The sequence below is a fragment of the Procambarus clarkii genome, chromosome 2 (assembly GCF_040958095.1).
Source record: "Procambarus clarkii isolate CNS0578487 chromosome 2, FALCON_Pclarkii_2.0, whole genome shotgun sequence".
NCBI classification, from domain to species: Eukaryota; Metazoa; Arthropoda; class Malacostraca; order Decapoda; family Cambaridae; genus Procambarus; species Procambarus clarkii.
The window spans coordinates 21,771,640-21,893,795 of record NC_091151.1 but is presented as its reverse complement, the minus strand read 5'-3'; the positions used below and the strand labels follow the sequence as shown (position 1 = coordinate 21,893,795).

At 43.6% G+C, this 122,156-nt stretch overlaps 1 protein-coding gene and 1 pseudogene across 1 annotated transcript; both read right to left on the bottom strand.

The window, feature by feature from the left end:
- Positions 1–15,969: 15,969 nt before the first annotated feature.
- On the bottom strand, positions 15,970–114,282 carry LOC138365877 (beta-1,4-galactosyltransferase 4-like). Its single transcript, XM_069326545.1, has 6 exons — positions 114,132–114,282; positions 89,635–89,789; positions 66,562–66,643; positions 56,408–56,591; positions 44,648–44,887; positions 15,970–16,168 (listed from the first exon to the last, which is right to left on the bottom strand). Exons 1-6 carry the CDS (start codon positions 114,280–114,282, stop codon positions 15,970–15,972), a joined length of 1,011 nt encoding a protein of 336 aa, XP_069182646.1.
- On the bottom strand, positions 82,386–83,050 carry LOC138366961 (uncharacterized; annotated as a pseudogene).
- Positions 114,283–122,156: the final 7,874 nt, after the last annotated feature.

Here is a 122,156-nt window from a genome sequence, read left to right as displayed (position 1 = left end):
TTCAGCTCCATATCCTTGTTAGCTTCTATCTCCTGCTGTTTCAGCCTAGCTTCTAGCTCGCGCTCCTCTCGGCGCAACTGTGCCTCTTGCTCCTCACGCTTCAGCTGTGCTTCTCACTCTTGTTCCTCATGCTTCTGTTGCGCTTCTTCTCTCCTCAGCTGTGCTTCTCGCTCTTGTTCTTCCTTGCGCAGCTGTGCCTCTCGCTCTTCTCTGCACCGCTGTGCCTCTGCTTCTCGCTCTTCTTTGTGCTGCTGTGCCTCTGCTTCTCGCTCTTCTTTGCACTGCTGTGCCCCTGCTTCTCGCTCTTCCCTTCTCAGCTGTGCCTCTCGTTCCTGTTCTTCCCGCTTCAGTTGTGCTTCCATCTGCAGCTTCATTATCTCCAGCTTAACACAGCGCCTGCTGCCGCTGGATCCTCTGCTGCACCCACCAATGTTCAGATGTTCTCCCATACTGGCAGGTGTTTGTGGCCGTTCCCCCCCCCCCAAAGCTTCGTCTCGTGCCTGAGCTATGCCATGATCTCCAGTCTTCTCTCTCCCACTTTGGAAGATCTCAGCTTCATCCTAAAGTGGTCTGCTATCAATTGTAGCTGTGCCTTGGTGCACTCCTCCAGCACCTGCTCATCTCTAGTGTCAATGAACCTTGTTACCTTATCATCCTCCATCTTGTGCTATGAGTGATACCCTGTACCTGATACCTAATACCACTGCAAAGTACCACAACTGCAACCTTTATCTTGATCGTTATCCTGGCGAGGTCGCCAATGTCTTGGTTCACCATAAGAGGGTGAGCAACAGTATACACAAGGTCACTTACCGTAGCCCTGCAGGTCTTCACTCTATCCTCGCGGCGCCACTGTACGCCAGGAGTGTATCCCAGTCAATGCCAACCGGCCTCTGATCGAGAATGAGTGAGAACACAGCTTGTTCTCTTTACAGCTGTGTGCCCGCCCCGACAAAAGGCTCTACTATTAACCACAAGGTCGCCAACTGGTGTTTCCGGTGTGCAGTAACACGTCAGTGGTTTTGTTGAATTGTGGTAACAGTGGCAACAGCACACTCAATAGGTCTGATATCAGGCAGGTATTTATTTCTATCACTCTATTTCCTTTCATGTATTATATAGCCACAAGAAATATGGAGGGGATGATACAAACGCCAAGGTATTTTGTGTTTTACTTAAAACTCAAGACATCACATCCGTATATCAACAAGTAAACAGCTATTTCATGCGTAAGTCGCTCGTTCCCACATATAATCATGAACTCGCCAAGCTGGCAATGCTCCCCCTCACGTCAATGTCAAAATCAGCTGGGCGACTTCCCCCCCCCCCCACTGCCTGATCTCTTACTGCACTTGTTTGTTGGCGAAATATGCCTGTTTCTTTAAATTCTCAAGGATCACTAAATGTTCAAACAACACAATATCTGCGACAATAGCAATAGAACGTAAATACTTCGCTGCACTGATCTTGAGCTCAATCAAACATTTCTATATTAATGAACACAATAATTCACTATCATGGTATAACACACTGCCCCTCATTTAATGATAACGCATGCAAGTATATATTACTGGAGTTCTAAGAAATTCCTTTCGTGGGCGAATATTCAATTGATCACTGCACACATGAATAGTTATTCAATACACAAGCATAGACATATATATATATAGATAAATCATAGATATCAATAATAGTAATAATATAGTTACTGGGCACATAGCCTAACACCAAATACTGGTACATTTATATATATATATATTCTCTCACTAAATGATCATATTAAAGTCTCATGAAAGACATTATCAACACAGTAAATTCATCAATTACTCCGGGTGCCTGCACACACCAATAATAATAATAGATACCGTGAGTGCTCTATGTAGCCCCACTCTGCACATTTGTGCCTTACTGTGACATAGGTGAGCCTTGCTCACGACATACAAAATACTCTGGCTAAATAATATAGCTGACTAAAGGGGAATTGGGAGGGAAACTAGAATCACCTACTTCCACCTATCCTCCGGTGAGAGTTGAGTTGTAGCTCCTGGTCCAGGCTCCCGCCTCGTGTTGGGAACGCCCCCACACACACCCTGTCGTGTCCTCCAAGAACCCAATCAACGTCCGAAAATAAACGCGTCGTCTCCGTGTTCTGTCCTCCACGGGTCCGTGCTCCTCCTCCACATCTTGTAGGGTTGGAGTCGGTCTCCCAGCCGTCAACTTCTCCTCCCAACTATGGCTGCCAACCCACGTCTTGGCTGCAGTCGTACGGATTCCCAATTAATATCTTCTTTCACTGCTTCCCAGTGGATTGACCCAGCTGCTACGTCGTCACTGTGAAGCTATCAGACGTCCCAGACGATACTGCCTAGACTTCACCTGCACAGCACCCGTCCCTGGAGCACTTGATGCTCAGTATGCCGTCAATTCCCTCTTCGGTCCACACATGGAATGAAAGAAGACCTCTCGGCGTACTTGCAGACTACGGGTGACGTGTAAGATCCACGGGATCTTACACGTCACGGGGTATTACTGTCAGATTGATAGGATCAACCTTCACACATCCGTCCACCTTGACTGGCCCAGCCACTACGTCATCACTGTGAAGCTATCAGCCGTCGCATACGTTGCTGCCTAGACTTCACCTGCACATCACCTGTCCCGGGAGCACTTGTTGCTCAATATTCTGTCAATTCCCTCTCTGGTCCAACACGTGAACGAAGGAAGACCTCACAGGTGCTGTCAGACCGCTGGTGATGCGTAAGTCCTCCGGAGACGGGGTAAACTGTCCAACTGACAGGCCCCCTCCGCGCACGTCCGACCTCCTTGACGTGCTATCTTAGACTGGTGGTGCCACCGCGGCGCGATGACCGGACCCCCCTTCCTTCATGACGTCATACTTGCCAAGAGAGGTTTTCATTGGCTCTCTGTGCCACGTCGCTGTCGGTGACCAATCTGGCGCCACTGCCGTCACACAGTTTTGGCGGCAAAACGAAGGGGCCAGCGCCATATTGGCTTCCTAAAGGGCCTATACCACAGGCCAAAATACTCTTTTTTTTACAAATTTCTCGCCACCTCGAGAACACTACACTCTCCCACATATATCAAACTGATGCCTGTGACGTAGAGAACGCTCGGGTAAAGTGGACATGACTCTTACAGCAGGCGTGGGAGAAATATAAGGGGGGGAACACCGTCACAGTCGCCATGGGTTCTCCCCTAGGTGTCCTGTTTGCGAACTTCTACATGGGTATCATCGAGCAGAAGGTCTTAGTTGACATGGACTTGAAACCGGCCATATACTGCTGGAATGTTGACGACATTTTTACGCAGGTACCTGATGCCAGACGTCTGCAGGAGCTGAAGGAGGCATTTGAGCAGAATTCTGTGTTGAGTTTTACCTACGAGATAGAGAAGGATGGGGAGCTGCATTTTCTAGACGTAACAGTCACAGAAAGGAGCAGAGGCTTCCACACTGCAGTGTACACTTAGGAAACATAGGAATGTGCTTCAATGCCAATAGTGACTGCCCAGACAGGTACAAGAGGAGTGTTGTCAAGGCTTACTTCGACCGTGCTGTAAGCCACAGCTCAGGATTGAAGCAAGTCGATGAAGAACTCGGTAGGGTAAGGCAGGTCCTAGTCAACAACAGCTTCTCTAATGGTTTTGTTGAAGACCTCATAAAAAGAAAGGTGAAACGCCATGCAACCTCTGAATTGTCAACTAACACAACACTTGTACCTCCTATTAGACTATTTTACAGGAACTTCTTTTCGAAGACAACCCGCTCCCACGAGTTGGCAGGCACACAAAATGAGCGAATATGTTCCCTACATAATTCATTCTTACTTGGTATAAAGACCGTTGAAGCATTAGACCGTTATCAAGGCAGAATAATGTAACAGAAATATTTACCACCACTGTCGTGAGTTTAACACGAGCTCGGCGTGGTTATATCGGGTAGGCTGCTCCATGGTTTACTTTCAGGTATACTATAGTCACAACAGCACACCGATATCTGCAGGAGGTGCACTAATCCTGTAGTAGGTCTCCTCCAGGCGGTTACCCATCAGTACAACCGCATCAAAGGACCAGCCTATACTGGCTCATTTAGGGGGCAGTCGTCTCTCTTACCCCGCCCCCCCCCCTACCAACAAGAGGGGGGGGGGGCGGTCACGAGAAAGAAAAGGGGAAGAGCAACAGTAGAAAGTTTTCGTCTTGGAATTTGGTAGACAGGGGTCTTAAGGGGCATATTCATTTAAAATTAAAAGTGGTTCAATTTGCTTATAAATTTTTTTTATGAAATGGGTATAGAAAGGGCTGCAGCTGGTCCAAGTTTCATAATCACACCCTAAACAGAAAAGGAGAAAAAAAATAAACAACGAATTTTCAAATAGTTTCAGGGAACACATGTGTCAACTAAAATCATTTCTATAACACTCAGATATTAAATTAAGGACATAATAAAGGATTCTAGTGATCAGTTTTATCAAAAAAGTGTTTAGTGCAATAATATAATTTTTCAAAGTTACCCTACAAAAAAATATGCAATTTATGATATTTATAAATTTTTATAAAATCACCGAATAGACTTTGGACTAAAGTGTCTACTAGAGTCTGTAGAAGCACAAACGCTACATATCAGGTGTAATTTGCATGTAAATTGATTAATAAATGAAAGCTCTGAAGTAATTTGAAGGTGTAAATTACTTTCCAGAGTAAAATAAAGATCCAAGTTCGGCCACCTGTAGCTGAGCTTGACTTCGACAGATTTCGTTCATAATTGGCACCCTTGCAGATAGGCATCCATTGAGCAAGGTGTGCAAGTTTCATGCAAATCCCTTGATAACAAACGAGAAAAAAAAAATTAGCCAAAAAAAGAAAAAAAAAATTAAATATAAATATATTGAACATACATATTACAATTATTACAAGAGTTTGTGCTTCTACAGCACATAGTAGACATTTTAGTTGACACATATGTTCCCTGAGATTATTTGAGAATGTTGAACATTCGTTGCATAATACGTTGTGTATTTTTTTCTCCTTTTCTGTTTAGGGTGTGATGGTGAAACTTGGACCAGTTGCAGCCCTTTCTATAACCATTTCATAAAAAAATTTATAAGCAAATTGAACAACTTTCAATTTATAACGATTTAGAATGATATGCCCCCTTAAGAAGACTCTGACAAGGCCATCTACAAATGTCCTAAGTACTTCTAACTCATTCGCCATGTTGCAAGACGAGTGCTGTAGGGAGCCTGCAGTTCGCTTGAAAGGAAAGGCAACGAAGGAAGCGCAGGTCCCTCAAAGTGCTCAGCAAGTAGAGGAAGCACCTACGCTAATTTTGGTCGTGGGAGATTCCCAGGTGAAGTATTTGGACAGAACTTTTTGTGACAGAGATTAGGGGAACAGGTTAAGGATTTGCTATCCGGGAGCAGAGATTGGTGATACTGTTAACAACATGGAGCCGGTCGGCTGAGCGACAGCGCGCTGGACTTGTGATCCTGTGGTCCTTGGTTCGATCCCAGGCGCCGGCGAGAAACAATGGGCAGAGTTTCTTTCACCCTATGCCCCTGTTACCTAGCATTAAAAAAGGTACCTGGGTGTTAGTCAGCTGTCACGGGCTGCTTCCTGGGGGTGGAGGCCTGGTCGAGGACCGGGCCGCGGGGACACTAAAAGCCCCGAAATCATCTCAAGATAACCTCAAGAAGATGGATGATATTGTTGAATATATAGTTGAATATTATGGCTTGAAATGGAAACAGACACATTATTTGTATCAGTGCCAGTGGAAATGATGATGGACGAGTTAGGAGTGAGGCACTGATACAGAGGTTTAAGACACCATAAAATTAGGAGCAAGGGGAGGAATCACAATCATATGTGGCATTCATCCATGAAAGGGAGTTGGAAATGAATGGTTATCGAGAGTACTTGGTGTCTATTGCCGACTGGACAAATATTGCAAATCAAATGCAATATCATTCATAGATAACTGGGAACACTTCTATGGAAGAAATGACATGCATGCTCGTGATGGGGTGCATCTATCTAGGGCTGAGGTTGTTGCTGTTGCCAACTCGTTGGAACCTGTGGTTGGAGGGATTTGTTTGGGTTTAAACTGATAGTAGACAGTGGTATGGAAATGGATATGGAGAAGGGAAGTAATAAAAGTATGTGTTTGTGGGGGAAACAAATTGGCAAAATAAACAGGGAAAGAGAAGAGCCTCTAAATAACAGTACAATTAAGATATATTACAAGAACAGTAGGAGTCTAAGAAACAAATTAAACGATTTAAACGCTCTTGTCTGCACAGAAAAAAAAGTAATATTGCACTTACTGAAATATGGATGAAAGTAGAAAATGGAGAAATATTAGTTGAATATCAAATAAACGGATTTAAATTATTTCACGCAAGTAGATATATTAGAAGAAGAGGGGCATAGCCATATATATTAGGGAAATTTTGAAATGTAGTCCCAAACAGGGAATCAAAACTGAGCCACACACAGGAACTATCTGGGTAAAATTTAACGAAACAACTAAAAATTTTATAAATGTAGTTATATACAAACCACCAAACTTGGACATAATGGAAACAAATTACCTATGGGATGAAATATCTAGAGCATCTAGGTCTAAGAGTAATTGTGTCATGGGTGACTTTAATTTTAGTGGAATAAATTGAATGAACAAAACAAGGGAATAATGAAGTAGGAGAATTTCTAGAATTAATTGAAGATTAAGCTACACATTAAGGAACCAACGTGGGAAAATAATATTTTATACTTAGTGCTAACAATTGGGAAACAAATTAATGAAATCGAAATATGGAGTGAGCTAGGGAACAGTGATCACAATGAAATAAGATTTTACGTAAAATAGAATAGATTTGTAATAGAAAATTCTGTTAGAGTACCAGATTTTCGAAAAGCTGATTTTAATGGTCTAAGATTTTTTTTGGGTGAAATAGATTGGAAAGTCTTGAGCATGGGGGGTGGGCTTGTCTTGGAGTGAGACGTGAATCCAGAGATGGGTGATGTAAAAAGGAATTTCGATGATAATTGAAAATAGAACTTATTTAAAAATATTCTAAGCAAAGCAAAGGAAGGTAGTATACCATGCAAATTGAATAGACCGAATAATAATGACCCAAAATGGATAAAAAAGGATATGATGAACCTTAAAGGTAGAAAGAGAGCTTGGTACAAAAGGATTAGGAATGAGGAAATCAGTTTAGAACAGGATTTCGTTCAACTGGTTAGAAATGTTAAAAAAAGAGATAAGGAGGGCAAAAGAATCTATGAAGTTCGCAGAGCAATGCAAGAAAAGAAAAATCCTAAAGGGTTTTCCCCATTTATATTTAACAAAGATTAGAGAAAGGATAGGGCCATTAAAAACTGAGACAGGTCAGATAACAGATAATGACGAAGAGATTTGTAATATTTTTAATAAATATTTTATCTCTGTATTTACTAAAGAAGACGAGAACATTATGTCTTCAGCCGAACAAGTCTATGTGGGTGGGGAAGAGGAAAGGTTGACTAGTTTACCAGTTACCAGGGAGGATGTTATTAAACAAATAGTGAAATTCAAGCCAAACAAATCCCCAGGGCCAGACGAAGTGTTTGCCAGGGTGCTTAAGGAATGTAAAGAGGAGCTTTGCGAGCCTTTGTCTACCATATTTAATAAATTATTAGGGTCAAGCCCAGTGCCAGAGTCATGGAAGGTCGCTAATGTGGTTCCAATTTTCAAGAAAGGAAATAGATCACTTGCGTCAAACTATCGGCCAATTAGCCTAACGTCAATTGTGGGAAAGTTACTTGAATCGATAACTGAAAATACCATTCGTCTTTATCTTGAAAAACATAAATTAATAAATGATTCACAACATGGGTTTTACATTTTATCCCAGCATAGTTGAGGCACTTGATTGTGGTAAGGATTGTGACGTTGTGTACCTTGACTTTTGCAAAGCTTCTGATACAGTGCAACATGAAAGACTGATTAAAAAGATAGAGGCTCATGGTATTGGGGGGTGCTTTATTAAGTTGGATTAGGGCATGGCTACCCCAAAGGAAACAGAGAGTTAGTTAAAATAGGGTTAAGTCAGAGTGGGAAAATGTTGTAAATGAAGTGTATCAAGGTTCGGTAACAGAGTTGTTGATTTGTGGAACAGTTACCGCGTAACGTGGTGAAGGCGGGGTCCCTTAATTGTTTCAAGCGTGGGTTGGACATGTATATGAGTGGGATTGGGTAGATATAAATAGGAGCTGACTCGTATGGGCCAATAGGCCTTCTGCTTTTACCTTTATTCTTATGTTCTGTCGCAGACGACTTATACATGGAGCATCAGAACATAAGAATGAAGGAAATTGCAGAAAGCCTATTGTCCCATACGAGGCAGCTCCTATTCATATCTACTAAATCTCATTCAAATATATTTATCCAACCTACGCTTGAAACAATCAGTGAACCTCACTTAAGAACATAAGAATAAGAGGCAATTGCGGAAGGCCTATTGGTCCATATGGGGCAGCTTCTATTTGTAACCACCCAATCCCACTCATATACATGTCCAATCTACGCTTGAAATAATCGAGGGACCCCATCTCTACCATGTTACCCGGTAATTGGTTCCACAAATCAACAACCCAGTTTTAGTGGGCCAGCCAGAGGCTTAGGGCCTGCCCAGGAATATCCCGGCCAAAAAAAAAAAAACCAGTTACCAAACCAGTATTTACCCAGGTCTTTCCTAAATCTAAACTTATCCAATTTATACTCATTGTTTCGTGTTTTGTCTTGTGTTGCTAGTTTTAATGCTATTAATATCCCCTTTGTTATTGCCATTCATCCACTTGTAAACCTCAATCATATCACCCCTAACTCTTCGTCTTTCCAACGAAAGTAATTTAAGCATTGTCAATCTTTCTTCATGACAGGTTTCTAATTTGCTGGATTGACTTTGTCATCTTATGCTGGACGTGTTCAAGTAAATTTATATCCATTCTATAGTACGACGACCAAAACTGAACTTCATAATCTAAATGGGGCCTAACCAAAGCAGATATAGCTGAAAAACAACACCAGGTGTCTTATTACTAATGCTTCTATTAATGAATTCTAGTGTATTATTTGCATTATTACGAAATTTTATGCATTGATTTTTTTAAATTCTTAGTGATCATAACTCCCAGATCCCTTTTGCAATCCGACTTCGCAATCTCAACACCATCTAGCTCGTATTTTGTAACTCTATCATCATTCCCTAGCCTCAAAGCCTTACATTTGTCAGCATTAAACTGCATCTGCCAAAATTTTGACCATTTCAAAACCTTATTTAGATCTTCTTGAAGTAATAGTGAGTTTTTTCCATGTTTATTACCCTCCCGATTTTTATATCATTGGCAAATTTACAAATATTGCTGCTTAAATCTGAATCTAAATCATTTATATATATTATAAACAACAGAGGTCCCAGGACAGAGCCTTGAGGCACTCCACTTACAACATTTTCCCACCCTGACTTAACCACATTTATACTAACTCTTTGTTTCCTTTGGTATAGCCATGCCCTTTGTAGTACCCTCAATACCATGAGCCTCTATCTTTTTAATCAGTCATTCATGTGGCACTATATCAAAAGCTTTGCTAAAGTCAAGGTACACAACATCACAATCCTTACCACAATCTACTGCCTCAACTATGCTTGAATAAAAGGATAGCAAGTTTGTTGAATATGAACGGCCATTTGTAAAATCCATGTTGTGTATCATTTATTAATTTATGCTTTTCAAGATGAAGGCGAATGGTATTTGCAATTATCGATTCAAGTAACTTTCCTACAATAAACGTTATCAGCTCCTTTCCCACAAGTTAGGCGTTAGGGCCGATAGTTTTACGCAAGTGATCTATCTCCTTTCCTGAAAATTAGTACCACACTAGCAACTTTCAACGACTCTGACACTCTTGCCTGACTCTAATGATTTATTAAATATGGTAGAAAATGGCTCGCAAAGCTCTTCTTTCATTCTTTAAGCATCCTGGCAACCACTTCCGTCTTGCCCTGGGAATTTCTTTGGGTTTGAGTTTCACTATTTGTTTAATAACATCCTCATTGATAACTGCTAAACTAGTCAACCTGTCCCTCGTCCCCCACCCACATAGACTTGTTCGGCTGAAGGCATAATGTTCTGTTCTTCATTAGTAAATTACTGATATAAAATATTTATTAAAATACTACACATCTCTTCGTCATTACAAAGTTATCTGACCTTTCTAAATTTTTAATGGTCTAATCCCTTTTTTCTACTCTTAGTTCAATACAACTGAAAAAATCCATTAGGATTTGTCTTTGCTTGCCCTGCTTTGCGAACTTCATAGTTTCTTTTTGCCCTCTTATCTCTTTTTTAACATTTCTAACCAGTTTTACGAATTCTTGTTCTAAACTGACTTCCTCATACCTAATCATTTGTACCAAGCTCTCTTTCTACCTAAAAGGTTCTTCAGCTCCTTTGTTATCCAGGGTACTGTGCTTGGTTACTTATGGCGTGGCAAGAATACCATGTAGGGTACTGTGCTTGGTTACTTATGGGCGGTGGCAAGAATACCATGAAGGGTACTGTGCTTGGATACTTATGGCGTGGCAAGAATACCATGTAGAGTACTGTGCTTGGTTACTTTTGGCGTGGCAAGAATACCATGTAGGGTACTGTGCTTGTTTACTTATGGGGTGGCAAGAATACCATGAAGGGTACTGTGCTTGGTTACTTATGGGGTGGCAAGGATACCATGTAGGGTACTGTGCTTGGTTACTTATGGCGTGGCAAGCAATACCATGTAGGGTACTGTGCTTGGTTACTTAGGGTGTATCAAGAATGCTATAAACGTTCTTGTTTTATATTGAACTTTATTATGTGATCTTTCTTAAATATATGCGAGGCCAACGTTTGTCCAGTGCATGTTAGTCACAAGCTCACTTGGCTTTCTCCTGCTGCCACTCTTGACAATACGGCAAAGTGATCTTCAAGATCTCAATCTCTGGCTAAGTATCTCCTCTACCTTGCAGGTGTTGCTGCTCCTGCCTGACGGGGATTCTCAGCTAAGGAACAGACCAGAGTATAACATAGTTATCAGCAACATGATTTACTCTGATAGTCCTGGTCGTCGCCTGAACTTGGTGGGGTCCTTCAACGCTGTGCCATAACGTTTAACCGATCAGAAAAGTTTATTGTATAAAGTCTTATACAAGTTAGAATCCCAATAAGTAAGCTCGGTTTGTATTTACAGACTTCGGGATGACTAATTCGATCTTGCATCAGTGATAAATGACTTATTTCACAGTAGTTTAAACATAACCTGCGTGTCCAGCACTTGTTAATGTGGCTGTGAGGACAGATGATAATGTGGGCCTTTATCTCAAAATAAACCTTTACATAAGTGCAGTAGAAGGCTCTCAAATATATAATCAATATATAAGTACACCCGGGCCATAATATTAAAAAAAAGTTTATTTGAATTATAATATAATATAATTTAACATAAAAACAGTGCACAGGTCTTTATAAGTTAGAATATTGGTCTTACCAGCGGTCTCATGTCTCAAACCACAATAAACAGAACATAAACAATTAAGACCTCAAATTCAGGTTCAATATTACATCCTAGACTATGAGAGAGAATGCAAGCAGTCAATGCCTAACACGTGCACTAAAGTTAAGCTTGTAATTAAAATTAATTAAATCACAAAATGTCAATGTGTTTCCTTCCAATATTAACCGTTGACTAATCTACTAAGCTGTATACGGATAAGAATATTTAGTCATAAATTCTAAACCAAAAGAAATATATAATTAAACATTTGTACCAAGTCATTCCGTTTCATTATGAATTGGAAATATATGAGCATCACCAACACCTTGAAATGGTGAGAGCAAGAGACGACCAAGTGAATACTTGAGAGAGCCAACTGAGGTAAGGCAAGGAGTTAGAGCAGCCAGCAGGACTCCGGCCGGAGATGAATTAAGTTCTATATAAAGACAAAAGGCAAGACTGGTCCATATACCTAGAATCAACACAAACCTCTTCCGCACCTCATGCCTCTCCTCCTGTCTTGGGGGCCTCCATACGCTGGACATACCCGGGTGCCTCTATACAGTGGATATACCCGATTGCCTCATTACTCGGGACATGCCCGGGGTGCCATCATTACTCGGGACATGCGCGGGTGCCTCTATACAGTGGACATACCCGAGTGCCTCCATACACTGGACATACCTATAACAAGTGAAAACCAGGGTGCACCTCTATACAGTGGACATACCAGGGTGCCTCCATACACTGGACATACCCGGGTGCCTCTATACAGTGGATATACCCGGGTTCCTCATTACTCGGGTCATGCCCGGGTGCCTTCATACCCTGGACATACCCGGGTGCCTTCATACCCTGGACATACCCGGGTGCCTCCATACACTGCACATATCGGGTGCCTCCATACACTGCACATACCCGGGTGCCTCCATACACTGGACATACCCGGGTGCCTCCATACACAGGACATACCCAGGGTGCCTCCATACACTGCACATACCCGGGTGCCTCCATACACTGGACATACCCGGGTGCCTCCATACACTGGACATACCCGGGTGCCTCCATACCCAGGTGCCTCCATACACAGGACATACCCAGGTGACTCCATACACTGCACATACCCGGGTGCCTCCATACAGTTGGAGTTTTAATGGTTAATCAGGGCTGTGAGGGTTTCAGTGACTACATATCAGGCACCATAGCAACTGAAGGGACAGAAAATTATTGTAGTAGTCATATATAACCCCCGCCAAATAACAGAAGACCCAGACAAGAATATGATAGAAACAATATGGCCAACATTCAATATAATAGAGAGAGCATCTTCTGTAGCTAGCAGGAAACGGATCTAGACTACTAACCATAGGAGACTTCAACCACGGGGAAGATAGATTGGGAAACAGAGACCCACATGGAGGACGAGACACATGGAGAGCTAAGCTGCTGGATGTGGCAACAAGAAACTTTCTAAGTCAAACGTCCAAGGGACCGACAAGAATGAGAGGAGACGACGAACCAGCTTTGCTTGATCTGATATTTACCCTAAATGAGTCGGTTGTAAGGGAAGGTTAGGTTGGAAGCCCCCTTGGGAATGAGTGATCATATTGTATTGAACTTTGAGTACCTGGTTGAGCTAGGAATTATCTCCCCCCAAAAAGAACTGGAAAACAAAGGGCTGGCATACCAAAAGGGAAACTATGAGGAGATGAATAAATTCCTAAGGGATATACCATGGGATACAGAACTCAGAACTAAGTCCGTACAAGACATGATGGACAATGTCACCCAAAAGTGTCAGGAGGCAGTAAACAGGTTTATCCCGGCCCGACAGGAAAAAACCGAGAAGCAAAAGAAGAATCCGTAGTTTAATCAAGGAATGTATAAAAGAAAAAAGGGCGTGGAGGAACTTGCGAAATAAGAGAACCACCTGACAGTAGAGAGAGATACCAGAGAACCAGGAACGAGTATGTAAGTGTAAGAAGGAGCCGCTGAGAAAATGTATGAAAATAATATAGCTAATAAAGTCAAGACCAAACCAAAGCTACTACACAGTCGGCGGCACTCGGTTGGTAATCTTGGGCAAGGTATTTTATCAAATCATTCACATTCTTTGGGGCACATGTGAGGAAAACAAATGCGAACAAGCCTGAATGGTCCACAGGGCTATATGCAACTGAAAACTCACACCGCAGAAGTGACTCGAACCCATACTGCCAGGAGTACTCTGCTGGCGTACAGGAACCCTTAACCGCTCAACCAACACGACCGGACAAAAGAGGATGGTAGCCCAGGCTATTTCTATCCCCCTGCCGGCACTTTGGTTGGTAACCTTGGGCATGGTATTTTATCAAATCACCTCATTCTTTGAGGCACACGTGAGGAACACAAATGCGAACAGGCCTGAATGGTCCCCAGAACTACATGCAACTGAAAACTCACACCCCAGAAAGTGACTCGAACCTATACTGCCAGGAGCACTCTGCTGGCGTACAGGATCCCTTAACCGCTCGACCAATCAAATCACCAAGAATGAGGTGATATGATTAAATGCTATGCCCAAGATTACCATCCGATTGCCGGCGGGGAAGTGGTTCAAATAGCTTCGGCGATCACTTCTTTATGTCCGGTCGTGATGGTCAGTGGATTAAGGCGTCCTGTACATACCAGTTGCGTTGCTCCTGGCAGTATGGGTTCGAGTCACTTCTGGGGTGTGAGTTTTCAGTTTTATATATATATATATATATATATATATATATATATATATATATATATATATCTATATATTATATATATATATATATATATATATATATATATATATATATATACATATATATATATATATATATATATATATATATATATATATATATATATATATATATATATATATATATATATATATATATGTGTGTGTGTGTGTGTGTGTGTGTGTGTGTAGCTTTTTCGTTAGTAAATTTCGTATAATTTTCCTGACGTGTTTGAGTGCACCTCCATATATCTCTACGAGCATACACGAGTGATATCATAACCTCTACATTCGAAAAATGAGATTTTATATGAAAATGTCCTAGGGCTGGCATAGTCAGAGCAACACAGACATCTATGGAAATGTATCCTAGGCTGGCAGTCCTGTTGTAATACTGTAGGAGTAGCAACACTTTCCTATCAGGCAACATAGAGTGTAACCACTGAACTGCATTGCTGGGGTGCAGAGATGCACCCCAGCAACTGGGTCCCCAACTGGGGACCCAGTTGGCAACCTTATTGGATAATTGAAAAACACAGGTGTGTAAGAGGGACTTGTGAACTCTTGTTACGGCGGGCAAGACTCAGAGAAAGTGCTGTTGAAGGTAAATCTGAGTTTTCCCTCGCTCCTCTGTGGGGCAAGGCAGGAAATACTGTAGCAGTTTCCCCGTGGTTGACGGAAGGGCTCCCAAGGCGATCAGTGGCACCCAGGTGGTGGGAACAGACCTGCGGTGTTGGGCTTGACGTGGTCCTCATCTTTGGGACCAACATTCTCTAGTGAGTTACATGAGGCAGACGGACTGACCTTCTTTCCCCTGAACCCCTAGTAGCCTCCTCACCCACCCCCAGATGTAACAATTTATGGTCCTTAGGGATTTTAAAATTAGATAACGTCACCTTGAGAACAACTTAACCACGTTACACGCTTGTAAAACCCAAAACTTGGGGCCAGTATGTCCCACAATAACATACTTTTTAGACCCCCAAACTTGGAACCAATATGTCGCACTACAACTCGCTTGTGAGAACCCAAACTAGGGACCAGTATATCCCTCAACAAGAGGCTTGTGAGAATCCAAATTAGGGACCAATATACCCCACAACAACACGCTAAAAAATACACATGATGAATTTTAGCTTGAAAATATTTAAAGAAACGTTTGTCAGTGTGGCAATAAGTATTATGTCTGCAATATCTGTGCAACATTCATATTACCTCTGATGCAAGATGAAAAAACCTGCATCTTGAAAACAACAAATTGATTGAAAGCTTAAGTGTAATTGTTGTATTTATACAAGTAAAATATAACATATGGTTAATATCACGATATAGAAGATGACGAGTGACATTGTTCAACTGTCAATTTGCATTTATTGATTATATGTCATTCACAAAACAATGAATATTACATTTGTATTTCTTTTTCAGCAAATATTTTATATTATCTGTCACAATACTGTTATTCAGCTTTAACCCTAACTCGGAAAACCTTATATATTTCCACCGGGAAGTAATTATTGGAGTGAACTTGGTATGGTTGGTCAGTCTTTCCAACATTGGACATTTCTGTTGCCTTGACCTTTTCTTATTATTTTATTCATCAAGTTCTTATCTTTACTGACTGTTATCTTATGTGGGGTGGGGATGGGGGGTTGCTGACAGTGGTGGACTTGACAGTGGTGAAGATATTAGGAGCGCTGGGGCTGATGTGCGCTAAAATGTTGGTGTAGAGTGGGTAGCGGGTGGTGTTGATGACGGAATAGACGAGGGAGTTAAGGCCGTCGGTGCGCAGCCTCTCGACGCTCTGTGCCAGTAACTTGTGCCTGTAGAACATATACATAAACATTTATATGAGGACTAAGGTTGTCTGCCCACTAACGGAGAGACTCAGAAATAGTTTCATAACTATAAAATATAGTTATGGTGTAGCCGATCTTCATGAAATGAAATATACAACCCAACCACCTATTTTGATACAACGTTTTGTAACTGTTTTGTTACACCATCCCCACTCTTCCGACCCCTCGTCGTCCCCACCATCCCCACTCCTCCGACCCCTCGTCGTCCCCACCATTCCATCCTCCTCCATCTCCTCGTCCTCCCCATTATTCCCCCTCTCCCATCCCCTCGTCCACCCCACTATCCCCCACTCCCTCATCCCCTCTTCCTCCCAACCATTCCTCCCTCCCCCATCCCTTCGTCCTCCCAACCATTCCCCACTCACCCATCCCCTCGTCCTCCCCACCATCCTCACTCCTCCAGCCCCTCATCCTCTCCATCATTCCTCCCTCCCCCGTCCCCTTGTCCTCCCAACCATTCCACATTCCCCTGTCCCCTCTTCCTCAACCATTCCCCCCTTCCCTGTCCCCTCATCTTCCCCACCATCCCCCACTCACCCATCCCTTCATCCACCCCACCATTCCCCACTCACCCATCCCTTCGTCCTCCCCACCATTCTCCACTCCCCCGTCGCCTCGTCCCCACAATCACCCACTCCCCCATCCTCCTCACCATTACCCCCTCCCCTCATCCTCCAACCATCTCCCACTTTTGTCCCCTTTCCCTCCCCACCATTCCCCACTCCCTCGTCCTATGCGTTCCCAAATTATCTGATGTTCCCATCAGAAAAAAGGGAACATCAAATGATCTGATGTTCCCATCACTACAGAATAAGAAGAACAGTTAAAAAAAGATATTAAAACAAATGAAAAAACAAACAAAAAACTATCCTCACGAAATGAACAGAATAGTAAACAACACAGCTCAGTTCCAACGCAATGTCACACAAAATAATTAAATTAAAATGAAAATAAATCGAAATTTATGAAAATTCATTTAATCAATGAAATTGGAAACATTGAAATGGAATCATAATGTATTTAGTGTGTGTTGCTCTGACGTGCAACAGATGGCGCTGTTTTAAAAAAGAAAACATTTTTTTACCTGTTACAGGTGTGGCATCTATATATAGTAGGCATATAAAAACACAGGCATATTCGAATGGAACGTTGTGTCAAAATGTCAAAGCAATCGGTGAAGAACTTTCAGAGATTATACCATATGTTGCTCTTATGTCCAACAGATGGTGTTGTATAAAAAAAATGTTTTTTCTTGTCACAGGTGAGGCCTGTATATAGTAGATATATAAAAACACGCGCCTTTTCCAATGCAACGTTGTGTCAAAATGTCAAAGCAATCGGTAAAGAGGTTTTAAAGATTTCCCTCACATGAAAAACACAGTTTTTCAAACAAACATGTTTTCCCCTCACAAAAACAAAATTGTGCATTACACAATAGTTTTAAAATTAATACAATAATGTTAAGAAACGTAATCGTAACAAAACAAGAAAAATGTATTTAGTTTGGAATTAAAAAAGCATCAAGGAATAGAAGTAGCAATATAGTGGGAGATTTCTATTTTGATAAAATACACTAATCAGAAATGCAAGGTGATGCTGAGGCGGAGGTCTTTTGGGGAGAGGTTTGTCAGTGATTGTTTTTTTGACAATGTTTAATAATGATATATCTTAGCAGAACAGTATTTTTTATTTAGTGTTAGCAAACTGTGAATAACTGATTTAAAATATTTAAGTGAAGTACACCTTGGAAGAATGTGATCATTATCAAATTAGATTTACTTGTTCAGACACATCATGCATGAAAGAATCATGTCAGGATTCCCAATTATCGTTGTTTTGATTATTTAAAATTGAAGTTGCATTTAAGATAAATCAAATGCACAATGCCTAATATTTTACCACAGATTATCCATTCCTAAAATGAAACAAACAACATTTTTAACAGCATCATATGTAATCACAAACCATAAATTAACAAATCAAAAGCATACCGAAGCCTCCAAGCCTCACAATAAACAAAGGTACATTCTAATATCACAAAACCTCACTGACAAAACCTTACACAACCACCATCTTTTACTAACAAGAATACAATAAATCCATTACTTATTAACAAGACATGATCCCATCCAAACACCACCATTCTATATAAATAAAAATGTAAATGTTCATTTGTTCAAAATCGTTATCTCTGAAAGTTCTTCACCGATTGCTTTGAAATTTTGACACAGTGTTCCATTCGAATATGCCTGTGTTTTTATATACCTACTATATGGATGCCATACCTGTGACAGGTAAAAACGTGCTTAAAAAACAGCGCCATCTATTGGATGTAAAAGCAATATATTCTATACTAAATATGTTACAATTCCAATTCAATGTTTCCAATTGCATTGATAAATATAATTTTCATAGGTTTCGATTTATTTTCATTTGGTTTAATTATTTTGTGTGACTTTGACAGACTTAGACTTGCAATTGAGCTGTGTTGTTTACCATACTATTCATTTCATGAGTATAGTTTAATTTTGTATTTTTTCATTTTTTCACATAATTTTTTTAACTGTTCTTCTTATTTTGAAGTAAAGGGAACATCAGATCATTTGATGTTCTCATTTTTCTGATGGGAACATCAAATCATTTGAGAATGCATAGAACGAGGGAGTGGGGAATGATAGGGAGGGCGAGGGGACAGGAGTGGGAGATGGTTGGGAGGATGATGGGACAGGAGAGGGGGTAATGGTGAGGCGGACGAGGGAGTGGGGGATGGTGGGGACAAGGGTATGGGGTGGAGAGGACAAGGGGATGGGAGTGGGGGATGGTTGTGAGGATGAAGGGATGGTTGTGAGGATGAGGTGATGGGGTAGGGGGAAATGGTGGGGAGGACGAGGGATTGGGGAGTGGGGGATAGTGGGGAGGAAGAGGGGATCGGGGATGGTGGGAAGGACGAGGGGATGAAGAATGGTTGGGAGGACAAGGGGATGGGGAGTGGGGGATGATGGAGAGGACTAGGGGACGGGGGAGGGGGAATTCTGGGGAGGACGAGGGGATGAAGCTGTTGGGAGGACGAAGGTCCAGGGGAGGGGGAGGGGGAAAGGGTAGGGAGGATAAGAGGCAGTAGAGTGGGGAATAGTTGGGAGGATGAGAGGGAGGGGGAGAATGTTGGGAGAACAGGAGGAGAGGGGGAGGGCTGTGGCTCAGCAACACACATGCGCTGCTGAGCCACAGCAACACGTGGTCGGGTACAGCTAGTTACGAATAAGGCAAAACCAAACACAAACTATCACTCATCACTTGTAATAAAAAAAAGAGTCCCTTGCTATCAAAATAAAACCCACTAAAGTTTCACCACTCACTAAAATGACAAAAATATAATTAAACCTCCCTTATGGACTATAAAGTGAAACGTTCACCCAAACCTCTGCAATTCACTAACATGACAAAACATCATCCAAACTATGACCTCTCACTAACAACACATAACCAGTTTCAAACTACCACCTCTCACTAAGAAGACAAGACAATTCCAATCTGCGAACCCCCATTAAGAAGACAAAAACACAACAGAACAACCACCTCACATCAAGAAAATAAGTAAGTAATTATCAAAAGAAGGCACCAAACCGGGAAGGCTATGTAGCACCATCAAATGTGTGGAATAATCAGAGGGCGCTAAATATCACCAAGGATGCCAATACGAGAACAAAAACGCATAAGGCGAACGATATCAAAAGTATCCGAGTCACCAAGAATTCTATTGAGGGACAGGTGACCGCGAGGGGCGGTCGGAAAGCAAGACACGCTCGTCCTGGAAGTCAGGACATTCAAGAAGGACATGCACGACCGCAAGAGGGACAATGCAATTTGAACAATAAGGAACAGGGTGGCGCTCCATCAAGTGACCGTGGATTAAGCGAGTATGGCCAATACGCATCCTCGCCAGAGGTGTTTCCCATCGCCGGTTACGGCGGTAGGAGGACGGCCACGAGGAAACACAACATTTAAGAGTACGTAGTTTGTTACCAGTAACAGACAACCAAGAAGCCTGCCAATGGGTAAGGATGGAGGAATGGATAACCGGGTAAAAGTCAGAATATGGAATACCTTTACGAGAGATGGGACAAGAGCGGACAGCTTTCTTGGCGGCAGCATCTGCACACTCATTTAAAGACACACCAATATGGCTGGGAACCCAACAAAACTCAACCAACTAAAATTTACTGTGAACAAGAAACAGCCAATGTTGGATCTCGACAACTACTGGATGAACCAGATTAAAGGACCCGAGAGCCATGAGGGCACTACGAGAGTCAACAACAACTACAAAGGAAGACTGACAACGAGAAAGCAGGAAACGAAGAGCATAGAGAATAGCATAAAGCTCCGCTGTAAAGATGCTAGTCTCCAGAAGTAAGCGACACATATAAGTGCGATCAGGAAAAACAACAGAGTAGCCAACACCGTCCGCAGACTTAGACCCATCGGTGAAGACGGAAACGGAGTGGGGTGAGAAGAAAAATGCTCAAGGAAAAGGCATTTTAGAACCAAAGGAGGGGTAGAAGCTTTAGTGAAGCGGGTCAAGGATGTACAAAACTGCAGAAGGGAGGACTCTCCACGGGGGCAAAGAGGGAACAACACGAGGAGAAATATTAGAAATACGAACGGAAAGAGAAGCCTGTAAGCGAGATAACCGAACAGAAAGAGGGAGGTGGTGAAGAGGAACAGGAACCGCAGGAGGGGTAAAAGTTAAAGCACGACAAAGGCGAGACGAAGGATATTGCAAGGACCACACAAGATAGCGAAGACAGTAGCGATCACGGCGGTCCTGGAGAGATAGGAAGCCAGTGTCAACATACAAGCTGAGGACGGAAGTCGAACGAAAGGCACCAGAACTGAGGCGCAATCCAGTATGGTGCAAAACATCAAGACGGTGAAGAGTAGAAGGAGAAGTAGACGAGTAAGCAGGGCAACCATAATTGAGCTTAGAAAGGACGAGAGAGGAATGTAAAGCGAGGAGAGTGCGCCTACCCGCTCCCCAAGAAGTATGGTACAATACCCGAAGGAGGGTAAGGGCCTTAGAGCACTCAACACGGAGGTAAGAGACATGGGGAGACCAAGACAAACGAGTGTCAAAGAATAACCCCAAAAGCTTCGCGGAATCTTTGTACTCAAGGGGACGACCATAAAGTGACAAAGAGGGACGAAGAACGATCCGTTTCTGAGTAGAAGTCATGGCACAAGTCTTAGTAGTAGAGAACTTGAAGCCATGATCGGTGGCCCAAGACGACACGGCATCAATCGCAAGTTGAAGCCGGCGCTGAAGGAGAAGCGAATCATCACCCTGACAGCAAAGGGTAAGATCATCGACATAGAGAGTGGAGAAGACGCTTGAAAGAAGAGAGGAAAGACGACCATTGAGGGCACCGAGAAAAAGAGTAGTGCTCAGAACACTACCCTGGGGCACACCTTCGTATTGCTGGAAAGAGGTAGAGAGAGCGGTACCAAGCCTCACCCGAAAGAAACGACGAGAGAGGAAGCTGCGGAGAAAGAGAGGGAGACAACTACGAAGGCCAAAAGAATGAAGCTAGGATAGAATATGATATCGCCAAGTGGTGTCGTAAACCTTTTCCAGGTCAAAAAGGACGGCAACAACGGAGGTCTTCGCAGCAAAAGCAGTACGAATATAGACCTCCAAGTTCACCAGGACATCTGTTGTGCTGCGGCACTTGCGGAAACCAAATTGAGAAGGGGGAGAGGAGGCGATGGTGTTCCAGGAACAACATCAGACGAACGTTAACCATACGTTCAAAGAATTTGCAAACACAACTTGTGAGAGCAATAGGGCGAAAGTCCATAGGGGAAGTACCCAGAGACCCCGGTTTGTGAACAGGGAGGACAACGGCATCAAGCCAGTCCTCAGGGACTGACGACGACTCACAGATCCGATTATACAGACTCAGTAAATACTGAGACGTGCACGGAGGGAGATGACGAAGCATCTCATAATGAATACCATCGGAGCCCGCCACTGTAGAACCGCAGAGGGCCACGGCAGAACGAAGTTCAGAGAGAGAGCAGGGATCGTTATAGGGAAGCTGAAGACGAGTGCAGAAATCTAAAGGACGAGATTCAAGGACAGGTTTACGAAGAAGGAAAGATTGGGGAAGATGAAGACCAGAGCTAACAAAAGAAAAGTGGGAACCCAGTTCGGTAGCGACCTGCAACGGGTCCCCCCACAAGAGTACCATGGAAGTGAAGGACCGGCGAAACATCAGGAACGAGCTTACCCGCTATCTTGCAGATACGCTTCCAGATCTGTGGCAGAGGAGTTTCAGATGTAATAGTGGAGACATAAGATGCCCAACATTCACGTTTAGCCGTACGGATGGTCCTACGGGCCCCTGCACTCGCCTTCCGAAAGAAAGGAAAAGAATCGGTCGTCTGCTGACAGCGGTCTCTCTTCCAGGCTGCACGCATATAGCGGACAGCCCGAGCACAGTCCGCATTCCACCAGGGAATGCACTTCCGTGGACTCCGAGAGGAAGAGCGAGGAATAGAGCAGAGGGCAGCGTCGAAGACAGTATCATGAAAAAGGAGGAGAGATCGAGGTAGAGGCAGAACGGAGAGGTCAAAGCGAGCAGCACTGAAGGTAAATAGGTTCCAGTCCGTCTTAGCAAACTGCCACCTAGGGAATGAGAGGAGAGGGTCAAAAGAGAAAAAGGTAACAAGGATGGGGAAATGGTCACTGCCATGGAGGTCATCAAGAACCTGCCACGTGAAATCTAAATAAAGAGAAGACGAGCAAAGAGAAAGATCAAGACAGGAAAGGGTGCGAGTCCAAGATTCCAAATACGTGGGCTCACCCGAATTCACAAAAGACAGGGAAGAAGAGAGGATAAACGGCTAAAGAAGGCGACCCCGGGTGTTCGTTAGAACATCACCTCAAAGGGAATGACGACAATTGGAATCTTCCAGCAGGAGCACAGGCTCCAGCAAGGAATCCAGTAAGTGTTTCAGATCGGGAAAAGAAAGCAGGACACTTGGGGGGGGGGGGGGAGATAAATGGAACAAACGGTGTACAATTTCCCCACAAAGATATGAGCAGCAGAACAATGGCGAGAGGCGAAGGAAAAAGCAATGGGACAATGGGAACATCAGAACGAATCAAGAGAGCAGAAGAGTTAGGAGCCCCAGCAACAGCTGGAGGGGGGGGGGAGAGAAAGGAATAGCCACGAAAACGACCAGGACGAGCACCAAGCATCGGCTCCTGGAGACAGACACAAAGAGTCGAAAACCGTGAAATCAGAAGTTGGAGTTCAAGGAAATTGGCATAATACTCCTGAACATTCCATTGAATAATAGACATCGACGAGTAGAGAAAGGACAACAACAGAGAACAAGGAAAAAAAAGGCAAAAGAGGAACATAGCACGTTAAAGAAGATCAGGGTCGGGATCTGGGTCAGCAAAGTCAGGGTTAGGGGGCATGGGTAAACTGAGCAGAGACGGAGGGAAGGAAGCGGGAGAAATGACCAGAGGTGGACGGGCGGGGTCCGGAGGAGGAGGAGGAGGAGGAGGAGGAGGAGGAGGAGGAGGAGGAGGAGGAGGAAGAAGAGGAGGAGACAACCAAGAGGAGCAGTCAAGGACAGCAGCAGGAAGAGAAGGAGTAGAAAGAGGGGAGCGGACTTCAGCAAGGGCAGCAACCGAGAGGGAAGCGGGGGCCAAAGAAACCTCCATCACAGGAACAGGGGGCGCAGCCACCGAAATGGGAGGGGCAGAAGCGAGAAAGGTTGAAGCAGGGGCCAAGGAAGAAAGCGAAGCCTTCTTACCCGCCTAGGAGGAGGAAGGAGAGGAGCCAGGCTTACGCTTCTGACTTAAAGAGACAGGTGTCCCAGCAACTACGTACTGGGCAATGGATTCCAGCGTCTCAACAGAAGCTGAACGAGAGCACACACGACGGCCGTTGGGAGAGCGATGGACATCAGCCCGCACTGACAGGCGGCGGGGAGAGCCAAGAGACGGAAGAGAAGGATGGGAAGGAGGATCGGAGGGAGACGGGGAAGATGACACAGGAGACATAACAGGCCGGGCAGAAAGAAAGGGAACCCCAGACAGAAGACCAGGAGGGGACCCTTCGGGACAGAACTCAAAGGAACAGAGGAGGGGGCAGTGGGCGTATCAGGGTCCAAGGCCCGGAAGCGGTTCTGACTCTGAGGAAGGTGGGAAGGACGAGGAGAGGAAGAGCGCAACACATAAGCATAAGAGACGTTAGCATAAGGCGGGAGCCGGCGAACCTGGCGCCTCGCCTCAGGAAAAAATAAACGCTCCCGGTGCTTCAAGTTGAGGACGGCTGCCTCAAGCTTGTAATGAATACAGGCACGGGAGAAGGTAGGGTGGGCCTCACCGCAATTGAGGCAGCGAGCCTGGGAAGAAGTGCACTCCGACTTCGAGTGACCTTCGCCCACCACACAAAGAACAGAGAGACAGTTCCAGAGCAGCGGGGAGCACCATGCCCAAACCTCCAGCACTTATTACAGAGACGAGGAAGGGAATGTACTCCAGGAGGGAGCACCTGGCACCAGCAAGAATAACAGAGGGCGGAAGGGTCCTACCATCAAAAGTAACCTCCACAACCCGAAGGGGCTGACGGCGACGACCGCGAGGGGGACGAGTAAACATGTCCACCTGGAGGACAGAATGGCCCTGGGCCTCAAGGATATGCTGAATATCATCGTGGCAGTCCTGTAGATTCCGAACACCGGTTGTAACATAGGGCAGAAGGAGAATAGTGCTAACACTGGCATTCAACCGAGCGCTCCTGGAGACCCGAACAGTGGCCTCGCCAAGGCAGGGTAAAGCAGCCAAGTGGGAGGGCCGCATCCTCAGCAGCAACGACACGGGTACCGAGACGGGAGGGGTTGAAGGTGACAGAGGCATCTATGGAATCAACAAGGTGCCTATGAAGGGAGAAATCGTCAGGAGGCGAAGAATCAAGAGGGAGGAGATCAAAGTATTTGGCCCACGAAGCAGGACCAGACAAGGACCTTATAAACTTTATAAGCATCAGAACAGGAAGGAATCTGTGGCCGTGTAAAGGACGGCGTTTGAGAACCCCCAGAGAGAAAGGGGTTAAAAGGCGCAGTAGTTACAACAAGAGACCGAGCCGTGCCAGGGGACGAGGTAGTCACCATTGGGGGCTTGGGGCTCGACCCAACCACAGAGGAGGGAGGGGAGCCGAGAGGAGTAGTCAAGAGGGTCAAAGGAGGAGCAAGGTCGGGGCCCAACGCAGCGGGGGCTACAGAGCCCAGTCTTCCAATACAGTCCGACTCAAGGGCTTGTTCGCCCACCCCACGAGCATGAGAGGAAACAAGAGGAACATTCATCAACATAGATACGAAAAACACACTTTCATCCACGAATGTGCCCCCCCACACCCACCATGGAGCCACAATTAGAGGCAGGACACCCAACAAGAAGCTATCGCCGATCAAGCCGGGGCCCCCCTAGGGGTGCGTCGTGAGTATACGCCCGACAAACGCCACCTTAAGAACCGTCAGTCCGTCGAGATCGGGTTCAGAGACGATAGGGGGATTGTCAATAAAAGGTTCCCCCTCGCTCGAGACGTTGGGTACTACAGTTCTACAGGTGCAAGAGTATGCCTCCTCAAACACCCGGGTGTCAAAACAAAAGTAGGCCAAAAGAATGATCAAAACAGGCACAAGGTCAGCAGGAAATGACAACGAGAAAGGAGAAGAGGGCGGAGAAAAACGAAACAAAAGGAAAAGGAAAAGGCGTCTAGCAAAATTCGTGAGGACAGCAGCAGGAGCACAAGGCTACAAAAGGACAGGGAGACTGCCCCAAGGAGCATCATACTCTGGCAGCCGCCCACCAAGCCCTCTCATGGCAGCAACGAGCTGGACAGGGAGGGGGTACGGTGGATGAACTACATTGCCTACTCCGGGGTGATTGGGGATCATATGTAAAACGTTGACTGGCTTCAGGATAGGCCTTCAGACTTCCTGTGATTTCAGTTTAAATCTGGTTGTATGACTTTTACCAAGTCAAGGTGGTTCAGTAGTTAACATCAGTGGCTGGGATTCTCTTGGTTGCAGGTTTGAATCAACTCAGAGCTCCAGTGGATTTTCTCATTGATATGGATATATTACGTTAGTGTGATTTCCCTGTGTAATAGTTACAGTGTCACCATTTGTGACTAATTAAAAACGTTAGGAAACATTGTGTGTTTTACTGGCAAGGCTGTTTGGTGGTTGATTACTTACTGTCTATTAAGTCAAATAGATAATTTATCATTTCACCAAACTCAAGCCTTAAGTTATGCAAGAAGATACTTATTACTATAGATGTGTCATGGACACCTAGAATCACAGCTGTGTAATTTTTGACGTAACTGAGTTATCAAGGAGCACCACGAAGTGGTGAAAGATGAGAAATATTGAATTTCAAAGTGTTGCTGCATGATCAAGGTTCATCTATTTCCTCATTGACATAAGAAGGGTAAAATAGTTCTTGCCAACATTGGACCATTGTGAAGCACTACCACGAGTATTGTCTGCATGTTCACCATAATATTGATTGTCAAGGGAACGAGACTTCAGCTGCATGTTGTTCATCTGTCTTGTTTCAGGAATTCAGGAACATCAAGTGTGTGTTACACACCAACAGGAGTAGCTACCTATAAGAGTGTGGAAAATGCCAAAGTTAGGAGTTGAACCCCAAAAGAGTAACCTGCCAACGGATCATTGTTACCAGCTACCTGTTCATCACCTATCTACCATGTGTTATAAGGGAATGTTGTACTCAGTTATACATTATCCTAAGAAGACTAGTGCATGCGACTGTATGAAGGAGACCTCCACCATTAAGTACCTGAGTAGTTGCATAAAAGTGTGAAAGAGGTCCTAACCACAATAAACACAGTATTCGGTATTATTGATAGATTATATTTATGTGTGAAGATCAGGGTGGAGGGATAGCAACTATCAGAAGAAAGCGCCAAGCCATTACGACTATATACCATTTCAAAGGGCGAAGGATTTAGGATAGACCGAAAGGAAGGAATAGTGTGCAACAACTTGGACCGTCGGGGATTGAACGCCAACCTGCATGAAGCGAGACTATCGCCCTACCGCGCAAACCAAGTGGTTGGGCTCAGCTCAGTGCGAACCACTAATGGGTTTTAACCTTCCCAGCAATTGGACAGGTTATGTCAGCTATCGTAGGCAGTTAACACGTAACTTATCTTTAAATGAAGTTCGTGGTTGAGTGAGTAATTTTCTGAGGATTACATACATACACATTTAGCTTGCTACAGATTAATGCATGATAATTCTGCATGACGAATACTTGTCCATTTGACAAGATATCGAGATTTGTTGGACATGAATTGTGATTACCCGAACGACAGTAAGCTCCATTGTCTCAGGTGAGTACCAGAAATGGTTGATGAAGCCAAGTTAACGATTGATTGTCCTAAGTGTTAAGGGAGGTTGTTCCTGTGGAAACCGTTATCAGTTAATAAGATATTTCATGTCTCTCCCATGAAATTTGGCTTTGAGAGACATAAATTGCGAGAAAATTCAAGCAGCCAATGTATTAGCTTGCTTGAACTTACAGGCAGGACATGAGAGTGGTTGAGGTCATGTATGGCGTCGACTGCTGGACAGACCACCACTCTATCTGGTCCAGATACAACCTTCACACCCAACCCAAGAGAAGACCTCAAGGTCAGAAAAGATTGTCTCCAAGCTGAAGATCAGTAGAGTTGCTGAAGAATTCTCCAACGACCAAGAAAGAAGTATGCAAGACACACCCCAGAATGTTCAGGACAGCCCTAAGGAACCGTAGGCAGCCTTTTGGGATTCAGTCTACTCGCATGCGTTGAGCACCTCGGACTAGCGTCCCGCAGAAACTGGGACTGGCTCGACGAAAACGACGAAGAGATACAGGCACTGCTGTCCGGAAAAACATAACTATTCTGAGAACACCAGAATGACCCGTCATCACACGCTGTGACAGATGCCTTTGCCAGTGCGCGAAGAAAGGTGAGAATTCCGTGAAATGCAGAACTGTGGGGAAATATTTCCCACTTATAACATAATTAATATTTATTATAAACCTAATAAATATTTATAATAATATACAGCAATGAGGATTCGTCCTCTGTTAAGTTTACATGACTAAATAAGAATTATTACTATTTAAACCGAGTTATTATGAGGATTATTCCTGTTCTCAATATATAAATTATAATAATATTACTGAGTGACGTGACATTTGTGACGTCAGTTAGCTCCACGTCACCACGAAGATTGAGGAACGGAACTACTTTCTTAGGTCTCGTTGGTGAGCCTCGTTGGTGAGCCTCGTTGGTGAATTAAGGTGTGGAGAAAAAATCTAACATATATTCAACAAATCAAAATATTCAGTTCAGACTCTGTAATGATTAGAATTAAACAGCCAAACAGCCAATGTAATGACTATTAGTTGTGACATGACCGAGAGGGTGAGTGTTGGGGAGGAATGACTGGCCATGTTGGTTTGGTCGTCAGTGAGAAGGGAAGAGACCTATCAGGAGAAGGCGCCAAGCCATTATGACTATATAGCACTTGGATGGGGTCAGGATAAAGATTTAGGATGGGATGGGTGAAGTAAGTAATTATCAAAAGAAGGCACCACACCGGGAAGTCTATGTAGCACCATCAAAGTGCGGAATAATCAGAGGGCGCTAAATATCACCAAGGATGCCAATACGATAACAAAAACGCATAAGGCGAACAATATCAAAATCACCAAGAATTCTATCAAGGGACAAGTGACCGCGAGGGACGGTCAGAAAGCAAGACACGTTCATCCTTGAAGTCAGGACATTCAACAAGGATATGCATGACTGTAAAAGAGACAATGCAATTTGAACAATAAGGAGCAAGGCGGCACTCCATTATTTGACCGTGAGTTAAGTATGTATGGCCAATATGTAACCTTGCTAGAGTCGTTTTCCATCGCCGGTTACGGTGGTAGGAGGAAGGCCACGGGGACACGGGGCTTAAGAGTACGCAGTTTGTTACCAACAACAGAAGATCAACAACACTGCCAACGGGCAAGGATTGAGGAATGAATAACCGGGTAAAAGTCGGGAAAGGGAGTACCTTTATGGGAGATGGGACAAGAGCGGATAGCTTGTCTGGAGGCAGCATCCGCACGCTCATTAAAATAAACACCAATATGGCTGGGAACCCAGCAAAACTCTATGGATTTAAATTTACTGGGGATAAGAAACAGCCAATGTTGAATTTCGACGACCACCGGATGGACTGGATTAAAAGACCCTAGAGCCATGAAGGCACTACGAGAGTCAACTACAACCACAAAGGAGGATTGACAACGAGAAAGCAGGAGTCGAAGAGCATAGAGACTAGCATAAAGTTCTGCTGTGAAGATGCTAGTCCCCAGAGGTAAGCGACACATATATGTGCGGTCAGGAAAAACAATAGAGTAGCCTACACCGTCCGCAGATTTAGACCCATCAGTGAAGATGGAAACGGGATGGGAGTGTGAAGAAAAGTGCTCAAGGAAAAGGCGTTTCAGAACCATAGAAGAGGTAAAAGCTTTAGTGATGCGGGTCAAAGAAGTACAAAATTTCGGAAGGGGGACTCTCCACGGGGGCAAGGTAAAAACAATACAAGGAGCTGCTGTGCTGCGGCACGTCCGAAAACCATATTGAGATTGAGAGAGGTGGTGATAATGTTCTAAGAACCACATCAGACGAACGTTAACCATATGTTCTAAGAGTTTGCAGACACAACTCGTGAGGGCAATAGGGCAGAAGTCCTTAGGGGATGTCCCGAGACACCCTGGTTTCCGAACAGGGAGGACAACAGCATCGAGCCAGTCTTCAGGTACTGACGACGACCCACAGACCCGATTATACAGACTCAGTAAATACTGAGACATGTACGGAGGGAGATGGAGAAGCATCTCTTAAAGAATGCCATCGGAGCCCGCCACCATAGAACCGCAGAGGGCCAGGGCAGACTGAAGTTCAGAGAGAGAAAAGGGATCGTTATAGGGAAGCCGAAGACGAGTGCAGAAATCTAAAGGATGAGATTGAGGAAGATGAGAGCGAGAGCTATCAGATGAAAAGTGGGAACCCAGTTCGGTTGCGACCTGCAACGGGTCCGCCACAAAAGTACCACGGAGGTGAAGGACCGGTGAGACATCAGGAACGAACTTACCCACTATCTTGTGGATACGCTTCCAGATCTGCGGCAGAGGAGTTTTGAACGTAATGGTGGAAACATAACTCTTCCAACACTCACGTTTAACTTTACAGATGGTCTTCGGGCCACCGCATTCACCTTCCGAAACAAAACGAAAGAATCAGCCGTCTGCTGGCGGCGGTGTTTCTTCCAGACTGCACGCTTAAGCTGCCCGTCCTCCAAAAATGGGGAGGTAAATGTAATAGCCCCATAATGCAATTATGTACTTTGTATGGAAGTCAGAAATTGTACTTATTTACACTTAGTATTAAATCGTAGTCAAATATGTATTGCGAATATTTGAATTTATCTGAAAAGCTGAATAGAAAACCACACCCTCACCTAACTGTCTTCGTTTTTGAAGATAAGCATTTTATTGCTTCTTAATTACAATTAATACTTAACCCATAGCTATATTGATATTACAGTTTTATAAAACAAATAAAAAAAAACTAAAATATTTCAATGAATTGTAAAGTAATTCAGGATATTTTCAAATTTTGTATAAAATCTCTATTGTTTAATAAATCTGAAAAAAACTCCTTATATTTAAACCGTGGGTATAGTAAATTGAATTTCTTTGCACTGGCAGAACATCTTCAATCCCCACCCCCCCAGCCAACAGCAATACAAAACATAAACAGAGTAGAAACATGGATCCAACACAACCCTCAGGCCATCACACACTACCCTACCATTGACCTGACGACACTAGACGACTTACAAAGTGACCTCACAGAATCAACACTACCTGAAGAAGTTAAACTCATGCTCAAGAACTCCAGACGTAAAGCCCCAGGAGCCACCGGCATTGGCCAAGTTCTCCTCAAGCAACTTCCAGAACCCCTAATCTTTGCACTCACTGACGTCTACAACGCCTCACTAGCATCAGGATATTTACCAAGCCCATTCAAAGAAGCCACAGCAATCCTCATTCCAAAACCCCAAAAATCCCCGACAGACCACAAAAACTACAGACCGATCAGCCTACTAGAGACACTAGGGAAAGTATATGGAAAACTCATTAATCATAAACTCAGGAATGACCTAAAACACAAAAACATATTGACAGACAAACAATTTGACTTCAGACAACACCGCTCAACACAAGACACACTGAACATAATAACAAACTACCTCTCCATAAATAAGCACCAGAGGGCCAAGACGGCCCTCATTGCAAAGGACGTCGAAAAGGCTTTTGACACAGTATGGCACGACGGCCTAAGTTACAAATTCTGCACTCTATTTCAACTATCTTACAACATGCAGAGGTTACTTTGCAGCTTTCTAACAAATAGAAAGATGCAGATCAAGTTCCTCAGCAAGCTGTCAGGTTACTTCAACCTAAATGCAGGTGTCCCCCCCAGGGCTCAGTTCACTCACCAACCTTATACATACTCTATATAAACGACATTCCTGACCCAATATACTGGACATCAATGACCCTTTGCTACGCTGACGACGTAACCCATCTGATCTCGGACTATACGATTAAAGCCCTCACACGGAAAGCACAGCAAGAAATAGACAAAGTCACCCTCTGGGAACACGACTGGCGAATAAAAACAAACCCCAACAAGTCTAAAATGACATACTTCTTCTACAACAAACGACGTAACCCTGCCCAAGTAAAACTCTACTCTCAATCACCAGATGCAACCCAGATCCCAAGAGTCAACAACACCACAGTACTTGGACTCACATTAGACTCTAACCTTCGTTTTCACAGACATATAACACCCAAGAAAGCTATAGCCTCAAACGCTCTATCAAAACTCTTCCCACTCAAACATGCCTCCCAAGCCACCAAGCTCTATCTATACAAAACTCTTATTCTCCCATTCCTAACATATGCACCGATCCCACTCTCACTTGCAGCACCAACAAATAGGAAGAAACTCCAGCGTACCCAGAACAGGGCTCTGAGATGGGTGTTCGATACTCATTGGCAGGACTTCACCACTAGTGAGGCCCTGCATGAGTGGGCGAACATCCCACCTCTGAACATAACCTGGGATACTATGGGGAAGAAACAGATTAATAGAATTCTCACCTATCATGACAACTACGACGCGTTCCTCAGAAACGTCCTAAGCAGACCCAGACATCCGCACAACCTCTTTATCCTGATCGACGATCCACCTCCTGCTCCGTCCTTTACATGACCCCTCTCCTGTAATATACCACTACTCAAATCACCAAACTTCCAACTATAGCCTCCTAATTCTTCTCCCCCCCTCTTTAGGGGGGGGGGGGGACCAACTAGCTCCCGTTTTCTGGTGCCTTGAGTGGGGGCACGATGCTGATTAGCAGATCTAAGACCACATCTGGTGTGAGCCTCCAGGGCACACCCAGCTGAGGGCTGCTATCTCCGTGGGTGCTCAGAAAAACGAAATGTTGTTACAAAGATCCGATTCCTTGCCTTCATTGCCTAGTGTGGTCATAACGATTTCAATGCCATGCAGCTGGGTCTAGCCCTGGCACTTTACCTCATACTGAAAACCCTTCCTCTCACCCCCACTAATTCTTCCCCTATCCCCACTTCCACGCTCACCCATTAGGGTATCTTGACCTATATTTAATTGATTGATTGATTGATAAATTGAATTTTAAAGCTTCATCCTAAAATTCTGAGTGTTTTAACAGAAAACGAGGAGAATTAAATGAAGAGGTAAATGTACCAGCCACATAAATGCAATTATGTACTATGCATGATAGTCAGGAAATGTACTATTACACTTAGTATTAAAACGTACTGTCAATTCGGAGGATGGGTTGCTTAAAGCGGACAGCTTGAGCACAATTCACATTCCACCAGTGAACACACTTCCGCTTTCCCCGAGAGATAGAGCAGAGGGCAGCGTCGAAAACGGTGTTATGAAAAAGGAGGAGGGCGCAAGGGAGAGGCAGAATAGAGAGGGCGGAGATAGAGGAGGGTAAATAGGCGCCAGTCAGCTTCGGCAAACTGCCACCTAGAGAAGGAGAGGGGGAGGGTGAAGAGAGAAAAAGGTAACAAGGACTGGGAAATGGTCACTGCCATGGAGGTCATCAAGGAACTATATAATTTATCTACTAAAAATTATCTGTTAGATTAAGGACCTGCCCGAAACGCTGCGCGTACTAGTGGCTTTACAAGATTGTAAATACCATGCTATGTATTCTCTCAAACCCAATGTACCTTCTTGTATATAAATAAATAAATAAAAAATAAATAAACATAGACCATTACCACATACTAACAAGACAAGACCAAACACACACCACTACCACATACTAACAAGACAAGACCAAACACACACCACTACCACATACTAACAAGACCAAACACAGACCACTACCACATACTAACAAGACCAAACACAGACCACTACCACATACTAACAAGACAAAAATAAACACAGACCACTACCACATACTAACAAGACCAAACACAGACCACTACCACATACTAACAAGACAAGACCAAACACAGACCACTACCACATACTAACAAGACAAAAATAAACACAGACCACTACCACATACTAACAAGACCAAACACAGACCACTACCACATACTAACAAGACCAAACACAGACCACTACCACATACTAGCAAGACAAGACCAAACACAAACCACTACCACATACTAACAAGACAAGACCAAACACAAACCACTACCACATACTATCAAGACAAGACCAAACACAGACCACTACCACATACTAACAAGACCAAACACAGACCACTAACACATACTAACAAGACTGAACACAAACCACTACCACATACTAACAAGACAAGACCAAACACACACCACTACCACATACTAACAAGACTGAACACAAACCACTACCACATACTAACAAGACAAGACCAAACACACACCACTACCACATACTAACAAAACCAAACACAGACCACTAACACATGTGGAAAGTTCCCTTTATCATGGTAATATTATTATCTAAGTAATGTATTATTCATATCAAATCTATATCTCATCAAATCTATATCTAATCATCGGATTAATTATTTATTAATCATATCTACTTTATCTACATCAGCATCCTTCATGACCATTGGTCAAGTACACCATTGGGATTAATGCCTATATAATATTGTTGACATGATCACAAGAATCTAGAAGCTTCCATATAAACAAAAACATTATTGGAACTAAATTATCAGCTTCCAATGACGTGTTTTCAAAATCCTTAATAAAGAACAAATTTTACTTTCCATTACTATTATTTATCACTAAATGCACGTGGGAATTGTCTTGTTATATAACCTTATCACAATAATCAGTCAAAATAATGAAAATAATAAATCTATAAACACTGCCGGCACCTTGATTGACGCCACGGGCAGAGGCCAGTGGGACAGAAGCGCCAAGGGGAGTACCTGTTCGTCCCCTGTTGAAATCGGAGCGGCATGCAAGTGTGCAGTGTTGATAACATTTCAACGGACATTAAAAAACGAACTACTTATCTAATCTCCAGTGTTAACTCTCTATATACCAGGGAACCTAGTGATCAATAATCTGATCAGCAATTTGATCTTTAGAACTCTTATCGAGCGGCGTGAGGCCAGCTCATGTAGCCAGAGTCTCGTAATATTTTCTCCATTATAAACCTCATCCTACCAAGCAGCGTCCCTACAAGACGCTGTCCCACAGCAAACGCTGCCAGGGACACAACCAGCATCAAGGCTGCCAGGGACACAACCAGCATCAAGGCTGCCAGGGACACAACCAGCATCATGGCTGCCAGGGACAACCAACATCAAGGCTGCCAGGGACACAACCAACATAAAGGCTGCCAGGGACAACCAGCATCAAGGCTACCAGGGACACAACCAGCATCAAGGCTGCCAGGGACAACCAACATCAAGGCTGCCAGGGACACAACCAGCATCAAGGCTGCCAGGGACACAACCAGCATCAAGGCTGCCAGGGACAACCAACATCAACACTGCCAGGGACACAACCAACATCAAGGCTGCCAGGGACACAACCAGCATCAAGGCTGCCAGGGACACAACCAACGTCAAGGCTGCCAGGGACACAACCAGCATCAAGGCTGCCAGGGACACAACCAACATCAAGGCTGCCAGGGACACAACCAACATCAAGGCTGCCAGGGACACAACCAACATCAACGCTGCCAGGGACACAACCAACATCAAGGCTGCCAGGGACACAACCACTATCAGGGCTGCCAAATCCCCATCAAAAATATTAAGTCTGTTGTCAGCACGAGAGACATCATCTGGCTACTATCAGATAGACTCCAGTTCTCAATTCAGGATAAGTTATTAATTGTTTTAGAGCATAAATTGGCCAATTAGCATGTTTTATAACATTAATATATCCATATATAAATTGAGAGTCGTTAGGCAGCGAGGTAACGCCACATCATCTAGTAATTTCTGACTTAATCTTCTTAGTGAATGAACCTCTTTTATTGCTGAATATTCATATAATCAGAATACCTATATCCATTAATCTTAATTTATCAAGTTAGTTTATTTTATTGCATATCATTTTTTTACGCATATTTCCACATACCTTATCTCTGAGTAATTATACCCCCGTTTGCAGCAGCACAGATATTCCTCGGACTAGGTTAGAATGTTTATGTGGTTCAGGTCCTAGATGGACGAAAAAAATGGAAACCACGTGCAAAAATTCAGTCAAATCATAACATAAAACGAAAAGGCAATGTAAAGGACCTGGGTGTACTCACGTCGGAAGGCCTTACCTTTAAAGAACACAATAAAGTAGCCGTCACAACTGCAAGAAAAATGACAGGTTGGATAACAAGAACTTTTCACACTAGAGATGCTATACCGATGATGATACTTTTCAAAACGCTTGTGCTCTCTAGAGTGGAGTACTGCTGCACAATGACAGCCCCTTTCAAAGCTGGAGAAATTGATGACCTGGAGAGCGTGCAGAGATCCTTTACTGCTAGAATCCACTCAGTAAAACATCTAAACTATTGGGACCGACTAAAGAGCCTAAAACTGTACTCCCTTGAGCGCACTCTCTTTCTCCTTTCCCTTCCCCTCTCCCTTCCCTTTCTTCCCTCGTTCGCCTTTCCTTCTCGTGGTCCCTCTCCCCTCCCATGTTGACCACATCCGGACATAAACTCAAGTGAAGGCAAGGGACTTTGTCTGGCAGTCTCAGGCCATATATCATCTTTTTCCAATCCTCACACTTCCTACCCAATTCCCCCCTTCCAATCGTTCACCTCTTCCCCCTGCCATCGCCATAACCGTTGATAAATTTGAGGAGTCATTCACTCAGTGCCATAAACAATTAAGGCTCAAATTTCATTAGGTGGCTGGGGAGGGGCCATATACTTCAAGTTGGTTTCCGGTATGTAGCGTGGGAACAATTCAGAAGTCTACGGGAATAAAATATAACTTTCAGGGCAGGCCTCTACCCAAGCCAGGGAGGCTTTTAGTGGACGGAGCCAGTCAGGGTATTTGGCTGACCTAGAATAAGACTTGGAATCCATTCGCTTGAGTCTTGAGAGGCAGGGCTTATTGGGCCTAGGAAAACTTAGAGTGGGAGGAGCTGTTCCCACTGAGAAAGTTTATGAAAATATTAAATTCAGTGTCTTGGGCAGAACTTGGAGAAAGGTCCCTTCAGGACCTGGGGCAGCCATCAACATCCTTTGGCCAATTTTCCATTTTTAAAGGTAAAGTAAGTAAGTAAGTATCAAAGGAAGGCACCAAACCGGGAAGGCTATGTAGCACCATCAAACGTGCGGTATAATCAGAGGGCGCTACATCACCAAGGATGCCAATACGAGAACAGAAACGCATGAGGCAAACGATATCAAAAGTATCCGAGTCACCAAGAATACTATCGAGAGACAAGCGACCACGGGGGACTGTCGGAAAACAAGACACACGCTCGTCCCGAAAGTCAGGACATTCAACAAGAATATGCACGACCGTAAGAGGGACAATGCAATTAGGACAATAAGGAGCAGGGCGACGCTCCATCAAGTGACCACGAGTTAAGCGAGTATGGCCAATACACAACCTCGCCAGAGCCGTTTCCCATCGCCGGTTACGGAGATAGAAGGACGACCACGAGGACACACAACTTTTAAGAGCATGTAGTTTGTTACCAGTAACAGACGACCAACAAGCCTGCCAACGGGTAAGGATGGAGAAATGGATAACAGCATAAAAGTCGGAATAAGGAATACCTTTACGAGAGATGGGACAAGAGCGGACAGCTTCCCTGGTGGCAGAATCTGCACGCTCATTTAAAGACAACGTTGGAGGAATTTGACCTCACCAGTGATGAGGTCAAAAGGTGTCTGCTGGAGCTAGATGTGACAAAGGCTGTTGGGCCTGATAGAATCTCACCATGGATACTAAAGGAAGGTGTAGAAGCACTAAGTGTGCCACTCTCTATGGTGTATAACAGGTCACTGGAAACAGGAGACTTACCAGAAAGTTGGAAGACAGCTAACGTGGTCCCAATATACAAAAAGGGTGACAGGCAAGAGGCACTGAATTACAGGCCAGTTTCCTTAACTTGTATACCATGCAAGGTGCTGGAGAAGATCGTGAGGAAAAGGCTCGTAGAGCATCTGGAGGGAAATAACTTTGTAACGCACCACCAACATGGGTTCAGAGATGGTAAATCGTGCCTCACAGGTTTAATAGAATTTTATGACCAGGCAACGAAAATTAGGCAGGAAAGAGAAGGGTGGGCCGACTGCATTTTCCTGGATTGCCAAAAAGCCTTTGACACAGTACACCATAAAAGGCTGTTAAAAAAGTTGGAGCAACAGGCAGGAGTAAAAGGGAAGGTGCTCCAGTGGATAAGAGAGTACTTAAGCAACAGGAAACAGCGAGTAACGGTGAGGGGGAAGACATCAGAGTGGCGAGATGTCACCAGCGGAGTCCCACAGGGCTCAGTACTTGGAACCCATCCTGTTTCTAATATATGTGAACGATCTTCCAGAGGGTATAGACTCATTCCTCTCGATGTTTGCTGATGATGCAAAAATTATGAGAAGAATCAAGACGGATGAAGATAGACAGAGACTACAGGATGACCTGGATAAACTGGAGGAATGGTCTAGAAAATGGCTGCTGAAGTTCAACTCTGGAAAGTGTAAGGTGATGAAATTAGGCGAAGGGAGCAGGAGGCTGAACACAAGGTATCATCTGGGAGGGGAAATCCTGCAAGAATCAAATAGAGAGAAAGATCTGGGGGTTGATATCACACCGAACCTGTCCCCAGAGGCCCACATCAAAAGAATATCATCAGCGGCATATGCTAGACTGGCCAACATAAGAACTGCCTTCAGAAACTTGTGTAAGGAATCTTTCAGAACCCTGTATACCACTTATGTAAGACCAATCCTGGAGAATGCAGCTCCAGCCTGGAGTCCATACCTAGTTAAACACAAGACAAAGTTAGAGAAGATTCACCGGTATGCCACCAGGCTCGTCCCGGAACTGAGAGGATTGAGCTACAAGGAAAGGCTTAAGGAGCTGAACCTCACATCCCTGGAAAACAGAAGAGTAAGGGGAGACATGATAACCACCTACAAAATTCTCAGGGGAATTGACAGGGTGGACAAAGACAAACTCTTCAGCACGGGTGGGACACGAACAAGGGGACACAGGTGGAAACTTAGTACCCAGATGAGCCACAGAGACGTTAGAAAGAATTTTTTCAGTGTCAGAGTAGTTAATAAATGGAATGCACTAGGAAGTGATGTGGTGGAGGCTGACTCCATACACAGTTTCAAATGTAGATATGATAGAGCCCAGTAGGCTCAGGAATCTGTACACCAGTTGATTGACAGTTGAGAGGCGGGACCAAAGAGCCAAAGCTCAACCCCCGCAAGCACAATTATGTGAGTACAATTAGGTGAGTACACACCAATATGGCTGGGAACCCAACAAAACTCAACCGACTTTAATTTACTGTGAACAAGAAACAGCCAATGCTGGATCTCGACAACCACTGGATGAACCGGATTAAAGGACCCGAGAGCCATGAGGGCACCACGAGAGTCAGCAACAATTACAAAGGAAGATTGACAACGAAAAAGCAGGAGACGAATAGCATAGAGAATACCATAAAGCTCTGCTGTGAAGATGCTAGTCTCCGGAGGTAAGCGACACACATAAGTGCAATCATGAAAAACAACAGAGTAGCCAACACCGTCCGCAGACTTAGACCCATCGGTGAAGACAGAAACGGAGCGGAAGTGAGAAGAAAAATGCTCTAGGAAAAGGCATTTTAGAACTGTAGGAGGGGTAAAAGCTTTAGTGATGCGGGTCAAGGATGTACAAAACTGCGGAAGGGGAACTCTCCACGGGGGCAAAGAAGGAACAACACGAGGAGAAATATTAGAAATACGAACGGAAAGAGAATCCTGTAAGTGAGAGAACCGGACAGAAAGAGGGAGGTGGTGAAGAGATAGAGGAACCGCAGAAGGGGTAAATGTTAAAGTATGACAGAGGCAAGAGGAAGGATGTTACAAGGACCTCGCAAGAGAGCGAAGACAATAGCGATCATGGTGGTCCTGGAGAGACAGGAAGCCAGTGCCAACATACAAGCTGAGGACAGGAGTCGAACAAAAGGCACCAGAACTGAGGCGCAACCCAGTATGGTGCAAAGCTTTAAGACGGCGAAGAGTAGAAGGAGAAGCAGACGAGTAAGCAGGGCAACCATAATCGAGCTTAGACAGGACGAGAAAGTAATGTAAAGCAAGGAGAGTGCGCCTATCTGCCCCCCAAGAAGTATGGGACAATACTCAAAAGAGGGTAAGGGCCTTGGAGCACTCAACACGGAGGTAAGAGATATGGGGAGACCAAGACAAACGAGTGTCAAAGAATGACCCCAAAAGCTTCGCGGAATCTTTGTACTCAAGGGGATGACCATAAAGTGACAAAGAGGGACGAAGAACGACCTGTTTCCGAGTAAAAGTCATGGCACAAGTCTTAGTAGAAGAGAACTTGAAGCCATGATCGGTGGCCCAAGACGACACGGCATCAATCGCAAGTTGAAGCCGGCGTTGAAAGAGAGGCGAATCATCACCCTGACAGCAAAGGGCAAGATCATCGACATAAAGAGCGGAGAAGACGCCTGGAGGAAGAGAGGAAAGAAGACCATTGAGGGCAACCAGAAAAAGAGTAGTGCTCAGAACACTACCCTGGGGCACACCTTCGTATTGCTGAAAAGAGGCCGAGAGAGTGGTACCAAGGCGCACCCGGAAGGAACGACGAGAGAGGAAGCTGCGGAGAAAGAGAGGGAGATGACCACGAAGGTCAAAGGAATGAAGCTGGGATAGAATATGATACCGCCATGTAGTGTCGTAAGCCTTTTCCAGATGAAAAAGGATGGCAACAATGGAAGTCTTCGCAGCAAAAGCAGTACGAATATAGACTTGTGAGGTTAGGGGGATACGAGGACGGCTTTCTGCAAAGGGACATGACGAGGGAAGAGAGAAGGAAGGCTGCAAAAGCAAGGGAGAGACGCTGAGAAAGGGGTGGGGATATGGGAGCCACAGGACTCAGCTCAGTATCTCCAGGAACCTCAGAGGGGAGTGGGAATCCCCCCACCAGCAGGCCAGCACACCCAGGGGGGAGGGGACTGTAACAGAAGCCTCCCACCAACCAACCTCTCAGCCTTCCCCCACCAATCAACTGTACCTCCCCAGACAGTAAAGTCCCTCTTCAGACCATGCCCCCATGTTCCCTGATCCCAGACACCCCATGTTCTCCCCATGCCCTTTTTCTTCCCCAACCCCTACCCCAGATCCTCACTGTTCCTACACCCCATGCCCTTCCCTGTTTCTCCAGCCTGTACCCTGCCCAGTTTCCCCACCCCAAGCTCTCCTCCCTGCCCTACCCCCCTCCCTCCTGGCCCCTCCTCCCCAGGCTTCCCTCCCCAACCCCTGACCTCCCTGTCAACCCACCCTAGGATAGCTCCCCCATCCCATGCCCCAAATCACCCCCAACCCCGGACCCCCTCAACCGCATCACGTCAGACCCCCCTAGCCCTCCTGTTCCAGATCCTCACAGCCCTCTCACACCCCAGACCCCCCCAGGTCCTCCTTCCTAGGCTCACCCATCCCAGATATCCCTTGTCTCCCAACTCCAGTGGAATCCACAGAAACTGAGAATGGACAGAAGAGAATCAGCTTTAAGGTCATGTACTCGAACATAGATGGGATTACAAACAAGGCTAGTGAACTTAGGGAAACAACACAAGAAGTAAACCTAGATGTAATTGAACTCACAGAAACAAAACTCTCAGGAATCATAACGAATGCGGTGTTTCCCCAGGACTACACTGTAATAAGGAAAGAGAGGGAATCAAGGGGAGGCGGAGGAGTGGCTCTACTGATGAGAAAGGAATGGAGTTTCGAGGAGATGGTTATTCCGGGCTGCGAAGGGTTCAGAGACTTCATCACAGGCACCATGACAATGGGAGGACCAAGAGTAGTAGTAGCAGTGATATATAACCCACCACCAAATGAAAGAAGACCCAGGCAAGAGTATAACAGAAACAACATGGCAGTTAACATTATCATTGAGAGAGCAGCCGCTGCTGCCTGTAGAAATCGATCCCATCTTCTCATAATGGGGGGACTTTAAATATGGAAGGATAGACTGGGAAACAGGGAACCACATGGAGGTGAGGAAGCATGGAGAGCGAAACTGCTAGAGGTTCAAGACATGATGGACTACATCACACAGAAGTATAAGGAGGCAGCAGTGAAGTTCGTCCAAGTCCAAAAGGAAAAAAATAAAATGGAGATGAGAAAACCATGGTTTAATCAAAGTTGCAAGCTAGCAAAGCAGCTAAGTAAAAGGGAGTGGAGAAACTATACAAACAACAGAACACTAGAGAGCAGAGAAAGATACCAGAGCTCCAGGAATGAATACGTCAGAGTGAAAAGAGAGGTAGAGAGGCAATATGAAAATGACATAGCGAGCAAGACAAAGACTCAACCCAAACTGCTGCATTGCCACATCAGGAGGAAAACAACAGTGAAGGAACAGGTAATGAAACTGAGGATAGGTGCTGAAAGATTCACTACAAACGACAAGGAAGTGTGCGAGGAACTCAATACAAAATTCCAGGAAGTCTTCACCTCAGAGCAAGGAGAAGTCCCAGAGATAAGGGAGGGAATATCAAGCCAGACACCACTAGAGGAGTTTGTGATTACCAATGAGGAGGTGAGGAAGCATCTGCTAGATTTGGACGTGACAAAGGCTATAGATGGAATGGAATGATGGAGGATGGAATCTCACAATGGATTCTAAAGGAAGGACCAGAATCTCTGGGCCTACCACTCTCCATGGTATACAACAAATCGCTGGTAACAGATGAACTGCCAAAAATTTGGAAGACGGCCAATGTAGTCACAATATACAAGAAGGGTGATAGGCAGGAGGCACTGAACTACAGGTCAGTGTCTCTAACTTGCATTCCATGCAAGATGATGGAAAAGATTGTGCGAAAAAAGCTAGTGGAACAATTGGAGCGGAAGAACTTTGTAACACAACATCAGCATGGGTTCAGAGATGGCAAATCGTGACTAACAGAATTAATTGAGTTCTATGACCAGACAACAAAAATCAGGCAAGAAAGAGAGGGCTGGGCTGACTGCATATTTCTGGAGTGCAAGAAAGCTTTTGACACAATACCACATAAGAGACTAGTGCACAAACTGGAGATGCAGGCAGGAGTGAAAGGGAAGGTACTCCACTGGATAAGAGATTACCTAAGCAACAGGACACAGCGAGTCACTGTGAGGGGTGAGGTCTCGGAGTGGCGGGGAGTCACCAGTGGAGTCTCACAGGGATCAGTACTTGGACCTATGCTGTTTCTGATATACGTAAATGATCTCCCAGAAGGAGATACATACGACCACACACAAAAGACCGTCCCTCACTAAGATAACAAGACCACACCCAGACCATCACCACCCCTCACTAGGATAACAAGACCACACCCAGACCATCATCACCCCTCACTAGGATAACAAGACCACACCCAGACCATCACCCCTCACTAAGACGACAAGACCACACCCAGACCACCACCACCCCTCACTAAGATAACAAGACCACCACCCCTCACTAAGATAACAAGACCACACCCAGACCAGCACCACCCCTCACTAAGATAACAAGACCACGCACAGACCACCACCCCTCACTAAGATAACAAGACCACACCCAGACCACCACCCCTCACTTAGATAACAAAACCACACCCAGACCATCACCAGCCCTCACTAGGATAACAAGACCACACCCAGACCACCACCACCCCTCACTAAGACGACAAGACCACACTCAGACCACCACCCCTCACTAAGATAACAAGACCACACCCAGACCATCACCCCTCACTAAGACGACAAGACCACACCCAGACCACCACCACCCCTCACTAAGATAACAAGACCACACCCAGACCATCACCACCCCTAACTAAGATAACAAGACCACACCCAGACCACCACCACCCCTCACTAAGATAACAAGACCACACCCAGACCATCACCACCCCTCACTAAGATAACAAGACCACACCCAGACCATCACCACCCCTCACTAGGATAACAAGACCCCACACACACACACACCACCACCTGTCGTTAACAAGAGTGAACCATTAAATAAACCACCACCCCCTTACTACCAAGACTAAACTGCAACCGAACTACCACTCATCACTAACAAGACCAGCTCATCCTAACCCTAACACCTTACTACAAAGACAAAAACTAACCAAACTACCTCCCACTTTTGGATAAAATAAAACAACACCCAATTTATATTTCCTCATTAAGAAGTCACGAATGGAACCAATAGACTATCCCTCTCTCACAAAACATGGCCACACTCAAACTACCGCCATTCTCACTACAATTCCCAATCCGAACAGCCCTTACCAATAATAACCAAATTACCGCCCCGTCTCTAACAAGAAAATATACCACCAAACCACCTCCCCTTAACAATATGTGAATACAATCAAACTACCAGCACACACTAACAAGAAAAGCTCTCATCCTAAACCCTAACTACATATAAATAACTACAATCGACCACATTAGGACAGAAAATGGCACTCGCTGATATTTGGAGCCACCTGAACAACGGCCTCTCTCTTACCTCTCTTGATTGGGAGCTGCAGGTCTGTGTTGAATCATCTTGTATCTGACGTAAGGGTTCGGGTATCTCCACACCGTCATATCTGAAGACGTAACCCTATTCCACATATCATCGTCCTCGCCTCCCCATCCCCAGTACATGTTGCTCCAGCCATTCACCTTTAATATGTGGCTCTCCATCATGAGACAACCACCTCCGAAATAGCTATGGTAGGGAATCCTGTGGGAGAAATAGAGTGAGCTGACATTTTGGGGCACTGAGATGCCCACTTGGGGAGTGAGAGCGTCGGGGCACTGTGGTGTCCACTTGGGGGAGTGAGTGTCGGGGCACTGTGGTGTCCACTTGGGGAGTGAGAGTGTCGGGGCACTATGGTGTCCACTTGGGGGGGTGAGAGCGTCGGGGCACGGTGGTGTCCACTTGGGGGAGTGAGAGTGTCGGGGCACTGTGGTGTCCACTTGGGGAGTGAGTGTCGGGGCCCTATGATGTCCACTTGGGGGAGTGAGAGTGTCGGGGCACTGTGGTGTCCACTTGGGGAAGTGAGCGTCGGGGCACTGTGGTGTCCACTTGGGGAGTGAGAGCGTCGGGGCACTGTGGTGTCCACTTGGGGGAGTGAGAGTGTCGGGGCACTGTGGTGTCCACTTGGGGGAGTGAGAGCGTCGGGGCACTGTGGTGTCCACTTGGGGGAGTGAGAGCGTCGGGGCACTGTGGTGTCCACTTGGAGAGTGAGAGCGTCGGGGCACTGTGGTGTCCACTTGGAGAGTGAGAGCGTCGGGGCACTGTGGTGTCCACTTGGAGAGTGAGAGCGTCGGGGCACTGTGGTGTCCACTTGGAGAGTGAGAGCGTCGGGGCACTGTGGTGTCCTCTTGGGGGGAGGGAGAGCGTCGGGGCACTGTGGTGTCCTCTTGGGGGGAGGGAGAGCGTCGGGGCACTGTGGTGTCCACTTGGGGGAGTGAGAGCGTCGGGGCACTGTGGTGTCCTCTTGGGGGGAGGGAGAGCGTCGGGGCACTGTGGTGTCCACTTGGGGGAGTGAGTGTCGGGGCACTGTGGTGTCCACTTGGAGAGTGAGAGCGTCGGGGCACTGTGGTGTCCACTTGGGGAGTGAGAGCGTCGGGGCACTGTGGTGTCCACTTGGGGAGTGAGAGTGTCGGGGCACTGTGGTGTCCACTTGGGGAGTGAGAGCGTCGGGGCACTGTGGTGTCCACTTGGAGAGTGAGAGCGTCGGGGCACTGTGGTGTCCACTTGGGGGAGTGAGAGCGTCGGGGCAGTGTGGTGTCCACTTGGGGGAGTGAGAGCGTCGGGGCACTGTGGTGTCCACTTGGAGAGTGAGAGCGTCGGGGCACTGTGGTGTCCACTTGGGGAGTGAGAGCGTCGGGGCACTGTGGTGTCCACTTGGAGAGTGAGAGCGTCGGGGCACTGTGGTGTCCACTTGGGGAGTGAGAGCGTCGGGGCACTGTGGTGTCCACTTGGGGAGTGAGAGTGTCGGGGCACTGTGGTGTCCACTTGGGGAGTGAGAGCGTCGGGGCACTGTGGTGTCCACTTGAGGAGTGAGAGTGTCGGGGCACTGTGGTGTCCACTTGGGGAGTGAGAGTGTCGGGGCACTGTGGTATCCACTTGGGGGAGTGAGAGCGTCGGGGCACTGTGGTGTCCTCTTGGGGGGAGGGAGAGCGTCGGGGCACTGTGGTGTCCACTTGGGGGAGTGAGTGTCGGGGCACTGTGGTGTCCACTTGGAGAGTGAGAGCGTCGGGGCACTGTGGTGTCCACTTGGGGAGCGAGAGCGTCGGGGCACTGTGGTGTCCACTTGGGGAGTGAGAGTGTCGGGGCACTGTGGTGTCCACTTGGGGAGTGAGAGCGTCGGGGCACTGTGGTGTCCACTTGGAGAGTGAGAGCGTCAGGGCACTGTGGTGTCCACTTGGGGGAGTGAGAGCGTCGGGGCAGTGTGGTGTCCACTTGGGGGAGTGAGAGCGTCGGGGCACTGTGGTGTCCACTTGGAGAGTGAGAGCGTCGGGGCACTGTGGTGTCCACTTGGGGAGTGAGAGCGTCGGGGCACTGTGGTGTCCACTTGGAGAGTGAGAGCGTCGGGGCACTGTGGTGTCCACTTGGGGAGTGAGAGCGTCGGGGCACTGTGGTGTCCACTTGGGGAGTGAGAGTGTCGGGGCACTGTGGTGTCCACTTGGGGAGTGAGAGCGTCGGGGCACTGTGGTGTCCACTTGAGGAGTGAGAGTGTCGGGGCACTGTGGTGTCCACTTGGGGAGTGAGAGTGTCGGGGCACTGTGGTATCCACTTGGGGGAGTGAGAGCGTCGGGGCACTGTGGTGTCCACTTGGAGAGAGAGAGCGTCGGGGCACTGTGGTGTCCACTTGGGGGAGTGAGAACGTCGGGGCAGTGTGGTGTCCACTTGGGGAGTGAGTGTCGGGGCACTGTGGTGTCCACTTGGGGAGTGAGAGCGTCGGGGCACTGTGGTGTCCACTTGGAGAGTGAGAGCGTCGGGGCATTATGGTGTCCACTTTGAGAATGAGAGCGTCGTGGCACTGTGGTGTCCACTTGGAGAGTGAGAGCGTCGTGGCAGTATGGTGTCCACTTGGAGAGTGAGAGCGTCGGGGCACTGTGGTGTCCACTTGGGGGAGTGAGAGCGTCGTTTCATTTAGTGCAGTTATGTGTTGGAGGGAAACCTGGGGAATAGTTATTGCTGTGGCAAATTTGGTTTTGTGGGAGAGAATATAAGTTATGTATAATCAACCCCCACATCTGAAAATTATAAAGATAAAGTAAGTAATTATCAAAAGAAGGCACCAAACCGGGAAGGCTATGTAGCACCATCAAATGTGCGGAATAGTCAGATGGCACTAAATATCACCATGGATGCCAATACGAGAACAAAAACGCATAAGGCGAACGATATCAAAAGTATCCGAGTCACCAAGAATTCTATTGAGGGACACGTGACCGCGAGGGGCGGTCGGAAAGCAAGACACACGCTCGTCCTGGAACATTCAGGATATTCAGAACATTCAGAACATCCAGGACATTCAAGAAGGATATGCACGACCGTAAGAGGGACAATGCAATTAGGACAATAAGGAGCAGGGCGGCGCTCCATCAAGTGACCATGGGTTAAGTGAGTATGGCCAATACGCAACCTCGCCAGAGCCGTTTACCATCGCCAGTTACGGTGGTAGGAGGACGGCTACGAGGAAACACAACATTTAAGAGTATGTAGTTTGTTACCAGTAACAGACGACCAACAAGCCTGCCAACGGGTAAGGATGGAGGAATGGATAACCGGATAAAAGTCGGAATATGGAATGCCTTTACGAGAGATGGGACTAGAGCGGACAGCTTCCTTGACGGCAGCATCCGCACGCTCGTTTAAAGAGACACCAATATGGCTGGGAACCCAACTAAACTCAACCGATTTAAATTTACTGTGAACAAGAATCAGTCATTGTTGGATCTCGACAACTACTGGATGAAACGGATTAAAGAACCCGAGAGCCATGAGGGCACTACGAGAGTCAACAACAACTACAAAGGAAGGCTGATCACGAGAAAGCAGGAGACGAAGAGCATAGAGAATAGCATAAAGCTCCGCTGTGAAGATGCTAGTCTCCGGAGGTAAGCGACACATATAAGCGCGATCAGAAAAAACAAGAGTAGCCAACACCGTCTGCAGACTTAGACCCATCGGTGAAGACAGAAACGGAGCGGGAGTGAGAAGCAAAGTGCTCAAGGAAAAGGCGTTTTAAAACCGCAGGAGGGGTAAAAGCTTTAGTGATGCGGGTCAAGGATGTACAAAACTGCGGAAGGGGAGACTCTCCACGGGGGCAAAGAAGGAACAACATGAGGAGAAACATTAGAAATACGAACGGAAAGAGAAGCCTGTAAGCGAGATAACCAGACAGAAAGAGGGAGGTGGTGAAGAGGAACAGGAACCGCAGGAGGGGTAAAAGTTTAAGCACGACAGAGGCGAGAGGAGGGATGTTGCAAGGACCGGGCAAGATAGCGAAGACAGTAGCGATCACGGCGTTCCTGGAGAAACAGGAAGCCAGTGTCAACATACAAGCCGAGGACGGGAGTCGAACGAAAGGCACCAGAACTGAGGCGCAACCCAGTATGGTGCAAAGCATCAAGACGGCGAAGAGTAGAAGGAGAAGCAGACGAGTAAGCAGGGTAACCATAATCGAGCTTAGACAGGACGAGAGAGGAATGTAAAGCAAGGAGAGTGCGCCTATCCGCTCCCCAAGAAGTATGGGACAATACCCGTAGGAGGGTAAGGGCCTTAGAGCATTCAACACGGAGGTAAGAGATATGGGGAGGCTAAGACAAACGAGTGTCATAATCACCCTGACAGCAAAGGGTGAGATCATCGACATAGAGAGCGGAGAAGACGCCTGAAGGAAGAGAGGAAAGAAGACCATTGAGGGCAACCAGAAAAAGAGTAGTGCTCAGAACACTACCCTGGGGCACACCTTCGTACTGCTGAAAAGAGGCAGAGAGAGCGGTACCAAGCTGCACCCGAAAGGAACGACGAGAGTAAGCTGTGGAGAAAGAGAGGGAGATGACTACGAAGGCCAAATGAAGGAAGCTGGGATAAAATATGAAAGTGCCAGGTGGTGGTGTAAGCCTTTTCCAGGTCAAAAAGGACGGCAACAACGGAGGTCTTAGCAGCAAAAGCAGTACGAATATAGACCTCCAAGTTCACCAGGACATCTGTCGTACTGCAGCACTTGCTAAAACCAAATTGAGAAGGGGAGAGGAGGTGATGGTGTTCCAGGAACCATATCAGACGAACGTTAACCATACGTTCAAAGAGTTTGCAGACAACTTGTAAGAGCAATAGGGCGAAAGTCCTTAGGGGATGTTCCCAGAGACCCTGGTTTGCGAACAGGGAGGACAACGGCATCGCGCCAGTCCTCAGGGACTGACGACGACTCCCAGATCCGATTATACAGACTCGGTAAATACTGAGACGTGCACGGAGGGAGATGGCGAAGCATCTCATAATGAATACCATCGGAGCCTGCCGTGTGGGAACCGACCTGTGAGATTTATATTTATTTAATTTATATGAATTTATATTTACGTTAATTTATATACTTCGATAGCAATTTGTATAATGATAAGTGGACTGTATTTCTGCAATAATCTCATAATCTCACAAATCGATCCTCTACACATTAGGGGGGGTTTATATTAATTAAATTTATATATATGCAGCCAATCAAACTACAGTATTAACTACACATATTGAACATTGAAGAGGTTCCTTATCTTATAGTACAGCAGGCCTTAGTCCACCAGGTATAACCAGGATGTAGACACCACATTTTCCCTCTTTGAGGTAGCTTCCATCACCCTGGTAATTGATGCACAAAGCATGCTTCCTCGTCTTGATCTGTCAAAAGGGCGCTAGCTGTAAAGCCAGAATCCTATATATGACAGGTATATCAGAGAAAACACTGTACATGGAACAATGAAGACCTGGCTTAATTACCTTTAGTATGAGGCGATCTCGTGCTCTAACCGGGTAACCCTACCCAATGACATTAATGGCCACTAATGATAGATAAATGGGTTTCGGTAGAACACTTAACTTGAATTTGTTGACAGCGTGTGATAATGGTACACCTTTGGTTTCCATAACACTTCGTCCAAGTAAAATTAACAGGAGCCGAATTGCTCCCTGCGCCTCTTGTCTCAGTATAAACAATGGCTGCCCCTCCCTCACCCTGACGCCTGGCTTACATTGTCCAGATGACAGAAAGTGATAGAAGGGCCACGTTTACTCTACTTTAATTCTGATAATTAAGTTAATTTATATGAGATGTTTTTATGATGGTAAAGTCCAAAGACTAATGTATTTAAGAATAATTCCCACCATAATAGGTGGTGAATATATAATAGTGTGTGGTGATGATATCCCGTTTTCTATAGACGGTAATTCCACTACAAGTTACATTTTCTATGGGTAACTTGTTTATACAATACAGCAGTTATCTGCCTGTATGATATATTAAATGCTGTCGGATTTTCCGACATGCCGCCGTAGATCCGCAGAGGGCCTGGGCAGAACGAAGTTGAGAGAGAGAAAGAAGGGATCGTTGTAGGGAAGTCGAAGATGAGTGCAGAAATCGAAAGGACGAGACTCAAGTACAGGTTTACGAAGAAGGAAAGATTGAGGAAGATTAAGACTAGGTCTACAGAAGAAAAGTGGGAACCCAGTTCGGTAGCGACCTGCAACGGGTCTGCAACAAGAGTACCATGTAGGTGAAGGACCGGTGAAACATCGGGAACGAACTTAACCGCTATCTTGCGGATACGCTTCCAGATCTGTGACAGAGGACTTTTGGACGTAATGGTGGAGACAAAATATGCCCAACATTCACGTTTAGTTGTACGGATGGCCTTATGGGCCACCACACTCGCCTTCCGAAAGAAAAGAAAAGAATTGGCCATCTGGCGACGGTGGTGTCTCTTCCAGGCTGCACGCTTATAGCGGACAGCCCGAGCACAGTCTGCATTCCACCAGGGAACGCATTTCCGTGGACCGCGAGAGGAAGAGCGAGGAATAGAGCGGAGGGCAGCGTCGAAGACAGTGTCATGAAAAAGGAGAGAGCGAGGGAGTAGCAGAAGGGAGAGGTCAGAGAGAGTTGCACTAAGGGTAAAGAGGTTCCAGTCCGCTTTCGCAAACTGCCACCTAGGGAAGGAGAGGGGAGGGCGAAAAGAGAAAAAGGAAACAAGGATGGGGAAATGGTCACTGCCATGGAGGTCAACAAGAACCTGCCACGTGAAATCTAAGTAAAGAGAAGACGAGCAAAGAGAAAGATCAAGACAGGAAAGGGTGCGAGTCCGAGAGTCCAAATGCGTGGGCTCACCAGAATTCAGAAGAGACAGGGAAGAAGAGAGGATAAACGTCTCAAGAAGGCGACCGCGGGTGTTCGCCAGAACATCACCCCAAAGGGAATGACGACAATTGAAATCACCCAGCAGGAGCACAGGCTCCGGTAAGAAGTCCAGTAAGTGTTTTAGATCAGGAAGAGAAAGCGGGACACTCGGGGGAAGATTAATGGAACAAACAGTGCACCATTTCCCCACAAAGATACGAACAGCAGAACAATGGAGAGGCGAAGGAAAAAGTAAGGAGACAAAGGGAACATCAGGGCGAATCAAGAGAGCAGAAGTTAGGAGCCCCAGCAACAGCTGGGGGGGGGGGGGGGAGAGAAAGGAATAGCCTCGAAAACGACCAGGACGAGCACCAAGCATCGGCTCCTTGAGACAGACACAAAGGATCGAAAACCGCGAAATCAGAAGTTGGAGTTCAAGGAAATTGGCATAATAACTCCGAACGTTCCATTGAAGAATAGACATCGACGAGAAGAGAAAGGACAACAACAGAGAACAAGGAAGAAACAAAGGTGAAAGAGCAACATAGCACGTTAAAGAAGATCAAAGTCGGGATCAGGTTCAGCAAAGTCAGGGTTAGGGGGCATGGGTAAACTGAGCAAAGACAGGGGGAAGGAAGCGGGAGAACAGACCAGAGGTGGACAGGCGGGGTCCGGAGGAGGAGGCAACCGAGAGGAGCAGACAAAGACACCAGCAGAAAGAGGGGGAGTAGAAAGAGGGGAGCGCATCTCAGCAAGGGCAGCAACCGAGAGGGAAGCGGGGGCCAAAGAAACCTCCATAGTAGGAACAGGGGGCGCAACCACCGAAATGGAAGGGGAAAGGGCGATAGAGTCAGAAGTAGGGGCCGAGGAAGAAAGCGAAGCCTGCTTACCCGCCGGGGAGGAGGAATGAGAGGAGCCAGGCTTAAGCTTCTGACTTAAAGAGACAGGTGTCCCAGCAACTACGTACTGGGCAACGGATTCCAGTGTCTCAACAGAAGCTGAACGAGAGCACACACGACGGCCGGTAGGAAAGCGATGGACATCAGCCCGCACTGACAGGCGGCGGGGAGAGCCAATAGATGGAGGAGAAGGATGGGAAGGAGGATCGGAGGGAGACGAGGAAGAAGACACAGGAGACATGACAGACCGGGCAGAAAGAAGGGGAACCCCAGACAGAGAACCAGGAGGGGGACCCTTCGGGACAGAACTCAAAGGAACAGAGGAGGGGCAGTGGGCATATCAGGGTCCAAGGCCCAGAAACGGTTGTGGGCCTGAGGAAGGTGGGAAGGACGAGGAGAGGAAGAGCGCAACACGCGAGCATAAGAGATATTAGCATAAGGCGGGAGCCGGCAAACCTGGCACCTCGCCTCAGGAAAAGATAAACGCTCCTGGTGCTTCAAGTTGAGGACGGCTGCCTCACGCTTGTAATGGATATAGGCACAGGAGAAGGTAGGGTGGGCCTCACTGCAGTTGATGCAGCGAGCCTGGGGAGAAGTGCACTCCGACTTAGAGTGACCTTCGCCCCCACACAAAGGACAGAGAGAGACAGTCCCAGAGCAGCAGAGGGCACCATGCCCAAACCTCCAGCGCTGGGGTCAGGTAGGAGTGTGTGTGTGTATAATGTGTATCTTTAGAGCAGAAACTTAGGGTTTCTGTGTGGGGACAGTTCTGTTTCCACCACTAGTTACAAAGCCTAGGAAAAGAAATATACACCTGGACAGAGCACCTAGCACCTTCAAGAATGACAGAGGATGGAAGGGTCCTACCATCAAAGGTAATCTTCACAACACGAAGGGGTTGACGGCGACGACCACGAGGGGGACGAGTAAACGAGTCTACCTGGAGGACAGAATGGCCTTGGGCATCAAGGATATGCCGAATATCATTGTGGCAGTCCTGCAGATTCCGAACAACGGTCGCAACATGGGGCGGGAGGAGAATAGTGCCAACACTGGCATTCAACCGAGCGTTGTTTGAGACCCGAACAGGGATCTCGCCAAGGCACGATAAGGCAGCCAAGCGGGACGCTGCATCCTGAGAAGGAGCAGCAGCAACGACACGTGTACCAAGACGAGTGGGGTTGAAGGTAACAGGCATCCACAGAATCAACAAGATGCCGATGGAGGGAGAAATCATCAGGAGGCGCAGAATCAAGAGGGAGGAGATCAAAGTATTTGGCCCATGAAGCGGGACCAAACAAGGCCTGATACGCATCAGTACGAGAAGGAATCGAGCGAGTGCGGCCGTGGCGCGGACGGCGTTGAAAACCCCCAGAGAGAGAGGGGTTAAAAGTCGCAGTAGTCACAACGAGAGACTTAGCCGCACCAGGGGACGAAGTGGTCACCACTGGGGGCTTGAGGCTCGACCCAACCACAGAGGAGGGAGGGGAGCTGGGGGAAGAAGTCAGGAGGGTCAAAGGAGGAGCAAGGTCGGGGCCCAACGCAGCAGGGACTACAGAGTCCGGTCTTCCAATACAGGCCGACTCGGGGGCTTGGTCACCTACCCCACGAGCCTGAGAGGGTACAACAAACACATTCAACGACATACAGATGAATGTGCCCCCATACCCACCATGGAGCCACAATTAGAGGCAGGACACCTAACAGGAAGCTATCGCTGATCATGCCGGGGGCCCCTAGGGGTGCATCGCGAGTATACGCCCCACAAATGCCACCTTAAGAACCGTAAGTCTGTCGAGATCGGGTTCAGCGACGAAAGGGGGATTGACAATAAAAGGTTCCCCTCAGTCGAGATGTTGGGTAGTACAGTTCTACGGGTGCAAGAGTATGCCTCCTCAAGCACCCGGGCGTCAAAATAGAAGAAGTCCAAAGGAATAACCAAAACAAGCAAAAGGTCGGCAGGAAACGACAAGCAGATAGGGGAAGAGGGGGAGAAAAACGAAACATAAGGAAAAGGAAAAGCGATCTGGCACAATTAAAGAAGAGAGCAGCAGGAGCGCAAGGCCACAAAAGGACAGAGGGCTGCCCCACGGAGCATCACACTCCGGCAGCCGTCCACCTAGCCCCCTCACGGCGCCAACGGGCCAGATGGGGAGGGGGTGAAAATTATAAAACTTCGACGTTTCTGTCCATCCTGGACCATTTTCAAGTCGGAGAATGACTTTCGTCCTGTACAACCCGAAATGTCGTAGTTTCTTGATTTTCAGATTTGTGGGTTATGAACTCCTCAGCCACATTATTATAAAAATATATGGTATTATAAAATTATTTATTATAAAAGTATTATGAAAAGTTATACTGAACCATCGTGCTTAGTGATAACAAATCTTTATACATTTTCTCCATGTAATAATTTCTATCATACTCTGATAGATCTAGAGTTGCTATTGATTATTTTCCTATACTTTCTTCCTCAATTGATGAGGTCTCCAAGTTTCTCTTCTGTCGCCAGATCTCTACCTTTTATTCTACCACAGATCTTTCAATATTATTAGTTCTGTTTATTTTTATGTTACTTGATGACATTTGCACTCTTTCTTACGTTTCAATTGTAATCCTTCCCTTGCAGCCCACACTAAACCTTCACTCTTATGGCATGTACTCTTATTTACTCTATTTATTTATGCTCTTATTTACTCACATTTTATTCGTATATAAATATTCTTTACCTGTTTTCTGGAACAAATCTTTTATCAATATCAAAATTACATTTAATATGTCCTTGAAGATAACACTACAACACATGAAAGACTGCCTCAACACTGGAGACTGTTGTAAAATGTTAATAAACATTTTCCTTTGTAATTACACTGCTCTACGAAAGTCTAATTAGCTTTTGTTTATAGTATGTGTCTCAAATCTAGTACTGCTCCTTTTTCACCAAAACGCTTCATTTATTCAACTTACACAAAAACTGTCTTCCTAATTATTTGAACAGACATGCCAGGGTTGAGTCTTAAGCCTACAAAACATAGTTACATTACTTCTGTAGATATTTCTATGGCATCAGTTCTTAGGAACTTGCTATTTTAGTCCTCCTTTACACATATGATCTCATAATACTCACACTTCCGTCTCTATTAGCGGTAACCTTGAAACAGTCACTCAAAGTACTCAGCACTCTACTTGTTTCCGTTCGAAAACTTTGCCGTTGTGGTGGCAACAACAAAACTTTGCCGTTGTGGTGGCAACAACAAAACTTTGCCGTTGTGGTGGCAACGACAAAACTTTGCCGTTGTGGTGGCAACAACAAAACTTTGCCGTTGTGGTGGCAACGACAAAACTTTGCCGTTGTGGTGGCAACAACAAAACTTTGCCGTTGTGGTGGCAACAACAAAACTTTGCCGTTGTGGTGGCAACAACAAAACTTTGCCGTTGTGGTGGCAACAACAAAACTTTGCCGTTGTGGTGGCAACGACAAACTTTGCCGTTGTGGTGGCAACAACAAAACTTTGCCGTTGTGGTGGCAACGAAAAAACTTTGCCGTTGTGGTGGCAACAACAAAACTTTGCCGTTGTGGTGGCAACAACAAAACTTTGCCGTTGTGGTGGCAACGACAAAACTTTGCCGTTGTGGTGGTAACAACAAAACTTTGCCGTTGTGGTGGCAACGACAAAACTTTGCCGTTGTGGTGGCAACGACAAAACTTTGCCGTTGTGGTGGCAACGACAAAACTTTGAAATGAGAACTAAATATTATCCCCATCAGTTTTGACTTCAAATTATTTAACAGTCGTCTGTGGAGTCTTATTCTTCCCTTCCAAAAGTTATACATTATTGAGTTAATAATGTTTCCTCTGATATTACCAGATAAATACACAAATATGACTATTAGCACATGTCTAACATTTGATGCGAACAGTCAACATTTGACTATTAGCGCAAGAAGACACGAGCATCAAATGCTGGTGTCTTTTCTCACCTATAATTGAATGTTGAGAGAGCAACAGCCAGGTGTCTTGGCTGAGGTGAACAGTGATAGAGGTGGAAGTCATTTTCAGGCAGCAGATCAATGTCGTGAAAGGCGTAGCAGTCCCACGGACCCTCCTTGCGGGCCTCCTTGAAGCCCACGTTCAGTAAACTGGCGCGATTGAAGGGTGCCGCACCTGTTAGAGCAGAGATGTGATACATAAATATATTGTCAACGTAATACGGGAACATTACCATCAGTTGTAACATGTTGGTTTGTCTGTGTAGAACGAATACATTGACAGGAAAATGAGAGTAGTAGTTAGGGAAATAAAATCAATAAACTAACAGACTTTAGAAAATATGAAAACAAAATTATGTGAATATGAATATAAAATAGCACGTAAACTAATGACTCCTGCACTTGTTTATTAAATTCCGGAACTCTGGTCGATTCTAATGATTTCAAACATATGTATGACAACTTGGATAAATAGCAACTGGCGAGTCAACAGCAGTGGCACACATCATGCCCTTAACTCAAGACTGGAACTTTAGGCCAGAAGTTACCAGGCTTACAGAGCAGGATAAAACATCTAATAGCATGCTAAGACATAGAACGTCTACTCTCCAGCAGGATACCCGGAGAGTAGACGATAAATGAGGAGCTAGAACCATGGCAAAGGACTGCCAGCTAATAATCATGAAGGCAGCGGTTAATATGACAGACCATTTCCCTGTTTTACAGGATGAGAACTTGAACGAAAACTATGAGAACATTAGTGGGAACGTGTAAGCAGGACAGCTGCTCATTACTACAACAAAACAAAAGGAACAGAGAGGAATTTGATTGTTCTGGGATTTAAAAGTAGAAATATGGGAAGGATTTAGTCTAGAAATACAAGAAAAAGAGTTAGTGTATGTCTTCCAGGGAACATGGAGTCTAGTCAGTGGATGGATTGATCAACATATTGTCAGGCAGCAACATCAGGCCTATCACCCGCCTCTCAGAACCTGGACACGATACTTAACGTGGTAGAAGCTAGAAGCTGTTGGGTAAAAGAAGCTACTTGTAATAAAGTAGTACCAGATATAATTAGGTATTATGGAGTGGTCCCAGTCATGTGGCCGGAGTCGACAGTCAGGTGTGAGTGATGTAGTGAACGCCTTGTATAAACCGAGAGTGGTCCAACTTGCTCACTCTTTCATCCACAAATGATAAAGCTCAGATGTTTGAGAGCCACAGACATCAACAAAATTTACACTTACGTTTTTATTGTTATATACAGTTTTTTTTTACAAAAATTATATTTAAATTTAAAAATCTGCATATTGAATGCCATAATATATATTCATGCAGGCAGTTTTTAAACTTAATTTGTTAGTTTCAGCAATCAGAGAGACAAATATTTAACAAAAAAGTAGAGCAAAAAATTGAAATATTTTAAGATTAATTTTGTAAGTAAGAAATTTAATTATTAAAATTAAAATTTTTTTGACAAAAATACAATGCTACACATATCAAGCAATTTAAAACGCTATTTACTGCTAGTATTGGTCTTTTATGTCTTCATCTTGCATATAAGTCGTTCCATATCTGGCTGATATATTGTCAGAGCGAATTAGCTTCGTCAGATGTTGGTTTGTAAGGACAGCACGATGCTTCCCCTTCACAAACCTCATTACAGAACAAACTCTTCCTCCGACTATGGCTGAAAATTTGAGTTTTCCTCTTCCTATTTTCGTATCTTACAATTTGTAAGATATTTTCCTTCACAAAGTTTTCAAATACACTAAAAACTAGATTTAATATGAAGTGTACAAGCTAGACCCGCACTTATACTATTCTCCCTTCCCTAAGTATCCCAGCTGTTTATATAGCCATACGTTTCTTGCTCTGGATTCAGGACGACATTTCTAGAATATTTGAATTCACTAGAATTGCTCACGAACGGCATATTAATTAAAGGTCAAATGGTCGCATGTGGCTCCCGAGCCGTGGTTTGGCCACCTCTGAAATAAACTAACGTCACGAAAAGTATTGTATGAATAATACAATATCATTCATGCACATCTGGGGCTCGTTGCTTGATAAGAACCAGGGAACATGCAGACAGAACAATGGGTTCCTCCTAGAAGTCAAAGAAAAAATACAGTACAACAGGCAACATGTCAACCAGAGGCCGCCCTTCTACCACACTGTAGAAGGAAAGACATGCAGACAGGATTTCAGTAGAGACACAAGGAACTACAGGACTCAGGGTAACAGTCGACTGGAAGGGCGTGGAAATTGGTGGAATGGACATTTCTGCCACAATTAAAACAACAGCACAAGAAGAGACCAGTCTTGTAACAGGAATGGAGGCGACAGACCTCCGAACCTCAACTGTACACAAACCCAGAGGTGACGCTCCAACCTGCGGCAAACCTAAAAGTGACCATCCAGCCTGCGGCAAACCTAGAGGTGACCAACCTGCGGCAAACCCAGAGGTGACGCTCCAACCTGCGGCAAACCCAGAGGTGACCCTCCAACCTGCGGCAAACCCAGAGGTGACCAACCTGCGGCAAACCCAGAGGTGACGCTCCAACCTGCGGCAAACCCAGAGGTGACGCTCCAACCTGCGGCAAACCCGGAGGTGACGCTCCAACCTGCGGCAAACCCAGAGGTGACCCTTCAGCCTGCGGAAAACCCAGAGGTGACGCTCCAACCTGCGGCAAACCCAGAGGTGACGCTCCAACCTGCGGCAAACCCAGAGGTGACGCTCCAACCTGCGGCAAACCCAGAGGTGACGCTCCAGCCTGCGGCAAACGGAAGCAACAGTCTTATTATCCTCCTGGACAACAACTATGTGGACGGTCCAGTTCCAGTTGAAAACAGGAAAAGAGGAGGAATATTCTCAGCGGCATCAAGAGATAGCTTCATGATCCACATTACTATGTTTCCTCCTCAATATTTCTTAGCGAGAGTTCATAAAAACTATCATCCCTCGAGAGGGTCTTGGTAGGACGGCCGGATCTGAATGGTTGGAGGGCTCCAACGAGGCCGGTAGATATAACCCTCACAGCGATCCTCTCTCCACTACTGAAACTATTGCTTGAGAGACTGTACGACCCTTCATATTTTCTTCGTAAAATTGCTGACTTTAACCAACCATATCAGGAAGGAGCCAAACTTTTCTCTCTAGATGTCTCGGCCTTGTACCCAAGCACCCCTCAAGTGGCAGCAACCCGTTAAGTAACAGCTTTCTTTGAGGAACACAAAAGGAGAAATTGCAGACGACCTACCAGACGCCGGAGTAAGACGTTTCCCCTGGGAGGGTGCTAGTGGGACGGTGCTTGCGCCATGTCTTAGACTGTAACCTAAAGGACACGCTCCTGTGTTCTGACAATAGCTTACCGACAGATTAAAGGAACAGCGATTGGAGTGTGTGTGAGGTAGAGGTCAATATTTTTCGCACATGGGCTAATGGTTTCCGCCCAGATTTGGGTTTTACAGTCGCATCTATCCCCAAGGAGCTACCCTTCCTCGACACTTGTGTATAACTTGAACGAGAAAGAGACTCCAAACTAAAATGGTTTAAAAAGATTCTAACCTGCATTCTTATCTCTTGCATACTTCCTGTCATCCAGCATCCTTACAGAGATCTCTCGCCTATTCGTTAGTTATCCGAATAAAATGGATAACGAGTGTTAACAGCGAACTCAAGAAGGATTTTTATATAATTTGGTCGTATTTCCCGAACAGAGAGGATTCTACCGGAAGAGGCACACAAACTTTCTACACTACAGAAGCGCGACCTTTTGAGGACCGGACGACAGCAGATTCCCCTCTCCAGGATGGTGCTCCCTTCAACGTGTATTCCTTCAGCATCAAGAATCTTCAGGGAGGAGATAACCAAACTTTGGCAATGGATGGAGGGCCCCCTTTAAGGAGCACACAGCTTGGCAACATTTCCCTTCGGATCCCCCTCTGATATCCTGGAAAATGGGAGCCTCTTTACAGGATATAAGGGTAAGGCCCGTTTCCCTGCTCACCCACAGTAGAAAGGGGGAGAACATGAAGAGGAGCCAAATCTATTATAACCTAACCTAACCTGGGATCTCTTTGGTTTTGACTAACACATGTGATTTCTGGAGCTTCTAACAATTAGAAGCTACAGAAATTTCATGCATTACAGTCAACCTCGTTATTCAAGCTCGTTCTGACAGTTCCTGCGACGGCACAGGAACCAACTGTATTGGCGTTTGTCTTTCCATTGGAGGATTTCGGCGCCGTGGAGAGGAGAGACCTGCTGCATGGGTAACAGCTTCTCCACCGTATCAACCTACCCTGGATTTGCGCCCTGGAGAGGCCACTCCAGACCGACAACCAGAGCGCAACTCCATAGTCTCCTGAGACTGATAGATGCCCACTTACTTACTTAACAATTAGGAGTGACTTCGACGTCGACCAAGCTCACGAGGCTCGTGACATCACCCTAACAAGAGAAATTCAGAATAAAAACATTTGCAAATTAGACAAAATCCATTGAAAGATTTCAGATTCTTGAAGCCTTCAAATAAAAGTAGAACAACACACCATAAATACTCCAATAGCGGAACAATTAACTCTACCCACCATAAGAGTGAGAGCGAGACCGGAACGTGAAGATGCCAACGATGACGTCACGGCTCAAAACGCCATGCCCACTACACGTGACTAATATTATTATGTATAGGTTATTTCCTCATGCCTCCTACCTTTACACCTTACTCGTCACCTAATTGTATACATCTGACCTCCCAGCAGTATAAATTCGACATGTTCTCTCCTGTCTTACGACACCTACATGGTTCAAGACTTACTCATGGAGGCCACGTCACCAAACTCTAACGACAGCACTGCTCAGCCAAAGTCGCAGGCAAAGAAAAAACGGAAAACCTAGAGGTCTACACTAACCCCACCAGCTCCATAACTGGTATAGCCAGCCCTCCAGGCTAAAAACCATCATGAAGACCCCCATCCATCGCCACATCTCTAGTATCAGCCACTGATACAGATAATGGCTCCAAAGAGCCTCCACTCACGGGCTCACCATAGCCCGTGCTACTGGAACTTATTGTTCTGAGTAGCGAATCTTAAACAACAACTCCTGTCTCTCTCTCACAGCCCCGCTCCTGTGCCAGTTAAGTCCACTACGAGCTCACCATAGCCGTGCTGCTTGGAACTTTTGTTACGAGTAGCTGAATCTAAAACTCCTGTCCCTGACCTCGAATAACTGGAGAAACCAAAGCAATACTCCACAAGGCAACAACAACCGAACAGATCAGGGGAGCAAAATGAGTACACCTGCTATTGCCTCCAAGACATCCCAAGCACAAATGACGACCCCCTTGATAATCTAATGCCCCAGTACCTGAATGTAGCAAAGACACCACGACCCAACCCAGATTCTCCTCACCTACCCAGGAAAAAGAAAAGGAGCCAAAGATATATCAAGTGTCTACTGTTCCAATGATTATTGCCTCCCTGACAGAGACCTTCAGCAAGATGCTTGACAAAGTATTCCAAGCACTGGAACAGACCAACCCTCACTTAAAGAAGGAAATGTTAACAGAGGACCAAAAACAGTCTATTGAACTTGTTTTTTCCACACGTTTACAAGCCCTACCTGTAATGCTCGATGAAGTCGAAGAAGGTGACGAAGCTGAATGGTTTCAGCGCCCAGTGGCAGTCTCCACTCTAACCAAGACGACACAAGCAGTCGGGAAAATCAGCACATAATAAACTACAAACGAGTCAATGGTTTTGAGTCCTTGGTGGACTCTACTATAACATAATAATGGCCAATAACAACACTTATGAATATACATTGGAATATCAAAGGATTCAAAAACAAAACACAAACACTCAGAGCAGTGCTTCTCAAGGACAACATTGATATTGTTTTACTTCAAGAAACATTTACAAGGACTGAAAGAAGTATCAATATCACATGATATCACGGTTTCCACTCCCCAATTGCACAAGGTGGCACCAGAGGCACTTCAATACTAGTAAGAAATCATATCAATGCCACAGCAATCAGAGACCTGCCTAACTGTGGTGAGGACGTCGAAATTATTCGAGTTAATCTCACTATGAGGAATTCAATCCTATACATCTTCAATGTATACAGGAGCCAATGAGAACACGATATGGATCTCTCTGCAATCTCTGAAATAACAGTCACCAAACCAACTATCATATCGGGTGACTTAAATGCTCATAATAAATTACTTGATTCACCAAGAACCGAAGCCAACAAAAGACATTGGAAACCTTTAGGATGAACAGGCCAAAACTGCAGAAAGAATGGCTCTTAATTGATTTGAATGGAAAGCCAAACCACTGCACCAAAATGGTTTTACTGACATAAAAACCACAGAATGCCTTATCTCCCACCTGGATCAAATCTATGACAAACCAGGAATCCTTATTTTTCTGGACTTTGAAAAAGCCTTAGAGCTAGACCAATGCTCCAGCTACACTGTGCTGCCTTGTGGATAAGAAAATCAAGGGACACGCTCTTGCATTTGCCAAAGTATAAACAACAGAGAACCTAAAGTCAAATTCCAAGGAAAAACATCCTCCTCAAAGAGGCTGGAAAATGGGACTCCGCAGGGAGGAATACTAAGCCCCTTCCTCTTCAACTGTCTCATGGAACAATTCATGAAGCTCAAGTTACCAAAAGCCAAACTGCTTAACTATGCAGACGACTTTGTGGTCATCATCAATGGCAAAGGCGCTATGAATCGTGCACAAAAATGCCTAGATATCATCAGCAGGGAAGTGGAACGCATAGCAGTTCCTTATTTTATGCTCAGAACGCATAAACAACAAATGCAAAGCAATGGCCATTTTTTTCACGGATATTCCTGCGCGGGCCCTAAGCCCCTGGCTCGCCCACGTTGCTTGTTTCTGTTTTACTTGGGCGGAGTATGAGTAGTTATGATTCGTATGGTCGCTTCAGTAAGATTTTGTCATATGCGTTTAACAACTTCCTCTGCTCTGTTGAATCTAAGTTGAAATCTTAATGGGTTTGTAACTGTGCACTGTGTTAGATAATGTTCCAGTGGTCTGTCGGGCATTTCTCCACAGTGCCAATGGCCGTTAAAATGAGAACTCAAGGCATCAGAGCTGCAATTCAAGGAAAGGAAATTGAGTGGGTCACTAAAATTTTCAATACTTTGGTGTCATAATAGACACCTAGTTGTAATTAACTCAAGAAATTTAATATCTTCTGCAACGTTACAAAACCAGAAACTCAGCTTAGCATTCCCTGACAAGTTTTAGAGATGGTGCATCTCTACCAGTACTCAAAATGTACTACGTTCAAGCAGTTAGGTCATTCATTGACTATGCTGCTCCTGCTCATACATCCCCTAGTGATAACCAATGGGAGAAACTATAGTGTCTCAAAACGATGCCTTCAAAACAATACTGCGAGCACCTATTCTCTCATGGCGAGAGAATCTAAGAATGGAAACCATCTTGCCAGCCTTAGAAAACAAAATTAAACAAAAAATATCCACCAAAACAGTAAAACGTGGTGGAACCACCGCCAGACTGCCAATCAAAGATTGCGTAAACAGATTACTGCATAGAAACCTTCAATATAGAACAAGTACTTGGACGGAAAATCTGGTCAAGATTGAAGCGAAAGATTGAGAAAGTGGACTTGAAACTGACTATTAGAGAAAAAGGAGAAGATCGTCTATATCAACATTTTCGGCAAACTCCTCCATGGGAAGAACCGAGTTTAAAGGTAATCACTGAAGGATTACCAGTTAGAAAATGAGCTTGTGACTCGCAGAGGTTCAAAGCAGTCATAGAACAACAAATGGAAACCATCTCATGACCGACAACCACTCACATCGTCACACATGGATCAGTTGATAAAAAAAAAGATTCTGCTGGGGCAGCAGGTTACACTAAGAACCATGAAACTTACTGGAGCATGAACAGTAGGTACTCAACATTGCAAACAGAATTATATTCCCTGACAGGGGCTATAAATTAAGAAATTAAGAATAATTTACAAGATGCCATCATTCATACCATCTCTAAATCTTCGTTTTAGGCATTGTTATTCATCCAGCACAGAGATAATATACAACTTATCACATAAATCCTACATCTAGGAAAAGAAGCACACTGTCTTTTTACAGCCAGCTTGGGGCCAGTAACAGGGTTCTTTCTGTTAACGTTTCTCATAACTTCTCCTTGATCCTACCCAAAGTCGATGGTAAGTTTTCAAGAATTGGTGGTAGCAAGTAACAGTGCAAGGAATGAACGGGGAATAAACAACACGCAATTACACCTTCACCAATACATTATCACCTTCACCAATATATATCTCTAATTATAACTACACATTTACACTGTCGCTTTCACTCAGGACACTCAGTAGATCCGTAGTGTTCATCAAGCCCTGGTGAGTCCACTATCTTCACATATACATTGTCTACACTCAATGGCAATCACTGGCGAATACACCTTCGACATGGGCCAGTCTACGCATCGTATCATCACAATGCCCTAGTACCCCACATCTGCTCTCAAGAAATTCACTGGCAAAGGGCTTCAGCCACAAGCTGACAGGGGTCTTAAATAATCATGTACAGGGTTAGCTAACACCCTGGCAGAAGTCTCTAGCAATACACTAGCAGCACTTCTCAACAGATGCACTACCGTCATCTCGTAACTCTTCTTGGCCAATTCCCAGGTACGTCTGTCCATACAACACTACATAAATCCAGCAACTAACACACTGCTACTACCGACGGCGGTCACTTTGTCCTCTCACAGGACCAAGTCAAGAGTTCTGGACTGCCCAAGGTGAACTGTCCTCCTCATCGCAATCGCCTCCTTACGTCACCACTGTGAACATAAAACGTCATTAACTAGACAGTCAGTATATTGGGTGGTTAAAGAAAGGGTATGTATCTTGAGGTTATCTTGAGATGATTTCGGGGCTTTAGTGTCCCCGCGGCCCGGTCCTCGACCAGGCCTCCACCCCCAGGAAGCAGCCCGTGACAGCTGACTTAACTCCCAGGTATTGAATAGCTCCCAGGGGAATAACTCCCAGGGGAATTGAAATTGTAATTGCTTTCACAGCCTAGATGGCATTGATATCGGTACGCAACCCACCAGAGGTCATCATCATCGACCTCACCATCTAACTGAGGTATGAAACAGGAGTCTTTCACCGGCGCCACACCACCACCAACAGATGACGTTGACTACATCGCACCTAATACCTGGGAGTTGGAGTGCAGGTCCATAAATGGCATTGAAAATACCACTCCCCACTCCAACAACGGTGTCGATACCGAAACAGCTGTCAATCACCCTAAATTGGATACCAAGTCACATTGGCATAGTTGGTAATGAAAAGGCAGACTCACTAGCAAAAACTGCCACTGCTCTACCTGTTGTACAGGTAAAAATACCTCCAAGTTTCTCACAGATTTAGGAGAAAATCAAGAAGAAAATACTCACAACTATCAAAAGTCGCCACAGAGCCAAATTAGCGGAAGGAAGATCCACTGCGATGTGTAATGAACAAGCCACTGGGTTCTCCTCTTTCATGTCTGGCAAAAAAATATCCAAAGACATTGCAGTAGCAATACACAGACTCAGACTTGGTTACAAGTGCTGCTGGGAGGTAATAAACCCAATAGTTAGAGAGTGTCTTATCTTTGCAACAGAAGCAGAGGCACCACTATTACATTACTTACTGGACTGTGAAGCATCTGAAGCCCTGCGCATCAAACTCAACATTCAACCAACAAGAGCAGCTGCATTAAATGCAAAATCCACATCGACTACAATGGTAAAAAAAATAGTTGAAGAATGTGACACACTAGTGAACATTGTGCATCTACATCCGCCACCAAGATAATGTTAATAAAGCAAACCTTCATTGAAAACTTTGACCCAAATATCACAGTAACAAGGTTATCGTGAATGTAAATCTATATAAACAAAAATGGAAATGTTCATTGTTCAAATAATTTAGATTTGTTTAGTTAACCTCAAACACATATGACATTTGGAGAGATCCTCTTCCAATTAAACTAAGAGGCAAGAGCACTAGTCAGAGGGATAGAAGCCCTCAACAAGCAAATATTAGCATCACTAACCTTCCTGTTCGACAAAGTAGATGGAGTAGTTGAGCTGCTGGCGCTGAAGGAACGGGTGCATGTGATTTAGGAAGGCCCCAATCTGGTAAACAAAAAAATCAGTCAGGGTTGATGAATATGTATTATTAAGTTCTTATTGGTATCATATAGTTGTCATTGGGATTAAAACTTTCAAACCCATTAATTGAGGTGCACACGTTGTTATATAAACATCAGCATATTATTAATAGGATTGTGCACATGTGGTTGCACACTCTCGTTATAAGTCTTGTTAGACTTATAATTTTCATAAGTATTATAAGTCTTCATTCATGTCAAATAGATGTTAGTGGGCTCCGCATGTGTTCGGACCATGTAATATAGTGTCATCGCGGCTGCAACAGACATTGTCTGTACACGTGTTGACAAGGTTACTATACGCCTTCACTGGTGTGACGCAGATAATACACATTGTCTGTACACGTGTTGACAAGGTTACTATACGCCTTCACTGGTGTGACGCAGATAATACACATTGTCTGTACACGTGTTGACAAGGTTACTATACGCCTTCACTGGTGTGACGCAGATAATACACATTGTCTGTACACGTGTTGACAAGGTTACTATACGCCTTCACTGGTGTGACGCAGATAATACACATTGTCTGTACACGTGTTGACAAGGTTACTATACGCCTTCACTGGTGTGACGCAGATAATACACATTGTCTGTACACGTGTTGACAAGGTTACTATACGCCTTCACTGGTGTGACGCAGATAATACAGAGCGGACTCGTCAACATGCAGGTACTTGGGTTCTATTGCTAGTGGTCCAGATATAGTGGACTCTCCGCTGTTATATAAATAATTATATATCATTCCTGGTGTTATGTCGGCATTATTATTACCACTAATGTGTTATTCGGGGAGCATTATATCATCCCTGGTGTTACACAGGCAGCATTATATCATCCCTGGTGTTACACAGGCAGCATTATAATATTCCTGGTCCTATGCAGGCATTATTATGACCACACATGTGTTATATGGGGAGCCTAATGCTATCCCTCGTGTTATAATAGGAGCATTATACCATCCCTAGTGTTATACAGGGAGCATTATACCATCCCTTGTGTTATATGGCGAGCTTTCTTCCATCTTTGGTGTTATACAGACATTATTATGACCATGATATATGAGGAGCATTATACCATCCTTTTTTGTTATACGGGGTGCATTATACCATCCCTAGTGTTATGAAGGCATTATTATGACTACACATGTGTTATATGGGGAGCCTAATGCTACCCCTGGTGTTATAATGAGAGCATTATATAATCCTTGGATGGCATGCAGGGAGCATTATACTATCACTGGTGTTATACAGGGATCCTTGGTGTAATGAAGGCATTATTATGACCACACCTGTTTTATACGGGTAACATTGTACCATCCATCATGTTATACAGGGAGCATTATACTACCCCTGGTGTTATTCAGGGAGTGTTATATCATCCCTGGTGTTATGCAGGCATTATTATAACCACATGTGTTATATGGGGAGCATTATTCCATCTCTGGTGTTATAATGGAAGCATTATACTATCTTTGGTGTAATGCTGTCATTATTATGACCTCACATGTGGTCATAATAATGCTGGGTCTAGAGGTTCTGCAGGGACCTCAGAGAGGCTACCAGCCTGCTTTAGGTGTAGTACAGAGGTGGCCCTTCAGGTCCTCGTTCTCGTGTACGACCTCGTGCCTCTGGCGCCTTACAGCCAGCGGCTCCGGATAGATGGGACTCGACCGCCTGGGAAGGCAGCTCATCTAAGGAAAGGACAACCCTGATCTCAAACATCCGCTGCCTTGGGGCTATACTCAGTTTTGGGACGGGATTCAGAAGTCAACCAAAAAACTGGAGCTAGTGACCCTAAGGCAGATGTTGGCTTCAATCTCGTTCTGGCCGCTTCTGTGACGGTGCTGGACGCAAGCATATTGCCATTTGCCTTTCCACTGGACAATTGTAGCAACGTGGAGAGGGTGGAGCTGCTGCATGAGCTAACACCTTCTCCATATCAACCTCCATACAACAGTACACACAGTAACACCAGTACACACAGTAACACCAGTACACACAGTAACAACAGTACACAGTAACACCAGTACACACAGTAACACCAGTACACACAGTAACACCAGTACACAACGTAACACCAGTACACACAGTAACACCAGTACAAACAGTAACACCAGTACACACAGTAACACCAGGTCACACAGTAACACCAGTACACACAGTAACACCAGTACACACAGTAACACCAGTACACACAGTAACACCAGTACACAAAGTAACACCAGTACACACAGTAACACCAGTACAAACAGTAACACCAGTACAACAGTAACACCAGTACACACAGTAACACCAGTACAAACAGTAACACCAGTACAAACAGTAACACCAGTACACAAAGTAACACCAGTACACACAGTAACACCAGTACACAAAGTAACACCAGTACACACAGTAACACCAGTACAAACAGTAACACCAGTACAACAGTAACACCAGTACACACAGTAACACCAGTACACACAGTAACACCAGTACAAACAGTAACACCAGTACACACAGTAACATCAGTACACACAGTAACACCAGTACATACAGTAACACCAGTACACACAGTAATACAGTAACACCAGTACACACAGTAACACCAGTACACACATTAACTACAGTACACAGTAACACCAGTACACACAGTAACACCAGTACACACAGTAACACCAGTACACACAGTAACACCAGTACACACAGTAACACCAGTACACACAGTAACAACAGTAATACAGTAACACCAGTACACACAGTAACACCAGTACACACAGTAACACCAGTACACACAGTAACACCAGTACACACAGTAACTACAATACACAGTAACACCAGTGCACACAGTAACTACAATACACAGTAACACCAGTACACAGTAACACCAGTACACACAGTAACACTAGTACACACAGTAACACCAGTACACACAGTAACACCAGTACACAGTAACACCAGTGCACACAGTAACACCAGTACACAGTAACACCAGTACACACAGTAACTACAATACACAGTAACACCAGTACACAGTAACACCAGTGCACACAGTAACACTAGTACACACAGTAACACCAGTACACACAGTAACACCAGTATGCACAGTAACACCAGTATACACAGTTACACCAGTGCACACAGTAACACCAGTACACACAGTAACACCAGTACACACAGTAACACCAGTACACACAGTAACACCAGTACACACAGTAACACCAGCAATACAGTAACACCAGTATACACACAGTAACACCAGTACACACAGTAACACCAGTACACAGTAACACCAGTAACACTGTAACACCAGTACACACAGTAACTACAATACACAGTAACACCAGTACACACAGTAACTACAATACAGAGTAACACCAGTACACAGTAACACCAGTACACACAGTAACACTAGTACACACAGTAACACCAGTACACACAGTAACACCAGTACATAGTAACACCAGAACACAGTAACACCAGTGCACACAGTAACACTAGAACACACAGTAACTACAATACACAGTAACACCAGTACACAGTAACATCAGTGCACACAGTAACACTAGAACACACAGTAACACCAGTGCACACAGTAACACCAGTATACACAGTAACACCAGTATACACAGTTACACCAGTCCAGACAGTAACACCAGTACACACAGTAACACCAGTACACTCAGTAACACCAGTACACACAGTAACACAAGTACACAGTAACACCAGTACACAGTAACACCAGTGCACACAGTAACACCAGTGCACACAGTAACACCAGTACACATGGTAACACCAGTGTACACAGTAACACCAGTACACACGGTAACACCAGTACACAGTAACACCAGTACACACAGTAACACCAGTACACTCAGTAACACCAGTACACACAGTAACACCAGTACACACAGTAACACCAGTACACTCAGTACACACAGTAACACTGGTAAACACAGTAACACCAGTACAAAGTAACACCAGTACACACAGTAACACCAGTACACAGTAACACCAGTACACAGTAACACCAGTACACAGTAACACCAGTACACACAGTAACACCAGTGCACACGGTAACACCAGTGCACACTGTAACACCAGTACACACGGTAACACCAGTACACACAGTAACACCAGTACACTCAGTAACACTAGTACACACAGTAACACCAGTACACAGTAACACCAGTACACACAGTAACACCAGTACACTCAGTAACACCAGTACACACAGTAACACCAGTACACAGTAACACCAGTACACAGTATCACCAGTACACACAGTAACACCAGTACACACAGTAACACCAGTACACAGTAACACCAGTACACAGTATCACCAGTACACACAGTAACACCAGTACACACACTAACACCAGTACACAGTAACACCAGTACACAGTATCACCAGTTCACAGTAACACCAGTACTCAGTAACACCAGTGCACACAGTAACACCAGTACACACAGTAACACCAGTACACTCTGTAACACCAGTACACACAGTAACACCAGTACACAGTAACACCAGTACACAGTATCCCCAGTACACACAGTAACACCAGTACACACAGTAACACCAGTACACAGTAACACCAGTACACAGTATCACCAGTTCACAGTAACACCAGTACTCAGTAACACCAGTGCACACAGTAACACCAGTACACACAGTAACACCAGTACACAGTAACACCAGTACACACAGTAACACCAGTACACAGTAACACCAGTACACACAGTAACACCAGTACACGCAGTAACACCAGTACACTCAGTAACACCAGTACACACAGTAACACCAATACACAGTAACACCAGTACACAGTATCACCAGTACACACAGTAACACCAGTACACACAGTAACACCAGTACACAGTAACACCAGTACACAGTATCACCAGTACACACAGTAACACCAGTACACACAGTAACACCAGTACACACAGTAACACTAGTACACAGTAACACCAGTTCACAGTAACACCAGTGCACACAGTAACACCAGTACACACAGTAACACCAGTACTCAGTAACACCAGTACACACAGTAACACCAGTACACAGTAACACCAGTTCACAGTAACACCAGTACTCAATAACACCAGTACACACAGTAACACCAGTACACAGTAACACCAGTACACTCAGTAACACCAGTACACACAGTAACACCAGTACACACAGTAACACCAGTACACTCAGTAACACCAGTACACTCAGTAACACCAGTACACACAGTAACACCAGTACACACAGTAACACCAGTACACACAGTAACACCAGTACACACAGCAACACCAGTACACACAGTAACACCAGTACACACAGTAACACCAGTACACACAGCAACACCAGGACACACAGTATCACCAGTACACACAGTAACACCAGTACACACAGTAACACCAGTACACACAGTAACACCAGTACACAGTAACACCAGTACATAGTAACACCAGAACACACAGTAACACCAGTACACACAGTAACACCAGTACACACAGTAACACCAGTACACACAGTAACACCAGAACACACAGTAACACCAGTACACACACTAACACCAGTACACAGTAACACCAGTACACAGTATCACCAGTTCACAGTAACACCAGTACTCAGTAACACCAGTGCACACAGTAACACCCGTACACACAGCAACACCAGTACACTCTGTAACACCAGTACACACAGTAACACCAGTACACAGTAACACCAGTACACAGTATCACCAGTACACACAGTAACACCAGTACACACAGTAACACCAGTACACAGTAACACCAGTACACAGTATCACCAGTTCACAGTAACACCAGTACTCAGTAACACCAGTGCACACAGTAACACCAGTACAGACAGTAACACCAGTACACAGTAACACCAGTACACACAGTAACACCAGTACACAGTAACACCAGTACACAGTATCACCAGTTCACAGTAACACCAGTACTCAGTAACACCAGTGCACACAGTAACACCAGTACAGACAGTAACACCAGTACACAGTAACACCAGTACACACAGTAACACCAGTACACAGTAACACCAGTACACACAGTAACACCAGTACACGCAGTAACACCAGTACACTCAGTAACACCAGTACACACAGTAACACCAGTACACAGTAACACCAGTACACAGTATCACCAGTACACACAGTAACACCAGTACACACAGTAACACCAGTACACAGTAACACCAGTACACAGTAACACCAGTACACACAGTAACACCAGTACACAGTAACACCAGTACACACAGTAACACCAGTACACGCAGTAACACCAGTACACTCAGTAACACCAGTACACACAGTAACACCAGTACACAGTAACACCAGTACACAGTATCACCAGTACACACAGTAACACCAGTACACACAGTAACACCAGTACACAGTAACACCAGTACAAAGTATCACCAGTACACACAGTAACACCAGTACACACAGTAACACCAGTACACACAGTAACACCAGTACACAGTAACACCAGTTCACAGTAACACCAGTGCACACAGTAACACCAGTACACACAGTAACACCAGTACACAGTAACACCAGTACACACAGTAACACCAGTACACAGTAACACCAGTTCACAGTAACACCAGTACTCAGTAACACCAGTACACACAGTAACACCAGTACACAGTAACACCAGTACACTCAGTAACACCAGTACACACAGTAACACCAGTACACACAGTAACACCAGTACACTCAGTAACACCAGTACACTCAGTAACACCAGTACACACAGTAACACCAGTACACACAGTAACACCAGTACACACAGTAACACCAGTACACACAGCAACACCAGTACACACAGTAACACCAGTACACACAGTAACACCAGTACACACAGCAACACCAGGACACACAGTATCACCAGTACACACAGTAACACCAGTACACACAGAAACACCAGTACACACAGTAACACCAGTACACAGTAACACCAGTACATAGTAACACCAGAACACACAGTAACACCAGTACACACAGTAACACCAGTACACACAGTAACACCAGTACACACAGTAACACCAGTACACACAGTAACACCAGTACACAGTAACACCAGTACTCAGTAACACCAGTACACAGTAACACCAGTACATAGTAACACCAGTGCACACAGTGACACCAGTACACACAGTAACACCAGTGCACACAGTGACACCAGTACACACAGTAACACCAGTGCACACAGTGACACCAGTACACACAGTAACACCAAACACCATCATAACACACACATGAACATAATAATTACACACACATAGCGCATCTGATGACAAACAACTTTAAAATGGATAATAACATCGCAGAATATCTCACTATACAACAACGGAACTGCAATGGAGTTCGCAATAGAATTAATGTCATCATACACTACGTCTGTGAACACCAAATTGACGTCATAGTGCTACAGGAGACGCTGGTGGGTGATGACTTCAACCCAAGATTCAGCGGATATCGCAAGTTCTCCCTTACCTCAAGGTCAACAACCAGAACATTGAAACGTGTAGGCAGCACAAATACCTTGGAGTTGGTATTAACAGTGATATTGTAAATGATCTACACCGTAGGTTAAAAGAAAGACTAAAACCATTGAAAACACTTACTGGTAAGAATATTGGTATCAATATTAAATATGCTAGACTATTCTATATGATGTTCGTTAGATCTCTCGTTGATTGTAATGCTCTGCACTTAATTAATTTCCCCTCCTCTGTGTTGGACAAATTTGAAGTAGTACAGAATGAGGCCATGAGGATAATTCTTGGTGCTCCAAGATGCACAAGAATCATCAACATGCGGGAAGAACTGAAGCTTCCAACCATACTAGAGAGAATAATGCAAGTCAACACTACCTTTTGCCTTAAAGTCATGAGAGATCCTACATCTCCTGCATTGCTCAGAGACAAATTATTTAGTGCTGTTAACACCCTTTTGACTGGTGCCGACATACCAACTCACTTCTTTTATGATAATTGGCTGAGCAACAATGCTTACAATCTCATTAAACTTAACATTTCTTTTAAGTGCAATCTACCTGTCTCTGATATTCCTCTTTATCTGTACCCCACCATTCAAGTATCATACACACCTGTCACCAAGAAAGATAATGAGAATCTTGCTCTTCTCAAAGCTGTCACACTTGAAACAATTGCCTCCTCCATCGAGAGTTTAAGATCTCACGAGCACTGTGTCTACACCGACGGCTCAGTCCAATCCTCTACTGGACGGACTGCAGCAGCATGTAGGTTTTATAGAAATAATATTTGCACAAAGACTGTCAGTGTCAGGTTAAACAACTGGCTGACCTCCACACAAGCAGAACTAGCTGCATTACACCTAGCTACCAGTACATTAAAAAACATTGGAGGAGGAATAATATTTTGTGATTCAAAGTCTGCTTTTCAAGCAATCGAAAACTTCTCTTGGAAGATCGACAGCAAGAACATCATACTCCCAATTATAAATGACCTAATTGATGCACAGAGTAAAAGGTCTCGAATCTCCTTTGTATGGATACCTTCACACATAAATATAATCCATCATAATGAGACAGACATTGCAGCCAAATTAGCGTGTAACAAGTTTGAAGTTGAATTAGATCTAGGTATCCCCATCTCTGCTGTCAAAACTGTATTGGTTCAAACACTCAGATCTGATAGGAAAGAACTTACTGACTCCCAACGACCTGAAAGTTCTAGTATAAAAAGCTATGATTTGTTCAGATCTGAAACCTATATCTATGGACAGCACAAAACGTCCACTAGACTGTGCGACACAGTGGTTGCAAGGATCAGGTTGGGTTACCGTTACCTATGGCAGGTGACAGGTCTCCCAATCCTGAGCACTTCAGTTTCAAACTCTGTGAGCAGGAACTACGGCACGATCTCCCGCACTACATCACTGAATGCCCAGTTATTAGACCTTTCAGACCAGTTGGCATGGGGTACCTGGAACTCTGCAATTACTTTATTCACTCTCGTATTCTTGAAGATATCCTCACAGTGTACCCAAAATTTGCCAGTGCCGGCTACTAAACATATAGCCCTGTATGACTATCACCATCCTGCGAGATGGGGGCTTTTATTACCACTGCTACCTTATTCAATCTTGTGTTGATGATATCCTCAAAATGCATCCGGAGTCTGCCAGTGCAGACTGCTTATCACATGCCTCTGTATGACTAACCATCCTGTGTGATGGGGATTTTTTAACATCACCTAGTTAGCTCTTTTTTGACACACTGTACTCCACTTCATATAGTCTAGGGTAGCTGCACTAATGCAGATGTACCTCATAATTTAATAATAAAAAAAATCCCGCTGGGGAAAGAAAACGGGGTCTCATCACTTTTGTAAACATCAACTTACCTGCACAGATTATTGATGACTTCCACATGGGGGATGAGTATGAATAATTGGGGGTAACCCTTCACTTAAACAATAATGCCCTACATATAATCAGCCTATATGTGCCACAGACTAAACTTGATCTTGACACACTATCTGAATTTGTTAATGAGGAACCTACCCTGCTGGTCGGTGACCTTAATGCCAGGCACCCACACTTTGAAGCCAACTGTCATCAGCCCAATATCAATGGACGGAAACTGCCACACTATGTCAGGGGGAGTGAAAACCTTAGAGTCCTGGGTGATGAACAGCCAACTCAACTCAGAGGAGGAAGATTAAACTATGCTCTCCTGCTGAATGCACAGGACACGGATGCCAGTACACACATTGTACACAGTTTATGTAGTGATCACTGGCACTGATTACCACCGTCGACATGAGCGAGAAGAAGAAAGAGTCAAGTAGAAGAAAAAGGTTATTACTCGGACCAGATACGAGGCCACCCTTCATAAATAAGATGAGTGACTGGTTCACGGAATACCAAATCCCTGAAGACATTGATACATTTGTTGATGACCTTAATCACCAAATTGAGAGCTGTCTCAGAGTTCTGCACCGTACGACTGGGCGAAGTAACCCTCAGTGGAAGAAAATAAAATGGTATGAGAACGATTACATAAAGATGCTTAGCGCAAATGAGTAGAGAGTACCGGAGACATCCTATTGAAAGTACCAAAGAGCTGTTTAAAACTGTGTGTCAAGTAGCCAGGGAAGAGAAGGTTATAGAGCGGGAGAGACAATGGCTTGAGTTCACTAGGTCTATTGGAAGGGAAACATCTGCAAGACAAGTATGGGCAAAAATTCAAATAGCTAAGGGGGGCAGAGCCCAGCCAGTGGCTCACAAAGACCCCCAGGGTAAGGCTGAAGAACTAATTCACAAGTGGAGTGATGCAGCATCCTCTTCCTCCTCTCTCACTACAGAAGTTGGCAGGAAGCAGCTCCTCCGACATAATGACAGAAGAATAAGGATAACAAGAGCACTGTCTAGTGATAACGAATATGGAGAACCGATCACAGCCCAGGAAGTAAGGGGCGCTATGAAAAGGGGTTAAAGCACTGCACCTGGTGAAGATGGCATCACCTACGACATACTCAATGCACTGTGTGAAGTGTCTGGGAATCCACTACTCCACCTATTTTACAAGTCATTCCTAAGTGGAGTGTTGCCCACACAATGGAAACACGCAATAATTGTTCCCATACCGAAACCCATTGAACCTGGCAATTACAGATCTATCAGTCTTATGTCATGCACTTCCAAGATGCCTGAAAAGATCATCCTAAACCGACTGTTGAACAAAATAGGCAGGTTAGGGGAGGGGGGTCAATGGATTTGTAAAAGGACGGAGCACAGCAAACTGTATAGTTAATTACTTGGCTAATAACAAGGCTAGATACTCTGTATTTGTTGACATCAAAGGAGTCTTCGACATATCCACAAGGGCCGTGACGAGGATTCGAACCTGCGTCCGAGAGCATTCCAAACGCTGGCTTAATCGACTGAGCTACGACATGGACAAAAGGAGTTGAAACCGAAGTTCTACTGAACTTACTGGATCCTGCAGCCTCTCCGAGGCACAAACCAGGGTTTTACACAACTCCCCCCATGCACTCGAGCTATGTCAATAGGCCGTTCTCCCTCTTCGCCCTTACTTCATTACACACAGAAATCACAATTGTGTGATACATCAAATGAACAAATCCACAAGGGCTGTGACGAGGATTCGAACCTGCGTCAGAGGCTCAAACCCTGGTTTGTGCTCAGTCGATTAAGGCAGCGTCTGGGATGCTCTCGGACGCAGGTTCGAATCCTCATCACGGCCCTTGTGGATTTATTCATTTGATGCATCACACAATTGTGATTTCTATGTGTAATGAAGCCTTCGACAAAGCGCAGGTGATTGCGATCCTGGATGAGCTTGCATGCGTGGGTGTCAAGGGGAGACTCTTGAAATGGGTTGAAGACTACGTCACAGGGAGGAAGGTCAAGGTATGCTTCAATGGAGCAGTCTCAAAAACAATGAATATGGAACTAGGGAACACCCCCTCCCCAAAGGCGGAGTCTTAAGCCCTACACTATTCAATGTACTTATGAACGCCATTGCAAATATTGATTTTCCGGAAGGAATACAACAAGTGGGATATGCAGATGATGTCCTAATACAAGCTCCCACCTTGGAAAAAATTAAACAGTCCACTGAACTCCTTGGAAGGATATGTATTGAGTTCGGTTTCACTCTCCACAAACAAGATGAAGGCATACTCCCATCACAAGCAGGGGGCAAATGAAGAACTACAAATTAATGGTGTAACACTTCATTGGGTTGACCACCACAGGTATCTTGGCATCATTGTCGGCTCTCACAAGGGAAAGAAAGAAGAGCTCAACCAATTCATACGAACATGCAAAAGTCGACTCAGGGCACTAAAAACCTATGGCCTGGAATGGATAAGGAACCTCTATTCCCGTCCTTAAAATGGTGTACACAGCTTATGTGTGCTCCGTCATAGACTATGCTGCACCTGTTTTGTGTACCTACTCCCAAAACGATATGAAAAGGCTCGAAAGCATAGAGAACGAAGCAATGACAATCATTCTTGGAGTTCCAAGAAGTGCCAAATCGTCTAATTTACGAGAGGAGTTGTCCTTCCCACAGTGTTAAAAGCAGGATTAAGGAACTGAATGCTAAGCTTGCAATTAGGATAACCAGAGATCCCTATTACAATGATATTGCCAAGAAAACACTGGGTTCTGTGCTGTTAATAGGAGGAAACCAGAGAAGCAAAGAAGGGCATCACAGATCAGCCTGCTACCTCGAAGAGCTTCACCTGCTTGAGCAAGCCCGTGTGAGCTCATGTCTGTAGAGAGGTTATCAGGATTATCATCAATGAAATGGCAACAAAAAATCCAACATGATACCACAAGAAATGAGGCACAAGTATCTCGGGGACATTTATAAAGAAGCCTGAGATGAACTAGAACAAATTTACACTGATGGGTCATCTAATTCTGTCATTGGCAGGGCTGGTGCAGCATTCACTGTAATTAGCAATAATGCCTTTCAATGCAAAAAATGGAGGGAAAGCCCGCATTGAGATCTATGCCTTTTCGTCGTAAACGGAGCTAATTGTCATTGTTATGGCGTTAAGATTCCTTGAATGAAACACTAATGGCGCAGTGATCAGCACTGACTCAAAAGCAGCACTACAAAGCCTAAGTAAAAATCGGGCAGAAAATCTTGCGATAGTCACTGAAATTAAGAGAGATATGAGGGTACTAATCAATCAGGGAAGAGTCGTCAAGTTTCTGTGGATCCCCTCCCATGTTGGAATATGTGGGAATGAACGAGCAGATGTGCTGGCTGCTGAAGGAGACCATATTGAATACTTCATACCCAAGACTCTGCTACAAATTAAAGGTATTGTCAGGCAATATCACTGTGACAGGGTAACTGAGGAAAGGGGGATAGAAGCACAAACCAATAAATCTGTACGCTGGTACAACATGGTTGCAGCTGGCAACCCTAATCATTATGAACGAAGAGGAGGTGGCCGTGGGAGAGTATCAGTAATAGTGAGAATCCGTCTTGGATACAAATATCCATGGCGATTCGGAATGGAAAAAACAGTTGAGCAGCAGAGTTTCAGAATCTGTGATGTGAGTGACGGACACTGCCTTTACCATTACCTGAAAGAATGTGAACACCTGAGAGACATTAGAAATATGTGTAGAATAATAAACCCCACATTGTTTGAGTTAGGAAAACACTATTTGTCAAATATTGATACTGTTCTTAAAAGATTCCCCCCATTTTGCACCCGCAAGATAACGTAAGATTTTAATGGTTGACAGATGTTAATCTTCTTGTTTGAGGAGCTGTTCACTTGAGACAGTTAAGCAAATCCCAGCTGTGTCTGGGTACACGTGACAGGATGAAAAACCCAGCGGGTTTTCTTCCTATTGGGGAGTGTTGTACATGCTGCTAAGGCGGTATGTCCACTCACAGGATGAGTGGCGCTGCCCAATAAACTCACCCCTTGGAGGATAATTAAAAAAAAAATTGTTACTGTACCATGTCATCAATTTAAGTGTTCCTTAAATTACCTGTTTTTATAGTACTTTACCAGTTAATTACAGCATTTGCTATAAAATTGCAGTGTAATTTTTTTATTCTTTCAACAATCCATTTTATTTAAAATTTTACAGGAAGTTAATTTTGTTTTAAATTCTTGATGCCTTATTGCCCAAATGTCCTGCATTACATGTTGATTCTTTTGAGTGCATTTTTCTGCATTATATTAATTATTAAGCTTTTATTATGCCACATGTTGAGTGTTAAATTCTATATTTGTTTAATTATTTTTCTTGAAATTTGTAATTACACCTTCTAGGTTTATAATCAAATTTGTTATGCTTTGCCTGGTTTAATTAATTACATTACTCTAGATTCAAGTCATGTTCATACCAGAGATTATCTTGAGATTATCTTGAGATGATTTCGGGGCTTTAGTGTCCCCACGGCCCGGTCCTCGACCAAGCCTCCACCCCCAGGAAGCAGCCCGTGACAGCTGACTAACACCCAGGTACCTATTTTACTGCTAGGTAACAGGGGCATAGGGTGAAAGAAACTCTCCCAATGTTTCTCGCCGGTGCCTGGGATCGAACCCAGGACCACAGGATTACAAGTCCAGCGTGCTGTCCGCTCGGCCGACCGGCTCACATACAGATGATTTTTTTTTCAAGACGGTCTCTGTTTACTGGAGTCCTGAGGAATAGGATGTGAGCCCCATGTACCTGCTGGAGTTTTGAATCGTACGATATACTAATGTTCATCACATGTTTATTTATTATTTATTTATATATATAAGAGTTCTTACATTCTTGTATAGCCACTAGCATGCATAGTGCTTCGGGCAATGCTATTGGGCAAGTCCTAAATCCTAAGCACCACCCAACACTGCATGTTGGGTGGTGCAGCGCAGTGATTAACCAATTTGTTCAATAAATGGTATGCAATTCTGTGAAATAAACACACTAAATATCTATCATTTGGCTGGTGGCATTAAAACACTGTACAGTATGTAATCATAGTAATGAAAACTGATATAGTACACATTTCATCAAAATAAAAATAAAATCCAAAAATATAATTGAGAACATACAGTATAGAGCACTTAGTATCAAACAGCTTTTAAATATTATATTAAATGCATAGCCACATGCAATTACAAGATATTAACATATCATGCTTTATAAGTTTATGGTGGGTTCAATACTGCAACATAATTATGACATACATAGGTACTGCATGTTCAATCAGGCTCCTTCATAAAACTGAGAAGTGCTATCTTATCTGAAGTAAATATCACTTCATTAATTAACTACATATTTAGAGAAAGAAAAAATTAATCATCTCATGAGAGTATTTGTAAAATGACATTTTAACTAGAAATGTCATTTAAACCAAGTGTAACATCTGTATAGGCTCTCTATCTTCTATAATAAACTACATTCCAGATAATGTATTTCTGGAATGCAAAATGAACTTCATGCTATACTATCTTTTCTTTTGGATCAGGTACTGAATTTAACTAGGATATTCAGCTCTGTGTTTTCCCAAGAATATAATCCACCAATCTTACATGACGGAGTGAAAGACCATTTAATTAAAGAGAACATTTATAGAGAGTATCAATCTCATAAAAAAATCCTGAGACTTTAAATTGTTATTAAAATACTGTAATTTTAAGCAAATTTTCCCCAACTTCTAAGGTCTCTCTCGCAGAAACATTAAAGTAAACAACACAAACACAAACATGGCACAGCGAACTTGATATTTTCTTTGTCACAAAGTATTATTATAACTATCAAAGATTTCATGCTACATTTTCTAACATGATGCAATATATGGTAAATCTCTTGCATATATGAAATAACACTCAGCATTTTTGTGTTATTACAGAATGACTATAAACAATATCAAGTAAAGTATGAATGCATATCTCTGGCAAGAAACTGCTTCATGAAAGACCAGACACACATAATTTGTAATAAATTCAAGTGCTGTTAATATTTTTGTGTGAGAAAAATAATGATTTCACACTGCATATGCAGTGTTTGATAATGCCGATTACAATGAACTGGATGTCTCTTTAAAAATTTATAAAAATACAAATTTTAATTACTAAACACACTTCCAGTTCCTATTAGAGATAATTAAATCTATTTAGATACAAAAGGTACTAAAATTTGAATGGTAGACAAAAAATAATCATTTCAAAAGCCATGGTGTTTTCTTGACTTGCTGTTTACGATGTAGTTTTTGTACCTTTTTTCCAGGGACAAACTCCTTCAGATAATCCAGGACGTCTTTTCTTTTTTATTGTCAGTTCATCTACAGTAGGTTCCGCCATTAAAACTTGAGTTCCTAATTCCCCATAAGATACTGAAGCTGCAATGGCATTTGTACTGGAGTTCTGAGCTTCCCTGGGTTCAGAAGGCTGGCTTATATCAGAATCATGTGCAAACTTGCAGTTGTGTCCAAACTTGCACCGACCTTTCCTATAATTCCAACAAATTTTCTTTCCATTGATTTCCAAGACATCTTTAGGGTTTTCTGTCATTTTTACATACTTCTCCAATACCAATTTTTTATCTTCCTGTGCTTTATGAAATGGGTTAAAGAACACTGAAGCAGAATGGTCACCATCAAATGGAGATGGCAGTGCATCACCACGAAGAGGATTTGCAAGGATTACAGGTTTGCTGGTTTCCTACTTACGTTTTTTTATTTGTTTTTCATGATCAAAGGGAGAATCAAAGAAGTTGATAACTTTCTTCTTGGTGCCTTTACTCATGCAGTGACTCGTCAGCAAGCTCTGTATCTTCTTTTCCCTCCTCAGAAGAGGAGCCATAGTCTGCCACCAGCCCTGCCATTATGTGTTTACAAAAAAAAAAAAAAAAAAAATCGCATATTGCATATTTAATTTACAATTTTGCTGATTCCCATTTATTTTGTCGTGCCTAACTATAATTTAAATGTTTATTCTTTGCATTTACTTACTTGAGCCTAGTTTGATATTCTGAATGTTGTTATTCTGTAAATTCTAATCTTATACCTAGAGTTTCAAGCACACACTAAGTTAGTGACAATGCCTGCAACTGTTGCAACTCCTGACTCAAATGGAGCAGTTGCTCGTACTAATGTCCAGCGCTCCATACAGGAGATGGCTATTCTACTTTTTGCTGGAGTATCTCACGTATTGGAATCATGGTTTAGCAAAGTGGAAGCAAAGGCCAAAGCGCATTTCTCAGAACCTTCTGATGATGACTACTTGGCAATTGCTAGGTCAAGTTTTGACTCCACCAAAGGTGATGCTCATTTTGTAGATGATGAGAAAGCCATTGTTAGCCTCCAGTCATGGCCAGAATTTAAGGATTTCTTTCGCGTTTTCAAGGCTCATGACAAGCCTATTTGGTAAATTGATAGGTAGTACTCTTTTGGTATTCAGACTCACTTCCAGAACCTTGAGAAAGTACTTGCAAAGTTCGTAGAAGCAAATTTAAAAATAAAACTCTCAAAGTGCTCATTTTTAAAGGAGAAGATTAATTTCCTAGGTCATGCAGTCACCTCTTCAGGCATTACCTTAAATGAATAAAAAATTAATGCTGCCCGTGATTTTCCAATGCCTCGTACTGCAGAAGCCGTGAGTCAGTTTACAGGTTTTCTAGGATTTTATCGTTCGTTTATTGCTGGATTCTCTACAATAGCCACTCCACTTTACAAGTTGGAAAGAAACGATGAACCCTTTGTTTGGGAAGAAGCCCAAGAACAGTCTTTCAGGAAGCTCAAAGAAGCATTCATCTCTTCACCTGTTCATAGGTACCCAGATTTTTCTAAACCTTTTATGTTGGTCAGAGATGCTAGTGAAATAGGCTTAGGTGCAGCATTACTTAAAACTGAAGGTCACAGAGATCATGCAATAGCTCAACTAGCTGTACATTGTCTAAGGAAAAGAAAAATTATGGTGCAACAGAGCGTGAAGCTCTAGCAGTTGTATGGGCTTTTAAACATTTCAGGAATACAATTTACCCAGTTCATGCTGGCGATGAGTCACAATAACGTGGCTGAAGTATGTTGACCAGACTACACACTAGAAGGTGAAGGGACGTCGACGTTTTGGTCCTTCCTGGACCATTCTCAAGTCGATTGTGAAAATCGACTTGAGAATGGTCGAGGACGGACCAAAACGTCGTCGTCCCTTCACCCTCTAGTGTGTGGTATGATCAACATACCCAGTTCATGTTCTTACAGATCATCAACCAGATATTTGCCAGATATTTACTCACAATTCAAGAATTTAATCCTTCATTTGGGTATATCCCAGGAAAACAAAATGTTGTAGCTGATGCATTTTCTTGACACATAGCTGCATATCCAGTTAAATTACCCAGCATGAGATGCTATAGTAGTAGAGAAAGAACAAAAACAAGACCACATATGGGCACCTGTCATTAAGTTTTTGATTTAGCAAGATACTCGTCGGATTCACAAGCCCTCAGTAACATTGAAAGAACTAGTGATGTTAGACAATTTACTGAGTAGAATAGTAAAGCTAGGGACACCCCCAAGGAAATGTTATCAGTTAGTTGTTCCAGCTGTCTTGGTACCAACTGTGTTAAAGATTATCCATGATGCTCCTGTAAATGCACATCCAGGAAAGGATCGTACACTCCAGTAAGGTCGATTGAAGTATTTTTGGCCCAAAAGGCTAAAAAGATTGCTCATTATATTGACAGAAGTTTAACCTGCTTACAGTACAAGGGACACATCATTGGACCTAACCCAATTCATGTGTACCCAGCAACTAAAGCCCCTTGGGAATGAGTATCAATATATTTGTTGACAAATTTTGCAGAAACTGAAAAAGGTAACAAACACTTGCTTGTAATGGTTGAAAAATTTTCACATTAGAGTGAACTAGTTCCTATCCTGAACAAAACAGCAGAAACTATAGCCAGTGCATTCCATGACCAAATAATTTGTAGATATAGTATGCAAAAAGTAATTCTCTCAGATAATGGTCCCGAGATCAGTAATAGTTTCTTAACTAGTTTGTGTGAATTATATAACATTAAAAAATGTAGTATTATGCCATATCACCCAGCAAGTACTAGGTTTGCAGAGCATACAAACAGACTATGCAGAGCGTACAAACAGAAAAGTGTTAGATGCCTTGAGAGTCACATTGATTTTTTAAAACAGTAATTGGGATGAGTTCATATCCTTAATTCAGTATGCCATACACTCTTCAATTAATGCTTCTACAGGAGACACGCCTCATGCTATTCTTTATGGTACATATAAGATTCTTCCTAATGAAGTGATCAATTCACCCCCTACTCCTTTGTATAACCTAGATGTTTTTTTTTCAAGTAATGCATTGACAAATGCAACCAGTCTTTAAGAAAATATGAGAACACTTGTCCAAGACAACTGCGGAGTTTACTCGAGCAAAGGAATACTCAAGCTAAGTCCAGTAAGATGACTGTCGGATCTGTAGTAATGGTACTTAACGAACACAGGTCTGGCCCTATGTACAAGTTATCTAAGAAATTTTTAGGTCCATATAAGGTAATAGAGCTTATCAAGATTAACAAGTACAGACTTAAGAATTTGTTAACAAGATCATTTATAAACGAATATTTATACCATATGAAGTTAGCTAAAATTACTGCTGATGAGTCTGATGCAAAAGATGACAATGACCAAGCCCAGACAGATTCTTCTATAGGGACACCACCTATTGTGGTTGACAGACCACTTGACGTAGACCTTCCCCTTGCCAGCACTTATAATCTTAGATCTAGACCTTTAGTCTCAACCATGCACTCACCAAACATCTATTGGCTAGATGTTAATGAGAATAACAACCCAGATGCTGCTGCTGCTAACAACACTGATACTGCTAGCATTAGTGTTGTCTGCTAGTATCAGTGTTGTTGCTGACATCAGTGTTGCTGCTGACATCAGTGTTGCTGCTGACATCAGTGTTGCTGCTGACATCAGTGTTGCTGCTGAGATCAGTATTGCTGCTGATATCAGTATTGTTGCTAGCATCAGTGTTGCTGCTGACATCAATGTTGCAGCCATCATCAGTGTTGCTGCTGACATCAATGAGTCTGCCAGAATCAGTGTTGCTGCTGACATCAGTGTTGCTGTTGACATCAGTGTTGCTGCTGTCATCAATGTTGCTGCTGACATCAGTGTTGCTGCTGTCATCAGTGTTGCTGCGGACATCTGTGTGGCTGCCAGCATCAGTGTTGCTGCTGACATCAGTGTTGCTGTTGACATCAGTGTTGCTGCTGTCATCAAGGTTGCTGCTGACATCAGTGTTGCTGCTGTCATCAGTGTTGCTGCGGACATCTGTGTGGCTGCCAGCATCAGTGTTGCTGCTGACATCAGTGTTGCTGTTGACATCAGTGTTGCTGCTGTCATCAATGTTGCTGCTGACATCAGTGTTGCTGCTGTCATCAGTGTTGCTGCGGACATCTGTGTGGCTGCCAGCATCAGTGTTGCTGCTGACATCAGTGTTGCTGTTGACATCAGTGTTGCTGCTGTCATCAATGTTGCTGCTGACATCAGTGTTGCTGCTGTCATCAGTGTTGCTGCGGACATCTGTGTGGCTGCCAGCATCAGTGATGCTGCTAGCATCAGTGTTGCTGCCAGCATCAGTGTTGCTGCCAGCATCAGTGTTGTTGCCAGCATCAGTGATGCTTCCAGCTTCGGTGTTGCTGCTGACATCAGTGTTGCTGCCAGCATCAGTGTTGCTGCTGACATCAGTGTTGCTGCTGACATCAGTGTTGCTGCTGACATCAGTGTTGCTGCCAGCATCAGTGTTGCTGCTGACATCAGTGTTGCTGCTGATATCAGTGTTGCTGCCAGCATCAGTGTTGCTGCTGACATCAGTGTTGCTGCTGACATCAGTGTTGCTGCTGATATCAGTGTTGCTGCTGACATCAGTGTTGCTGCTGATATCAGTGTTGCTGCCAGCATCAGTGTTGCTGCCAGCATCAGTGTTGCTGCCAGCATCAGTGTTGCTGCTAGCATCAGTGTTGCTGCTGATATCAGTGTTGCTGCCAGCATCAGTGTTGTTGCTGCCAGCATCAGTGTTGCTGCCAGCATCAGTGTTGCTGCTGACATCAGTGTTGCTGCCAGCATCAGTGATGCTGCTTCTGCTGCCAGATTATGTCGGTCTGCATCAGGTGTTAGTATCTATACTGATGTGTTAGCTCTATCAATGAAACACTGACCCCAAACATTCTATCCAACTTTTTACCTAGTTCATCATTGACTAATTTACCAGTAATTGTTTCATTGCCCACGATGAGAGCTTTCCCAGTGGCATTAGGACTGCCAGGTTCAGCTGGGCTCATCTTCCATCAGCATGTTCATTTTTGGCTGAATCTTTTTTTTTTTTTTTTTTTTAGATATATACAAGAGTTGTTACATTCTTCTACAGCCACTAGTACGCGTAGCGTTTCGGGCAGGTCCCTGGAATACGATCCCCTGCCGCGAAGAATCGTTGTTACAACGATTCTTCGCGGTTTACAGTACAGTACACATTTTACTGTTGAGTTAAACAGAGGCTACAGTTAAGGATTTGCGCCCAGTAAATCCTCCTCGGCCAGGATACGAAGCCATGACAAAGCGCTCGCGGAACGCCAGGCGAGTGTCTTACCACTACACCACGGAGACTGGTGACAAGTCAATCTTATCCCAAATCAAATGTCCCGTCCTGCTGACTCCTTAACACTGACAGAAAGTGTCACCATTAACAGTGTCAGCGTAAATGTCGGACTGAGCAAAGCTGGTAAAGCCCAGACCAGATGGAATATGTAGGCCCCATTTTTAACTGTTCACTAGGTATTACTCGGTGATAAATGCCTATGATTTATGCATTTCTATACACATGTTCATGTATACTACATGTGCACATGTAGTGTAAGTTATATACTTACAGAAAAGAATGAAAAATTATATTGATTGAATAAAAGGTAATTGGTAGCATTTTTATGAATGTTGGCCCTCTGTGACCATTCATTGACCCCCCCCCCCTCCTGACCAAGCCTGAGCATAACCACCTGGCACCTTTCACGTGATACGTCTTGCTAGTAAGAGAGAAACAGTGCAGTCACACTTGCCAGGTACAGTCCTTGTGGTGCAGTGGTAAGGCACTCGTCCAGTGCTTCGTGAGCGCTTTTTGGCCTGGGTTTGAATCTTGGCCGGTAGTTTTGACTGGGCGGCAGTCATTAACTGTAGTCTATGTTCACCCAGCAGTGAATGGGTGCCAGGTTGTTAAACGATTTGGTGTGTCGTTTTCTGGGGAAAATTTAGATTAAAGTTTGGCCTCGTTAAAAGCCAAACGTGGATGCATACACTCTGGATTCCTGTCCCCAGACGCAGTGAATTATTATTTCTCTAGTGGCCTCAACGGGGACAGGAAGTCGGTGGCTTGTCAAAGGTGCCCACTCTATCTTTAAGAAATATTCATATAACTTTCTAAGATCTGCAGAGTTTCATATTAATTAAATTCAGATTTTTGTCTTGAACATTCCTAAAACTTTGATAGAAGTGTTCCACATCTTTTAAATTTTCTTTCTCAGGAATCAAAGAAAATTGTAAATATTTTATAGCACACTAAAGAAGAATTAAATTAGTCTGTGCATTATTTTCCTAAACAATTTGGTGAGCTATTAAGCAATTGTTTGTTATTTTAGATTTAGCTATTCGGAACAAAAAGTTTCATACAACACGGGCTATAATAAGCCCGTAGTGGATTTACCTGTCACAGGAGCGGTTCCTCCAAAACTCAGTTAATGAATAATAACATATAATAAGGATTATATGTTAAATAGGAAATAACTGGGAGTTTTTACCACGTTTCTGATGTTGACCTGACCATATGTAAACTGTGCAACCCGTCCTCGACTCAAGTCCATTTCATCCAGCGGTCGACCCCAAAGACGCATTGATAAATTTTTACATGTTGTTCATTCAAAACAGGAATTTTCTCAAATAAAAATTTATATTATAATATATTATCATATTGTGCATATATAGACATAGGTTAGGTTCGGTTAGGTTTGGTTTTTGTCTAGTGTTGTTTAACCCCCGTTTGGTTGTCACAGAGGAAAATGTATATATATTGCGGTTAGCATTGTTAATGCGTGGCCACGTCTGTGGTAGAAAATAATAATAGTGAAAAAACTGCTCAGTTCTTGATAACTTCACCCTCACTTGGGGTTGGATCTGTGAAGAAAGAGGCACTGACGCCTTATAGAAAGAGAGACGAAAAGAACCCGAATTATTGGCAAAGAAAGGTCATAACAGGCGTCATCTTGGGATTAAAGAAAACTTATTTCATAATAATAGGTAGTTGGGTCATTAAAAGCTTTAAAGAAGAGCAACAATGATAACAGAAAACTGAGAACCACAAAACAAATCAGTGAATACAAACCTGGGTTTCCCTATTCCTGTATGGCACAATTACAGCGAGGGACCATCTGGCTACACAGTGCTGGGGCGAGGAGAACCCGCCCTGCATCACTCCTGCCCTGTGACGCGCCTCCGCTTCACTCATGTTCACCTTCTCCTCAGTTGCCAAATTACCACCTGTCGGTAGACATGGTTGCAAGTGGGAGATTGGTTAGCCACCAATCACATATACAAGGTGTGCAAGCACATTTTAAATTATAAGCACATGTACTGCCATTGCATAGTGAGTGCATAAATGAAATAACTAAAGTATTTGGTAAAACAAACTTGGCTTATTAGGCAAATCGGGCCTTGTATAGTAGGCTGAGAAGTGCGTTCTGACTACTAGGTACGATATATATATATATATATATATATATATATATATATATATATATATATATATATATATATATATATATATATATATATATATATATATATATATATATATATATGTATATATATATATATATATATATATATATATATATATATATATGTATATATATATATATATATATATATATATATATATATATATATATATATATATATATATATGTATATATATATATATATATATATATATATATATATATATATATATATATATATATATATATATATATATATATATATATATATATATATATGTTGTACCTAGTAGCCAGAACGCACTTCTCAGCCTACTATGCAAGGCCCGATTTGCCTAATAAGCCAAGTTTTCCTGAATTAATATATTTTCTCTAATTTTTTTTTTATGAAATGATAAAGCTACCCATTTCATTATGTATGAGGTCAATTTTTTTTTATTGGAGTTAAAATTAACGTAGATATATGACCGAACCTAACCAACCCTACCTAACCCAACCTAACCTATCTTTATAGATTAGGTTAGGTTAGGTTAGGTAGCCGAAAACGTTAGGTTAGGTTAGGTAGGTTAGGTAGTCGAAAAACAATTAATTTATGAAAACTTGGCTTATTAGGCAAATCGGGCCTTGCATAGTAAGCTGAGAAGTGCGTTCTGGCTACTAGGTACGACATATACATATATGTCGTACCTAGTAGCCAGAACTCACTTCTGAGCCTACTATGCAAGGCCCGATTTGCCTAATAAGCCAAGTTTTCATGAATTAATTGCTTTTCGACTACCTAACCTACCTAACCTAACCTAACTTTTTCGGCTACCTAACCTAACCTAACCTATAAAGATAGGTTAGGTAGGGTTGGTTAGGTTCGGTCATATATCTACGTTAATTTTAACTCCAATAAAAAAAAATTCACCTCTTACATAATGAAATGGGTTGCTTTATCATTTCATAAGAAAAAAATTAGAGAAAATATATTATTTCATGAAAACTTGGCTTATTAGGCAAATCGGGCCTTGCATTGTAGGCTGAAAAGTGAGTTCTGGCTACTAGGTACGACATATATATATATATATATATATATATATATATATATATATATATATATATATATATATATATATTGTGACGGTAACGCGTTGGTGTTCGGCTGTTCAAAGCTAGGGGTATGGCCTCGTCACATAGAATAAAAAAAAAATAGAAAATCTGGAACTTCGTCTGTGGTAAGGTAAGGAGAAGACACACAAAACACAAGTAATTTTTAACAATGAAATTTTAATTACGTTAAATAAACAAAATATGAATAAAATGGACATACAAATTCGTATAATAAAATGAATCAATCAAAATAATAAGAATAATTAAATGACAAAGTGAGAAGTTACGTTAAGACAAGTGAGCAATAACAAGCTGTGCAATATACAATAAAATGAGAGGTGCAGGAATATTGGCTTTAAGCTATCACCTCTCTTAGTACACGTAAGCCAAAGCTTCGTCTACCAGGAAGAAGTGTTAACCGTATGAAAGCACTGAATATTCTGAGGACTGAGGTCGTGGCGGCCCCAGACATCAAGTAGTATGGTGGGTGAGTGCAGTAGCAGCTGGACCGGCGGCCAATCAGCGAGGAGCCGGCAACAAGACAGGTAGTTTGGCGGTTTGAGGTGTAGCAGGTGTTCCTGGCTGCATACGTTTTGCGCTCTGGCAAACCTTGCTGGTGTTGTTGTCATTGTTGGACATTTCTTCCATAGTAGTTTTATATAGATGTATCGACGTATTTTTGGAGGGAAGAGCAGGCTCAATCTCTTGAAGGAGATTATCGTCACAATATATATATATATATATATATATATATATATATATATATATATATATATATATATATATATATATATATATATATATATACATGTCATACCTAGTAGCCAGAACGCACTTCTCAGCCTACTATGCAAGGCCCGATTTGCCTAATAAGCCAGGTTTTCATAAACTAATTGTTTTTTGACTACCTAACCTACCTAACCTAACCTAACCTAACTTTTTCTGCTACCTAACCTAACCTAACCTATAAAGATAGGTTAGGTTAGGTTAGGTAGGGTTGGTTAGGTTTGGTCATATATCTACGTTAATTTTAACTCCAATAAAAAAAATTGACCTCATACATAACGAAATGGGTAGCTTTACCATTTCATAAGAAAAAAATTAGAGAAAATATATTATTTCAGGAAAACTTGGCTTATTAGGCAAATCTGGCCTTGGATAGTAGGCCGAGAAGTGCGTTCTGGCTATTAGGTACGACATATATATATATATATGCGAACAAGCCTGAATGGTCCCCAGGACAATATGCAACTGAAAACTCACACCCCAGAAGTGACTCGAACCCATACTCCCAGAAGCAACGCAACTGGTATGTACAAGACGCCTTAATCCACTTGACCATCACGTCCGGACATAATGAGGTGATAGCCGAGGCTATTTGAACCACCCCACCGCCGGCACTCGGATAGTAATCTTGGGCATAGCATTTTACCAAATCACCTCATTCTTTGGGGCACACATGAGGAACACAAATGCGAACAAGCCTGAATGGTCCCCAGGACAATATGCAACTGAAAACTCACACCCCAGAAGTGACTCGAACCCATACTCCCAGAAGCAACGCAACTGGTATGTACAAGACGCCTTAATCCACTTGACCATCACGACCGGACATAATGAGGTGATAGCCGAGGCTATTTGAACCACCCCACCGCCGGCACTCGGATAGTAATCTTGGGCATAGCATTTTACCAAATCACCTCATTCTTTGGGGCACACGTGAGGAACACAAATGCGAACAAGCCTGAATGGTCCCCAGGACAATATGCAACTGAAAACTCACACCCCAGAAGTGACTCGAACCCATACTCCCAGAAGCAACGCAACTGGTATGTACAAGACGCCTTAATCCACTTGACCATCACGACCGGACATAATGAGGTGATAGCCGAGGCTATTTGAACCACCCCACCGCCGGCACTCGGATAGTAATCTTGGGCATAGCATTTTACCAAATCACCTCATTCTTTGGGGCACACGTGAGGAACACAAATGCGAACAAGCCTGAATGGTCCCCAGGACAATATGCAACTGAAAACTCACACCCCAGGCGTCTTGTACATACCAGTTGCGTTGCTTCTGGGAGTATGGGTTCGAGTCACTTCTGGGGTGTGAGTATATATATATATATATATATATATATATATATATATATATATATATATATATATATATATATATATATATATATATATATATATATATATATATATATATATATATATATATATATATATATATATATATATATATATATATATATATATATATATATATATATATATATATATATATATATATATATTTTTAAATATGACCGAAAAAGTAAGATTAATAATTCTAACACGAATTTTCTCAATCTTTCGTACATTTTTTTTCACTGTTGGAGGTAAATCAAAAATCAATTCTCCAAAATTCATTTTTATTTCTAGTCTGACGCGACACGAGCGCGTTTCGTAAAACTTATTACATTTTCAAAGACTTTAGTTCACAAATACACAACTGAATAGAACTTACGTATCTCCGATTTTATATCTACATTTGAGTGAGGTGGAAGGGGTGATGTGGCATTAACACAAGACAGAACAAGAGGGGGCATTAATAGGTATTAATTTCATCAACACAAGACAGAACAAGAGGTGGTATTAATAGGGTATTAATTTCATCAACACAAGACAGAACACGAAACAATGGGTATTGAATAGAATTGTTTGTAGAAAGCCTATTGGTACATATTTCTTGATGCTTCTATATTGGAGCGGAGTCTTGAGGTGGGTAGAATATAGTTGTGCATTAATTGGCTGTTGATTGCTGGTGTTGACTTCTTGATGTGTAGTGCCTCGCAAACGTCAAGCCGCCTGCTATCGCTGTATCTATCGATGATTTCTGTGTTGTTTACTAGGATTTCTCTGGCGATGGTTTGGATGTGGGAAGAGATTATATGTTCCTTAATGGAACCCTGTTGCTTATGCATCGTTAAACGCCTAGAAAGAGATGTTGTTGTCTTGCCTATATACTGGGTTTTTTGGAGCTTACAGTCCCCAAGAGGGCATTTGAAGGCATAGACGACGTTAGTCTCTTTTAAAGCGTTCTGTTTTGTGTCTGGAGAGTTTCTCATGAGTAGGCTGGCCGTTTTTCTGGTTTTATAGTAAATCGTCAGTTGTATCCTCTGATTTCTGTCTATAGGGATAACGTTTCTATTAACAATATCTTTCAGGACCCTTTCCTCCATTTTATGAGCTGTGGAAAAGAAGTTCCTGTAAAATAGTCTAATAGGGGGTATAGGTGTTGTGTCAGTTGTCTCTTCAGAGGTTGCATGGAGTTTCACTTTCCTTCTTATGATGTCTTCGACGAAACCATTGGAGAAGCCGTTGGTGACTAGGACCTGCCTTACCCTACAGAGTTCTTCGTCGACTTGCTTCCATTCTGAGCTGTGGCTGAGAGCACGGTCGACATATGCGTTAACAACACTCCTCTTGTACCTGTCTGGGCAGTCGCTGTTGGCATTTAGGCACATTCCTATGTTCGTTTCCTTAGTGTAGACTGCAGTGTGGAAACCTCCGCTCTTTTCCATGACTGTTACATCTAGAAAGGGCAGCTTCCCATCCTTTTCCATCTCGTAAGTGAAACGCAACACGGAATTCTGCTCAAATGCCTCCTTCAGCTCCTACAGATGTCTGACATCAGGTACCTGTGTAAAAATGTCGTCAACATATCTGCAGTATATGGCCGGTTTCAAGCTCATGTCGACTAAGACTTTTTGCTCGATGGTACCCATGTAGAAGTTTGCAAACAGGACACCTAGGGGAGAACCCATGGCGACCCCATCTACTTGCTTATACATGTGCCCATCCGGGCTCAAGAAGGGTGCCTCTTTAGTACAAGCTTGGAGTAGTTTCCTCAGAATATTTTCTGGTATGTCAAGAGGAGTACAGGCTGGATCACGATACACTCTATCGGCTATCATCCCGATTGTCTCGTCCACAGGTACGTTGGTAAACAGCGATTCTACGTCCAACGAGGCTCTTATCCCTGTGGCCCGTGTGCCCCGCAGTAAGTCAACAAATTCCTTTGGAGACTTCAGGCTGAAGGCGCAAGGAACATAAGGAGTCAGCAGGCCGTTGAGTCGCTTCGCCAGTCTGTACGTGGGTGTGGGTATCTGGCTAATGATTGGCCGAAGTGGGTTTCCAGGCTTGTGTGTCCTGACATTTCCATACGCATACCCGGGTTTATATTCCCCAATGATCTTTGGCAGGTGGAGTCCGGATTTCTTGGCGTTCACAGTTTCGATCAGTTTGTTGACCTTTGCTTTTACGAAAAGCACGTAACGAAATGTACGAAAGATTGAGAAAATTCGTGTTAGAATTATTAATCTTACTTTTTCGGTCATATTTAATAATATATGTCTACAGGAAAGACTGCTACCAAAGTATACTAATATATATATATATATATATATATATATATATATATATATATATATATTTTATTAAATATGACCGAAAAAGTAAGATTAATAATTCTAACACGAATTTTCTCAATCTTTCGTACATTATGCTTCACTGTTGGAGGTAAATCAAAAATCACTTCTCCAAAATTCATTTTTATTTCTAGTCTGACGCGACACGGGCGCGTTTCGTAAAACTTATTACATTTTCAAAGACTTCACAAATACACAACTGATTAGAACTTGCGTTTCCCTGATTTTATATCTACATTTGAGTGAGGTGGGAAGGGTGATGTGGCATTACATTTGAGTAAGGTGGGAAGGATGATGTGGCATTAGAGGATATTAATAGGGTATTAAAAGTATCAACACAAGACAGAACACGAAACAATGGATATTGAATAGAAGTGTTTGTAGAAAGCCTATTGGTCCATATTTCTTGATGCTTCTATATTGGAGCGGAGTCTTGAGGTGGGTAGAATATAGTTGTGCAATAATTGGCTGTTGATTGCTGGTGTTGACTTCTTGATGTGTAGTGCCTCGCAAACGTCGAGCCGCCTGCTATCGCTGTATCTATCGATGATTTCTGTGTTGTTTACTAGGATTTCTCTGGCGATGGTTTGGTTATGGGAAGAGATTATATGTTCCTTAATGGAGCCCTGTTGTTTATGCATCGTTAAACGCCTAGAAAGAGATGTTGTTGTCTTGCCTATATACTGGGTTTTTTGGAGCTTACAGTCCCCAAGTGGGCATTTGAAGGCATAGACGACGTTAGTCTCTTTTAAAGCGTTCTGTTTCGTGTCTGGAGAGTTTCTCATGAGTAGGCTGGCCGTTTTTCTGGTTTTATAGTAAATCGTCAGTTGTATCCTCTGATTTTTGTCTGTAGGGATAACGTTTCTATTAACAATATCTTTCAGGACCCTTTCCTCTGTTTTATGAGCTGTGGAAAAGAAGTTCCTGTAAAATAGTCTAATAGGGGGTATAGGTGTTGTGTTAGTTGTCTCTTCGGAGGTATATATATATATATATATATATATATACATATATATATATATATATATATATATATATATATATATATATATATATATATATATATAATATATATATATATATATATATTGTGACGGTAACGCATTGGTGTTCGGCTGTTTAAGGCTAGGGGTATGGCCTCGTCACATAGTTATAAAAAAAAATAGAAAAAACTGGAACTTCGTCTGTGGTAAGGTAAGGAGAAGACACACAAAACACAAGTAAATTTTAACAATGAAATTTTAATTACGTTAAATAAATCAAAACATGAAAAAATGGACAAACAAATTTGTATAATAAAATCAATCAATCAAAATAATAAGAATACTTAAATGACACAATGAAAAGTTACGTTAAGGCAAAATAACAAGAAGTGCAACACAAAATAAAGGGAAGGTGCTGGAATATTGGCTTTAAGCTACCACCTCTCTCAGTACACGCTAACGTCTAGCCGGGAGGAGTGGTAACCACGAAAGCACTGAATATTCTGAGGTCTGAGGTCGTGGCGACCCCAGACATCAAGTAGTATGGGGGCGCGAGTGCAGGTGCAGCCAGACCGGCGACCAATCAGCGGAGCCGGTAGCGATCAACAGGTAGTTTGGCGGTTTGAGTCTGAACAGGTGTCTGGCTGCATACGTTTTGCGCTCTGGCAAACCTTGCTGGTGTTGTTGTCGTTGTTGGACATTTCTTCCATAGTAGTTTTATATAATTTCAACGACGTAATGGTGGAGGGAAGAGCAGGCTCAATCTCTTCAAGGAGATTATCGTCACAACTCTCCCCCGAAGCCTGCGGTTCTGGAAGAAGTACGTCGTTATGTAGTGGAGTAATGGATGGAGTCGCTTCTACTTCATAAACTCTGGAGAGATCATGGGCTAAGATGTTTTCAGACTCTTGGTATAGCGTGTCACCAGGTTGAATTTCTGCAGGTAGCAAGCCCATAGTAGAAGACGTTGAGATGGGAAGTGGGCGTGCTGCAGGTGGTGTAGGGTGGTGTGGTCCGTGTTGATGGTGGACCGAGCACTTTTCAGGTGTGGAGTGAGGTGCTGAAGCTTCAGGATGAGGAAGAGTAGCTCCTTGCCAATTGTTCCGTAGATCCTTGTAGCAGTAGTCGCTGACAGGTGTATTCTTCTCGCTTCGTTGCTGCATCACGACACCACCAACGTCGGTACCATTGGCGTCGACTTGGAGGATGAAGGGCTTATCTGACGAGGTGAGAGTGGAATTAGAAGAGGGCAAAGGAGCACGATTATTATCCTGAAAGCATTTGGGAAGATCATTAAGGATTTCGGAATTAGAAAGCGCTGACTCCTTGTCAGTGCTTTCGGGAGGAGAAGCCGGGAAGGTCTCACTGTGGATGTAGGGTTCTGTGAAAGTAGAATAGTTAGTCAGGACAGTGGGAGGAGTACCATTATATTGCTTCAGGAGGTTGACGTGGCACAGCTGGGTCTTCCGCCGCCTATCTGGAGTCTCTATTACGTAGTTGTTATTATTCCTGCACTCTTTGACGCAGTAGGGTCCTGAAAACCTGTTTTGTAAAGGTGAACCTGGGATAGGGAAATAGGCAAGGACGAAGTCTCCCGGCTTGAATTTTCTTACTTTGCTGGTCTGGTCGTAATGAGTCTTCATTCTCACCTGGGCTTTCAATAGATTATCATGGGCAAAGCGGTGGACTCTCTCTAGAATGTGTTGAAGGTTTTGAAGAAACTGGGGCACATTCTGATGCTCACTGAAGGTGGCATCTCTGAGAGAGTCTTTGAAAGCCTTAAGGGGAGTACGGCACTTACGGCCGTAGAGCATCTCATAAGGAGATACTCCTAGGGACTCATTGGGGAGACTTCTGAAAATACACATTATAAGGTCAATCTGCTTATCCCAATCCTTCGAGGTTTCACTACAAAACTTTTTCAAGAGTGCTTTGATGGTCTGATGACTACGTTCAAGAGAACCCTGTGAAGCAGGATGATAGGGGCTGGACAATACCTGTTTGATGTTGAACTCCTCCAGTGTCCTTTTGAAGAGATCACTGGTGAAGTTGGTACCACAGTCACTTTGAATCTCCCTGGGAAATCCGTATTGAGTGAAGATCTTCAATAGATGTTTTATAACCGTAGCAGTCGTGATGTTCTTCACTGGAACTGCTATGGGAAATCTGGTGGTAGGACACAGGATGGTTAGGATGTAGGCGTTACCTGAACTCGTCCGAGGTAAAGGACCAACACAGTCTATTATGAGTCTGTGGAAAGGTTCCGCAGGCACCTGTATGGGAATCAGTGGTGCTCTGGGAATGGAGACGTTCGGTTTGCCTGCCATCTGACATGTATGACACTGTTTTACGTACTGTTTGACGTTATTTACCATACCTGGCCAGTAGTAGTCTTGACGAATCCCATGGTAAGTCTTGTTGAAGCCGTAGTGGGAGAATGCTCCGTGGGCCAGGTGTAGAATAGTGGGCCGCAGGCTGGTGGGAATCACAAGTTGTTCGATGTTGGCCCAATCGTCCTCCTCCTTCAGTTTACTGGGTCTATATCTGCGGTAGAGCAAGTCGTTCTCTAGGAAGAACCCAGGAATACTGTCGGGTTGAGTCTCAGCCTGGAAAAACAATGGTGTTAAAGTAAGATCTTCCCTCTGCAACTTACGGAACTCCAACTTGGTCAGATGTGGGGGTAGTTTCTGAGGGTCTTGAGGGACAGCGGTAGCAGTAGAGTCAGCTGGCTGTGGACGTGCGGCTTGTGCACGGGTGGTCACGAGAACCGGAGGAGAAACTTCATCACTCTCTTGAACCTCTGCTGGAACATACTCTAGAATAGGGTTTATTGGCACAGAGTTACACACCTGGGGTTTGTCCATGACGATCAGGTTGGTCGGTTGCAGGTCTTCTGCCAAGTCGTTGCCTAGGAGAAGTTGCACTCCAGGCATGGGAAAAGGCTTTTCCCTGACGGCGACTTGGACTTCCCCGTTCACGTAGGGACAATCCAGGTGGACTCTGGCGAGAGGGTATGGAGTGGTAGCAGTGAGGTCAGTGATGAAGACAGTTTCTCCGGTGTAGACGATGTTGGGCACAGCCGACTTCAAGATGATCGATTGTAGAGCCGCTGTGTCCCTCAAGATCTTCAATTTGAAACGTCCCTCCGGATTTGAACCGTTGGCAGAGACAGTTCCAGTATACAGGTGGTTACTGAAAAGAGAAAGATCATTTACATCAACACCAACATTCATCACAGGCTTACCGGACTTAGGAGGAGTTGGTTTGGGTCTTTGTTGGTCAGTGGTTCCCTTGTATTGAGACTTACCACACTTGTCTATGGTATGTCCATAGAGTCTACAATACTTGCAGTACAGTTGTGAACCAGCTTGATCGGGGCTCACCTTCTCGTAACTGTACCACGACTTCTTACTGGAGGATGGTTCGGGTGTCAGCCGGTGGATGAGGCTGTAAGTGTCAGCCGACTTAGCACACTTCAGGTAGTCGGTTTCTTCTTTATCTGCTAAGTAGAGGCGGACAGGAGGTGGCACACGTCTCAAGAATTCTTCAACAAGCATCAGGTTGACGAGTTCTGTAAAAGTAGAGACATGTGCTGCTTCCAGCCATTTCATGAAATACCTCCGTTTCGTGTTAGCAAACTCGAGGAAGGTAGTGGTACTTGCCTTCAGGTGGTCACGGAATTTTCTTCTATAACTTTCGGTAGAGAGGAGGTAGGCGTCCAACACTGCTTGTTTCAGAGTGTGGTAGTCATTCTCAGACGCCAAAGTACTGAGTGTGACTGCAGCTCTACCTGTAAGATGGACTCTGAGAAGTGTGGCCCATTGGTCGACAGGCCAACTGAGTTGATTAGCAAGGGTTTCAAAGGTGGTGAAAAACACATCAAGTTCTGCTTCTACAAAGGATGGCATTAACTTACTTGCATGTGATATATTAAAACTGACGGGAAGATTGGCAGTAGCTTGCTGGCGTTGAGTGAAGTGTGAAGTTTCCAAGGCGATTTCGCGTTGACGACACTCTAGAGCCAGAGTCGCTTGTTGCTTGTCATGTTCGCGTTGCATCTCCAACTCGCGTCGTTTGGTTTCAAGCTGTACTCGTTCCCGCTCCTGGAGTAGTGCAACCTCACGTTCCTGGAGGGCGAGTCCACGTTCGTGTTCTTCTCTCCTCAAGGCAGCTTCACGTTCTCTGAGGGTGATTTCTCGTTCTTGTTCTTCCCTCCTCAAAGCAGCTTCGCGTTCTTGTTCTTCCCTTCGTATGGCAGCTGCTCGTTCTTGTTGTTCGAGGGCTTCCCTTTGTTGTTCGCGGGCTTCCCTTTGCTGCTCACGTTCAATCTTGGCCAGTTCCAATTGGAGTTTCATCGTTGCCAAATCAGTTTTTCCTGCAATATAGTAAGTTTCATGAGTTTCAGAGTCTATCTTACCTTGCTCTAAATAGTAATCCAGCAACAGGTTGTGTAGGTCATTTTTGTTGGCTTGGTAGGGAACTTCTAGTTGATACTCATGTGCAAGAGTTTGTAATTCAGTCCTCTTGGCACGACTTAAAGTCCCTATTTCACCTGCTGGATTTGTACGGAAAGCTTGGAGACGAAACATGGTGAAATTAGCAAATAAAGGTACACGAATATTCAATAGTGAATGTCAGAAACAGGACAACGTGGCAACTGGTACCTATCCTGTGAGATCTTTAACAATTAAAGTTAAGTAAAAGATGTTAAATGATTAAATTAAATCAAGGGCGCAGGAAATCTTGTACCCGGTACTCATGTAAGAGGATAAGGGCAAGAAAATCCTACTAACAAATGAAACAGAGTTTCGAAAACAAATGAAATAGTTAAATGCTTCAAAAGTAAAATTGGTAGTCCAAGGATGTAGGCATACCTTGCCGAGTCTCTATAGGACATAAAGCAAGTTTTTCCTACTGAATTTAATATGATACTTACAGAATTAGCGAACTTTTGTGCTCTGAAAAGTAAGCTAATTCCCTACCGTTGTATGTATCATCATCTCTGACTGACGCGTAGAGGTGCGAGGTGTCAACTGGTGACGAGAACTGCTGCTGAGGTCCCAATTCAGCAACTAAAGTTCGAGCTAGAGGAACTATGGCCCTCTTTGTCCTCCTACAGTCAGATTGCAGAAGATTGGGTACTCTTCACCCGGGGCAGACCACAGTACCAGGGTACCAATATGATGATCTGTCAAAATGAGAAATATTCAAGGGACATAGATGGTAAACACGAGTAATAACACGGAGGGAGAGATGACCAATTAAGAGTATGACTGTGGCCTACAGTCACCACGTAATCCAAAGTTGTCTCACCTTCACCATATGTTACTCTCGTAATGCACAATACACCGCACCTTATAAAAAATGAAATGGAATATGAAAAATAGTAAAGCTACGTTAACAAAGTTAAATACGCTTACCATAAATTACCACTTGGCACCAATACCTGAGTGAAGCATCCCGGACAGGCCCCCATATAACTTGTGACGGTAACGCGTTGGTGTTCGGCTGTTTAAGGCTAGGGGTATGGCCTCGTCACATAGTTATAAAAAAAAATAGAAAAAACTGGAACTTCGTCTGTGGTAAGGTAAGGAGAAGACACACAAAACACAAGTAAATTTTAACAATGAAATTTTAATTACGTTAAATAAATCAAAACATGAAAAAAATGGACAAACAAATTTGTATAATAAAATCAATCAATCAAAATAATAAGAATACTTAAATGACACAATGAAAAGTTACGTTAAGGCAAAATAACAAGAAGTGCAACACAAAATAAAGGGAAGGTGCTGGAATATTGGCTTTAAGCTACCACCTCTCTCAGTACACGCTAACGTCTAGCCGGGAGGAGTGGTAACCACGAAAGCACTGAATATTCTGAGGTCTGAGGTCGTGGCGACCCCAGACATCAAGTAGTATGGGGGCGCGAGTGCAGGTGCAGCCAGACCGGCGACCAATCAGCGGAGCCGGTAGCGATCAACAGGTAGTTTGGCGGTTTGAGTCTGAACAGGTGTCTGGCTGCATACGTTTTGCGCTCTGGCAAACCTTGCTGGTGTTGTTGTCGTTGTTGGACATTTCTTCCATAGTAGTTTTATATAATTTCAACGACGTAATGGTGGAGGGAAGAGCAGGCTCAATCTCTTGAAGGAGATTATCGTCACAATATATATATATGTATATATATATATATATATATATATATATATATATATATATATATATATATATATATATATATATATATATATATATATATATATATATATATATATATATATATATATAACTGAAAACTCACACCCCAGAAGTGACTCGAACCCATACTCCCAGAAGCAACGCAACTGGTATGTACAAGACGCCTTAATCCACTTGACCATCACGACCGGACATAATGAGGTGATAGCCGAGGCTATTTGAACCACCCCACCGCCGGCACTCGGATAGTAATCTTGGGCATAGCATTTTACCAAATCACCTCATTCTTTGGGGCACACGTGAGGAACACAAATGCAAACAAGCCTGAATGGTCCCCAGGTTAATATGCAACTGAAAACTCACACCCCAGAAGTGACTCGAACCCATACTCCCAGAAGCAACGCAACTGGTATGTACAAGACGCCTTAATCCACATGACCATCACGACCGGACATAATGAGGTGATAGCCGAGGCTATTTGAACCACCCCACCGCCGGCACTCGGATAGTAATCTTGGGCATAGCATTTTACCAAATCACCTCATTCTTTGGGGCACACGTGAGGAACACAAATGCGAACAAGCCTGAATGGTCCCCAGGTTAATATGCAACTGAAAACTCACACCCCAGAAGTGACTCGAACCCATACTCCCAGAAGCAACGCAACTGGTATGTACAAGACGCCTTAATCCACTTGACCATCACGACCGGACATAATGAGGTGATAGCCGAGGCTATTTGAACCACCCCACCGCCGGCACTCGGATAGTAATCTTGGCACACGTGTTCCTCACGTGTGCCCCAAAGAATGAGGTGATTTGGTAAAATGCTATGCCCAAGATTACTATCCGAGTGCCGGCGGTGGGGTGGTTCAAATAGCCTCGGCTATCACCTCATTATGTCCGGTCGTGATGGTCAAGTGGATTAAGGCGTCTTGTACATACCAGTTGCGTTGCTTCTGGGAGTATGGGTTCGAGTCACTTCTGGGGTGTGAGTTTTCAGTTGCATATTAACCTGGGGACCATTCAGGCTTGTTCGCATTTGTGTTCCTCACGTGTGCCCCAAAGAATGAGGTGATTTGGTAAAATGCTATGCCCAAGATTACTATCCGAGTGCCGGCGGTGGGGTGGTTCAAATAGCCTCGGCTATCACCTCATTATGTCCGGTCGTGATGGTCAAGTGGATTAAGGCGTCTTGTACATACCAGTTGCGTTGCTTCTGGGAGTATGGGTTCGAGTCACTTCTGGGGTGTGAGTTTTCAGTTGCATATTAACCTGGGGACCATTCAGGCTTGTTCGCATTTGTGTTCCTCACGTGTGCCCCAAAGAATGAGGTGATTTGGTAAAATGCTATGCCCAAGATTACTATCCGAGTGCCGGCGGTGGGGTGGTTCAAATAGCCTCGGCTATCACCTCATTATGTCCGGTCGTGATGGTCAAGTGGATTAAGGCGTCTTGTACATACCAGTTGCGTTGCTTCTGGGAGTATGGGTTCGAGTCACTTCTGGGGTGTGAGTTTTCAGTTGCATATTAACCTGGGGACCATTCAGGCTTGTTCGCATTTGTGTTCCTCTCATGTGCCCCAAAGAATGAGGTGATTTGGTAAAATGCTATGCCCAAGATTACTATCCGAGTGCCGGCGGTGGGGTGGTTCAAAAAGCCTCGGCTATAACCTCATTATGTCCGGTCGTGATGGTCAAGTGGATTAAGGCGTCTTGTACATACCAGTTGCGTTGCTTCTGGGAGTATGGGTTCGAGTCACTTCTGGGGTGTGAGTTTTCAGTTGCATATTAACCTGGGGACCATTCAGGCTTGTTCGCATTTGTGTTCCTCACGTGTGCCCCAAAGAATGAGGTGATTTGGTAAAATGCTATGCCCAAGATTACTATCCGAGTGCCGGCGGTGGGGTGGTTCAAATAGCCTCGGCTATCACCTCATTATGTCCGGTCGTGATGGTCAAGTGGATTAAGGCGTCTTGTACATACCAGTTGCGTTGCATCTGGGAGTATGGGTTCGAGTCACTTCTGGGGTGTGAGTTTTCAGTTGCATATTAACCTGGGGACCATTCAGGCTTGTTCGCATTTGTGTTCCTCACGTGTGCCCCAAAGAATGAGGTGATTTGGTAAAATGCTATGCCCAAGATTACTATCCGAGTGCCGGCGGTGGGGTGGTTCAAATAGCCTCGGCTATCACCTCATTATGTCCGGTCGTGATGGTCAAGTGGATTAAGGCGTCTTGTACATACCAGTTGCGTTGCTTCTGGGAGTATGGGTTCGAGTCACTTCTGGGGTGTGAGTTTTCAGTTGCATATTAACCTGGGGACCATTCAGGCTTGTTCGCATATATATATATATATATATATATATATATATATATATATATATATATATATATATATATATCGTACCTAGTAGCCAGAACGCACTTCTCAGCCTACTATGCAAGGCCCGATTTGCCTAATAAACCAAATTTTCCTGAATTAATATATTTTCTCAAATTTTTTCTTATGAAATGATAAAGCTACCCATTTTATTATGTATGAGGTCAATGTTTTGTTATTGGAGTTAAAATTAACAGAGACATATGACCGAACCTAACCAACCCTACCTAACCTAACCTAACCTATCTTTATAGGTTAGGTTAGGTTAGGTAGCAGAAAAAGTTAGGTTAGGTTAGGTTAGGTAGGTTAGGTAGTCGAAAAACAATTAATTCATGAAAACTTGGCTTATTAGGCAAATCGGGCCTTGCATAGTAGGCCGAGCAGTGCGTTCTGGCTACTAGGTACGACATATATATATATATATATATATATATATATATATATATATATATATATATATATATATATATATATATATATATATATATATATATATATATATATGTATATATATATATATATATATATATATATATATATATATATATATATATATATATATATATATATATATGTATATATATATATATATATATATATATATATATATATATATATATATATATATATATATATATATATATATATATATATATATATATATATATATATATATATATATATTATTAAATATAACCGAAAAAGTAAGATTATTAATTCTAACACGAATTTTTTCGATCTTTCTTATATTTCTTTTCAGTGTTCATGGTAATTGAAAAATCAATTCTCCAAAATTCATTTTTATTTCTAGTCTGACGCGACACTTCAGCGCGTTTCATAAAACTTATTACATTTTCAAAGACTTTAGTTTACACACACACAACTATAACTGAATAGAGCTTAAACATCTTCGATTTTTTATACCTGCATTTGGGTGAGGTGATATGTTACAACAGTTTTGGACGAGGTGAAAACAAACTTTCAACACAAGACAGAACACGAAATAATGGGTATTGAAGGTGAGAATGGAAGTATTTGCAGAGGGCCTATTGGCCCATATTTCTTGATGCTTCTATATTGGAGCGGAGTCTTGAAGTGGGTAGATTCTACCTCCTTCAGGTAGATTCTACCTGAAGGAGGCATCTCAAATGCCTCCTACAGCTCCTGCAGAGTTCTGACATCAGGTACCTGTGTAAAAATGCATCAAGATACCTGCAGTATATGGCCGGTTTCAAGTTCATTTCGACTAAGACTTTTTGCTCGATGGTACCCATGTAGAAGTTCGTAAACAGGACACCTAGGGGAGAACCCATGGCGACCCCAACTTCTTGCTTATACATGTGCCCATCCGGGCTCAAGAAGGGTGCCTCTTTAGTACAAGCTTGGAGTAGTATCCTTAGAATGTTTTCTGGTATGTCAAGAGGAGTACAGACCGGATCACGATACACTCTGTCCGCTATCATCCCTATTGTTTCATCCACAGGTACGTTGGTAAACAGTGATTCTATGCCCAACGAGGCTCTTATCCCTGTGGCCCGTGTTCCCCGCAGTAAGTCAACAAATTCCTTTGGAGACTTCAGGCTGAAGGTGCAAGGGACATAAGGAGTCAGCATGCCGTTGAGTCGTTTCGCCAGTCTGTACGTGGGTGTGCGTATCTGGCTAATGATTGGCCGAAGTGGTTTTCTAGGCTTATGTGTCTTGACATTGTTTTTACACAGGTACCTGATGTCAGACATCTGCAGGAGCTGAAGGAGGCATTTGAGCAGAATTCTGTGTTGCGTTTCACTTACGAGATGGGGAAGGATGGGAAGCTGCCCTTTCTAGATGTAACAGTCATAGAAAGGAGCGGAGGTTTCCACACTGCAGTCTACACTAAGGAAACGAACATAGGAATGTGCCTAAATGCCAACAGTGACTGCCCAGACAGGTACAAGAGGAGTGTTGTTAACGCTTATGTCGACCGTGCTCTCAGCCACAGCTCAGGATGGAAGCAAGTCGACGAAGAACTCTGTAGGGTAAGGCAGGTCCTAGTCAACAATGGCTTCTCCAATGGTTTCGTTGAAGACATAAGAAGGAAGGTGAAACGCCATGCAACCTCTGAAGAGACAACTAACACAACACCTATACCCCCTATTAGACTATTTTACAGGAACTTCTTTTCCACAGCTCATAAAACAGAGGAAAGGGTCCTGAAAGATATTGTTGATAGGAACGTTATCCCTACAGACAAAAATCAGAAGATACGATTGACAATTTACTATAAAACAAAAAAAAACTGCCAACCTACTCATGAGAAGCTCTCCAGACACAAAGCAGAACGCTTTAAAAGATACCAACGTCGTCTATGCCTTCAAATGCCCACTTGCGGACTGTAAGCCTCAAAGAACTCAGTATATAGGCAAAACAACAACATCTCTTTCCAGGCGATTAACGATGCATAAGCAACAGGGCTCCATTAAGGAACATATAATCTCTTCCCACAACCAGACCATCACCAGAGAAATCTTAACAAACAACACAGAAATCATCGATAGATACAGCGATAGCAGGCAGCTTGACATCTGCGAGGCACTACACATCAAGAAGTCAACACCAGCAATCAACAGCCAATTAATGCTCAACTATATTCTACCCACTTCAAGACTCCGCTCCAATATAGAAGCATCAAGAAATATGGGCCAATAGGCCCTTTGCAGTTACTTCCATTCTTCCCTTTAATTTACCCAATATATACCCATTGTTTCGTGTTCTGTCTTGTGTTTAAAGTTTTGTTCACCTCATCCAAAACTGTTGTAACATATCACCTAACCCAAATGCAGGTATATAAGATGAAAGCTGTTTAAAATTATAGCATACAAGAACTCTGCTTAGTGTTTGCAGGTTATAGTTGTGTGTGTGTAAACTAATATCTTTGAAAATGTAATAAGTTATTACGAAACGCGTTCAAGCGTAGCATCAGACTACAAATAAAAATGAATTTTAGAGAATTGATTTTTCAATTACCTTCGACAGAAAATTGAAAATCGACCTTTGGAACTGGATAAGCACCTCCAAAGGATACCTGATCAACCATACGTCTGGCTGCGAGCAGCCGCTTCCAACAGCCTGGTTGATCAGTCCAGCAACCAGGAGGCCTGGTCGACGACCGGGCCGCGGGGATGCTGAGCCCCAGAAGCACCTCAAGGTAAGGGACAGTGAAAAGAAACATAAGAAATATTGGGAAAATTCGTGTTAGAATTATTAATCTTACTTTTTCGGTCATATTTAATATATATATATATATATATATATATATATATATATATATATATATATATATATATATATATATATATATATATATATATATATATATATATATATATATATATATATATATATATATATATATATATATATATATATATATATATATATATACATATATATATATATATATATATATATATATATATATATATATATATATATATATATATATATATATATATATATATATATATATATATATATATATATATATATATATATATATAAAAAGTTTGAGGGTACCACCTCTGGTGCCAATGTGGGGACCCATAGCCTCGGAGAAGAAAAAAAAAGTATTCAGAGGAGACCTTGTGGTTTCTCACTGAACACTAATATTATCTTCTCCTACCACCCCCATTCTTTTGTATGTACACATATATATTTACTTTATTTGAACTTTGTTACAAAAAAGGAGTTACATATGGGTTACAAAGATAGTTATCATAGGTTGTCGAGTTCCTCCAGCTCCTCAGATGGCGGGCAGGAACCCTGGATGCAGTGCGCATTTCCCCTCTGTATCGCCACACTGAGGCGCTGGAAAAGAAATCTTGCAGCTCTTGGGTCCCTTGTTGTTTCAATGAGCCTAGAACCCAGTTCCTTCAAAAAACTGGTAGCACTTTTACCCCAGGCGCCGAGTGTCTCAGAAGCAATGGGGACAAAATTGTAGTGGTGATCCAGTTCTCTATACTTACGGGATTTGGCTGCTTCCCTGTGGGTGGCAGCGCCACCTGGTTGTGCAACACTGAGGTTAATGTAGGTGTTAGCCAGGGTTGATACGCACGTGTAGTCCCATACCAACTGCTTGCCATCCTTCCAGGGGTTCACTGTGATACCATCCGGGCGACCATTAAGAGCATCAGAGTTACGGGGCGTTAGGTAATGGGGCTCTCTTTCAGCTGGGCATCCAGCTGTGGTGAGGCTCCTCTTGATGATGTCGTTAACTTCATTGTGCCTCGAGTGCCATCCCCCTGTGTTTTGGCAGAGTAGGCCATGGTGGCCGTACCTGTCAGCCACCACCTCGCCGCAAATACACCTATATCTGGTGTGGATTGGGGCAACAAGGCGGAGGGCCACAGCAATTCGGAGGGCGTGTGGTGTGAGACGCTTGCCAGTTGCCGACATTGTGGTTGCTAACAGGAAATCCCCTGCATGTGGTGCTGCTACTGCTGTGAGGCGAGCAATGTCGTGTTGTGTTGTTGCAGCACCCAGGCACTCTGCAGCAACTTGGTCTACAATGGGGCCATCCCAGCTGGATTGCCTGTGGGCTTTTGGGGATGGTGGTTGAGGTGATTGGCCTGCACGAGAGGCCCACTCTGTGGCACAGGGTGTAAAATTGGGATCATGTACACCTGCCAGCTGATGTAAGTGGGCAGGTAGAATTTCCTTCACAAGGTCGTCGGATGCTGATAAGGAGGACAGGAAGGCTGGAACAGCGATTTGCGTTGCTGTTCGAACTCCGAGGCCCCCAAGTCTTACGGGAAGAGAGGCTTGTTTCCACTGTAGGTCATCGAGAGAGAGGTTAAGGGCTTTTTCTAGCATTGATTTCAGTAACCGGTCATACTTCCTTAGTTTTTGGCTACTGTAAGATGGTGAACACCTCAGAAAATAGGTTAACCTGGGGAGGGACAGACATCTGGTGATGAGGTAGAGTGCATCATGAGCATCAATATCCTCAATCCTCCCATCCATCCTCTTAAGGTCGGCGATTTTCTTATCAAGGACCTCATCGATGGCTTTCAACCCCAGGGGAGCTCCTAGGAGTGTGCTGTCTTCAGGTTTAGTTTTATGGATATTTGGCAGAAGACCCTCTATTCTCTCTACGATGCCCTGGATGGAACATATTATTTCACATTTAGAAGGGTTCAGGGTGAGGCCTAAAACTGCACCTTGCTCCTGGATTTTTCTGATGTCCTCCAGGAGGGAGTCTTGGGAACCAGCTAGGGTACCATCATCCAAGAACCAGATGTTAAGCTCGCTGGACAGGACCTCTGTGACTTGTTTGATGACTAAGCAGAAAAGGAGAGGAGCAAGGGGGTCACCCTGTTGGACGCCTTCTCGCGAGTCAATTTCATGTTCGCCAAAAAGTAGCTTAAGATCCATACTGTAGCATGAATGTACAAAAGGGTAGAGGGAAGGGAAATGACTATGAACCGCACGGAGTACAGCATCCCTCCGCACCAAATTGAAGGCATTTTTGAAATCTAGCTTGATAAGGGCCTTTTCGTCTGTGATGTTGGCGATGAAGGCTCGAGCTGCATGGGCTGCCGCCTCACACCCTTGTGGAATGCCAAACCCGAGCTGTTTTGGCTTCAGCATGTTGGCCGCTGCATCACTAACTGTTCTTGCAGCTGCCTTTGCGACGAGACGCCGGAGAGAATTGCCCACAGCTATTGGCCTGATCCTTCCATCCTTTTTCTTTAGAGCACAGAGAGGTGCTCCAAAAAAGATAGGTCTTATGGACGCTGGTATGTTGCCAGCTAGACATGTGTTGGTGAATCTGGTTAGTTCCACCAAGAGGTTCTTTGCAATGTCACCCAGTGCAGGGTTGAGCATTTGCTTGAGGTGGTTGGGTTTTAGTCCTGTGAACCCACCTGCTGATCCTGTAGGGAAGGACATGGCTGCTTTATGGACCACAGATTCAGCCACCCAGAGAGGTTCTGCTCCGGTAGCCCCCACTTGTACAATGTCGTCCTCACGCGGAGCCCTGGGTGGGTGTTTCTCCCTTAGGGCTTGAGCTGTTGCGGCATCTCTGTCGGCAATTGAGTCCTCACTGGTGATGACTCGTATTGCGCCAATAGTGTTTCCTTCTTCTATTTTCTTGGTGACTGATGTTCTGATTTTTGATGTCTCAGATATGCCACTGTTGCTCTTCCTGCCGTGGGTGTTTCTCGCGCGAGTGGGAAGGCGCACCTGGTTGTCCTCCCTGGGAAAATCATTTATAGATTTGATGACTGAGGCAGCTAAGGTTTTGTCTCTTCTTGCAGGGGTGGCTAGACATATGTTGCCAAACATTAGGAGGTTGTGCCATGCTTGGGTCGTTCCAGAAGAGTCGTTGACCTTTCTCAGGAGGGCAGATAATTTGGCTGCTGCATGGGGGCGGGCTGCTTTAGGGATGTGTTGCAAGGTTCTGGCCGATGTTGCTTTGATAGCTTCAAATAAATTTTCTGTGGGAATGAAGGTCTGGGAGGTGTTTTGCCTTACGGGATATATATATATATATATATATATATATATATATATATATATATATATATATATATATATATATATATATATATATATATATATATATATATATGTATATATATATATATATATATATATATATATATATATATATATATATATATATATATATATATATATTTATATATATATATGTATATATATATATATGTATATATATATATATATATATATATATATATATATATATATATATATATATATATATATATATATATATATATATATATATATATATATATATATATATATATATTGGTGTATACTGGCAGCAGGTTTTCTTTCAAACGTGTTTCATTGAATATGACCGCATATTCTGTATTTATTATTTTCTGGTTTAGGGCTTCTATCCCTCTAACTATTTTCTTAGCATCAGGGCTTAATTGAAATAGGAGTTCTCCAAAACTCATTTTCGTACTTTTAAGGGGAAGAAAAGAAGTGATTTACTACAGAGTGTATTACACTTATTTGTATAATTTGCACGACGTTTCGAACCTCCATGGTTCATTCTCAAGTGAACAGATCTTACAATACTAGTTGATTTTATACCCGCATTAGGTCAGGTGATAATACAATGAAGGTGAAAACATGGGGGGATACATAAGGGATAAACATAGGGGCTGCAGAAGGCTTATTGGCCCATACGAGGCATCTCCTATCCAAACACAAAGACGGAGTCTTTTACAAATAGACGGAGTAGCAATGGGCTCCCCCTTAGGAGTTTTATTTGCTAATTTTTATATGGGAACCATCGAAGATAGGGTCTTCAGTAGCAGACAAAAACCAACTGTATACTGCCGTTATGTAGATGACATATTCGTAATAGTAAAAGACTCAGATGAACTAATTGACCTAAAAAGACACCTAGAGAGAGAGTCAGTACTCCGATTTACACATGAAAATAGTGAAAATAACAGTCTGCCATTCTTGGATGTACTAATAACAAAAACAGGAACCTCTTTAAGCACCAACGTATATACCAAGCCCACCAACATAGGATTATGCCTGAACGGTAGAAGTGAGTGCCCCCAAAGATACAAAGCCAGTGTTCTCAATCAATTAATATATATATATATATATATATATATATATATATATATATATATATATATATATATATATATATATATATATATATATATATATATATATATATATATGTATATATATATATATATATATATATATGTATATATATATATATATGTATATATATATATATATATATATATATATATATATATATATATATATATATATATATATATATATATGTATATATATATATATATATATATATATATATATATATATATATATATATATATATATATATATATATATATATATATATATATATATATATATATATATATATATATATATAGATCATCCCCCCAGCCTCCAAGTGCCGCCCACCCTCCAGTCTCCACCCGCCGTCCACCCACCCGCCCAGCGCCCGCCCATGTCGCAGCTCTCAACAGATAGCCAGGCTTCTCCAAGCCAAGATGAGCCATCAAGCAGGGGTAGACAAGGTAGATGTCAGACGTGTGACAGGGTATGCTGTATCCGGTTGAGTGACGATAATGTGCGCCTTCATTACCACAACGGAGCCAGGTGTTTGGGTTCTGGGTGCCCTCCCAGGGAGAATACCAATCAACAGCCCACACCGCCCGTAAGGCAAAACACCTCCCAGACCTTCATTCCCACAGAAAATTTATTAGAAGCTATCAAAGCAACATCGGCCAGAACCTTGCAACACATCCCTAAAGCAGCCCGCCCCCATGCAGCAGCCAAATTATCTGCCCTCCTGAGAAAGGTCAACGACTCTCCTGGAACGACCCAAGCATGGCACAACCTCCTAATGTTTGGCAACATATGTCTAGCCACCCCTGCAAGGAGAGACAAAACCTTAGCTGCCTCAGTCATCAAAGCTATAAATGAATTTCCCAGGGAGGACAACCAGGTGCGCCTTCCCACTCGCGCGAGAAACACCCACGGCAGGAAGAGCAACAGTGGCATATCCGAGACATCAAAAATCAGAACATCAGTCACCAAGAAAATAGAAGAAGGAAACACTATTGGCGCAATACGAGTCATCACCAGTGAGGACTCAATTGCCGACAGAGATGCCGCAACAGCTCAAGCCCTAAGGGAGAAACACCCCCCCCCCCCAGGGCTCCGCGTGAGGACGACATTGTACAAGTGGGGGCTACCGGAGCAGAACCTCTCTGGGTGGCTGAATCTGTGGTCCATAAAGCAGCCATGTCCTTCCCTACAGGATCAGCAGGTGGGTTCACAGGACTAAAACCCAACCACCTCAAGCAAATGCTCAACCCTGCACTGGGTGACATTGCAAAGAACCTCTTGGTGGAACTAACCAGATTCACCAACGCATGTCTAGCTGGCAACATACCAGCGTCCATAAGACCTATCTTTTTTGGAGCATCTCTCTGTGCTCTAAAGAAAAAGGATGGAGGGATCAGGTCAATAGCTGTGGGTAATTCTCTCCGGCGTCTCGTCGCAAAGGCAGCTGCAAGAACAGTTAGTGATGCAGCGGCCAACATGCTGAAGCCAAAACAGCTCGGGTTTGGCATTCCACAAGGGTGTGAGGCGGCAGCCCATGCAGCTCGAGCCTTCATCGCCAACATCACAGACGAAAAGGCCCTTATCAAGCTAGATTTCAAAAATGCCTTCAATTTGGTGCGGAGGGATGCTGTACTCCGTGCGGTTCATAGTCATTTCCCTTCCCTCTACCCTTTTGTACATTCATGCTACAGTATGGATCTTAAGCTACTTTTTGGCGAACATGAAATTGACTCGCGAGAAGGCGTCCAACAGGGTGACCCCCTTGCTCCTCTCCTTTTCTGCTTAGTCATCAAACAAGTCACAGAGGTCCTGTCCAGCGAGCTTAACATCTGGTTCTTGGATGATGGTACCCTAGCTGGTTCCCAAGACTCCCTCCTGGAGGACATCAGAAAAATCCAGGAGCAAGGTGCAGTTTTAGGCCTCACCCTGAACCCTTCTAAATGTGAAATAATATGTTCCAACCAAGGCATCGTAGAGAGAATAGAGGGTCTTCTGCCAAATATCCATAAAACTAAACCTGAAGACAGCACACTCCTAGGAGCTCCCCTGGGGTTGAAAGCCATCGATGAGGTCCTTGATAAGAAAATCGCCGACCTTAAGAGGATGGATGGGAGGATTGAGGATATTGATGCTCATGATGCACTCTACCTCATCACCAGATGTCTGTCCCTCCCCAGGTTAACCTACTTTCTGAGGTGTTCACTGTTACGAACCCGGATCCAGCGTCCGAGCCCGGAGCAGTAACGACCGCGCCATCTGTGGGTCAGCTCCCGAAACCCCCGCCAAACGGACGACGACACCAGGTGAGGACGGCGAATACCGGCCACAAGGGCCAGTTTCCAGTCCTGTGCAGCTCACAACACCGCCGCTGCTGACCTCTGGTGAGGTGGTGCTCAGACTACAACGCCATCTATGAAGTAGATGTGTCGGGCGTTTGTGTCTGAGCCTGTAAGTGAGGTGCCTTAGTGTGTCCCAGTTATTGATGACGTGTCTGCTTACAGAGTCGACCAGGGACTACTGTGATGGGAGTCGAGTCAGTCTACCCGAGGCAGCCAGTCTCCATACCTTGTACTTTGCTGCAGCAGTTGTGAAGTCATCCCCCCGGAAGAACACTGTGGTGTGTTAGTCTGCCAGTGAAGTGGTAGTAAAAGGATTACCTGGGACCGACTGTTGGAGACGATCATCCACTGGGGTATTGAGGACAGGAGGGTGATTTGTGATATCACACGAGACTCCTGTCTAGGGTGTTTACCCAAATATCGTTCGTGGAGTGGCCTGACCAGCGTTGTGGGTCCGGAACCTGCCAGCAGACCGGCTGGATTTGTGGTTGACGGCCTCCACGGCGGTGCCCCCAGTGGACCTGTGTTTTGGCTGACCTGTGGCCAGGGTAGGCTCAGCATTCTCAGAGGACACGTTGTGAGGCCACGAAGAGAGCACTGAGGACTCAGCACCTAGCTTCTGGATCCAGAGTCTTCAGCAGAAGACTATATTGTGAATAATCCCCTTGTATAGTGTTAATACCCCTCCCCCTGAGTATTCTTTTATATATTATTTATTTGGTGATGGTGAATTATAATCTTAAGTTCTTAACTTTCTTTCCCTTCCCCCTTTAAGTTACTTGCGTCACGGATCACATCCCTTGATAGCCACTACTGGCTTGGGAACGGATATATCTTCCTCTAACAACATCAGAGTAAGAACCCCGTTGCGTCCCGAGAGGGCCGTAACATTCACCATCTTACAGTAGCCATAAACTAAGTGAGTATGACCGGTTACTGAAATCAATGCTAGAAAAATCCCTTAACCTCTCTCTCGATGACCTACAGTGGAAACAAGCCTCTCTTCCCGTAAGACTTGGGGGCCTCGGAGTTCGAACAGCAACGCAAATCGCTTTTCCAGCCTTCCTGTCCTCCTTATCAGCATCCGACGACCTTGTGAAGGAAATTCTACCTGCCCACTTACATCAGCTGGCAGGTGTACATGATCCCAATTTTACACGCTGTGCCACAGAGTGGGCCGCTCGTGCAGGCCAATCACCTCAACCACCATCCCCAAAAGCCCACAAGCAATCCAGCTGTGATGGCCCCATTGTAGACCAAGTTGCTGCAGAGTGCCTGGGTGCTGCAACAACACAACACGACATTGCTCGCCTCACAGCAGTAGCAGCACCACATGCAGGGGATTTCCTGTCAGCAACTCCAATGTCGGCAACTGGCACGCGTCTCACACCACACGCCCTCCGAATTGCTGTGGCCCTCCGCCTTGTTGCCCCAATCCACACCAGATATAGGTGTATTTGCGGCGAGGTGGTGGCTGACAGGTACGGCCACCATGGCCTACTCTGCCAAAGCACAGGGGGATGGCACTTGAGGCACAGTGAAGTTAATGACATCATCAAGAGGAGCCTCACCACAGCTGGATGCCCAGCTGAAAGTGTGGGAACCGACCTGTGAGATTTATATTTATTTAATTTATATGAATTTATATTTACGTTAATTTATATACTTCGATAGCAATTTGTATAATGATAAGTGGACTGTATTTCTGCAATAATGTCATAATCTCACAAATCGATCGTCTACACACTAGGGGGGTTTATATTAATTTAATTTATATATATGCAGCCAATTAAACTACAGTATTAGACTACATACATTGAAGAGGTTCCTTATCTTATTTGTACAGCAGGCCTTAGTCCACCAGGTATAACCAGGATGTAGACACCACATTTTCCCTCTTTGAGGTAGCTTCCATCACCCTGGTAACTGATGCACAAAGCATGCTTCCTCGTCTTGACCTGTCAAAAGGGCGCTAGCTATGAAGCCAGAATCCTAGTATATGACAAGCTATATCAGAGAAAACACTGTACATGGAACCTTAAGACCTGGGCTTAATTACCTTTAGTATGAGGCTATCTTGTGCTCTAACCGGGTCACCCTATATCCACTGACATTAATGGCCATAAATGAAAGATAAATGGGTTTCGGAAGAACACTTAACTTGTTTGTTGACAGCGTGTGATAATGGTACAACTTTGGTTTCCATAACACTTCGTCCAAGTAAAATTAACAGGAGCCGAATTTGCTCCCGTGAGCCTCTGGTCTTAGTATCAACAATGGCTGCCCCTCCTTCCTCCCTGATGCCTGGCTTACATTGTCCAGATGACAGTAAGTGATAGAAGGGTCACATTTACTCTACTTTAATATTGATAATTAAGATAATTTATATGAGATGTTTTTATGATGGTAAAGTCCAAAGACTAATGTATTTAAGAATAAATCCCAGCAGAATAGCTGGTGAATTTATAATAGTATGTGGTGATGATATACCGTTTTCTATAGACGGTAATTCCACTACAGGTTACATTTTCTATGGGTAACTTGTTTATACAATACAGCAGCAATTATTATCTGTCTGTATGATATTATTATGTGGTGTCGGATTTTCCGACATAATTCCCCAGGGGCTGCTCACGGGTCGAAGTCCTATTTAGAACAGACGAACACCGATACTCCTCCTTCGAATTATTAGATTAATTTGATGTTAGTAGTTAGTAATCACACATTTGTGCGTCTGTTCGTACAGGACGGATGTCCCGTACTAGAGATGCAGGGGTTAGAAGTCTAATGCGATTTCATTTCCCTGTTAACTCTTGAAAGGCTAAAATTCAAGCCTAAATACATATTATTTAACCCAGAAGACTGAATGTGATCAAGTACTACAGTCAAGTATGATTCAGGGACTGCAGTGAGATCAGTGACATTAGATATAACTTGAAGTTTGTTCAGGTAACTGGTCACTGATATATAAACACTGAGGCCCATGGAATACATCTTGATTAAATAATAAATGTATCAAATCAGTCATCAGATTTACTGGGGTTTAATTTAGTTAATTGATTCAGAAGATTGAATAGCTCATCATTAAAGTAAAGTATGGTTCTGAGACTGCAGTGGGATCAGTGACATTGGTCGTAGTGACTTGTAGCTGTTTAGGCTACTGTTCACTGATTTGCCACTGAAGCCTCATGAACTCATCTTCAGCTTTAAATGATGATACTAACATCAACCTCTGTTGGTATAGTCAGCTGTAATCTCCTTAGTATAATGCTACTGGAGAAATATAATCAGCTGACAAATTTATTTTCTACTGGTATTGTTTATCTGCAGGTATAGGTCTCCTCAGGCTTGATACTGGGCCTGAGAGTAATTTACCTCCTGCAGAGTTTAACATGGTTACACCCTGATATTTAGTAGGGCTACCGATGAATCGATGACAATAGTCTGTCCCTACAAGGAGACCGAAGTCAGTGAGGTGATCAGACTTAATATTATCTGCCAATTTTATTCCTCTATTTCTCAGGAATTTGGCTGTTGCTCTCAGACCTTGAACTTGTAGGTCTACTGGTATTTTGTCCACCACAATGGCTTGTACTCGACAGACGTACCTGTCTAAACGTACTGATGGTTGTACCACCTGGTAGACTTGAGGTCCTGCATCTGTTACAAACCCTGAGATATTGAATGACATCTGGGCTACAGGCCTTAATTGTAGTTCATCTGCCAACTTTTTAGTGACATATGTTCTCTGGGATCCTTGGTCAAACAACCCACGGGTATGGACCTTGGCCCTCTTATTCAGGATGGTAATTTGGGCAGTAGGCAAAGTCGTATTACCTTTAGACTTTGCCGATTGGACACTCTTTGTTTGTTGCACCTTGCGGTACTGTACTGTGGTGGGAATGCTATCTTCCACCTTGGGGTTTGGAGACGTTGTTTTGGTGTCTCTGCACAATGCTGCATGGTGCTGACCTTTGTTACACCTATTACAGGTGTGTAATTGGGTATCACAGTCCTTGATGTTATGTTTCCTGAGGCACCTCGTACAATGTTGCAAATCTTTGAGTCGCTCAACACGGGCGTCACTATCAGGAAAATTAGAGCAGTGGTACATTAAATGTTTCTCATTGCAGAACAAACTTGTTCCATAGCTTCCAGTACCCTTTGGTGTCACGTTCTTGGATGACACAGTAACTATAGGCTTGGAGGGTCCCACTGCATATACGCCCGCACTGCTACTGTTCCACTTTGGTGTTGAATTATAGTGTCTAGATTGATTTGGAGTACCTTCGGTACTCTGTGGTTTACTATTATTGGTTTCTGAGGGTTTACTTGGTGGTTTTAATTTGTCATGTGTTCGTAATTGATGAACTACTGACTTTAAACCTTCAGATATTTCATTCATAGATAAGATACTTTTATTGTAATGAGCACTCATTTGTCTCAATATGTCCCTAGGTATTTTCTCCTGGACAATTATTTTCAAGACCCACTCAGCCCCGTTTGTATCTGCTGTCAGGCTGAGGGCATTGATCAATGATTCTACCTCCAGCTTGAAGACTTGGAGTGAATCAGCTGAAGCCTCCGGTGGGGGTAAATGCAACAGCTCATGAACTAAATGTGATGATCTTACTTCTGGATCAGCATAATTATCCTTGAGGAGTTTTACTGCCAGATCATAGCCGTCATTATTTAATCTCAGATGGGATACTACTGTTTTAGCCTCACCTGATAATTGGCCTTGCAAATAAGAGAATTTACTACTCTTTGGTAAAGATTGTTTTGAGTCTACAAGGTCAACGAATTTGTTCCAAAATTCATCCCAATCTTCCTCATCTTTTCCTGTGAAAGTGGGTAAATTAATTGGAGGGAGTCGAGCTTCTGCTTGACTCGTATTAGATGCAACTGTTGTTGTTGTTGCCTTGTTCTGGGCAATTAATTTGACATAAGGCTGTAACGTGGCCTGAGTGTGATCTTCATAATTCGCAAGATCAACCATAATGTCGTCTATTTCTGTTTCTGTTTCTGATAAATTAGTGTTGGCAAGTTCAGCCACATATGTTGCTATTTGGCATTTGATTTGCTCAAATTTACCTGCAGCTACTTGATAATAGCTTTCCAGGTCAGCATAATCAACTTGAGATTGTTGTGGCAAATCTTCACATTTCTTGATCTGTCTTGTTAAGTGGCCTTTAAGACCTGCAAGGGTTCTTTTCATTCTCCCTGCATTATCCATACTGGCTAGTTGGTGAAGCCTTGTGGGGCTTGTACTTGGGTCGCTCATAATACTGAACAAGCACTGATGGTAGCCTAGGGAAAAATTCTGCACTCACTAGGCAATAATCCTACCTCTACTAGAGGTTAGCACTTAAAATTAATACACATTATATATATACAATCATACACACTAATGATTTGAGTGATAAACCAGTGTCACTGGAAGTACCTTTAGGTTAGCTCTTCTATATCACCATAGGATGGAATAGACACTAATTAATCACTCAAAGGTGTAATGATCATAAGTAAATTATTATATACACAACTCAACTCGAGTTGATAAAAATTACACCCAAAATAGGGTCTGGACCATTCATTAATGGTGTTAGGTTGTTGAATATAGTACAACTGACTATGGTAATAATGGGACTAGGATGAACAATAATAGTTCAACTAGTCAATGGTAAATATCCTACCCTGTTGTGGGTTGGCAATTAGTAAATATTATACTGTGATCACTAGTGCAATATATATTAAATAATTCTCTATTTTGGAGAAATAATATACACAATTATTGATAATAGCCTCTTAATTAGCCTCTATGAAACTTCTAATATTATCAAGAAGTATTAAATATTATTAGTGACCTCGCGAAATAAAGTCCACAAAATTCGTGGATAATCTCTCGCGAAATTTAACACCACGAAATCCGTGAACAATCTCGCGAAACCAGAGCCACTACTTTGGATGGCTTCAATATTAGCGCTGTCATTTCACAGAATAACACGCCACCAAATATCTGTGGGTGTGCATGAAACCGCTGACGAGGCTGATCTGAACTGAGCGGGGCTCGTGAACTCGTTCGAGGCAACGCCGCCGTCTTTGACTGCTGGCCTTTGTTTAAATCACACTGCACTAGTATATTTAATGAATCCACTGGTTAACTGGTTCATCCGGTACTAAGATGACCAAATGTGGGTTCAAACGATCAAATAATCTGTCATCCGGTTCGAAGATGACCAAATAATGTGGGAACCGACCTGTGAGATTTATATTTATTTAATTTATATGAATTTATATTTACGTTAATTTATATACTTCGATAGCAATTTGTATAATGATAAGTGGACTGTATTTCTGCAATAATCTCATAATCTCACAAATCGATCCTCTACACACTTGGGGGGTTTATATTAATTTAATTTATATATATGCAGCCAATCAAACTACAGTATTAGACTACATACATTGAAGAGGTTCCTTATCTTATTTGTACAGCAGGCCTTAGTCCACTAGGTATAACCAGGATGTAGACACCACATTTTCCCTCTTTGAGGTAGCTTCCATCACCCTGGTAACTGATGCACAAAGCATGCTTCCTCGTCTTGACCTGTCAAAAGGGCGCTATCTATGAAGCCAGAATCCTAGTATATGACAAGCTATATCAGAGAAAACTCTGTACATGGAACCTTAAGACCTGGGCTTAATTACCTTTAGTATGAGGCTATCTTGTGCTCTAACCGGTTCACCCTATATCCCCTGACATTAATGGCCATAAATGAAAGATAAATGGGTTTCGGAAGAACACTTAACTTGTTTGTTGACAGCGTGTGATAATGGTACACCTTTGGTTTCCATAACACTTCGTCCAAGTAAAATTAACAGGAGCCGAATTTGCTCCCGTGAGCCTCTGGTCTTAATATCAAAAATGGCTGCCCCTCCTTCCTCCCTGACGCCTGGCTTACATTGTCCAGATGACAGTAAGTGATAGAAGGGTCACATTTACTCTACTTTAA

Coding starts and splice junctions, on each gene's coding strand:
- LOC138365877 (XM_069326545.1), bottom strand. CDS start 114,282: ATGTTGGCCGCTGCATCACTAACTGTTCTTGCAGCTGCCTTTGCGACG. Junction 66,644..89,634: donor ACAGGAATAGGGAAACCCAG/GTTTGTATTCAC, acceptor TTTGTTTACCAG/ATTGGGGCCTTCCTAAATCA. Junction 44,888..56,407: donor CTCTCAACATTCAATTATAG/GTGAGAAAAGAC, acceptor CCAAAATGTCAG/CTCACTCTATTTCTCCCACA.